The sequence below is a fragment of the Heloderma suspectum genome, chromosome 3, assembly GCF_057233095.1.
Source record: "Heloderma suspectum isolate Gila_16-S chromosome 3, 16-S_ref, whole genome shotgun sequence".
Lineage (NCBI taxonomy): Eukaryota > Metazoa > Chordata > Lepidosauria > Squamata > Helodermatidae > Heloderma > Heloderma suspectum.
The window spans coordinates 117,907,429-118,051,607 of NC_139460.1; the positions used below are offsets into that span (position 1 = coordinate 117,907,429).

The 144,179-nt window shown below is 42.4% G+C and overlaps 1 protein-coding gene across 1 annotated transcript; it reads left to right on the top strand.

Moving 5' to 3' along the window:
• The first annotated feature begins 14,441 nt into the window (after positions 1 to 14,441).
• PRKX (protein kinase cAMP-dependent X-linked catalytic subunit) lies at positions 14,442 to 103,171 on the top strand. The gene is made up of 9 exons (XM_084844267.1): positions 14,442 to 14,831; positions 60,688 to 60,856; positions 67,039 to 67,302; positions 80,333 to 80,452; positions 88,218 to 88,313; positions 92,348 to 92,405; positions 94,261 to 94,338; positions 97,739 to 97,888; positions 98,396 to 103,171. The coding sequence occupies exons 1-8, from the start codon at positions 14,657 to 14,659 to the stop codon at positions 97,862 to 97,864; spliced, it is 1,086 nt and encodes a 361-aa protein (XP_084700393.1). The 5' UTR covers positions 14,442 to 14,656; the 3' UTR covers positions 97,865 to 97,888; positions 98,396 to 103,171.
• The last annotated feature ends 41,008 nt before the right edge of the window (positions 103,172 to 144,179 follow it).

The window sequence follows — 144,179 nt, forward strand, 5'->3', positions numbered from 1 at the left end:
TCTTGCCAGTGCCACCTCCAGCCTCCCTTGCCAGTGTTGCTGCCCCTGAAACAGCACTTTGGAAGGACCATCACTCACTTACTGGCTTTTTTCTTTCTTTCAGTCCCTCAAAAATGTGCAAATGGGGGCTTTTTCTTTTTTTTTGGTCTGTCTTTAGCAAGCATGGCTGTCCAATTGCATAGTCCTGCCTGGTCAATTTCCTTGTACCTTTCAGCTGCCAAAGAGAGCACTGAACTGGAGTAGGTAACTACAAGGAAATTGACAAGATGAGGCTGCCTATAAGCTAATTTGCACACAGTTGTAAAGGACTGGTGGGAGGGGAAATAATAGTCAGAGAAAGGAGGATCCCCATAATGCATCAGAAGCATCAGAATTGGGGGGAAAAGATGAATGGAGTAAATGCACCAAAAGGGGGGGCAATATCTTCCCCTTGGCAATGTGATCCTCTCGCTTTTCAGTGTTGAACTGACACTTCTCATCCGTGTCCTCCACCTTTTCAGCACTTCCCTGAGTCTTCAGCTACTCCAAAAAGAGGAGATATTAACTGCCCCCACTTTTCACTGCTCCTTTTTGAAGCAGTCACTGCTGTAGTGGATGGGCACAAATCTCCCTGACAGTTAAAAAGGTGGCTGCATGGGACGGAATGGATGGGGCTCCAAAATGGAGGGTTTAGTACTGCTGCTGCCCCAGTTGCTCCATCCCATTCAGCCACCCTCTAAGTTTTAAAAAAACCTGTCAGGAATATTTTCACAAATTTAAGGGCTGGGAAGTAAATGGAGGGGAAATGTGTGCCCCTGTAGTAACTGCTCTGTTACTGATTTCCCCTTCATTTACTGTCAGGAAGATCTGTGCACATCCACTGAAGCATAGGAACTGCAGCAATAACTGCAGCTGCTACAAGAAGCATTATAGCTGTGAAAGATGCAGGAGCCCTGTCACAAAAAGGCCACTGCTATCCTATATACTTTCTGGAAGCAGTTCCGGTGGACAAAAATAGCAGATGCTTTTGGGAAGAGAGGATGTGGCCTGATTATATGGGATTAAGAAAACCATCATTGGCCTAGCAAAGCATTAGCCCAGGACTGGGGAATGTGTGCTCCTCCAGATTTTGATGGACCGCAGCTTCCATCAGCCCTAGCAGCATAATCAAAGGTGAGGCATAATGGGATCTGCAGTTCAACAACTTATGGAGGGTCACACATTCTCCATGCCTGATTTAGTCTGTGAAATTCTCACTTGCCTCATCCAGCCTCTACAGTTGCCTGCATGAGACTTCTGGAGAGATGAGGTCTTCAATTGTTGGTTGCCATAACAATGTTCCAAGTTTCAGTTAATCAAATACTTCTTCCACATAACAGGTGGGCTAACCTAAAATAAAGGTTGACCTAAAACTTTAACCAAGATCAGATATTTCAAACTAAGCTTCCCATTGTACATTTTCCATCATACATTTTTCCTTCCGATTACCCATCTTAATCCTCCCTAATTTTATCCACTGTTTTTAAATAGATGTAAGGAACATTCAACATTGTTTAAGGGTCTAGATTCTAATTGGAATAGCTTTACAGAACCTATGGTTTTATAACACTTTAAACTAGCAAAGGGTCTAGATCAGGGGTCCCCAACGTGGTGCCCCTAGGTGCCATGGCACCCACAGGGAACTGCAAAGGCACCCACAAAATTCTCCATTCCCTGCCCTTCAAAAATTTACTTTAAAAAACTTGAAAAACATTAGGGTGCCAGGTTCTCCTTCCTGTTCCTGAACCTGCCACTGATCAGTTGTTCAGCAGCCAGGAAGAGAAAGAAAGAGTTGCTTCCTGGCCCCACCCAATCTTCTTCTGTCCACAAAGACCTTTCCCCTTTGCTCTCTCTCTATCTCTCCACTCCTAGCATCTAGCCTTGCCATTTCTCTCCCCACAACCCCTTTCCACACTATTTCTCTCCCTTCCCTATCCCTAGGCTTCTTCTTTCTCTCATTTCCTAGCCCCTAGCCTTGCTCTTTCCTTCCCACTCACTCATCTTGCTATTTTTCTCTACTCCCAGCCTCTAGCTTTGCTATTTTTCTCCCCCCACCTCTTTACCTCCCTGTTTCTCCCACCTCCTAACTTCTGGCCTTGCTCTTTTTCTCCCCTCTACCTCTTTGCCTTGCTATTTCCACCTCCCTCCCAGGCTCGCTATTTCTCCTCCACCTCTTTTGACTAGCCAGGCTCCCACACCAGCCATTATTTGACTAGCCACATCCTCCATGGAAGCCATTTTGTGGCAGTGCACAACAGTTTCTCAAATTCCCAAATGTACCCACAGGTCCAAAAAGGTTGGGGGCCCCTGCTCTAGAGCATGAGTGGGCAGATCTCAAGATGTTTTAGACTTCAACTCACAGCATTCCTGATCAGCAGTCATGTTGGCAGAGGCTTATGGGAGTCAACATCCAAAGCACCTGGAGATCTACCTTTTGCCCATCACTTCTTTAGGGTAGCCTTACCCAACCTGGTGCCCTCCAGATGTTTTGGTCTTCAATTTCCATCAGCCTCAATGGTCAGGAATGCTGAGAGTTGTAATCCAACACATCTGGATGTTGGGGAAGGTTGCTGTAGAGTGAGACAGACTGGAGCTGGCTTTTGGACAGATTTTCTATCTAGCAATTTACTTGGGGTTTAAGTAGGATGCTAGCAGCAATGACCAGGCTAGGATTCCCCGGCTCATCAGCACTGAAGCAGGAGCTTCTTGAATGGCACATTGGCACCACTGCACATACCCAATAGCATGCTTTCATTCAAGATGCAATGATTTCTAAACTGAATCTAAGCAATGATATAGTAACGTAACAGCAATGAGATGCTTTCAAACACAGTTGTACATTGTCACAACTAGGAAGGTAATCAATTTCAGCTTTCTAAAGAAATGTCACTGATGCAAAAGTAAATATTTAATGTGGAATGCAAAAAGGAGTGCTTAAAAGTTAAGAGCTATGTACATTACTAAATCTGCAAGGGCAATTAACTTTTGGCCTGTTTACATGTTGTTGGAGCTGTCTACATTAATAGCCTGATTTACTGAGTATGCAGTGTAAGCTTTTGTGCTAATGCCTCTTGGATTGTACAATTATTGTAACTATTTACACTTGCTGGAATAATAAAATGTCAAAGTTTGGGCTTTAAAGTGCAGAATGCCCTTCTGGTGATATTCAGATCGGATTCTACATATTAACTAACTGATTCAGAAATGAATTCCTTTTGCTGGGGTAGGATCACATTTCTGTTCTAAGTGACTGCGCTAGATACAAGCCTTAATTGTAAGCTACAACATAATTAATCTCATATCTTAAAAAGAACCTGCTTTGCAAACACTTAAAACATGACTCATTGTCATCAAGAGCAAAGGATGCTGTCTTTGATGTTGACAGATGAAAGGGACTGACTGTATCATTAGCATACAACTCATATTGTGAGGATGTACTTCGAGAACTGATAGTACACCAAAAGGTGGAAATTTGTACCACATCAAGGCTGTACGTGAGTGCCCAGGCAAGCTCCAGTCAGCCTTCCTCTTGCTAGCTAGGTTTAAGGTGTTGGTATTAGAATACAAAGCCCTATACAACTCAGGACCTGGTTACCTCAAAGAACATCACTCCCTATACCAACCTCCCAGACCACTACCATTTTCAGGGGAGGCCCTGTTGTCCATGCCAGCCATATCTTTCCTGTTCTCTTAGAGCTCTGCCATCTCCCTTTTCCTCCTTTTTAAAGTTGGTATTCATTTGTTCCTGCCCCACCTTCCAGTCTCTTGGCCTTCTGCCTCCTCTAGACCTCTTTTCCTAGGAAACAAACCTGCTTTCTTCATCTCTCCTTAATGTGGCCTCCTTCCCTCTGATTTCTCTGGCCTAAACTCAGCCCTCTTCAGTCCTCCTCCATTGGCCCTACTCAGCTATTGCCACTGAGAGCTAAAAGTTTTGTAATCATGCAAACAAGTGTTGGTAGAAGGAGGGTATATATCTACTGGCTGCTGTGGTCACAAAGGCACTTAGGCCTGCTTACAGTATTTTGTCAGTGTTACTGTGTTTTCCTCACTGCAGTTCTTAAAAGGAAGAGGGATTTGAAGGTATTTTTCCTTCATCCCTGACTTAACTCATCACTATTAACATTCTCTCCCTTGTAGCATTCTGAACATACTACTTTTGTAGCTGTAGTGCCTCATCTGTGGAGCTCCTGCCCCAGGGAAGCTCGCCAGGTGCCTACTCTGAAATCATCCAGGTGCCAAAGACTTTTGTAAATAACAACAACAAATCCCAGCCCTTAATATTTTAAGTACTTTTCTGAATTGCACCTTCTGCTGTTATCACTGTTTTATACAGTTCAATTTGTTATTATTCGTCATTGCATTGCATTTGTTTTGATATACTATACACCACCTTGGAATCAAAGATGAAAGGAAGTATAGCAATGTATCAAACATGTACATACATATTGCTATTACCAGCAAAGTGGAGGAACATATAAACCCAGGCATGGGAAACATTATGTGGGAAACTCAATCTGCAAACTACTTAAAAATGGATTGCTTCTATTAAAGCTAATTTTTTGATAGGTAATGATCAAGTTGCCTGTGTCCAAACAAAGATGCTATTGGTGTTATATTGTTCCATGTGTTAGCGCTTTTTCCTAATTCAGACATATTTCACAAAATTGATACTTTAACTATGATAGAAAATGAGGAAATATTTACAAGAAGTGTTATACATGTCTTCATCTTTTGTCAACATTAAATCAGTATTAAGCAAAATGAACATTCAATTAGAAAATAAAGCAGGATTAACCGAAAGCACATGTAAGTTGTGAACTAGCACAATTCCCATCTGCAAAAGAAACTCTTGAGTCATTAATTTAATGCGTATGTTTGAACAAGGTCCAGAGTCTAGTGGTTGTGCTTATATGATAAATCGGAGGGTTACTTGGCATACCTCATAAATTACAGAAGTCAAACAATGCAGTGTCACAAACAGAAACACACCACACACTCCACTCCCCATCCTTCTTCCTTATATGTGAAAAGGAACTCCACCACGGTCACCTATTTTATAATCACAAGAGCTTCATTGATTTCCAAGCAAGTAACCCACCTGTTTGTCAAAGAGCTCAAATGTCAAGCCCAAGAGCCTTGGTATTGGTCCTTTACTGCTCAGCTAGGCACATAGTTTGAAGAGGATCATGCAGTGATTCCACAGAAATCACATTCATTCATTCATTCATTTATAAACTAGGATAGCCTTTCCTTCCTTCCTTTCTTTCTTAAAGAAAAACTTTGAAAGAAAGAACTGAGAGACTGGGTTTGCATGATCAGCACAGCTCTTCATGGCTTATTTAAGCCATGATGAGCCACGGCACCCATGGATGCCAGGTTCTGTATTCAGGCCCCATCCACGCCTTGTCATGTTGTGTAAAAACCCTGCAAGGGTGGATTGCTGGTGCAGTTAACAAACAATTCACAAACCTAAAACCTAAAACATGGGTGCTGGGTGGTTTGTTAACCATGCCAACAACCTACCCTCATCGAGTTCACACAACACAACATGCCACTGTCATGGCTTGAATATTCAAAATGGCCATCCACACGCACAACTAAGCTCCAGGAGTTAATTAACCAACAGTGGCTTAGTGTAATTGTGCAAATAGCCCCAGAGTGAGCAACGGTACATCGCAAAACCTTACGAGAACATTCTTGTGTGTATTCTCACCTACAGGGTAGCCACGTATGAACTGCCAAAAAAGAAGACAAAAGAGGACACAGATTTGCCTAAAATGTGCATATGCTAATTTATATGTGTAGATGAAAATTTAGAAATAATTATTATGTGAATAGAAATACAGTAAATCTCACCATGGCACTGAAGACTGTGACCAGGCGTCCCGTGTGCCTGCCTGTTCAGTCTGTTGTCCAGGTGGTCACTATGGATGGGCAACAGTTCTTTATTTCAAAACTGGAATTGGACAGGACAGCCCTTCAAGTGGAGGATGCCTTCAAATGCAAGACAGTCCTCTGGCAGCCCTTCAAAGAGAGGACTGTCCTCTGTAAAAAAAAAAAAAAGGATAGGTGGCCACCCTAACATTTATAAACTCTCAGCAGCACTAAAAGGGTTGGTATAGGTAAGCAAGAAAGGTACACTTTGAATAATTTATCCCTTTCCCTCAAAATATTTGAACTGTGTGCAGGCCAGATCCAAATGTCACCTGGAAAAATAAGCAATATTGAAAACTAAGTAATGTCATGCCCATTAAACTGACAGTGAGGAAAAGCAGCCAGGAAAGCTTCACACACACACACACACAATACATTTCTAGTTTTTTCTTCCCATCGGTCTTTCCTGAGTCCAGATTAGCCATGAAGAGGAAAAAGCAAAGAATATAAGAATCACATGGATAGGACATTGTGACAGCAACGGTCAAGGGATGGTTTCAGGTATATTTTTGAGGTTCATTCCAGCCAACGTGAACTGAAAGTGAGCAGTGGAACATCCCAGAACTTTGTGGAACATTTTTGGCTGCTTTCCCATCTGGTATGAAAAACCTGCCATGGCACTTTAGTTGGCTACTCCTACGAACTGGGTGGCTGCATCACACTTCAATTATTAAAGGAGGCGTACACCTAAAAATGTAAAGTCTGAATAAGGCAAACTCATTTTGCAAATACTTGCATCATACACTGGTCAGGGTTCTGGAATTCACTTCAGATTCTTTCCCTCATGAGAAGGTCTGAGCATTTGATTAGTCAAAAAAGATTTTGTGCATCAACTAGGGATGTCCAGGTTTTGTGAAATGTGTGTATTTCATGGATTGTGTGGTATTGTTCATTCTGGTGTCTGTTCACTGACAGATTCGGAATTTTTGTTATGCAGGAAAATATGCAGATAATTCCATAGGAGGGTTCACAACAATTTATGTAATTTACATTAGTACCTAACATTTAGCATATTGTCCCCTATTCCATTCAACTTTCCCCTGTGTATATTTTCCACTATCCGCAGAAACGTGCGTATTTTCCTATGAATGCATTTTCATAAATTTTGGGAAAGTTAAAAAGAAGATCCAAAAGTCCACGGACTCCGTGCAGCCTGAGGGGGTTGGTCCACAGCAGATGCCACAGGGTGGATTTGTAGAAATCCAAACTCATTTTAGTCCATCTTGAATTTGTTCAGCTTCCCTAACATCAACCAGTCAAATACGGTCACTGTAGCAAACTGATCCAATATATCAGAGCCCTGAAGAGCATCTTCGAGCGCACACAAAGCATTCTCGGTTTTCTAGTAGTCTCTTTGAGCTTGTACTATACTGCAACCAGAGCGGCAAATGAACTATACTCCCAGCAATGACAGCTAATGCCCGCCTTAGGTACAATTTTCACTATTTTGTTATGGCTGGAGATGAGCGTGAGGAGCAGAACTGGCTTGCATTGTCACAAGAGCAGAAGAAGTGTGTGTAAATATATTAGGTGCTAATCGTTGTATCATATTTTATATTACAAAGTAGAGATGGGCAGATCTGTCAAGTCCATTTCTATAGACTTCCTCTTTTCTGGCCTCCAGGTTCATTCCATGCTGGTTCCATCCAAGTTTTTGTTTTATTTATTTTTTATTTGGGGGTGAATTTTTCAAATTAATGGACGTATACCCCCGATGACTAAGGTGCATTTGTCCACATGTTAAAAATGAATGCAGTGTTTTCTGAGCATTTTTCAGATGTGTGCATCTTGTCGAACACGATTTCTTTCTCTTACAGAATGCATTGCAAGCTGAACACATTCAGTTCCATGAGGTGCAGATTGGGTAAATCTGTAAAAACCCTCAACGGAGGAAATTTCTCACCTATCCCTTTATAAAGCAGCCCAGTCATGTGCATGTTTACATGGAAGTATGTCTCATTGAGCTTAGTGGGTCTTACTCAGAAGTAAATATGCATAGGATTTCATCCATGCAACCAGTTCTATGCATGCTTATACAGAAGTAAGTTCCATTTTGTTCAATGGAGCTTACTCCCAAGTATGCATTTACAGGACTGCAGCCCTAGTTTTGTAGTTAATTATTTACTCGGGACAACTAACAATTCCTTCTAGGCAACTACCTTGCCATACCTGCAGACCAAGCTTCCATAGGCTGTGACAAATGAGAGCACATGACCAGGAGTTTGGGAACAGGGATATTATTAGTTCTTATTGGTTTGATGACAATGAGACTGTGACAGGATGCTTGGGCTTCTCTCTCCAGTTCAGGAAAGTTCAAATGTCTGTGTCATAGAAGGAAACTTGTGAAAACATGAATCACTCTGGGAAACAAGTCCATATGAAAAATATTTTAGAAATATTCAAATCGAAAACAAAATGTCAGGCTTCATAGCAAAACCTCCCCAAACGAAGCACTGGGTGGAGGACTGCTTCTCCACCCAGCCCTTTGGCCGGACAGCAAGCTTCGCTACATGCCAGCTTCCCCGGGCTGGAGAAAGCCAGCATGCAGCTAAGCAGCCCAAGGCTTTAGCTGCCCCATGCCTCTCCCCATTGGAGAGGATGCAGGGTGGGTGAAGCACTGAGACTGTCATTTCCTGCCAACTGGGAGGGCAAACTGTCTGCTAAATAAGGGAAATACCCACTGTAATCTTCAATCTGTGACCAGAGATTACAGCATGGATTCCTCTCCTGCCCCTTTCCTCAAGCCCATTAACCAGGAGGCAGGGCTTCAGGGAGTGGTGCAGCTTTGGGTGGGGGGCAGGGCCTCATCTGAGGTGAGCCAAATTGGCCTACAGGCTGGAGGTTCCCCATCCCTGAGAGAGGGAATAGCTTTTGTATACTGACAGACCTAAAATAGGGCTGGCATTTTTTTACTGGGCTTACGGCATTTGGGGCAAGAATGCTGCCTTGACTGTCTTGGGGGCAGTTGTACACATAGCTTATGGAGAATGTGGAAGATGTAAACTGAGCTACGGCTCCAGAGTCCTCACGGGCACTAGTTGGTGCAGGTGGGCCCAGCCAGATCAAAGAAATGAAAGCAAGCCTCCAAGGCCACCTGCATCATCCCAAGGGATTCTGGGATATGGTCACAGTGCAGAGCCTAGCAATATGAGTCAGCAAACACTGCCTTCAACCAGGTTGGCTAGATGACTTCCTAAACTAGGAGGTCCCTGAACTGTTGATAGAGGTGAGAGCTCCCTGAACTGCTGTTTTTATTGTCACTTGGTGTGAGCAAGGTCAGAAGTAGCATACTATGTTCTTTACTGGGCCAGTTCCCACCTAAACTGAGAGCAAATCCCAAAGACCTCTGCATCATTCCATTTGGAGCACTCAAATATTGAATTTATATATTTGCCAACTCAAAATGCAATTTTCAGTGCAACACATCAGGAACCAACAGGGATGTCTCATAGTCACTTCAGTCCCATTCTTGTCTGCTTTATGCAAAGTGGGATAACAGGGCTGAAAATACCAAGTGTATGGGTGAAAGTAAAAGAAAAACAATTGCTACTTAACTAAAATAAATACAAGTACTGTTGCTTGACTAAAACCTCACTAAAGAATTAAATGTATCATGTCTTGCTATTTGATTTATGTTTGGGTTTAAACCGAGGTGTCATTTACCTATTTAGCACGTGTCCTGTGCTGTAATTCAGGCACCACTTCCTGATCACTTCTTTGCTAACATCCTGATTCCGTCCTATTATTTCACGGTATGTATAATGACCTTTGCTCATTAGGTACCTCAGTCAATTACTAGGGTGAGAGGCATCTTCAAATATTTATGGACATTTGCATTATCAAGATTACTGCTCCTCATGAAAACTGCATTAGCACACAACAACAGTACATAACATTGATTTTTTTAAAAAGAAAAGCAGTCTGTACTATACACAGTGAATCAAGTCTAAAGATCTCCCCTTTCTTTTGCAATATGGCTGTTTAGATGAATCTAGGGTGTATACTTTTTCTAGGTTGCAAGCTTACCCTACATTCGGCATACCTAGATACAATTTATTTTATTTATTTACAACATTTATATACCACTCCATATCTCAAACAGATTCAAGAGCAGTAAACAATCAAAGATAAAGAGATAAAAGAATAAAACACCTTATTAAAAAATTGTCATTTTTAAAAATAGGATACGAGTAAGAACCATGACTAGTCAGTCAAGGAAAGCTTCCTGAAATAAAGATGCTTTCAGGAGGTGCCGAAAGCAACACAATGTTGCCGCCTGCCTGACCTCCAGAGGCAGGGAGTTCCATAGAAAGGGGGCCACCACACTGAAGTCTCTTCTCCAGGTGGACTCCAATTGGGCCGTAGGTCCATGCAGAACCACCAGGAGCATGCCATCTGATCAGCTCAGTGACCAGGCAGGTTGATAAGGGAGAAGGCGCTCTCTCAGGTATTTTGCTCCCAAGTTGTTTAGGGCTTTATACACAAATGCCAAAACCTTAAACCTGGCCAGGGAGCAAATAGGCAGCCAGTACAGTTCTCTCAGCAAAGGAGTTGTATGCTGAAAAGGGGCAGCTCCTGACAACAGCCAAGCTGCTACATTTGGTGCTAGCTCCAGCTTCTGGAGGGCCGCGGTGGCTTAGTGGTTAAGACGCTGAACTGCAGACTGGAAGGTCGGCAGGACAGCAGTTCGAGACCCGAGTGCTGCATGACGGAGTGAGCTCCCGTCTTCAGTCCCAGCTTCTGCCAACCTAGCAGTTCGAAAGCAAGAAATTGCAAGTAGATAAATAGGTACCGCCTCGGCGGGAAAGGTAACAGCGTTCCGTGCACCTCGGTGTACAGTCATGCCAGCCACATGACCACGGAAGCATCTTTGGACAGCGCTGGCTCTTCGGCTTAGAAACGGGGATGAGCACCACACCCTAGAGTCGGACACGACTGGTTGGGGACACCTTTACCTTTACCAGCTTCTGGAGCAGCCATAAGGGCAGCCCCACAAAGAGTGCATTGCAGTAATCCAGTCTTGAAGTTACTAGCACCTGTACCACTACGATCAACTTATCCCTGTCCAGGAAAGCCTGTAGCTGGTGAACCAGCTGAAACTGGTAAAAGGCCCTCCAAGCTGCCATGGCCACTGGGGCCTCCAGCAACAATGATAGGTCTAGGAGTACCCCCACAGAGTTGAACTTGATCTTTCAAAGGGAGTGCAACCCCATCCAGAACAGGCAATGAGTCTATCTCCCAGACTCGGGAACCATTCACCCACAAGGCTTCTGTCTCGTTAGGATTCAGCTTCAGTTTATTGGCCCTCATCCAGCCCATTACTGAGTCTAGGCACTGATCCAGGCCTTGTACAGCTTCACCTGATTCAGATGTCACAGGGAGATAACATCTCCCTGTGGCATACTGATGTCACTTGGCTTCAAATCCCTTCATAACCCTTCCTAGCAACTTCATCTAGATGTTGAACAACTTTGGGAACAAGATGGTACCCTGCGGAACCCCACAGCTCAATTGCCGAGGGGCCAAGGAGTGGTAACCCAATGTTACTCTCTGAAATTGGCTCCACAAGTAAGACCAGAATCACTGTAACACAGTGCCTCCAATGATCATCACACAGAGTCAATCCAGGAGGATACCATGGTCAAAAGCTGATGAGAAATGGAACAGAATTAACAGGGTTGCACTCCCCCGTCCCAGTAGTAACGTATGGCTGTGAGAGTTGGACTATAAGGAAGGCTGAGCGTCAAAGAATTGATGCTTTTGAACTGTGGTGCTGCAGAAGACTCTTACGAGTCCCCTGGACTGCAAGGAGGTCAAATCAGTCAATCCTAAAGGAAATCAACCCTGAGTGCTCATTGGAAGGACAGATACTGAAGCTGAAGCTCAAATATTCTGGCCACCTAATGCGAAGAGAAAACTCCCTGGAAAAGACACTGATGCTGGGAAAGATTGAAGGCAAAAGGAGAAGGGGACGGCAGAGCATGAGATGACTAGATAGCATCACCGATGCAATGAATATGAACTTGAGCACATTCCGGGAGAAAGCGGAGGACAGGAAGGCCTGGCGTGCTATGGTCCATGGGGTCACAAAGAGTCGGACATGACTGAACAACTGAACAACAACTCCCCGCTGTTCCTCATCTGATAAAGGTCATCCAGCAGGGCGACCAAGGCTGGTTTGGTCTTGCACCAGCTTGAAACTCTGACTGGAATGGGTCTATATAATCAGTATCCTCAAACAGTGCCTGCAGTTGCTCCATCATGACCCTCTTAAGTACTTTTCCTAAGAAAGGGGTGTGGTGACTGGCGGTAGTTGTCAAATCCCATTGGGTCCAGAGTGGGTTTCTTCAGGAGTGGTTGCACTCCTGCCTCGTTAAGGATAGCAACGCCTTCAATGGGATTGTGCAATAGGATTGAGTAAACTTGTGTACAGGCTTTTTTAGACTTAACCCCTTTTTTGTTCTTATCTATCATCATCTATAATAAAGTACCAAGAAAGCTAATTTTTATTGAGAGTATTGCAAGATTGCACTTCAAGCTCTGGAAAATACGGCACTTTTCAAAATGGTTGTTTGTAATAATAGTGTCCTTTCCTTTCCTTCCCCTCCATTACATTCATTTTTGCTTTCTATGCTTCTGAATATTCTAATACCAAGAACTCTCACTCCCCAAAGATCAGCGGAAAGGTGCATATTGAAACATTGGTGACTATTAGTCAAGGAAAGATGGGCATCAGTTCTATATTTCTTTTGTCTAAAGCCTCTTTCATGGGGAGAGAAATAGGGATGTATGAAAGTCACTTACCTTTTCGCAGGGGTGATTCACGGTGGGGGGGAGGCGCTCCGCACCTCCCCCTGAAACTCTAACCCGGCCAGCTCCACTCCGCCGCAACTCCGCGGAGCCGCCGGCTGGGTGCATTCACAGGCGTCTGGAGCCTGCGGATGCAAATGGCGGCTATGGGGCCATTTGTGTTCATGGTTTTGGCCATGATAGGCTACGTAAACATTTATGTAGCCTGTCATGGCCAAAGACCGGGGCGCAAATAGCGGCGGCTATGGCGGCCGCCATTTGCGTTCCTTTTTTTCTGCCGTGATAGGCTACGTAAATACTTATGTAGCCTATCACGGCCTCTGCAGGGACGCAAATTGCGTCCCTGCCTTAGCCGTGATAGGCTATGTATTTACGTAGCCTAACACGGCCTAAACGAGGAAGCAAACGGCGGCCGCCATTCGCAAAGCAGCGCAAACAGCACCAGGTAAGTGCTCCGTTTCGCGTGCCTTTCGCGGGGTGGTGGGGCAAGGGGCTTCGCCCTGCCACGGATTTTGGGGGGCCTTCACTGAGATCCATGGCGGAATACTCTGACATCCCTAGAGAGAAAACTTTCAGGAAATGGCAAAGGACTAACGCCACCTCATCCCTAGAGCTAGACACAACACTACCCACACCTGCACTGTGGTGGATGCAAACTGGGGTCCAGCCTGCCAAGACAGTTGATGCTGTTGCAGCATGAAGACCCCCAAACCCCTTACCAAAAAAGAAAGCTATGCTACAAGCCCGGGCAATGGAGAGTCCTACCTGGGAGAAACTGTGGAGAATTTCTCCTCCCCCTGGAGAAATTTGGTGAAATTGCCCCCCAAATTTCTCTGCCCACGAGTCAGGTAGAGGCCCTCGGGAGGCCATTTGCACACAGCTCCACTTTAATTTACCGTCCAAATGAAGAAATAAACACGGCAATTTCAGCTTTCTTCCCCAGCGACTTCCCGCCCCTTCGCGTATGTGCGCGGTCACTCCGCTTGGTCTATATTCACCTATGAGAGACTTCGTAGGGGAACGGGGCGGGGTGGGGGCGAAATCCAGCACTGCAGAACCAAAACATAAATCGAAGGGAGGCTCCGGGATGACCCCAGCGCGTCGCGGGAGGGCTCTTCCCTGTCCAGACGAGCGCTACCGCGTCGGCACGTCGCTCTGTCGAAGGCCTGCCGCTTCAAGGCAGCGAGGAAGGCGCCAGGCGTGTGGGTACGCGTGTGAACGAGCCTGTGGGAGAGAAAGCAGTAGCTAAGCCCCTCGACTACCTCAGCTTCTTAGGCAGCGTCTGCTTGGCTAAAGGGAAGCCTGAGCTGCTGCAGCAAATTCATCTTTTCATTTTACAGACAGAAGTGGCGTTTGTTTATTTATTTATTTATTTCCGAAGGAGCCCACAGCAGGTTCCCCCGGCCGTTTGCTCCTCCCTCCCTCCGTTCCTTCCTTCCTTCTTTCTCTCTCTCGCTACCCGCCCCGCCCTCTCAAGGGTTCTGCCGCAGCTGCAGGAAGCCAAACCCCGCCCTTTCGTCCCCGCGTGCGACCGGCTGGCTGGCTGGCTGGCTGGCGAGTGAGCGAGACGGGGCGCTCTCCCGGCAAGTCCATTGTCTGCGCTGAGGCGCCGGCGGGAAGCGCGCGAGGAGCGAAGACGCACGACCCATCTCCAGAGGCGCGCCTGCGCGCGCACCAGCACATACACCCAGGCAAGCAGGCAGGCAGGCAGGCACACCCGGGCAAGGAAGCGGCGCCCGGGCGCGATGCGGGGCGCCGGCAGCCGTTTTGCAGCTGCTGAGAGGCTGAGCCAAGCACTGGCCCGGGCTCGGGGCAGCTGCAGCTGCTGAAGGGGTAGAAAAAGAGGCCGGCTCCGGCGTTGCCCTTTGGCCTGACAGGACGAGCCTTTCCCCACATGGAGACGCTGAGCGCCGTGAGGGCGAAAGTCGGGGCCAGAAGCCCCTGCGAGGCGGCAGGAACCGGCGAGCCCCAACCCGCGCCCTCTTCGAGTCCTGCTGGCCGAGGCTCTCCCGCCCCGCCGGATTCGCCGGTTTATAGACTCGAGGATCTGGAGACCCTGGCCACTGTGGGTGAGTGAGGCTGAGCTCCAGCCAATGAACAACAAAGGAAGCGGGAGTAGAACGTACTCTTGCTCCTCGCCGCGCGCCGCCCCATGACCACCCCCTAGGCTCGCGAGGCGGCTCTGATTTGAAAGGGACACCTTTTACTTGGCGCCCCCTCCCTTCCCCTCAGTACACAGTGACGGATGTGTCTTGGTTCCGAGTGCCAAAGCCCCCCCCCCCCCGCACTTCATCGATCATGTAGTGAAATCTATTCCTGCGGTGTCCCTTGCTTTTGGAAATAATCTGAGAGCCCAGGTAACAGGAGAGCGGTTGCTACCGCTTTTCCTCCCATGGGCACAGCCCCAAAGGATGTCGCCAGCTGCTAACACTGTGAAAGTGCAATATCGTTATATAGCCCTGGCTTTTTTTATCTTCACACAAGCGTGCGCACCTTTAAACCCCGGAGCAATTGTTTGTTGATGCCTAGGCTCCCTCTCTGTTCTCAGCGTTACTTAGTCTTGGTGTCTTCCTTCCTGTTTTTTTTTTTTGTTTTAATCCAGAAAGCTCTTGCGACACTTTATCAGACTGAACAGAATAAGTTTTTAGAGATGTCAGTTGAAAAGCTGACAGGTGCCCGCTGTGGCTTGAGAACCGCCAAACCCCATATGAAAGAAGTCTGATAATGTCTCTGTGTGTGTATACAAGTGATTCGGAGTTTGCTTTTTTCTTCTCCATGTTGGCATAAAGCTAAACCAGTTTTGTAAACAGTGTGTGGTCCTGTTTATCCTGGAGTACTACAAACTACTCTGAGTTTGCAGCCCACAAACGCTTTGAACAAAAATATTTGCATGTAAATTGCTTTGAGTTCTGGTGACTTCAGTGGGTGTTCAGTCTATTTAACTGAATAATATGCTGTTTAAGCAGTACATGAATTAAAGACTTGTGTTGCAAAGAATTTTGATACTTGTTCTCACCAGAGCTCCATGTGAAGTAATTGTTTTGTTATTGTTAAATTATAATAAATTCATAGCTCTTCAAGTTTATTAGGAGTATTTGCTAAATATATGTGCTCTGCATACAGATCTCTCACAGATTCCATCCCAGCATCTGTTAATATTAAACATGGTTTGCAACTGTGGGCTTGCTCTTATGTTCAGCTGCTCAGGTTTCATTATATCTTAAGCACTTTATCATTGCTCACATGAAGAGATGGAATGTGTGTCTGTATTCCTTTAAAAATGCAGGAAATCTGTGGAATTTTTAAAAAGCACCAGTGATAGGGGAGCCCTCCACTTGGATATAGCCTTCTTTCCCAGATTTCTCTTGAAGGGAAGTTTGCTTCTGATCTACATAGATGATGGTGTTAACAGGTCTTGGCTTCAGTGGAAGAGGAAGGAGAAGGGACACAGAGAAGCAGAGGGTATGATGACAGTGCCGTATGACACATGAGAACATCTGATGTCGAATAGTTTTCAAGAGAGGACACATGATGAAAACAAGCTCTGCCTTTCATTGGACTCAAACCCTTTTCAGACATGATTCTGTGCAGAAATATGAATGCGCATAGGTAGGGGAGCAGGCAGAGCTCCTGATCACATGGAGAAGAGCCTATATTCATAGTCTTAGCTGTGTTTCAACCAGGGGCCACTTTGGCTCCAGGCTCCACTACCAAGGCCACTTTGGGGACCTTTTCTTGAGAGTTTCCTCCTCTCTTTCCCACCCCCCACCTCCACCTCCACTTCCACTCAAGTGGTAAAGTTGTGCACTGGACGTTTTGGGCCTCTCTTCCCCTTCCCTTTCCATGTCATCCAAGCAAAGCCTCATCAGTCAGTCATCAGGTAGGCAGATCCTGACAGGCTCACTTGGTCCTTAGATTAGGGTGGGTCTTTTCTTATTACTGAGAGAGTGCTCTGCCTGTGCAGTGTACCACTACTGCTAACTGCTATCCAATCATATTGCTCTTTGCCTCTAGGGCTCCTATACCACCACATCTAAATGGCTGATTTCTCCTGTGTTCTCCTCCCCTCACCCTGCACCACCTCACAGCTGAGGAGTGACAGATCTTCCGACTCCCCCGAAGCCTCTTTTAGTAGCCCAGATCAGAGCAGCAGCTGGTTAAAACAAACAAGAAGGCAAAGCTAGAGTGCCCCTGCTGAAAGTGAGCAGCTACTGTGAAAAGAGAGACAGAGTGAATGAGAGGGAGGGTCAGAGGGACCCACTTGATGTGACTGGGAGCTGCCAGTGGCCCTTGGGCCTTTCATTGAAGAACACTGACCTGTATGTACATAGGCTCAGTTCAGATATTGAAATGAATGGTCGTAAGTCAGAGGCAGAGACTGCCATGTTGCTGATACCCCCCATCCCGTTTACAAATGTTAGTATCTGTACAGAACAATATCTTAACAGGGCTATAGCAGCCTCGCATTTAATAACTTGCCTGGTCACCATAGGTGACAAGGATTTTCTTGTAGGCGAGTGAGCAGGTTGGCAGCAAAGGCATGGATCTGTCCATCTCTCTCCTCTATCAGTCCACTTTGTGGAAGGTGTTTTTTTTTTTTACCAGCTGGCTAGGAGGCTAATAATACCTGTGTTTCCAGAGAGGAGAGCTTCCCATTCTCCATGGCTAGCATGGAAACAAGGCTACTCATTTTTGTGGGATTATTCACAAGGTTGGGCTATAGTCCATCTATAGCTTTTGGGAAGCTATTTCAGTTTTGGCCACGTGTATTACTCTGACCAACTCTATCTTTTCTGGTGGTTAAATTCTGATCTCTTGACTAAAGGATTTGTAACATGACTAGGTTTGCTTGCAAGTGTAAGTTTTGAACTAAGATTACCCTGGGCAGTTGGTAGGGAGTTGTGAGCTCCTCTGTGTTGCTTCCTCTTGTATCTCTCTTTCCTTACGTGCTGAATGATGAGCCAAGAGGTAAACATGTTATTGGTTCCTATGGCCAGTGCTGTGGATTCACATCCTCCTACTCTATTTTTTTTTTTTTTGTCACCAAATGAGGAGAGAATGAGCAGCACTAGTGGAACTGTCTGTCTTTTCTTTTTAATCTTGGGGAAGTTTAGTGTCTTCCTTCTCTCACCCTCACAAAATTTCAGGAGGTTCAATAAGGCAGAGGGCCAGTTCACATGTAATGGCAAATTGTGGATTCATTAACCCATGAATTAATTAACCCATGGCTTGCCATGCACGAATGGGAGAGAGCAGGTGCACTGCTCCAGTGTGTTAGTCACTTCTGCTTTTAATCAACAACCTACAATCAGCTGGGTCATAGGTAGTTGATCATGACATGCAAACCTGGAGTTCTGGGTTGTTTAAAGGCAAAATAACCCAGCAGTTAACCCATTGTTTGTTGTTAAATTAATCATTCAGTTGTTTAGCCCCTAAACAACCCAGCGCCCCAGGTTTGCAAGTCACGATTGTAGGCTGTTGATTAATAGTGGAATGGTGGAGTGTGTGGGAGGCAGCACATTTGCTCACTCCTGCTTGTGCATGGCAAATTGTGGGTTAATTACATGCGAACCTGTTCATTGTTTGATAATTTCCTGTGTAAGAACTGGGTTGATATTTCAGTTGGAGCAATAATGTTGAACGCTGCAAAAAGTAGTTAAAAAATGGTAATAGCAACAACCCTGCTTCACATGCTATATGCATGTAGGGGGTCCACACACTGAAAGGAGTCCCCAGCATCATGCGACTAAAGATGTGAATGCAGTAGAGTCATCACTGTGCATTCTTGATGGTAAATGTGCATTCTTGACAGTTTGCATTTTGTTCTATAGAGTCCTGTGTTTCTGATGCTGTAAGCAGTCATTTAATGTAGTTCTAATATATTCAGACAATAGTTACAAATGTACTAACCGAGTTTAAAGTTTTAAAATATAATTATAATTTTATGAGCAAACTAAGTTATACATATAATAACTTTAGGAACAGAAAGGCTGCTTTATGTTCCTAAAGCAGCCCTCCCCAACCTGGTGCCCTCCAGATGTTTTGGACTACAGTGCCCAGTGTTCCTGACGATTGGCCATGGTGCCTGACGCTGATAGGAGCTGAAGTCCAAAATATCTGGAGGGCACCAGCTTGGGGAAAGCTGTCTTAAAGCAACAAAGTGACTTTAAATCTGTAAAGAGGGCTAAAAAAAAGGTATTGCTTACTTTTTTTTGCATGGCCTCAAAATTTCCAGAAATTGCATGTGACTTCCCTCGCCCCACCCCCTGATGCCCACTTATGAGGCCTGGACATCTAAGCTCAGTTGCTCATGCCTGATTCATGGATGTCGTGGGGTGAAGTTGAGGAAGCTGCACAGTGTTGTAAGTGAGGCAATGGTGTGGTCTCACAGCCCATTTCAATTATTGGAGTGCCTTCAAGTGTATCATGCAAGAATGGTGCTATTGGCTCATGCATTTATATCCCCTTGTTAAAAATCCAGTAGGATTTTTTCCTGTCCCAAATAATTTAGTCTTATTTTTCGGCATATAGTGAGAGCCAGTTTTGATACTTTTAAAGAAATACATAGATACAATCAGGTATTTGAATGTAAACATGACAAAAGAAGAAAAACAGACACATTTGGGGGGAAGGGGTGCAAATGGGCATTTTTGGACAAACTTTTACAGTTCTCGAAAATGCTTGTTTATGCTTGAAAAAAGATGAATTCATTATTTTCCACCTGGTTCTCCATGCATTTGAAGATGCTCATGTTTGCAACCATGAGTCTTAAGTTCTGATTTTACTTATACCTATTTGATTTTCCTTAAAAATGTCTGTCAAGTTCTCCTGTAGTCTATTGTTATGAATATGTTGAGTAAATGTATGCTGCTGTATCTTTTTCACTGGGGAACTGTCATTTTGAATTGGTGATTCCATCTTTAATTCTGTGAACACTTGGGTGTTCTGCCATTGATATCAAAGGGAATTTATATATAGCTTTGTGCACAGTGGAGGCCACATCACTTCTAAAAAATGGAATTGAATTCTGCTTGCATTCAATGTAGCATATGCCGTAAGTGTAAGTCTCCATTCATTTTAGTGCTCTGGATTCTAATGCTTGCAACCAGTTCTAGCAGCCATTCATTTGCTAAGTAGACTCTGGGTCACAACATGGCTGGCTCTTTCTGGGAATGTGCGGGCCGCCTTTTTGATTGTGCAGCCCCCAATCAGGCTAATTAGGAGTTGCTCTGTGTTGGCCGAACCAGGTCATCATGGATTATTTGAAGCTTAAACATCCCTCGTTTAACCCCTACTGCAAAACAACCCTTTGTTTAACCCTCGAATAACGCGAAATAACTGGGTTCGGATGACATGGCACAATCCCTGATCAGAGGTTGCACAATCAAAAGGGCCGCAGTATGCACCTGGCATGTGCCGCAGCTCATTGTGGGTTAAATAACCCACAATGAGGCAGCTGTGTCATGTGAATCAGGGTCTATCTGTATTTGTGAATGCATAAGGTAGGGTTTTTTTTAAGGCATACTAAGATTAATCTCCGCAAAAATTCTAATCCCTTTTAAGTGGCTGTTTTCATCTAAAGCTTGGGATTTATCTCTTGAAATCTTGTCATTGTTTATTATTCTTTCTAATGGGTGTAACATTTGAAATGAATACAAATGTTACTGTCTGCCTCAAACACATGGCTTTTGTTGGCATTCAGAAGTTGCAGGATAAGTAGGATCAGGAATCCTCTAGGGAATTTTACATTATCGCCCTGTGAAAGTTTATGCTGCATGCTTACCTGGGAGTAAGCCCTGTTGAACAAAATACGTCTTGCTTCTGAGTAAACCTGTGTAGGATTGCACTGCAAATTTGTGACAGCACCAGTAGATGTCACGGTGATAACAGAATGTTCATATGCTATAGGTTCAAAGAATAGGGAGAGACAGCCACATTCAGCCATCATGATAAGCTTATTCTGAATGAGCAAGCACACTGGTGCATGCTGCTCAGGTACTGCCTTTCTTGGCTCCTCCAGCCAGCAGGAGTCACTAAACAAACCAGAGACTCTTTTAATGGTGAAGTTCCAACAGCCCAGAATTATAAGCCAGAGTCATAAGCCAAGAATAAACCCAGGTTATGACTCTTGCTTATTAGGAGTTCCCAGTTCAGAGCTCACACTAAACACTATACTGAGGGAGAGTCCCTAGTATGTTTAGTTGCTCCTGCCAGCAGGAAAAACTAAGTGAGAGCAATCAAGCAATCACCAGCACACTTGTTCATTCACAGTGAACCAGACATAACATCTGAATATGGCCCATGGCTGCAATCCTAGAGACAGGTTTATATATCATTGACTTTTTAGTGGGTTTGAACCAGTCTATGTGAACAGGATTTCAGGCTTAATCTTAAGAAATAAAGAGTCAATTGTCATGCAGGCATACCTGTGAATAACAAGGAAATTAAAAATTGGCTGCTACAATACTTCTTAAACAAGGAATCTTTTACATTATGAATTGGGTGATTGTTTCAGCTTTAAAATAAGATAGACTGAATCTCACAGTATGTTGCAAGGGAGCCTTAAAAAAAAGTTTATTAGTATACTATGCTAAAAAGCGCTGTAGAAGGTGGAAGGAAGAGATGAGTTTAAAATGAATTCCTATAGCTTTTTGTTTGCCCATCTATTTCCAATGTAGTTGCCTTTTCAGCTAATAGAATTAGCTCCTTTTGGTTTGTATTGGCATGAGTCCTCTAGCGCATGAACATAGGTCTCACTTTGCAACAGGCATTGTGAAGGAAGGGTCAAAATCAGCAAGAGATTTGCTGTGCTGCTTATCATTGCTTAAGTCTACTGTGAAGTGGGAGAAAAGATCTATCCCTCCTCTGATACTCCTACATCAGGGATGGGAAATGTGTGGCCCTTCAAATGTTAGACTGCAACTCTAATCATCCCTCACTACTGGCTATTCCGGCTACAGCTGATGGGAGTTGCAGTCCAGCAACATCTGGAGGGCCACATGTTCCCCACCCCTGCCTTAAACCCTCTGGCAGAGGTCTTGTATCACTTCTCATTGAGCTTTTGGAGAACGCAGAAGCAACTTAAGTTTCTTGTGCCAGTCTAAAGCTGAGTGCAAAGTGAGGCAGGACCTTGCTGCAGGTCTCCCCTGGTGGCCATAATTATGGACTCTTATAAATGCATATATTGGAATAGTACAGTTTAGACAGCCACTTTTTTCTCTGGAAGCTAGGGGAAATGAGTCTATTCAGTGGGTCATAGGTATGGTTGAATCCTGTTTCCTTTGATGTCCTTCAGTGTCTGCTGTCCTCACCTTCCAGTCCTGATGCAATCTCTCTCTGCTTGAGGTGGGAGAGCACACGTGCTGCAGCATCATGCCCCCCTTTCCTTTAGCACATGGCATGCCCCCTACCTCCTTCCTCACTGGGTGCCCCCACCCCTTCCGCTTGCTTTGTTGCACCTCCTCCACCCCTTGCCTTGTCACGCCTCTTCCCCTTGACTCATCACGTGCATCCCCACCCCTTCCCTCACTGCATGCACCCTTCCCCTTGCCATGTTGTGCCTCCCCTTCTCCTTGCCTCATTGCACATTCCCACCCTACCTTTACTGCTTCCACTTCGACTCTTGGCCAGAAGAAGCAGCTCTCACAAGAGCCCTGCAACCTGCTCTGTTGTCCCACTGAGAGGATTCTTAGTGCGAGCTAGAGGGCTGGTGGCTGAGAGCAGCCACCTTTCCTCTGTTTCACTCTGAGGATGTCCTCAGAGTGAAACAGAGTGTAGGCAACTGCTTCAGAGAGCCCTGCTGGCCGCGCTGTCACTGCAGCACTTGCCAACGGTGGGAGAATGAGACTGGTGGGGCTCTCTGGAGCATCTGCTAGCATCACCGAGTGGGCGGCTGCTCCAGAGAGCCCTGTTGGCCTGGTTTGCTGTTTTGACATTATGAAGAGCATTGTAAGAGTTGACTGCTTAGGTGCACCAGACAAACCTTTGATTCTCAGCCCAAACTACATATTACTTTGAAGATTTGTGTTGTTTTTAAATAGATTTAAGTGATCCTTTAAAATAAATGGATCCTTTTTTCTTTTTCTTTTTTACAGGTGCAGGCCCCCTGATTTGGATCAGGCCTATAGCAGCAGCAAAGGGTTAATGCCCCCTACCTGCTCAGACTAGGGTCCTGATCAGGATTAGGCCTCCTGCACTTAAAGTAAAATGGAAAGTGATGCATAGCTTGGCCTTAATTCCAAGATAGTTGGTCTACATGAAATGGTGTTGTAGGGTGCTTACATCCCATACTTCTGAATGACATTTTATGGGTGCATTAGTCTTGGAGCTGTAGTGTTACAGATTTTTCTACCATGTTTTTTAAAACATTGACTGCATTTTTAGTTGCATGAGTGAAGCTGTATATTTGAAGGTACTTTTAAGCAAGTACTTTTAAGAGCAAAGCGTTATTGCACAGGGAAGAAAATACTTACTAGCCAAACAGCTTTGTGCCCTGGGAAAACTTGGTTGCGTAGTATGTGTATGAGATAGAGGAGTGAAGAGTTTCTAATACCGTGGAGATGTAACTCTTCTTCAACAGGAAGCTAGTTTATTTATAGCCTCGTCCTATTTTTGATGGTTGAAATAGTGAGTTGCATCCTTCTCTTGCTCTCTTTCTGGCTAAATATCTGCAGAGTGATATTACAAATTGTGAAATTAGTTTAATTTCTTAATGTCACTTGTCACAGTTTCATGATTTATAATTGGAAACATCATTTTCTCTTCCGATACTTATTTGGAAAACTCATGTATAACTTATTTTTGAAATATTTGACATTAACTAGATATTTGATGAATTCACAGAATGTAAATATTGAAACAAATGTACAGTTTATTTTTACTTCTGTAAAAGCCACATTTCAGCATTTGTTTCAAGAAGCTCTGCCGGTGTAACAGGTAAATTAGGTGCTTCAGTTCTGGCAGTAATAATAATACCAAAAACTGAGCACAGCCATAGTCTTTCAACACTGAAATTCTAGGCATGTCTACTCAGAAGTAAACCTTATTATGGTTAATGAAACTTACTCCTAGGTAAGTGTCTGTAGGACTACAGGCTAAGGGTATTTTCTTGGGATTATTGCTCCTTTGTTACCTATACAGTTGATACTACTCCCGGGACCTAAACTTTTTAAGGAGTTCTTAACAGGATGGCATGCTTTTCCTTGACATATACCCAAAACTGAAATTATTTGAATTAGGTGTGAATAACATGCAGGACACCACATTCAGCCTATGAAAATTAGAATATTGGAAAACATTTTATTTTTCCTAACTTACAAATTTTAAAAGGAAACTTTAATAGTCGCATTATTCCTTTAAATTTTCTATATACAATGGTGTAGACTAAATGCTAAATAATTGGTAAGCTATTTTGGAATTATTATTTCTATCATAAAATAAAATGGGGGCAGAAGTTGAAATGATAATTTAAAATGGAATAGTCCCACTGTGCACTGATCTCAGTAGACATAGGTGAGACTACAATGTCATATTGCATTCTGAATCAATACCCCTTAACTTAGTAAGAAGGTGACTAAGGGGAGACATGATAGAGGTATATAAAATTATGCGTGGACATGGAGACATTTTCCTCCGTCCCCCATAATACTAGAAGCCATGGTCATCCAGTAAAGCTGAACTGAGGACAGATAAAAAGAAGTACTTCTTCACACCATGAGTACTATCTATGGAATTTGCTACCACAAAATGTTATGTTTTGTTATGGTGACAAATGACTTTAAGGCAGGATTAGACAAATTCATGAAATATGTCTGTCAATGGGAGCTAGTCATAATGGCTAGATATTACCTCCTGTAGTTAAGAGCAGCACACTGACAACAAAGGTCTGCATAGTTAAAGCAATGGTATTCCCAACTCTTCATGACTTCATGGACCAGCCCACGCCAGAGCTTTCTGTCGGCCGTCGCCACCCCCAGCTCCCCCAAGGTCGAGTCCGTCACCTCCAGAATATCATCCATCCACCTTGCCCTTGGTCGGCCCCTCTTCCTTTTGCCTTCCACTTTCCCTAGCATCAGCATCTTCTCCAGGGTATCCTGTCTTCTCATTATGTGGCCAAAGTACTTCAGTTTTGCCTTTAATATCATTCCCTCAAGTGAGCAGTCTGGCTTTATTTCCTGGAGTATGGACTGGTTTGATCTTCTTGCAGTCCAAGGCACTCTCAGAATTTTAGCATTATTTGTCAATGCCATTTTACAATATTGTAGCCATTGTATTGATGTTAATCTCCTGTGTCATTTCTAGCAAATGCTGGCTGATTCCTTTTGTTCTATGTCTGTTTTTTCTTTAAAGTTGGCATAATTATGTTCTAGCATGCCTTAGATAGTCCTATATTTGGTCTTTAAAATGGCCTCCCAGTGATAATTGGGAGGGCATCATCCTTGATAGCTGGTTTCCAGCTTAGGGACACCTTCCTTTAGGATGGAGGTCCTTAACTGTTTTGGGGGCACATTTGGAATTTTGAGAGAGTGTCATGGGCTCTTTCACAAAATAGCTACCATATAGGGGTAGGGGGCTCACTCATTCAGAAAACTGCTGCCATGGTGGGCATCGCCGTAACAGAAGGCAAACTGGCAAGGTTAAAAGAAAAGTGACTTGCCCAGGACCCTAAGTACAAGGACAAGGTAGGGTCTGAATTCTATAACATAGATCCACTTTTTTAACCTACAGTTTTCTGTTCCAACACCTATTTTATAGGTGCCTCTGCTGATGTTCAGAGAAACACACAGCACAGGCAAAATACCCCTTATAGCCCACTAGGATGTACCTTTTTCTTTTGTCTTCTTTGTTCTGAAGGCAGACTTCAGAACAAAGGACTGGCCGTCCGGCATTTTTATTTTCTAAGACTGCCTCTGGGACCCAGAGGCATTCTTGGAAATAAAGATAGTGCCAGAGGCCAGTACTTCACTTTGTAGCATGCCAGCCTCAGCCTCCCAGTTAAAAAGGAGCCAGACAGGCATCAACAGAGGTGTCTGTGGGCACATTGTTGGGGACCCAGCTTTAGGAGGTATCATTGAAATACAAACTTGGGCATTTTCAGAAAGCAAAATAAGATTTTAAACAAAGAAAGAAACAAAGCTTCCTATTTTCAGTAGCTATGAATAAATAAGGAATATTCTATTTGTATGTATACAATTCATTATTTAGACAAGTATTTTAATATCCAACCTGATCTAAAGGATTAAGCAGAGATAGACATAGCATTTATAATAGGATGTTACTTCTCTAGAAATGCACGTTAACACAACTTCATCTCTCTACTCCTTAATAGCTGTCGTAATACTATAAAATGATATGATTATTGTCTTTTTTTATCATTTTCTTCTTCACTAGTTTCATCCTCAGATCTTGCAGTGAGCTAATTCATATGTAATGCCAAATCATGGTTAGTGCTATAGAAACTAGTCCTACGCTCATGAATTAATTATTAGTAATTAACATACCAGGAAGATGAGAGAGGAAGATATTATTTTTGTGATTATGGAACAGAAAGTGAAGCAAGCACACTTCTCACCTTTCATTATGCACATACCTTTTTACTAATAGGAAGTTGCTCTATATATGGCTCATCTTCTGCTTTCTTATAAGTTTCATTAGATCAGAGGTTGATCTTCCAAAGTCTAATTAAGAGCATTTACAGTGCAGTCCTATACATCTACTTGGAAGTAAGCCCCATTGAGTTCAGTGGGACTTATTCTCAGGTAATTGTGTTTAGGATTAGGGCATTAGAGAAATAAGGATAGGATTGATAAACATCTCACGCTGAAAATAAGGATAGATTGTTGCATAAAACTGAATGTTCTTTGTGGGCATGGAGAATATTTAGCTTTCTGTTTTCCCATCATTGAAAGAACTGCTCTTGTTTGATATTTTTAATTGCCAAGGACCATGTGTGGTGGACTGTACCTAGAACTTGAGAATAAACATAGACAGGGTTTGCACAGTCACTACACCCACCATGGCTTATTTAAGCTACGGTGGGTTGCGGGGCATGCCAGTGGCCATTTTGGATATTCAAACCCTAATGGGGGGATTGCCATAGTTTGTCATGTCATCTGAATCCAGTCAGCAGGGGTTGTTTGAAGGTTAAACAACCCTCAAATAAGGGCCCTGGTGGGCTGCGGAGATCGTGCAAACCAGCCCATTGACTTTTATATAATTTTCATCAAAATCCTAAAGCCTAGTTCTAGGCATACTGGTAAAAATAATGACTAACTAAAGTTTGGTCAAAAAGTGGTTTCAGACAGCCACTTAAAAATCTTATGGATCAGCTATAGAGAAGCTGTGTAGTTGTTGTTGTTTTTAGTGTTGGAATGGAATATATTCACAACAGCTCCATCAAATACTTTCTTTGAAAATGGTCACTTTCACTGCTGCCCAAGATCAAATATTCATGTACCCATTCTGACAAAATATAAATAGGGTTTGCAACACTACAGAAAGATGCTGCAAACACGTAAGTTGGAAGAACTCTCTTCCCCACCCCCCACTTGGGAGCCTTTGCTAGAAGAAAAGTATATTTTATCAAAAGAATTTGAGATTTTTTTAATTGTTTTTATATATTTTAACATTGTAGCATGAAAATACAAGTTTTGTTAATAAAGCCTGTATTTATATGCTTAACAATTTCTGTCAAGGTGAGTATGTGACAATTAAAACAGTCAAAGACAGCTATGAATTTTCTTGCTGTGTCAGATCAAGATCTATCCAGCTGAGCTTTCTGCTTTCAGTAGTAGGGATTAAGGCTAATTTGCCACTGCTCAGAGAGATTTTGCTTTGAAACATGGACCAAGTATTGAAATATGGAGCTAGCATTTCTGGCCCAATTTAGAAGTGCTGGTTTTAACCTTTAAAGCCCTAAATGGTTTGCAACCAGGTGACCTGAATGACCACCACCTTGCATAAGTACCAGCCTAAATCTTAAGATCTTCAGAGGTCTTGTTCTAAGTGCCCCCAGTTAATGAAGTGGGTAGCCACTAGGTAGAGGGCCTTTCTGGTAGTGGTACCCCAGAGAGGTTTGCCTGGTGCCATCTTTGTGGTCTTTTTTGGTGCCAAGTGAAGACTTTTTTATTCACCCAGGCCTTTTCATATGTTGTGTTTTATAATCTGGATCTCTCAGCATAAAATCTATTTTTTAGTTTTTATTTATTTCATTTCTATAGTCATTTTTAATTATTTTTGTTCTTTTATATTGTATTTTAATGTTGTATTTGTTATGTGAGCTACCCAGAGAACTTGTGATATGGGGTGGCTATATACATATGGTAAGTTAATAAATAAAATATAGTGACTATGTCTGATACCTGTTGATAAACTTATCCTGCATGAATTCATCAAATCATTAAAAAAAAACCTTCAAAGGTTGTAACCGTCACCACATTTTGTGCTGCTCAAATCCATAAGTTGGTTATACTTCATCCTCAAACTAATCCTGGAGTAGATCCTGAAATTGGTGGGATTTACTGAGATGGCGTGTGAGGATTGCAGCTTAAGGCTGCATAATTTCAGTTTCAAGGCTGATGATATGGAAAGGTTGCTATGTTGACAACTCTTCCCCTATACCTTCAATAAAGGTTTGATAGGTCAAGGATCACAATGCCTGTATACCTGCCAGCAATTAGAAAGGAATGGATGGGTGAACGTTTTGGCTCCTGGCTAAAGACAAGAAAAAACACCTCACTGAAAGGAATTGCATAACTTCTTCCACTTTCCCTGGCAGTTGTTCACGAGCACTTGGGTGGCCCACATCATGCTACAAGAACTCTAGAGGAATTGTGGCACCTTCTATCTTTTTCTTGATCCTCAGCCTCTTTTGCAGTGTGAATCCTTAATCATCTATTGACTTGTGTTACTAAGTAAGATTGTATGATGGTAAATACCATAGTGCTGAACTGCCAATGATCTTGCTAACCATGTTTACTTTTATTAATCTTTCTGTAATGGCTTGCTAATATATGTGGCTAACTTCAGTTGGAGTTTTGAGTTTTGTTGCCAACTACTCCCTTACTCCAAGTAAAAACATGTTTAAAATATGAGTTCAGTTTGAAGTGGTGTTCATTCAAGTCTTCCACAGATGAAATGTTCTCCATGATATTTAGTTAAAAGTTGCTATGAATTGAGGTGCAATCTAGCCCATACTTATGCACATAAGCTCCAGTACTTTTTGTGCAGGATTGTAGCTTTAAACTATGCTTTGTCTTGCAACAAACTTGTAATTTTAAAAACTGATGGACTTTGAGTGGATCATTTGCTGTGAATTGTCATGCTACTTGTTGGCATAAGAAAAAATAAATATTCCCACCCTTCTCTTGAAATGTCTGCTTGAGTTTGCAATGCTGTGTGCCAAATTTTGTACTCTGAAGTCCAGTGCATATCAGATTTTTGCTTGCAAACTCCTAAATATTAAAGTAAGCAGTTTGGCAACTTACTCTCTGCATGCATGTGGTGCTTAAAACTACCAAACCAGCTCAGCAGCATTTTATCTGAGGTCATTTTCTACAAGGAACAAAAGTGTGGGTACTGTTTAGGGATGCTGGGGAAATTTGAGATGGAGTAAAATGAACTCGGATTTCTAAGAATCTGACCTGCAGAATCTGCTGCGGACCGACCTCCTCAAGCCACGCAGAGCCCGTGGACTTCTGGATCTTTTAAAAAAAAAAACTTGCCCAGTATTTACGCATATTTATTTGTAGGAAAATACTCGCGTTTCTGCTGAGGCTGGTGAAAATATGCAGGGAAAAGTTGAATGGAATGGGGGACAATTAATTAAATGTTACATACTAAGGTAACTTGTTACATACTAAGGTAAATCGTTGCAAATAATTCCTCTTACAGAATTATTTCCATATTTTTCCACATAATGAAAAAAATGAATCCATCTGTGAATGGACAATGGAACAAAAGGCACTTGACAATCTGTGAAACATGGACAGAGTGGATTTTACACAATCTGTATATCCCTACTACTGTTGCATGGTGGCAATTTCAGTGATACCACTACAATGTTTACTTCATGTTTGCTGTTAAATAGAGTCCTTGTACAGTTTTTGGATCACTTTCCATATGTTTTCAAATGATTTGCTAGCCTTGAGAATCACCCCACAAAAATTACTATCCCAGAAACATTTTTACTAGCCCACGTACCAAGCTAAGTAATTGGCTGTTTACCAAGAGCATGAAAGGGAAAACAACATAGCCATTGTGTCTGATTGTCTGGAGGCAGTTCTTACCCAACTTTGGTTAATACCTGCTTACAGACTTGATATAGGCCAAAAGTATGCACCAGAGGTTCCACTTCTTTGAGATCAACATTCACATTAAACCTCCACACTGTGCTTTCAGGCATCTTCAGCCAACATATGGCTTAAAAGAATGCATGTTGTTGTTCAGTCATTAAGTCTTGTCAGACTCTTCGTGACCCCATGGACCATAGCACGCCAGGCCTTCCTGTCCTGCGCTCTCTCCCAGAGTGTGCTCAAGTTCATATTCATGGCATCAGTGATGCTATCTAGCCATCTCATCCTCTGCCGTCCCCTTCTCCTTTTGCCTCCAATCTTTCCCAGCATCAGTGTCTTTTCCAGGGAGTTTTCTCTTCATATTAGGTGGCCAAAATATTTGAGCTTCACCTTCAGTATCTGTCCTTCCATTGAGCAGTCAGGGTTGATTTCCTTTAGGATGGACTGATTTGACCTCCTTGCAGTCCAGGGGACTCGTAAGAGTCTTCTGCAGCACCACAGTTCAAAAGCATCAATTCTTAGGCGCTCAGCCTTCTTTATAGTCCAGCTCTCACAGCCATACGTTACTACTGGGAAAACCATAGCTTTGATGATACGAACCTTTGTCGGCAAGCTGATATCTCCGCTTCTTACTATGCTGTCTAGGTTTGCCATAGCTTTCCTCCCAAGGAGCAAGCGTCTTTTAATTTCATGGCTGCAGTCACCGTCTGCGGTGATCTTGGAGCCCAAGAAAATAAAATCTGTCACTGCTTCCATTTCTTCCCCTTCTATATGTCAGAAAGTGATGGGGCCAGATGCCATGATCTTTGTTTTTTTAATGTTGAGTTTCAGACCAGCTTTTGCACTCTCCTCTTTCACCCTCAACAAGAGGCTCTTGAGATCCTCTTCGCTTTCTGCCATTAGGGTGGTATCGTCTGCATATCTGAGGTTGTTGATAATTCTCCCGGCAATTTTAATTCCAACCTGTGATTCATCCAACCCGGCATTTCTTATGATGTACTCGGCAAATAAGTTAAATAAGGAGGGCGGCAATGTACAGCTTTGTCGTACTCCTTTCCCAATTTTGAACCAATTGGTTGTTCCATGTCCGGTTCTTACTGTTGCTTCTTGACCCTCGTACAGGTTTCTCAGGAGACAGGTAAGGTGGTCTGGTACTCCTACCTCTTTAGGAATTTGCCACAGTTTGTTGTGATCCACACAATCAAAGGCTTTAGCATAGTCAGTGAAGCAGAAATAGATGCTTTTCTGGAGTTCTCTTGCTTTCTCCATGATCCAGCAAATGTTGGCGATTTGATCTCTAGTTCCTCTGCCTCTTCGAAACCCAGCTTGTACTTCCGGTAGTTCTAAGTTCACATACTGCTGAAGCCTAGCTTGTAGGATTTTGAGCATAACCTTGCTGCCATGTGAAATGAGCGCAATTGTACAGTAGTTTGAACACTGTTTGGCATTGCCCTTCTTTGGAATTGGAATGTAAACTGACCTTTTCCAGTCTTGTGGCCATTGTCAAGTGTTCCAAATGTGTTGGCATATTGAGTGCAGCACTTCAACAGCATCATCTTTTAGGATTTTAAATAGCTCAGCTGGAAGACTGTCATCTCCGCTAGCTTTGTTGTTACTAATGCTTCCTAAGGCCCACTTGACTTCACTCTCTAGGATGTCTAGCTCAAGTTCAGTGACCGCACTATCATGTCTATCGGGGACATTAAGATCTTTCCTGTATAGTTCTTCTGTGTATTCTTTCCACTTCTTCTTAATCTCATCTGCTTCTGTTAGGTCCCTGCCTTCTTTGTCCTTTATCATGCCCATCTTTGCACAAAACATTCCCTTCATGTCTCCCGATTTTCTTGAAGAGATCTCTAGTCTTTCCCATTCTGTTGTTTTCCTCGATTCCTTTGCATTGTTCATTTAAGAAGGCCTTCTTGTCTCTCCTTGCTATTCTCTGGAACTCTGCATTCAGTTGGATATATCTTCCCCTTTCTCCCTTGCTTTTCTCTTCCCTTCTTTCCTCAGCTACTTGTAAAGCCTCCTCAGACAGCCACTTTGCTTTCTTGTATTTCTTTTTCTTGGGATGGATTGAGTTGCTGCCTCCTGAACAATGTTATGGACCTCTGTCCATAGTTCCTCAGGCACTCTGTCTATCAGGTCTAATCCCTGAAATCTATTCCTCACCCCCACTGTATATTCATAAGGGATATGATTTAGGTCATATCTGAATGGTTTAGTGGTTTTCCCTACGTTCTTCAATTTAAGCTGAAATTTTGCAAGAAGCAGCTCATGATCTGAGCCACAGTCAGCTCCAGGTCTTGTTTTTACTGACTGTATGGAGCTTCTCCATCTTTGGCTGCAAAGGACATAATCAATCTGATTTTGATATTGACCATCTGGTGATGTCCATGTGTAGAGTCGCCTCTTGTGCTGTTGGAAAAGAGTGTTTGCTATGATCAGCGTGTTCTCTTGGCAAAACTCGATTAGCTTTTGTCCTGCTTCATTTTGTACACCAAGGCCATGCTTGCCTGTTATCCCAGTGATTTCTTGACTTCCTGCTTTAGCATTCCAATCCCCTATGATGAAGAGGACATCTTTTTTTGGTGTTAGTTCTAGAAGGTGTTGTCTTCATAGAACCCATCAACCTCAGCTTCTTCGGACTCAGTGGTTGAGGCCTAGGCTTGAATTACTGTGATGTTGAATGGTTTGCCTTGGATTCGTACTGAGATCATTCTGTCATTTTTGAGATTGTACCCCAGTACTGCTTTTCCCACCCTGTTATTGACTATGAGCGCTACTCTATTTCTTCTAAGGGATTCGTGCCCACAGTAGTAGATATGATGGTCACCTGAATTAAATTTGCCCATGCCTGTCCATTTTAGTTCTCTGATTCCCAAGATTTCGATGTTCAATCTTGCCACCTCATGGTTGACCACCTCCAGCTTACCTTGAGTCATTGATCTTACATTCCAGGTTCCTAAACAATACTGTTCTTTACAGCATCGGACTTCCTTTTCACCACCAGACACATCCACAGCTGAGTGTCCTTTTGGCTTTGGCCCAGCTGCTTCACTCTTTCTGGCGCTACTTGGAAATTCCCTCTGCTCTTCCCCAGTAGTATATTGGACATCTTCCGACCTGAGGGGCTCAACTTCCGGCGTCGTATCTCTTAGCCTTGTGATACGTTCCATGGGGTTTTCTTGGCAAGAATACTGGAGTGGGTTGCCATTTCCTTCTCCAGTGGACCACATTTTGTCAGAACTCTCCACCATGACCTGTCCATCTTGGGTGGCCCTGCATGGCATAGCTTATGGCTTCACTGAGTTACACAAGCCCCTTTGCCACAACAAGGCAGTGATCCATGAAGGGGTGAAAGAATACATACTTCTTCTAAAAAAAGTAATATGGGACTGCTACTATTTTGAATGTTTTTGATCTAGATGCAGATGTGACTGAAGCCCTGTTCAGGCATTTTGTACCTGAACAGGGCAAGCATGTGACAAGAGGGAGTGTGCTAGCCCCACCCCTGTCTTTCATTGCATCCATCGCCCTCTACTTGTGGAGGGTGATTGTCTGAAGAGGAGAGCTTCCTGTATCCACGGAGGCTCTCCACATGAACTAGAATGCAGATTTTCTAAGAAATGGAATGGTTCCGCTGCAATCATGGCCAGTGGTGAGTGAATTTAAGAGAACAACAGTGAGTTGTTTAAACACCTGTCACGAGGTTTTCATCTTCTTCGCTGCAAGAATCCTGCCCTGTCTTCTGAGAGAAAAGCACTAATTATATCTCGCTCAGATCTGTACTGCATTCATACTGATGTGAACCAAGAGGAATTTTACCTTGATTTAGAAGTAAATGGGGGAAGGAGGGGAGACATATATGAAAATATATAATCTTTCTTTATTTTAATGCACATTGATTTCTTTATGCTAAAGATATGAGGCCCAGGTAACAAGTATGAAAAGGATATTCTTAATAAAGTCTTAAACCTCTCCAGTGATGTTTCAGGGAATATGATCCAGGCGCTTCTGACTCTCCTGGAGAGAACAGGGTGGTGTTCTTTCCTCTTGAATGCCTAACCAGTTCTTGTACTACAGCGTAAGGAGTGTTAGTTTGATTCAAGTACCATAACCTCTCCAGTAATTTAGGAGACTCTTTAAAATGTCTGGGAGTCCTGTGCTGGAGTTGGCAAAACTTGTTTTGCCACATTTAAATTAGGGAAGAAGGGTGGAGAGGAAGTCACAACTTGCGGAGACTCATCTACGTGATCCTTCAAAGGATGCCCCAGCCATATTTTTTTTTGCTTTTTACTTCATTAACTACATCACGTCCTCATTGGATCTAGATGGAGAAAGGGTGGCATGCGTTCCTTCACAGGAGACAGCTTTACATTGGGGCATGGAGATGTGCCACTTTTGTTTAATCCGTCCCATCTGTGTTCTGTGGATTGTCAAGTGTCTTTTGTTCTACAGTCTGCTCATTGACGGAATCGTACTTTTTTTTTACCAGAATTTCATTCTACGTGCACTAATTCACATTAGTGCTAATGCTAATTGGTGCAGATCTCCCACCGAAGTGAAAAACTGGTCTGCAAGTCCACAGAATCAATGTGACTCTGAAAAAGCCAGTCACTGCACAATCCACAGGTCAGGTTCATAGACATCCAAACTCATTTGAATCCGTTGTGCATTTTTCCGACATCCCTACTTACAGCGTTCTTCTAATTCCTGTTCTGAACAGCTTGAACAAAGTCTGTTAATTTCACTTCCACTGTCAAAACTGGGAAGTGAGACTGGCAAAGTTTGACTCCCCCTACCCCCAGTACAAAATGGTATTTGCAAAGCTCAGTAATTGATGTGAGGAGTGCACAGTTTCCAGATGAAATTTGTCCCTGCCAGTATGAAACCAAAGCTTTCCTGGCCACAATTAACAAGAGTGGCAGCCTTGCTGTTCCTCACTTGTTTTGCTTTTTTAAATGAAAAAAGTCTCTAGGTGAATGCTCCCATGCTAGCGATATATGAAAAGGAGAACACAGAGTTTTCAAACAACAGCAACAACCTCACAAAATGATGTGAAGATTGGGGAGGGTGAAAAGTTGTTGCTCCCCACTAGTGTATGATAGTGACCTTTACACAAGCATATTCCCCACCACGCTTGTAATGGTAAAGGACAAACAAGAAAGGGAAAGAATGACATTTTCCAGAGAAAAAGTATTCTGGAATGAATACTGGAATATTCCTAGAAGTGAAGCAGTAGTTTGAGGGCATTTGAACCCTCCTGCAACAAATCAGTAATATTTGCACATTTTATTCTTAAAAGAAGGAAAAAGGGGCTCAAAAAACGTATAAATAGCTGCTGTTCCAGTTCACAGAGAAGTATTGTGTTCTATTCATTTTAATTAATTATTTAGTGGGTGGGTTAATTAGACATTAGAAAGAACTTACTCATATAATTACACTTTATAAAGATATGAAAGACTAAAAAAAGAAAAGAGAAAGGAAAGGGTGTGGGGGGGATGGGGGGGAATCACAGCGTAGAATATGGTACTAGTAGTATGTCCTAGGCATGTGTATACGCAATGGCATGTCATTTGAGGTAATTTCCAGTGCTTGATAAGATGATAGCATCTGAAATACTTTACCTAGAGGGACTGTATCCCTTGGTGTGTGCTAGATGATTGTATACAGAGATGTATACATTCTAGAAAAAGGCAACCAGATATAATGGGTTTCAAAATACTTATTTGCTAATACAGCAGAATAGTAATGGGATGGAGTCTGTCATCGTAGAGCAGCCTTTCCCAACTTTGTTCCCTCCAGATCTGTTGGACTGCATCATTGGCCATGCTTGCTGAGGATGATGGGAGTTGTACTCCATCACATCTAGAAGGCACCAGCCTGGGGAAGGCTCTTAGAGCCATTCATAAAACTCCTCCCTTCTCAATTGCTGAATGTGTATTTCAGATAATTTTACTGATTCATAGTCCTTAGTATGAACTGCAAGCAATCCACTTTACCATTCTGTAAGGTACATGTGTTTTATATGGTGTCTACAATCATTCATCTGCATTGGAGGTGGCAATCTTTTTTCCTCACCTTTTATATCCTGCATACCATACCCAGTGAAGTGAAAGAGATTATATAAGACAACCCAGGGAGGTCCAAGTCAGCATATATGCACTTAATTCTAGAATTAACTGCATTCTTTTTCTTTGAATTTTGAATTTTGTAGCAGAATATTGCAAACTGTCCTCTCTCATAGTAAATATTACAGTATTCTTAGTGCAGATGTTATATGAAGGGTTCATATGCTTCATAATCCAAATTTTGTGCTGGGGGAGTCCAAATCCTATAATAAGTTTTGTAACCAGAATGAATTATACAAAATTCCATGTATTTACTTGTCTAATTTATCCTGCTTCTAAGATTCAAGTAGCATTTGGAAACTGTTGACAAGGATTGTGGGAAATGGGAAGAGTTATGGGCATGAAGATTGCAGCATTTTAGCTGCAGGGACCAGAGAGTTGTAATAGCCTATCAAGCTGTTATGAGAAAGGTTGGGAACTTTACATTTTGAATTTAAAATGCAGAAACACCTTTAAAATGAAGTAATGACTTAATTTTATTAAAAGTGATTATTAAATACAACATTGCAATATCACTATGCAGGATGGTACTTAACTCATTCCTCCTTGCAAATAACCCTTTCAGGTAGCTTAATTATTTTGCAGGCAGAGTCTGCAGTCACTTGCCAAAAACTAGCCAGAGCTGGGAATTAACATCTGATAAAACCAGGTCTCTCAGGCTACTTGATTACTTCAGAGGAGTGCAGTTTTGAAATGGCAAATGCTACTAAATTCTGAAACCAGCTAGAGGCGTTTCAAGTCATCATTTTGTCAAACTTATCAGAATTTGGAGTTATGACAACTTTAGAACTTTCAAGACCGGAAGCCATGGGGTACCAGGATAGATGGGCCCATCATGGATCAAAAAGTATGTCTTATATGGAAACCTACTGAATAGTGCCTGTGGTATTGGTGATAAGAGAAGAGGTCCACACAAATGCTTGCTGCATGAAGATTGCTAGCCAGCACTAGCAGTCTTCATGCAGATCTGGTGAGATCTCCAGGCTTTCTCTCTAGTTAAAGTTTGAGGAATCTCCCAGGCTTCATCCCAAACTTTTCCCAGGCTCAATATGGCAAATACTCCAGCTCTTCCCAAGCTTGGGGCTGGGGAAGGAGGTAGGGGCTTGTCCCCATAGTTGCACTGGGCCTCAGAGTTGCTTTGAGCACCTTTTGAAAGTGCATTGTGATGTTACAGTCAAGATTCTTCCTTGTCTTCTTGGATGAGAGGCATGATTTGTGAGGAGCACAAATTTTGACTCGCTGCTAATGTCATCTGAAATATTGTGGCCTACTGAATGAGAATCACCATATCGTCTCCTCATGCCCATGCTATTTTTGGCAGTTAAAAGGATTTATCTCCTCCCCCCCTCCCCCTCCCATAGTGAATGCTTCTCTACTGAATCATATGTAAGCATTCATGTCGTTCTTTTAAATGGAAAAAAATGCTGAATGTAAGCAAGACAGCTTCGTTTCCCCTTCCCAGATGTATGTTTCACCTCTCCAGTTCACATTTTGCATTTTCTTTTAAATGTGGGGTGGGGTGGGGGAGAGTGGTTGAACACAATTATATCTGCAGTAAGAATACATCCTGAGCACACTCCGGGAAAGAGCAGCGGACAAGAAGGCCTGGCGTGCTATGGTCCATGGGGTCAAGAAGAGTCGGACACGACTTAACGACTGAACAAGATAACATCCCTCCTCCCCTAATTAAATGTTATGATTCTTCTGCTATGGTTACAGAATCAGGACTACACACTAATCATGAACTTCGTTGCCAGGAGTTGTAGCATTTGATAAATCTGTTCAGAGTTGAATGGCTTCAGCACTGTATGAACCTTTTATGATATCACATCAGTTTGGCCAATGACTAGATAGCTTTCACCACCACTACATTTTCTCTTAGGATGTTGCATTATAGTTTAACATGAAGAAGTGCTTGTAGAGAAACGAGATGGTGCTTCTTTTTTCTTTTTCTTTTCCTTTTTTTTTTTTTTGGTGAGTGGGTTTAATATCCGAACAGATTGCTAGGATCCTGGTTCATGTTCTACTGTTCCATGTTTTTGTAGGTTAGTCAAATGTAAAGAGCAGGGAGATACTCCTTGGGAATAGAGTTTACTTGCTAAAATGGCAAAAGGATACATGACTGCTTGATGAGCTTTCCCTGAAATATCATAAAGGGAGGAAATGCTTTTCAGATATTTCAGAACTGGAAATATGACTTATTCAGAATTGTCTATTATATGAAGCATATTCTAATAAAAAAATAATAAGAAATAACTTAACAAAAATTACATCTAGAATATAACAAATTTTGGGTGTGGGCTAGATACGTCACTTTAAAAAAAGGAGTAGAGAAAATACTTACACTTAGAGCATAGGCTTTCATGAACATATAAACTTATCAATTCTTACTTGGCAAATGACTTCTTTGTATCAAATGACTTTTTAAATTATGTCTCTGAAATACTTAGGGTGCTTCCACACAGGGCTTTGATCCAATTCCAGTGATTCAGGATACAACCTGCTATGCTCATTGCAGAGTGTGTGTGTGTGTGTGTGTGAGAGAGAGAGAGAGAGAGAGAGAGAGAATGTGTGTGTGTGGCCCCCAGTCCAGGAGCCAGTATCATATGTGGCCTTTGGGGCCGAAAAAGTTGTGTACCCCTGATCTAGTACTACTTGCAAACCTGATATGCAGGGTGTCAGGATATGTGCCAATCAGCTGGGATCCTTAATGTTCACAAGATACAATTCCAGATATGATGACATTCTTTTGGGTGGGAACTGATCTCCACCTGAACCCCGAAGGACACATGCACACTCTTTGTCATAGTCGTGGAACAAGAGCTAACAGGAACAGGTATCTGTGCAACCAGGAAGACCATTCCCTTTTGTCAAACCTTACAGCTGGGCAGTACAAGGTTTGTGGGAGGCATAAACACAGCCTGGCTGATGTGTTGGTGGACTGTCATAGTGTGGGGCTGTTACAGGATCATAGGAAGCTGCCTTATACTGAGTCAGACCGTTGCTCCATCTAAGCCAGTATTCTCAGCACTGACTGGCAGCAGCTCTCCAGGGTTTCGGGCAGGATTCTTTTCAAGTCCCCGCTGCCTGGTGGTCCCAGGGATTGAACTTGTGGCCTTGTGCATTTAAAGCATTTGCTCTACCACTGAGAAACAGCATCTCCCCACCTTGGTGGGCAGGTTGCAGAAGTTCCTAGGGAAACATTTGAATGCAAAGGTTGCATGTAAATGTTTTAAGTTTAAACAGAACTGTAGAGGAACAAAGGCAAGTTGGACTGTGGTAGTCTTGCAAGGAGACCACCCTGAAAAAGAAAAATAATTATTTCCCAGGCAAATACTCTGCCAGTTTACTGTTCATGCTGCCCTATGGTAAAATGTGAGGGGGTTATCTTAACTGCAAGGCAGCTTGTATGAGAAAGTTAAATATAAAGAATCCTGGTCAGTGTTGCTGTTATTAGTTAGGAACTCTATTGTACTCTTTACTCTAACCCAAGGAATATGTTTTTAAATATCCTGAGATCTATAAGTAGCCAGGAGATTGTATCAACCCACTGTTTTTTGTTTTTGTTTTGTTGGAATGGTTTGGACAAATATATTACACACAAAGTAACATAATACCCTATGGCCATGTGGAAAGCTAGTGTGAAGTCGGTGTATACAAATGTTGACTGGGCTTGGTAGCCAACTGTTGTTTTGAATAGGTGGAGAGGTGTAGCTTCCGTACTTTCTGCTTCACAGAGGCAAAATAAGTGAACCCCTTCTATACCTGCTGCTGAGCAAATGGATTTTTCATGGAAGGAAGAGTGGGTGGGATGTGTGATTTGTATAAACCTCGCCCTTCCACCCATGACATCAATGCTCTGTCCTGGCCCAAAATACAGCCTGATGCCTGTTTGAAAGAGGCATTTTATCCCTCCGTGTGTTGCCTGGTGGCTTCTTTAAAAAGTAATTACATATGTATGATGCATACTGGAGTTGCCAGAAATAAATTTACAGGTGCCTCTGGTGATCCGGCAACCATATTTTTGAACCCCTGGAGACCACGATGTAAAAGTAAATGCTTTTCAGTGCATTTTGGGTGATTTTGTTTTTGTGAAACATTGGGTTGATAGGGTTTTTTTGGTTTCTTTTAATACTTAAAAGCTTGAAATACTGTTGTATGAATTTAGAAATGATATACACTGTTTTGTTTTAATAGCCAACATGCTTCTTGTTTGACTATGACCTAGAGTAAAAACAATACTAAAAACAATTCATAACGATATTGTGAATAGCAATATCATTCAAATAGAAGGAGGACTCATGTTATATGAGTGGGTGTGTGACATGATGAGTAAATTTCAAGGATGAAAAAATAGTGCAGTAAAGTCTTAAGGTTCTAAGAATGCTTTGTGTTGACATTATTATTACAGGAATTGTAATTACAACTAAGCCCAAGCATCACACATGCTTGTCATATTGCTCATCATGTTTTACTTATGTTTGATATCCTGTTTTCATATTCACTTGTCTCTTTAGGGGAGAATCAGAGTTTATTTGTCCCAAGAGTCATTTTCCACATCTCAGCTGTTGTGCACTAAGGTACAATCAGATAGCATTCAACTTGTCACTGTTTCACGAGGTTTGAACTTGTGATTTCTAAGGACTTCTACAGCATCTGGTCTACAGCCCAGGCAAGAAGCATAATTATGGTTTGAGATCGTAACAGTGCAACAAGTGATGACGATCTGGTCCATAAAATGAAGAATGGTCATAAAAATTGGGTAGAATCGGGTAGTCCCCACTCAGCCATGGAAGCTCACTAGGTGACTTTGGGCCAGTCACACACTCTTAGCCCAACCTACCTCACAGGGTTGTTGTTGTGAGGATAAAATGGAGAGGAGGAGGATAATGTAAGCCGCCTTGGGTTCCTTGCAAGAGGAAAAAAGGCGGGATAGAAATGGAATAATAAATAAATAAATAAATTCCAATTAAAGTGACTAATTTCTCATTCATTTAAATGGGCCTACTCGAAGTAGGACTTTAGTTGGATTCTACCTAGGATGTCAAACATAAGTAAAATATGATGAGCAATATGACAGCCATACCTGATGCTTGAAAGTTCAGTTCTAATTAAAATTCCAAAAATATCAAAGCTAGATAAATGGACTGTGTAAGCAAATGGGTAGTGAAGACAAGGAATTATAGAGAAGGTTGGAGAGGAGGATAAACTATGTCCAAAGGCTCCTGATTTGAGTTACTTGAAGTAGAGAGTTGATGAGATCCAGAAAATTTTATCTGAAGGAGAATGAAATGCTTTTCTAGCCAGGTGGTCATCTGACATGCTGACTCGGCATGCTTGTCTCTAGTTTTCCAGAGGCAGCTTTGCTGTGCCTGAAATAACTATGATTTTATCCCATAGCTAATGTTCTGCTAGTGTAGGGAATAGTAAATGGCTACCTGTTCCCCTGTGGGTTAGAATCTGTGACATGTAAGCACCTCTGACAATTGTTTGGAAATGTAGGATAGGCACCAGAATTGAGAATTGTGCTAGGAGAGTCACAAGGAACACTATTAAAAGTCAATTGGACCCTGGGTTTATTTTTAGAGCTGAGCCACACCAACATGAGAGAAGCCCAAGCAGAAAGAATGAACACCAACTGCCTGAACTCCAAATTAGTTGTAGGGTTTGCAACAATGGGAACAAAGAGCTGAATGGCCCAGAAGTTGGACCCATGATGTGTTAAAATATAGACATAAAACATAGGTAACAATAGTTTGGTTCTGGGAAATGAATAGAAAGCTCAGGGAGATTACTTTCCTCTTGATGCATTTTTCATCTAGCTTGCTATACAGAGTAGCATAGCCCAATACTTAAAACAAAAGAATGTCATTAAGGATAGTCAAGTAGTGCTTGACCTAGCTGGGAGGTGGGATGCTTCAGGCTTGGACCATTTTACCACCAGGGCTTTGGACTGTCAGTGGGGGGAGTGTTGGGGGCCAGAATATTCATAGGCTGGGCGGCAGGCACTGGCAGAGCGCTAGGGGCAGGCCATGCCAGGTAAGGGGAACAAGGGAGAGATGTGTAATATCTGTCCCCTGTTCCGGGCCTTTCCAGAGCCAAAGGATGGCTGGGGGAGGTGTGACTCCATCTTCTGGCCTTTGTCTGCTGCTCTGCAATGCCAGGTCTGAAAACATCTGTCATCCATGACATGATCCAGGATGAGGATGCAGACCTGGCATGTATTCCAGAGACCTGGCTGGCTGAGGCTGCTGCTCCAAATCCTGCGGCCACGTGTCCACCTGGATTTTCATATGCACAGCAGCCAAGGGCTGGGGATCGGGGACGGGGAGTGGCTGTTATCTACCGGAAGTCATTGGTCTTCACCAGACTCTCTCTCTGGGAGACCATGGTTGCTGAGTGCATGTACTGGAGGTTGGGCTCGAAGGGCAGTCTGGGGATTCTGCTTGTGTACCGTCCACCCCGCTGCATGACTGACTCCCTGGCCGAGGTCCTTGAAGTGGTCTCTGATGTGCGTGTACAGTCCCCTAACTTATTGGTGTTGGGGGACTTCAATATACATTCAGAGGCTGTCCTCACAGGGGCACCTTGGGACTTCATGGAGACCATGGCTTCCTGGGAGCTGCACCCTATACCAACTGGGCCCACCCATGTAGCCGGTCATGCACTAGACCTTGTGTTTGTTTCTGGAGAAGCGGGGAGTGATCTGGAAGTCAGGGGTATATCCACCACCCCCTTGTCATGGTCAGATCACTATCTGGCGATGTTGAACTTCTCGGTTCCACAACCCCTCTGCAGGGGTGGAGGACCCATTAAAATGGTCTGCCCCAGGCATCTTATGGATCCAAATGGATTCCTGAACGCGCTTGGGGATTCTCTGGAGCAGGCAAACGGCCACTCGGTCAAGACACTGGTGGGTGGCTGGAATGCTGCAATCACTAGGGCATTAGATCGGGTGGCTCCGAAACACCCTCTCCCCCTGAACAGGGCTCGGACTGCACTATGGTTCAGTCCATGGTTACAAGCTCTGAAACAGGAGGCAAGACAGCTAGCACACCGGTGGGGTGAGAAGTCTCACTCCAAAGATGATCAGACACGGGCTAGAGCTGTATCTTCAGCCTATCGCATGGGGGTAAAGGCAACAAAAAAGGAATATTATGCTGCCTGTATCGCATCTGCAGAGTGCTGTCCCAGGAGGCTGTTCCAAGTAGTCTGGAGCCTGGTCAGTCCAGTTGCTCCAGAACCGCTGGAGCATTCTAAGGCCTCCTGTGAAGCCTTGGCACGGCACTTTGCGGATAAAATTGATCAGATTAGGAGTGTTATTCCATGCACCGTGGATGAAGTTAGCGAGCAAGCGGCGGTCTGTGGCAAACCGGTTTTGTGAGATTGGTTCCAGCTTCTTCCTTCTGATGAAGTGGACAAGGTGCTTTCATCTGTAAGGCCGACCATCTGCTTACTTGATCCTTGCCCATCTTGGCTCATTATGAGCTGCAGGGAGAGGCTGGGTGAGGGGATCAGGGTGATGGTGAATGCCTCCCTTGAGGAGGGAGTGATGCCATCAGCTCTCAAGGAGGCAGTGATAAGACCACTTTTTAAAAAGCCCTCCTTGGATCCCCAAGTTCTGAACAACTTTCGCCCAGTTTCGAATCTGCCATTTTGGGGCAAGGTGATTGAGCGGGTGGTGGCGGTGCAGTTGAAGGCACACTTGGAAGAAGCCAATTATCTAGATCCATTTCAATTGGGCTTTAGGCCTGGGCATGGGAAAGAAACAGCCTTGGTGGATGATATGAGGAGGGCTTTGGATAGGGGCGAATGCTCCTTCCTTGTTCTCCTCGACCTCTCAGTGGCTTTTGATACCGTTGATCACAGTATCCTCCTGGACCGTCTGGAGGGGTTGGGCATTGGAAACACCGTATTACGGTGGTTCCAGTCCTTCCTCTCCGGCAGGTACCAGAGGGTAGCACTGGGAGAGGAGGTTTCGGACCCATGGCCACTCACTTGTGGGGTGCCACAGGGTTCCATCCTCTCCCCAATGCTATTTAACATCTATGTGAAGCCGCTGGGGGCTGTCATGAGGAGGTTTGGGGTGTGGTGTCATCAATATGCAGATGACATGCAGCTCTACCTCTCGTTCAAATCTTCACCAAGCTTGGCCGTAGGATGCCTGTCCAAATGTCTGGAGACAGTAAGTGGCTGGATGGGGAGAAATAAGCTGAAGCTGAACCCTGACAAGACCGAGGTACTTTTGGTGGGAGACAAGAGGAGGTTGGGGGATGCTGACCTGGTGTTGAATGGGGTATGGCTACCCTTGAAAGACCATGTCCGCAGCCTGAGGTTCATTTTAGACTCCCAGCTGTCCATGGCGGCTCAAGTGTCAGCTGTGGGCCGGACAGCTCTGCACCAACTCCATCTGATATGGCGGCTGCGCCCCTACCTTCCCGACCATCTGCTTCCATTGGTAGTACAGGCCCTGGTCTCCTCTCATCTAGACTACTGTAATGCGCTCTATGTGGGATTACTCTTGAAGACTGTTCAGAAGCTGCAGCTGGTGCAGAACGTGGCGGCTCGCCCGATTAAAGGCAGCCGCCGGTGTGATCACATCACTCTGGTGCTGAAGGAGTTGCACTGGTTACCAGTTGTTTTCTGAGCCAAATTCAAGGTGTTGGTTTTGACCTTTAAACCCCATATGGTTCCGGCCCAGCCTATCTTAAGGAGCGCCTCCAGCAACACCAGACAGGCCGCTTAACAAGTTCAGCCTCGGATAGCCTTCTCTCTGTCCCATCAGCCAGGACAGCTAGGCTGGTAAGGACGAGGGAGAGGGCCTTCTCTGTGGTGGCCCCCGCTCTGTAGAACTCCCTCTCTAGGGAACTCCGCCATGCCCCCTCTTTAATGAGCTTCCGCCACGCCTTAAAAATGTGGTTATTCAGGCAGGCATTTAGGGTGGGTTAGGGTATTTTCTTCAAGGTAACGATCTCTCTTCAAAAAAGGAGATAGTTACCTTGTCGTGATGCTGGAGCTTGAGCACCTCAATGATGTCATGAGCTAAACCGTGAAGGGACACCCAAGATGGGAAGGTCATGGCAGAGAGGTCAGACTAAATACGATCCCTGGGGAAGGAAACGGCAACCCACCCCAGTATTCTTGCCATGAAAACTAAATGGATCAGTACAACCAGAGATACGTCGGTATACCATCGGAAGATGGGACTCCCAGGTCGGAAGATGGTCAAAATGCTACTGGGGAGGAACAGAGGATAAGTTCAACTAGCCCCAGATGTGATGATGCAGCTAGCTCAAAGCCGAAAGGACGGCTAGCAGCCGATGGTGCTGGTAGTGAACAACGAATCCGATGTTCTAAAGATCAACACACCATAGGAACCTGGAATGTAAGATCTATGAGCCAGGGCAAAATGGATGTGGTTATTGGGGAGATGTCAAGATTAAATATAGACATTTTGGGTGTCAGTGAACTGAAATGGACTGGAATGGACCACTTCACATCAAATGACCACCAGATCTACTACTGTGGACAAGAAGACCACAGAAGAAATGGAGTAGCCTTCATAATTAATAATAAAGTGGCTAAAGCAGTGTTTGGATACAATCCAAAAAATGACAGAATGATCTCAATTCGAATTCAGGGTAAGCCATTTAACATCACAGTGATCTAAATATACGCCCCAACCACAGATGCGGAAGAAGCAGAAGTAGATCAGTTCTATGAGGATCTGCAGCACCTACTGGATAGTACGCCAAACAAAGATGTTATTTTCATTACAGGAGACTGGAATGCTAAGGTGGGTAGTCAAATGACACCTGGAATTACAGGCAAGCATGGTCTGGGAGAACAAAATGAAGCAGGACATAGGCTGATAGAATTTTGCCAAGACAACTCACTGTGCATAACAAACACTCTCTTCCAACAGCCTAAGAGATGACTTTATACATGGACTTCACCAGACGCTCGACACCTAAATCAGATTGACTACATCCTTTGTAGCCAAAGGTGGCGGACATCTATGCAGTTGGTAAAAACAAGACCTAGAGCTGATTGTAGTTCAGATCACGAACTTCTTATTGCACAATTTAGAATCAGACTAAAGAGAATAGGGAAGACCCACAGATCAGTTAGATATGAGCTCACTAATATTCCTAATGAATATGCAGTGGAGGTGAAGAATACATTTAAGGGACTAGATTTAGTAGATAGGGTCCTGGAAGAACTACGGACAGAAGTTCGCAACATTGTTCAGGAGGTGGCAACAAAAAATGTCCCAAAGAAAAAGAAAACCAAGAAGGCAAGATTTGGAAAAAATCAACTTATATCCCCATACCAAAAAAGGGAAGCACCAAAGAATGTTCAAACTATTGAACAGTGGCACTTATTTCACATGCCAGTAAGGTAATGCTCAAGATCTTGCAAGGTAGACTCCAGCAATTCATGGAACGAGAATTGCCAGATGTACAAGCTGGGTTTCGAAAAGGCAGAGGAACTAGAGACCAAATTGCCAATATCCGCTGGATAATGGAGAAAGCCAGGGAGTTTCAGAAAAAACTCTACTTCTGTTTTATTGACTATTCTAAAGCCTTTGACTGTGTGGATCATCACAAATTGTGGCAAGTTCTTGGTGGTATGGGGATACCAAGTCATCTTGTCTGCCTCCTGAGGAATCTGTATAATGACCAAGTAGCAACGGTAAGAACAGACCACGGAACAACGGACTGGTTTAAGATTGGGAAAGGAGTACGGCAGGGTTGTATACTCTCACCCTACCTATTCAACCTGTATGCAGAACACATCATGCGACGTGCTGGGCTTGATGAAGCCAAGTCTGGAGTTAAAATCGCTGGAAGAAACATTAACAATCTCAGATATGCAGATGATACCACTTTGATGGCTGAAAGCAAGGAGGAGCTGAGGAACCTCATGACGAAGGTGAAAGAAGAAAGTGCAAAAGTTGGGTTGCAGTTCAACCTCAAAAAAAACAAGACTATGGCAACCAGCTTGATTGATAACTGGCAAATAGGGGGAGAAAACGTGGAGGCAGTGACAGACTTTGTATTTCTAGGTGCAAAGATGACTGCAGACGCTGACTGCAGCCAGGAAATCAGAAGACGTTTACTTCTTGGGAAGACAGCAATGACAAATCTTGATAAAATAGTTAAGAGCAGAGACATCACACTGACAACAAAGGTCCGCATAGTTAAAGCAATGGTATTCCCCATAGTAACCTCTGGCTGCGAGAACTGGACCATAAGGAAGGCTGAGCGAAGGAAGATAGATGCTTTTGAACTGTGGTGCTGGAGGAAAATTCTGAGAGTGCCTTGGACTGCAAGAAGATTAAACCAGTCCATACTCCAGGAAATAAAGCCAGACTGCTCACTTGAGGGAGTGATATTAAAGGCAAAACTGAAGTACTTTGGCCACATCATGAGAAGACAGGATACCCTGGAGAAGATGCTGATGCTAGGGAAAGTGGAAGGCCAAAGGAAGAGGGGCCGACCAAGGGCAAGATGGATGGATGATATTCTGGAGGTGATGGACTCGACCTTGGGGGAGCTGGGGGTGGTGATGGCTGACAGGAAGCTCTGGCATTTGTCCATGAAGTCACAAAGAGTCGGAAGTGACTGACCAAATAAACAACAAAGGGTATTTTTAGAAGTATGATGTTTTAATGTAGAATTTTATTGTTTTAAAACTGTTAGTATTGCTGTACATTGCCCAGAGTGGCCGGGTGGCTGGGCGGATGGGCGATTAAGAAATTAAATAAATAAATAAGTACTCTTCCATGTTAGTCAGCTGGGTAGTGGTATTGCAGTTATTGAATATTTTCTCTAGACTGAGGGAACAATCTCCTTTAATTTAATCAAGGAAGAAGCATATACAGTCAGGGCCAGAAATATTGGAACAGGGATAACTGCTTTGGCAGTTGGCCTCTGTACATCACCACATTGAAGTTGAAAGGAAACACACCCTGATGGGAGCGAAGTCAGGACTTTCAGCTGTAATTCAAGGGGTTTGACAAAAGTGGGGCACTAACCATTCAGGAAGGACAGCCAGTGGCATACACACACACACCCATCGTTGGTGGCTCATAAGTAATGGAAGGAATGGCTGACAAGCAGTTGCATGGCCAGGTGTGGCCTGTTTCCTGGGTACCCCATGACCAGTCAAGCAGATAAAAGGCCTGGAGATGGTTCTGACTGTTACATTTGCATTTAGTAGCTGTTCATTGGAAATCCCAACATGAGGTCCAAAGAGGTGTCCATGCGAGTGAAGGAGGCCATCATTAGGCTGAGGAAACAAAATAAACCCATCAGAGAGATAGCAAAAACAGTGGGAGTGGCCAATACAACAGTTTGGAACTTCCTGAAAAAGAAGGAATTAACTGGCAAGCTCAGCAACAGCAAAAGGCCTGGAATACCACAGAAGACAACTAAAGTGGATGACCGCAGAATTCTGCTCATGGTGAAGAGGAACCCTTTCACAACATCTAGCCAGGTCAAGAACGCTGTTGCGGAGGTAGGCATGTCATTGTCAACATCTACAGTCAAGAGACGGCTTTATGAATGTAAATACAGAGGCTTCACAACAAGGTGCAAACCACTGGTAACGCTCAAGAACCGAAAGGCCAGATTAGCCTTTGCCAGCAAACACCCCAAAAAGCCTGCCCAGTTCTGGAATAAGATTCTTTGGACTGATGAAACCAAGATTAACTTGTACCAGAATGATGGGAAGAGAAAAATATGGAGAAAGAAAGGAACAGCTCATGATCCAAAGCATACCACATCATCTGTCAAACATGGTGGAGGCAGTGTTATGGCATGGGCATGTATGGCTGCCAGTGGAACCGGGTCACTGGTGTTTATGGATGACCTGACTGCTGATAAAAGCAGCAGGATGAATTCTGAAGTGTACAGGGCTATACTTTCTGCTCAGATTCAGCCGAATGCTGCCAAACTGATAGGATGCCACTTCATATTGCAGATGGATAATGACCCAAAACATACAGCAAAAGCTACCCAAGAGTTTCTGAAGGCAAAGAAGGGGGATGTTCTTCAATGGCCAAGTCAGTCAGCTGATCTCCACCCAATAGAGCATGCTTTTCACTTACTGAAGACAAGGCTGAAGGCAGAAAGACCCACAAACAAGCAGCAGCTGAAGGCAGCTGCAGTAAAGGCCTAGCAAAGCATCTTGAGGGAGGAAACTCAGCATTTGGTCACATCCATGGGTTCCAGACTTCAGGCAGCCATTGACTGCAAAGGATTTTCATCCAGGTATTAAAGGCAATCCTTAAGTTTGAAATGATGTTGGTTTGTTCCATTACTTATGAGCCACCAACGATGGGGGGGGGGGTGTATGCCACTGGCTGTCCTTCCTGAATGGTTAGTGTCCCACTTTTGTCAAACCCCTTGAATTACAGCTGAAAGTCCTGACTTCACTCCCATCTGGGTGTGTTTCCTTTCAACTTCAATGTGGTGGTTTACAGAGGCCAACTGCTAAAACAGTTATCCTTGTTCCAATATTTCTGGCCCTGACTGTACATTCTATTGCTCCTTTCCCTCTGCAGTGGTTCCTCAGCCTTAACAGCATTTCTGGCAATGCCTTCTGGAACAAAATAGATTCCTGAGTCAAGGTGTCAGGGTAATGCCAATTAAGTGCATAGTGCACACTACATGTGCCAGAGAGCAAGCATGTCTGGAGCTCCTCTGTAACACTGGGGCATTGCAGCTGGCTATCTATACTATTCTCTGGGAGAAAGCGGAGGACAGGAAGGCCTGGCGTGCTATGGTCCGTGTGGTCACGAAGAGTCAGACATGACTTAATGACTGAACAACAACAACAATCTATACTATTCTCCCTGAGGTGCTCCTTTTTAGGGGTTACCTGATAATGCCTGTATGGCGTATTCTTTCAATAAAGTTGTAGCTTCTTTTAATCCCAGTTATTAGTGTATGACACTTTCTTTCCCTCTCATCTGCAGAAGGAAGTTTGATTAAAAGTTCAAAAACGTTTTGCATGAAAACGTTTTGCATGATATGCCAGAGGGTTGTGTAAGGGCTATGCTGTGAATTTAGTCAGACAGGTTAACTTCTGCATATAATTGTGAGTCTGAAAACCCATAATGTGGAATAAGTCTTGACTTCATCATGAGACTTGCACCAAAATGTTTACACAGTAACGTCTGTGGTCTGCATCCATAAAAAAAATAAGAAAAGTCATGCTGGATGAAACCAATCTCCATGTAATCCAGCATTCTGTTCACACAGTATTGAACCAACTGCCCACGGTAAGCCCACAAGCAGGATATCAGTGCAACACCACCCTCCCACCCATGGCCCCCAGCAACTGGTGCACATAGGCATACTGCCTCTAATACTGGAGAAGGCATATAGCCGTCAGGACTAGCAGCCATTGATAACCTTCTCATCCAGGAATTTGTTCAATCCCCTTTTAAAGCCATCCAAATTGGTGGCTATCACTACATCTTGTGCTAGTTTAACTATGCACAGTCTGAAGAATTATTTCCTTTTATCTGCCCTGAAGCTCCCACCAATCCCATTGCCCTTGGATATAGATAGCACCATAGTTATGCTCATTCTAGAGTAGGGAGTGGACTAAGTAATCACATCTGGACATGTGATTGTAGCTGCATTCTTATTAGTATAGCAGATGCACTCTGTGAAGGCACCAAAACACTTTATTCTTTAATTTGTGTTCCTATTCCATGCAGAAGCCTCTTGTATTCTGACAATTATTTCCTTGCTCTTTAGTTTAGATCTGAACAAAAGTGTCCTCCATGCACTGCCTTTGACTGGCCAATGGGGAATATCATGGGGGCATGCAAAATTTGGGGCTGCTTACTGTGTTATGAGATGGTTCCATGGGGGCTGCCACAGTGCCCTCCCCCAACCACAAATACATTTAAAAAAACCAGATCCAGTAACAGATCTTCCCCTGTCATATATAGTTTGGTTTTCAAGGCAGTCCAGTTAGCAAAAATCTATTCTTTGTAGTCTGGGAAACAGTAGTGCTTTGTATTTTTCACTGAAAAATGAAAACTTAAATCAGTTGCAAGCAACTTAGTGCCGCCTCCTTCTCATCATGTATAAAGGTCCCTAAAGCTAGTAAACTAGACAGTAGTTATTTTTGAAAGTGTTCTCTTGATTTTTCTATAGTACACTTGCCAAAGGTTCTCATCCATTATACACACTTGAAATGAAGTAGAAAAATTGAATACTAAGCTAATGTAAATCTGCTATGGCAAAGTTACAGTTTTGTTGAGAAAAGACCAACTCGTTACACTCGTTCAGTCTGAGGTGTCTTTTTCAGAAGTGCTTCATGTCTATTTCAATTCATACGAATATAAATTTCTCCATACAAATAAAATGATGGTGGTGATGTTCAAAGGTGTTTTGACATCTAAATAATCTTGAACCATTTGATAGTTTTACACCAAGTAGTGGTTATATTATGTTTGTGTCAGTCTCCTTTCTACTTTCTACATATTAGACCTCACACGTGTCTCTTCCTTGACAAGTGAAGCTGTAATGATCTCTCAGAAAGTTTAACATGTGCACACTCAAACCAGCACATCTTGCTAATTTGTGGGTATGGACATTCTTTTTGTCATGTATTTGCTCATATAAACTTCAAGTTTTATAAAGACAGAACACATTGTAACAAGCTAATTCTGAACACTGTAATGTGCTTTGCTGTTCATGTATCTAAAGTGTTTGAGCAATGGGTTTCAAGTGCATAATTAAATGACATGGTTAGATATCATCAAAATGTATAAGAGTTGACAGCATTCAGCAGTTTGCAAAGCAACTTGAAATGCCGGTAATTCCTCATTAAGTGTTGAGTTAAAGCTATTATTTGTGACACAATTTAGTTCCTGTGCTAGTGCTCGATTTAAAACGAAGATAAATTTGTGTAATATTTTAAGCGTTTCTACAGATAAGCTTCTATATAACAGGGCAAAGCAGGACATTGTTCCAATATAATACAAAGTGGCTTTTTATTGCACTCCAAGAACAATGAAAAACCTTTGTATCTTCCAAGACTTTTTGTTTACTTCTTTTAAAGGACCCAGTTAAGATGATTAGGTCAGATATTCTTGTGTAAAAATAGCTATTATAATGTAAGGCTTTGTCTTCTATTCAAATGAGTTCACTTCATAAATGGACTGCTAATTTGCAGTCCATTTATATATTGTGGAAAATGTCCAGCAGGGGCAACAATACCCAATTCCCAAGCTAAGGTCCCATTTTCTCCAGGGTTTTCTCATGCAACAATCATATCAGAATCACAAATTTTGATTTGATGGCATTTGCAAACCCCAACTTAGCTCACTCCACATTATGTCTAGCAGTAAGACCTTGTTTGTTTCTTTTTTATTCTCTCCCTGGTCATTGGCACTTCAGAGGAAGTGGGTAAAAATATATCCTGGATGCTTAGTTATGCAGGCATCTAGGAATGTGAAAACTTGTTTGATCTTGGCTGTCAGTGTAGTAGTGTAGCACTGTCATTAACTTTAAATATGGGAGACCCAAATTCAAATTACTGTTGGCACTGAAGCTTCCAAAATTACCTTGGATGGATGGGCCCTTGCCTAATGTTCCTTGCAAGGCTTTTTGTGAGTTTAAAATTGGAGAAGGCTGTGTTGTAATCTGTCCTTATGATGGGATGGGAAAGAAATGCAACCCCACTCAGAAAAGAAAAAAGACACACACACCCCTTTGTTTAAAGGTTCGTGGGTTATATCTTCTATATCTGAATGGGAGATTGTGAAGCCCTTGGGAGGTGATGCAAAGTCAGGGTAAGCTGATGCTGGCTGAATGTAAGGCAGCTATTTCTATCCTCCTAAAGTAGAGTTGCACATGCCCAACATTTATTTTTCATTCTGTATGATCTAGGGGCTGTTGTAGTGATGTGGGATTTCTGAAAAAGTTTGAATCAGATTCCAGAAATTTTTCCAAGACAAATTAGGCTAATTTGCGTAGAATAATTTGCATCAGAAAATGTTCTAATACCCTAGACCAGCTTTCTCCAATCTGGTGCCTTCCAGATATTTTGGACTTCATCTCCCATCATCCCTACCCTACATTGCCGGTGGTTAATAATTCTTAGAGTTGTAGTCCAAACCATCTGGAGGGCACCAGGTTGAGGAAGGCTGCCCCAGAGAGTGACCTAATTTAGCTTATTTCTTTTACTTGTATTTAGTAAACAACAATACTTTAGAAATGTACCCCATGTTAATTTTTTAATTGATATCCCAGTACACCACAATTATTGGACTTGAAATATTTGAGGAACAAAGTTAAAGCATGCTTAATGTGATTTAAATGTTATATTACATAGATTTTTTAATTGAAATACTTGTAAAAATGTAAAAACTATGTCCCCCCCCCAAATTTAAGCAATGGTACTGAAAACGTTTTGACACACTTAGGGTTCAGTCCTGTTGTGATTCCCATCAGCCTCTGAACTTGGTGGCTGACAAGAATTCTTCACCTCCGCACTCCAGCTCACCCTGCATTTCTGCAAGATGGGCGATTCCACCCATATAGCAATGGCACCTTGGAGAGGAGAGGGAGGGAAGGAGACCAGGGCGGCCATAGGAAACAGCACAGTGCAGCCGCCCTGGTCTCTTCCCCTCCCTGCCCCCAGGAATGCCTCCTGTTCCCCATTTCCATGCTCCATTTTATGAGTGTGAAGAGGTAGCTAGAGCGGTTCTCTCCACACCAGTTATAGTGGGAGGGGAGAGCACAGTTTCCTGGTTCCCAGCTCAGAGCCCTGTCTATGAACTTGGAGCCAGGAAACTGAACAATCCTATGTCCCCCCCCCCCAGATGTTGTCTAGGGGACATGGGATTGCCGCCTGATCAATTTTAGCAACCCAAGGGATTGTGCATGATATTCTGACAACCACTCATTTATTTCGACAGAGTTCAACTCTTTTCCACTGAGGTTGTTGGGGTACCTTTAAGTTTCGCTGTCACTACTTATTAGTTTGTTATGTTTTGCACCTGGACATATATCTATTTCAATGGCGTATATGTATTTCCTCAACTGATAATCACCTGGAAAACATTAATTACAACTCTGAAACTTTGAAATTTTCTACCCCACATCACGGAGGTGTTCACTCTTTTATTCTTGTGGTGGAAGTGAATGCTTCTCCACATGTTGGCAGAGTTCTGCCTCTACTGGCATCAAAACCCAAGTTTTTCTGTTCATTCAACCACTCTATTTGTAGAGGAGGTGTCAGACCAGGCCTCAGGTAACTGCTGTGTGGGACATATGCTCCTTATTCATTATTTGTGAGCCAGGTATCTTGGAAGGCCTTGCTTGTATGACCACTTAGGGTGGGTGTTGTTGTTGTTTTAAGCACTTTTCATCATGGTGGGGCCTCCCTATGTCAATAATCAGTCCAAGCTTCCTCAGTGGAATGAGAGAAAGGACAGGTTTTAGACTGTAATATGTTTTCTTGCCCTCTGGGACACGTAGATCAAAGGAGAAGGTGTAAAATGGATCTAGAACATGTTTTAAGACAGGTAGAAGAGAAGTGGTGGGCTTTTCACTTTTCTCTCCCTGACAGTTTTGGTAGCACAGCACCAGAGTGCAAACGCTGGTCGACCATGGGAGAGGTAGTTCTTCTTGGATGAACTATATTTCCCATGGTACCCTGAGCTTTGTGCCCAGCACCCTGCTACTCAACATGTCAGGGTGGCAGGGAGGGAGGGCAGAAAGGGACAAATCCCCTCCTTTCCCCATGCACCTGCCCCCCCACCCAACTACTTGCCAAGGAAGGGAAGGAATAGTGTGCATTTCTAGGTCTGAGGGCTGCAGGGACAGTCTGAGAGATTTTTTGAAGCCCTTGGGTTAAAAAAAAAACATACACCAAACCTCTGGAATAAGCCAACCTATACATATAATGCTCTTGCTCATTTGAAATAAATGCTTTAATAAACAGGTTGTTATACTTACTGAGAAGCCTTGATAGCAGGAACTTCTAAAATGGGATGCGTGAATCTTTGGGCTGGGACAGCTAAGGCTGTACAGCAAGGGAACAGGTTTTATTTATTTTAATCATTTATTTCTATGACATTTGTCTGCCACTTCATTAATAAAAAGTTCTCTAAGTGGCTTACATGTTGTAGAACAGCCTGGTTGCATACGCATAGAAATGTGTTACGCAAAAGATGGTGAGTAGAACTAGGGGTGCTGGGTGAGGGCAGAGTGGAGAAGGGTAGCCATACTAAATGTTTGCTGCACTATTGTCTTTCATGATCATATGGGTGCAAGGCCTGTCCGCTCATCTATAATTGTTGCAGTATGTTTAAAGCATCTTCAGCACAGCAGCTTCCTTAAACAGGAAAAAATGGGATTCATGCTTAAGGCGTATAATTAAAAGGATAAATTCTGAAAGGTGTGTGAGTGACCATTGTTATCTGCCTCTTTGTCATCATAATGGCAACTTTGCCTTTGGCAGCTATAATAACTCCTCTGATGCATTTTCCTCAGAGGAAAATAAGTTTGGGTGTAATTGGCTGAATTCTTCAAGACAAAACTGAATTCTGTATGAATGGGCTTATTATATATTTCTCTGTGTTAATATTGGCTCAGACATTTTTCAGTAGTCAGTATAGCAGTAATAGGTTTGTTTTCAAGACCGTGACCTTGTTTGGTCTCTCTTGTTGGGCAGAAAGCTGCTTGGGAAGATTGTGCATTCTTGCATGGTTATGGGCGGTTCCGTTTTTCCCTGGAGCACAGAAAACAAGATGTGTGCCACATGTCTGGAATAACCTGTCAAATTGTTTCTAGAGCATTATAAATAGCAACACCACTTTTATTTGTTGGCATGGTTTCAGAGCCTTCCTTGGACCAAGTCTATCCATAACCATTATTTGGGAAAGTTCCATTGAGAGATGACATATACACTAGTAGCAAATGTGAAAATCCATGCCCTGGGACTTGTCACAAACATAGGGTCATTCCAGATAAGGCTTTTATTGTGCAATTGCATAGCCTCATTCATGGAATATTACTGGGGGTGAGTGGGTGTTCAGATGATGTCATCTTCAGTGTGTATTCTCCCATGTTTTTCCATCTCCTCTGCTATCTTTTATTGGAAAAGAAATCTATTAAGAAAATATGGAATAGCTGTATAATGACTTTTAATATTTAGTGCTTGGAGCCCTCCATCTGGAAGCACCCTTAGTCCCATCATGGAGAGCTCTGGAGGGCAACAAGGTCTGGCATTTACTAGGTGCTAAGAAAGGGTTCTCACTTTGCATGGGGTATCAAAGAAGGTTGTAGTCCATATGAGAGGTTTCTTGGTTTGTGTGCCCTGCCTTTTTCAAGTTAAGGGGGCTGGTTTAAGGTGTCTTGCCTAAGGGCCTCCCAAATCTTGATGTCCCACAGATTACTACTACAGTTAGGCACAGGAAAACGGGTTTCACTTAGTTCCACTAATGTGCCTTAATTCTTGCAAACACCTCTAGCTAGAAGCAAATTTGTGGGTTTCCATTTAATGTCTCCCATAACTTTTTTTTTACTGTTTTGTTGATATTTCTGATATTACTTTAAAAATCTGTTTAACAACTGCCAGAAGAACTATATTATTTTAAAAACTGAATTCTTAACTCTTCCAGCTTTAGTCTGTAAGTGACTAAGAATTACACAGAACACTGTTCCAGTTAGGCTACCCATGTACTCTGTTCACCAAAATAGCCCTGCATTGCAAGCCCACCATGAAAGCAAGGTTGTTTACTGGTATGTTGATGCAACCTGACAACAGGGATTTAATCACATGTTAAATTTCCCAGGGTGGATAGATGACATGGTTGAATATGTTCATAGGTCTTTTCTGAACAGTGTTTACAATTCTTATGTTTAAATCAATGCACTGTAGCTCAAGCAGGTTATGATAAGCAGCTGCTATCAAATCAGTTTGCATTTAGAAGGCTTTTGAGTATTTTATGACTTTGCTCTGCTGAGTTTTTCCCTGTTTGTTTTTTGATAAGTGAGTTAAATACCTCTTTAGCAGTCTTGCATAAAGGGATATACACCAGAATGGGCATAGTTTAAAGCAACCACCATTCTTCTTCTTTGCTAATTTGTTTCAACTGTTTTATCAGGCATGCATTGTACTTTATTAAAAACCTTTTTTTAAAGGATAGCTTTGAAATGAGTCAAAGATTTTAATCCCATAAATACATACAACAAATCTAGCTGTGAGTTGTGTGGGGGAAATCTTCAGCTCAAGATCCATCTGTAGAGATCCATCTTCACCTCCAGATGTGTTAGATTCCTGTGCCCATCATTCCTAGCCAGCATAACCATTGCTGGCTGGGAATGATAGGTGTTGGAAACCAACACATCTGGAGGGCATTGAACTGGGGAAGGCTGCTTGCTCTAGAACTTTGGTTTGATCTTTAAGCTGGAAGAGCCTTTATCAGATTCTTGCTTTGTATTTATAGGGTGGAGCTTTCCGCGGAGGGCAAAACATGCCATTAGAGTTCAGTTCTTATCTGTGTTGTTTGTACAGTTTCACATACACGTGTCCCTTTTGTACTTGCAGTAAAGTTAAGGTTAACTAATGTTTCTATATTCTTAAGAATTAATGTGTGGGTGGAGTGGAAGAATAATGCACCCTTTTTAACTTTGCCATGTTTGCCTCAGGGAAGCTTCTGCCCTCAGCTTCTGTCTTCATTAATTTCAGCTACCTTATTTTAGAGTACAGGTTTTTTTGATACCCTTCAGATTATTATAATCACTGGCTTAAATCTTGCATTTAACATAGCACTAAAATACAATTGTACTAAAGGTCTTACTGTGTGTATATTTAAAAAAAACACAATACTTTGAATTGGAACAAGTATAAAACCAGGAAACTTCCTAACAATGCAAACAGTGGTATAGTAATTTGTTGCTGTGCTGTCAGCTATCAAAGTGAAGATTGTAGGAGTCACAGTACTATACAATACATTAAATGCCTTTAGCTTTTTTAAAAAAACAAAAACAAAATACCCTTGCAGTTAGCTGGAGTATGCTTTATATCCTTCTCTGTTGGTTCCTTCATTAATTTTTATTTGCTTAAATTGCTGCAAAATGTTGATGAGGCTGTGAGGTAAGGTGGACTGATCAAAGGTGTCAGTTCTAGAGGTATGCTACCTCCAGTATCAGAGGCAGTATGCCTTTGTACACTAGTTGGTGGAGAACATAGCCAGGAGGGTGCTTTTGCACTCATGTCCTGCTTGTGGGTTTCCCATGGGCTGGTTGGCCACTGTGTGAACAGAATGCTGGACCAGATGGACCCGTGGTCTGATCCAGCACGGCTCTTCCTATGTCATATGTTCTTAAAATTACATTCACAGGTTTGTGCATAATTGAACCCCTCTTATAAAAAGAGTCATCTTTTGTAATATTCTGCAAAATGAAGAGGTGTTCAGATTCTTACTATCCATCCTATTAAAGGTTTGAGTAATGCAAATTGTAATCAAGTGTTCTGTAAGAGTTGCTAACCAGTGGTACAAATGGATGTCCATGGTATAAGTGGTAATGTTCAAGAGAAGCTTGTAATTTCCCCCTCTTGTATTATATTGTATTGGGCACTGCAGTTGTAAAGAACATCCATAATTCTTTGTGAATTAAATTTCATACTAGGACTATCTAATCCATCTAGGTGGGTTATTTCACATCAAACAGAATGGAGGCTGCTTATACTTCAGGGGTGTGGAGGCTACTCTGTAGCAAGTTGTTAATGAAGCAGCTTCATATGTGGTCGTGAAGACTCTCTGCATCACTAGACTCCATGAAAAGAGCCTGTAGTACTGTACCAAATATGTGTGCTGAACCAATTCATATGAACTACTTGCCCTGGCCCTGGGGCAGCTTCCCCATGGTTTCACTATACAATGCTGTTATGTTGCTGTTCATACGAATTGGGTCTTGTCAGAATGTGGAAGCTTTATCACTTGGGGATATGGACTCCCAAGTTCTTTCATAACAATATTAAATCTTGATTGCTTTGTAGTCAAGAAACGATAATGTGTTCGTTTAAGATGGGATATAAAACAGGTGATATTTGCTACTATGTTAATTACATTGCATGTAGTTGAGCCCTTCCTTTCTTTTTACTCCAGAGTAAATGTGTGCATCCCTGGTTTGGATTGGGACCATCATGCAGTGGGGGGGAGGTTAAACCATCCACTGCCAGCCATTTACTTCCAGAAATTTCTCACCACCACAGTTAGTAAAAAAGAAGAAGCCTGCTTTGGCACCAATGGAGGCTTCCCCCCCCCTTTTTCAAACAACCCGGGGGGGGGGGATTTCAGGAAGCAAATGGCTGGGGGAAGTAAGGTGTAATCCTCCTCTGCTGGTGCATGGTGGTTCTGATCCAAAGTGAGGCCACATGCACTTCCTCTGGAAGAAAAAGAAAAAGAAGGCTCAGCTACATACTTTGTAATTAACAGAACATGTAGTTTGGCCTTAGGTCACCAGTATGAGCGGCACCATTTAACACAAAATTGTTTAATTTTTGTGCAGGCAAAGCCACTCTGCCTATATACTGATGATTACCTGAGCAGAGAGACTGTCAAGGGACTCTTTTAACCCTCTTTCCATGGTGTGAAAACTAAGAGAGGTTTTGGCAGAGCCATCCCATTATTATGTACAGTGCCAGCTCCATGTTTTTGAGGACGCTTGGGCAACATGCTCTCAGTAGCCCCCCTTTCTCAGTGAGTTCATCTTCTCACTCCCATTGTCACCAGCTGCTATGGTTCCTAATCTTCTTTCTCATTATTACTACCATTCGCTTGCTTGACAGACAGAGAGCCAGTGAACAAGTTAGGAAGTGGTATGTACTCCTCCCCCTTCTCACCACCACTGTGGTCTGGGCCAGAGCGAGAGGAAGATGAACAAGCAGATTGCAATGATGAAGAAGATGATCAAGTCCAGGGGGTTCTTGTCAGTTGGCCCTGCTGGGGTGTGGGCCATTGACAGGTGCACAACCATGCCTACCTTTGATGCCAGCCCTGATTAAGTATTGAATCTGCATGCTCCCATTTACAAAGAAAGGCCTTGGGAAAGACAGCGAGCAGCTGAAGCCTAAAGCAGCCTTTCCCAATCTGGTGGCCTCTATATGTGTTGGGTCTGCAACTTCCACTGTTCCCAGGCAGCATGGCCCCCAAAGGAAGTACTCTGGTCTCTCTCTGTTGCTTTCCGTGCCAGAGGAGGTAGTACTAGAGCCCTTTGCTTTGGTTTATGTCAGAGTGACTCAAGAAGTGGAGCTGATGTTGCTGACTATTCAGCCTGCCCCCTGTTAAAGCTGCCACCAAGTAATCTAAGGTATGTTAGGCCCAAGCTATATAGGAATGTATAATGTCTGCCAACTGAATTTTTGCTTTCATTTTCATTTGTTGCTTTTACAGTCCTTATACATCTCAACTACAAAATGTTCCTTCCAACTGACATATTCTTCTCTTTAATTTTCAGGAACAGGTACATTTGGGCGGGTTCATCTGGTGAAAGAGAAATCGGCCAAATGCTACTTCGCGTTGAAAGTAATGAGCATTCCAGATGTCATTCGACTAAAACAAGAACAGCATGTGCACAATGAAAAATCGGTCTTGAAAGAAGTAAATCATCCATTTCTGATCAGATTGTAAGCTTCCCCCAACTTTCATTTTTTTGTGTTCTAATGTTCAGCTCCGGCATTCATTCAGTCTCATGTAGGCTTGGATTAATCCAAAAGCCTTTGAGTGGCAAATGTTACATTTGCTTTCTTTTCTTCCCCCCCCCCACCTTTTTTTGGAGGGGTGGGGGGGTTAGAAATTGACCCATATGCAGTGTCACAGAAAATATATTTGGAGATCTGCTCTTTGGAGTGTGTGCAACATGATGTAGAGTTGTGTGTGTGTGTGTGTGTGTGTGTGTGTGTTTCACTCCGAAGTGCATCTTTGTCTGTTTCTTAATCAGTGTTCACAAACTGCTCCACAGCTGAAATTGTTTTTTTTTCCAAGCAGTAACGGGAGGGAACTATGCGGTTTATGCCATTCCTAATGGCACAGTGATGGAAATTGCCACCCTTCAAGCAGAGTGATTGCTATAATTATTAATAGTGTGGGTCTTGTGCTCCAGTGATTGAAGCATGTCCTTCAATCTTTTAATAATATATATTGAGCTTGGAGATGTATACATCTGGTCAAGATGTTTCAGTGGCCCATTTTGCACATAACAACAACTCAGGTGGGTTTAAAAAAAAATGCTGGGTTGTCATGAACGAGCCAGTTTGCTAGTTCTCACTGCATGATTGCTCCTGCTTCACTCCTCCTGCCAGCTGGAGTGGCTAAACAACCCTGGGACATGCCATCCGCAGGTAGTTTAGCATGACATCTGAACCCAGAATTCTGGCATGTCTGTCCCCCAAGAAGCCAGAGTTGCCAGGGATCATCCCTGGGTTGCTTAGCCAGCTGCGGTGGCAGGAGGAGCAAACCAGGAGTGATTAAGCAGCATGAATTAGCATGCTGGCTCATTCACAACAACTCAAGAGTTCTAAAAAAAAAAAAAACCTGGGTGGTCATTATGTGAGAACCAGGGCTGAATAATGTAATTAAGATGTCACTGGATTCCTTTTTCTTCAGCTTCCTTTCTGCTTTCTCTTGCCTTGTTTTCTATGTATGTGTCTGTCTCATGACATTAGGCTTGGAAGGGTTCCTTTCATTTATGGTAGAGATTCCAATCCAGCAGAGGAGGGATGGTGATTTTTGCCAAATCTTCCTTCCCCCAGTGCCACATCCCACGGTGTTCCAGAGGGTCTCCCAACCCTCTGGAGCAGTTTTTTGGGGGGGCACAGGGGTTCAGTGGAAAGGGGGAATCTGTAAAAATTGCCTTCTTCTCTTCCACCAGTGGGAGCATCTCATGAGTGGAGTTCTGCTCATGGGAACTTAGGATGCAAGCCATGGTTCTATTAATCTTCAACAGCCTTTTTCAAAGTGTAACATTGTTTTGTTCCTTTTTAAAGAAGAATAGATACATCCATGAAATTGGATGCTTTTTTATAAGCTTCTGAAAACCATATTCCCATTTTGTGTTATGCATACTTCTGTTCTTCCAGGTATGAATATAGCAGTCTTATATAAGAGTCAGCAGTAGACTGGGGAAGGAATAGATTTAGGCTATTTTTCCCCACTGGAATAATATGGTATCCCTCCTCAAAGGGCTTTAATATTGGTTATAGCACTTGCTGGTAGATATAGTGTGTTGAAAGGTCACATATTCCAATTCCCTTTGAAACTGGATGAAATCTGTTCATGTATGGGCTTAATTGCTTGTTTTGAATATCTTGTGGTGATGGGTGGAGTAATATACACCACCGGAAATGTCAGCATTTCACAAGTTAAGAGAAAGAAAGAGAGAGAGGTGTGGGTACATATTGCAAAAGTAATTTCAACATAACAAGGTTGCATCCTGATAAGTTGAAAGGGAGGAAGAGAACAAAGAAAATCAAGTTCAATGAAAACAGTACTTCCTGTTCAATAAATTAATACTAGCACAAAAAATGAGAAAACCCTGGTAGAATGAATATATATTTTATTTTATTTAAATTTTTTTGAGGCCACCTTTAAGAGTAAACAAAAACAAAAATGCACTTCATACATATGTATAAGTAATATTTTTGAACTCTCCTCAACCAGTTTGTTATGGCAACTTGTTCAAGAATTATTCTGAAAACGTACAGAGAAAGTATAGTGGAGAAGCACTGCGAAAGTAAAGAATTGTTCACTGGAGTTTATAGGATTGTATCCAGTGGTTGCTTTCTGCTAACGTAGGGATGGGCAACCTGTGGCCCTCCAGATGTTGAAAGACTACAGCTCCCATCATCCCTGACCCTTGGCCACACAGGCCCAGACTGATGAGAGTAGGGAGTCCAGTAACATCTAGAGAGCTGCAGCTTGCCCACCTCTGTCCTAGTACAAAGCACTTCTACTCAGTACTTGAAGCAAACAGAACCTTACAGCACAATCCTATGGATGTCGTACTCAAACGTAAGTCCTACTGAATTCAAGGGACTTACTCCCAGTTAAGGGTACATAGGATGGCAGCCTTAAAGTATAGTTTGTAAAGGATGTTTGTTCATTTACTTAGAGAGCAATCCTGTGGCCGCTAGACACTGTCTAGAGGCCCATAGGATATGCTCATTTCTGGAAACCGACCTCGGAGCCCATGCTCCGTGTCAGTTCCCGGAAAACCAACTGCCCCCCTCGTCTGCACTGCCTCGGAGGCAGCGCAGAGAAGCCCCATCCTCCATGCTCGCAAGAGGAGCACAGAGCAACTGAAAAGGGGCGGGGCTGGGGGCATTCCGGGGCAGGGAGAGTGGAACAGCTTCCTCTCTTGGTTGGCCTCCCCACCTCTAGACAGCTGAAAACTGCTGTCTAGCAAAAAATAGCAAGGCAGGAGAGGCATGGAGGGAACGATCCCCCTGTGCCTCTCCTGCCTTGCTTTGGGTAGGTGGTCACCTCCGAGGTTGGAGGCGGCCACCTATCTAGTTAGGATTGCACCCTTAAAGGGACATATCTATCTTTATAGAGCCACCTTTGTTTTCAAATCATAAAAACACAAATGGATGGGCTTCAATAACTCATGCGCTATGGCTTATATCGATAACAAAAGCATTTTTTTTAATGAAAGTAACCATGTATGTTTCTTTGTTGTTTTTCTGCTTTTTGTTATGTTTTATAAAAATAAACACATGTTTCTAAAAACTACATTATGGATTTTATCTAAGGGTGGCTTTGCAGTAGCAGAAAGTGCTTCTGCTTATGCTAGGCAGGACACCCTATTTTTGCACTCCCACTAGAGCTCCCTGTACTTCTGAAATGCTGCTCCTGATGGTTGGGAGATGAATGAAAAGTGGATGTCTCACAATGCGAGAACAGAAATATTCTGCTAGTGCAAAACCTCTTCAATTATTTATTTAAATTATCTATAAACCGCCTTTCACATAACAGATAACAAGACTGTTTATAAGATAAAACCTATACAATAAAATAACGATAAAGATTCCTATTCTTGAGGAATATGCAACAGTCTGTGCCTGTAAATAACATTCGTTGTTGTTCAGTCGTTCAGTCGTGTCCGACTCTTCGTGACCCCATGGACCATAGCACGCCAGGCCTTCCTGTCCTGCGCTCTCTCCCGGAGCGTGCTCAAGTTCATATTCATTGCATCCGTGATGCTATCTAGCCATCTCATCCTCTGCCGTCCCCTTCTCCTTTTGCCTTCAGTCTTTCCCAGCATCAGGGTCTTTTCCAGGGAGTTTTCTCTTCGCATTAGGTGGCCAAAATATTTGAGCTTCAGCTTCATTATCTGTCCTTCCAATGAGCACTCAGGGTTGATTTCCTTTAGGATGGACTGATTTGACCTCCCTGCAGTCCAGGGGACTCGTAAGAGTCTTCTCCAGCACCACAGTTCGAAAGCATCAATTCTTCGGCGCTCAGCCTTCCTTATAGTCCAGCTCTCACAGCCATACGTTACTACTGGGAAAAACATAGCTTTGATTAGACGGACCTTTGTCGGCAAGGTGATGTCTCTGCTTCTTACTATGCTGTCTAGGTTGGCCATAGCTTTCCTCCCAAGGAGCAAGCATCTTTTAATTTCATGGCTACAGTCACCGTCTGCGGTGATCTTGGAGCCCAAGAAAGTAAAATCTGTCACTGCTTCCATTTCTTCCCCTTCTATATGCCAGGAAGTGATGGGGCCAGATGCCATGATCTTTGTTTTTTTAATGTTGAGTTTCAAACCAGCTTTTGCACTCTCCTCTTTCACCCTCAACAAGAGGCTCTTGAGATCCTCTTCGCTTTCTGCCATTAGGGTGGTATCGTCTGCATATCGGAGGTTGTTGATAATTCTCCCAGCAATCTTAATTCCGACCTCTGATTCATCCAACCCGGCATTTCTCATGATGTACTCTGCATATAAGTTCAATAAGCAGGGTGACAATATGCAGCCTTGTCGTACTCCTTTCCCAATTTTGAACCAATCAGTTGTTCCATGTCTGGTTCTTACTGTTGCTTCTTGACCCTCGTACAGGTTTCTCAGGAGACAGGTAAGGTGGTCTGGTACTCCCATTACTTTAAGAATTTGCCACAGTTTGTTGTGATCCACACAATCAAAGGCTTTAGCGTAGTCAATGAAGCAGAAATAGACGTTTTTCTGGAATTCTCTTGCTTTCTCCATGATGCAGCGAATGTTGGCGATTTGATCTCTAGTTCCTCTGCCTCTTCGAAACCCAGCTTGTACTTCCGGTAGTTCTCGGTTCGCATACTGCTGAAGCCTAGCTTGTAGGATTTTGAGCATCACCTTGCTGGCATGTGAAATGAGCGCAATTGTGCGGTAGTTTGAACCCTCTTTGGCGTTGCCCTTCTTTGGAATTGGAATGTAAACTGACCTTTTCCAGTCTTGTGGCCACTATTGAGTGTTCCAGATTTGTTGGCATATTGAATGCAGCACTTTAACAGCATCATCTTTTAGGATTTGAAATAGCTCAGCTGGAAGACTGTCATCTCCGCTAGCTTTGTTGTTACTAATGCTTCCTAAGGCCCACTTGACTTCACTCTCTAGGATGTCCGGCTCAAGTTCAGTGACCGCACTATCATGGCTATCAGGGACATGAAGATCTTTCCTGTATAGTTCTTCTGTGTATTCTTGCCACCTCTTCTTAATCTCATCTGCTTCTGTTAGGTCCCTGCCTTCTTTGTCCTTTATCATGCCCATCTTTGCACAAAACATTCCCTTGAGATCTCCGATTTTCTTGAAGAGATCTCTAGTCTTTCCCATTCTGTTGTTTTCCTCGATTTCTTTGCATTGTTCCTTTAAGAAGGCCTTCTTGTCTCTCCTTGCTATTCTCTGGAACTCTGCATAGGCATGCTATACTCCACATAAGACAATATATTTGCTAATGACATTTGAGTCTGATGGATCTTGCATCAGGTCAAGAGGTGGACTAGATAATACTTATGATCTAGCATATCCTACAGTCCCATGAAACCGAAACGATTCAAAAGGTCAACCATTCTGTTACTTCTTCTTGTTTATAACCTTTTTTATTACAACAGCGACAACAACGAAGCAAAAAAAAAAAAATGGGGGAGGAAAATCATATCATAGAATATATCAGTAGCAGTCCTTACTTAGTGCTTCAATGGGATATTCAGGGAACCCCATACTGCAAATGTTTAACATTTTAAAAATGGTATGATGTCCAATGATGAGGGTTCATGTGGCTGACTGCCTAAGAGCAGTTCTGTGTCCTCAGCTGGGACAACTTCTACCAGGCATTCTGCTCTGCTCAGCAACCTCCTATTACGTTTAGCTCTTCTGCCTGTTTTCTCTGGTAGTGACACTTCTTCTCTGCCAAATTGCACAGCTCAGAGGGATTAACCCACTGTGCCCCATGGCTGGGATTTGTCCCAGTACACACCAACCTGAAAGATTCACAGAGCTCCCATGTGTGGTTCTCCACCCAAAACTCACTTGCTCCAGTTATACAGAGCACCTCTTCAGAGTCCAGCTGTGAAACTGTCAACCCTCAGCCATTCCTTGAGTATACCTAGATCGGGTGCTGGAGCCTCCAAAATGGATAAATTATTGTAAGGTCTCTAAAGCCTTAGGTGCTTGAGCAATTGCCCAAGCTTGTGATGTGTGTTGAAAGTAATTCTGTTTGAATGCTTTAAGTTTTGTTGCATGTTTATATTTCAGGCCCTTAAATTAATTAATAAATTGTTTATGCTTTTCTAATAAGTTGTTTTCTTAGTATTTCCAATTTGTGTATTTCTTTCATTACAGATTTTGGACTTACCATGATGAACGCTTTCTATATATGTTGATGGAATATGTACCCGGCGGTGAACTTTTTAGTTATCTACGCAACATGGGACGCTTTAATAACAGCACTGGACTATTTTACTCTGCAGAGATTATTTGTGCAATAGAATATCTCCATTCAAAAGAAATTGTTTACAGAGACTTAAAGCCTGAAAATATTTTATTAGACAAAGAGGGGCATATCAAGCTCACAGACTTTGGATTTGCTAAAAAGCTGGTTGATAGGTAAGCTCTTTCTTACTGACTTTTGCGGGAAATGGAAAAAGGGCAGAGGATGCAACTACATCTAGAATAGTGGTATCAGCTATGAAGCTGATTAACATGTTTAGTTTTAACCCGTTGGAATGTGTGTACCCTCCCCGTTGTGGGGAGGGTACACACATACATGGACATCAGTAAAGAAATCGTTTAATTTATTAAAGGATTTCTGTTCCTTCCTTCAAAGATCATTTTTCCAGAGCTTTACAAATACACAAGAAAAAAGAAGGAAAAAAACTGCAGTTAATAAAAGATTCAACAATATAAAAGTTCTACTCTTCTTTTAGAATAGAAATAAAAGAAAAACTTTTTATTTTCAGCCTAAGTTAGGGCTAATCCACACATGTGTCTGTGCGACTTGGTTTTAGTGCTCAACGGATTTGTATCCATTGAAAAATACATTTGTTTCTGATGGTGTCATGTGATATGAATGCTTTTTCTTGCTTGTTTGATCTTCGGTGGCAGTTTCATAGGCATAAGACATATGTTGATGACTGAGTTACATTCCTAGCACTAACAGAGTCTTGTGGCACCTTAAAGACAAACAAATCTATTCTGGCATAAGCTTTCATGGCTGCTGTCCACCATTAGATGCAGGTGATTATTTACTTTTTATACAGTTATGCAATTTGTTCATTGTGTACATTTTGGTAAATGACATAAGGCAATATCTTATACTGCTGCTGTGTCTCTGCTAGTTCCATGGTGCTAGTGGGACTCGCCACTAGTGCAACAGGAACTAGTGTTTCCAAAAGCAGCCCCCAAAATGAGCAGAAATGCTCATTTCTGGATTGGGACAGATCAGCGGAGCTCCCTTTGGCAAGCTCTGCTGACCTGCCCCATTATGGAAATTAGCATTTCTGCTCTTTCCAGATGCTTGAGAAACCACTAGCTTCCCGATGTGTTAGCAGTGAGTCCCGCTAGTGCCAGGGCAGCATAGGACACAGGCCATGGTATTTTGAAAGGGTGGGGCATGCCTGTAAATGAACAGAGGACAGGTGATGGACCCCAACATGCCCTCTGCCCGTGACCACGTATCTCCCCTTCAGATATTCCAGTGCATTTTAATCACAGCACAGAAAAAGTTATGTATGTAAAATTCCCCTATTGGCACGTTTGCCCCCAAAACAAAAATGCCAGCTTCAGAGAAAAGATTTTCCTCAGGACCACAACAGTGGAGGAAAATATTACATTCCCCATCCATGCCAGCTATAGTCCTGATAATTAGCAACCCCCCTTTCAGTTGATGCTATTTGCTTTTAAAAGAACAAAGCAGGGCTGCAACTATAACAGAGAAGGCAAAGTGACTTCTGCGTACCGATGGTTGTACATCCTTTGGCTAGATGCAGAATTAGATCAGTGAAAGCATTCTCAGTGAGCCTTTGAAAGAAAGAACTTCATCCATTTCCCAAGAATTCTCTTCCATATTTCTAACATAGGTCCATGGTGATGATCTAGATATGGTTTATTGTATTGCTCCCTGCAAACTGTAGTTCTAAGCCCCAATCATGGAGGAGATCCACTTCAAAATTCAAATCTGCCCTCTCCAACAGAAATGCCAGGAAAAGAGTGATATCTAGTCATTATCTAGTTAGGAGACAACAATCACATAACATTGGCAAGAAACAATTGAGAGAATTGATGCAAAAAGCTAAGATGCTCACCAAACAGAAGGGTGGTCACATAGCTCACAGTAACCAATGAGAGTTGCATTGGGAGTAAGGGGTTAACATTAAAGAACCTTTGCATGTGCACCTACAAAGCATCTGATTTTGGGCAGCTGATTTGCTGAACATTGATAGTCTGTGGACAGAATTTTGTTCTGCATTCCAAGCTGGAGAATTTGGAAGCAATGGTACTCAGCTTGTAATAGAGCTATGCATTACAGGCTGGACAAATGAGTATACGGAACCAAGTATGAACTTTGGCAATACTGTTGTTTCTGTGTGCCAGCCTATGAGGAAAGCACAGTTCAGTGTTAGAGTACATGTATTGCATATAGCGATTTCCAGGCTCACTCCCTGATAATCACAAGTTAACTTATCTCAGGTGGCAAAGTTGACCTGAGATCCTGTAGAACTGCTGCCACTCAAGATAAACATTTCTGGATTTACTGGAGCAGTGGTTGACTCAGGATAATACAATCCCTTATATCCACAAAAACACACATCCCAGTAATGTGGTTGGGAAGTTCAAATTGGAAAAGAAGACAGATTACATTCCTCATGGCTAATCAGATGTCATCCCCCTTTCAGGCACCTTCAAGGATGGATGTTGGCATGAACTGGTGCCTTCTCCTCACCTTGAGCAAAATTCTTCCTCCTTAGTTATTTTTTTAAGTGTTGCTAGGACCTGCAGATTACAGAATATTCTGTCCCTGCCTAAACTTGCCTAATGTGCATGCCAAGCATTCCTGTTTACAAAAACAGTATTTGTTATAATTTGTGTATAATTGTGAAGTTGGTTTGGACAAATAATGACAGAAGATAAGGGAGACACCATAGCCTGTAAGTTTAAGGCAAGGTAAGTACACAAAAGAACTATTGCTATTTTGCTTAGAAATAAAGCACTGGGTTATATCATAGGAAAACATACGAATGCACATGTGCGCACACACACACACACAGAGCGAGAGAGAGAATGCTGTATAGATTAATCCCATACAAATCCTTCTCTTTTTATGGTTACTGGCCAACTCACCACTGGTGAGCTCATATGGTATTTTAAATATATATACTGGCAAGAGCACCCTCAACCTTTTTCACTGGAGCATACAGAAAAGCAAGAGCTCTCCATGACCTGCAAAGTCCATTTGCGAGACTCAGGAAAATAGGAAAATGTTTGCTGCTTTCTGAGCCCATTTTAAGGCTCAGCCCAACAGATATGAGCTCCCCTCCCCAAGTCAGAGCTGGGGGTGCGGGTGACCCTCCCCTACACTTATGCTAGATTTCAAAAGTGTATCCAAAGTTCAGAGTGAGGTCAGAAAAGATCAGCACCCACCCCGCTTCTCAGTGGAGTGGCAGGGTTGGGGAAAACACAACTGGTATGAAGGCCAGCCAAATTGGTGGACCCCTTGCTTATGTAAATTATATGGATGCCACTTAAAAATACTAATTGACAATTATTGCCAGAGCTTAGTAAAATTAGCATACCTAGCTTAACATTTTTTAAAGTATGCAGCCCAAAGTCGAGCATTTTAAGTCCTATTGCTTATTTATTTGTTCCTGAAATCAGTTGAAAGTGCTTTCTTTCATTTTATTCCATTATTTTGTTATGGGCCACCCTTTGTACAGAAAGCTAAGGCAGTGTATATATGTACACATATGGTTCCCAGTCTGTCTCCTATCCAGGCAATACAGTGCTTAACTTTGGCTGGATCTTGCCTAAAGATACAAAATAAAATGCAAGGTTCAAAATCCAGGTATGTTCAGTCTGATTCGTTAAGCAAAAATGATATTTCAGTATCAAGATTTTAACCAGCAAATATTTTTTTTCCAGAAAGAATTATTTGTATGGCTGTGCTAAACTGGATGGGGAAATAGATCAATTTACTTTTTGTGAGTTACAGAAAGTCTTTCATGCTTATTTGGGAAATATATATTGAAATAGAATGGTTTGAACTGTGTTTTGCTATTTGTGTCTCTGAAGTTGGGCTTGCTATTACAGAGAATTTAAATGTGTGTTTTTAAGACTAAATTATGACCTCTGTACAGCAATTAACTACTTAGCACTCTCTCACTGGGATGTTTGCATTTGGACTTTTAATTTATTTTTTATTGGCAATAACAAATATTACTTCCTTTCATAGTAAACTGTGTTAGTGCTGATCACAAGGTTTGTTTCAGTAGTAATGCCAAGATTACCCCTTCATTAGAAAGTCAGCTTTGCTGTTGCCTTCCTTGAGTACCACACAACAATAGTAAAATGTAGGACTACTTGTGCAAATTTTGGGTTGCACAAGTAGTCCAGTTCTTTGGCAACTTGTACTCCAGGCACTGATGATTATCCTCTATGGGTGCTAAGAAGGAAGAGGCAGCAAACCTTCATTATATGTAATCTAATAGTTATTTTTAAAATAAAGTACTGTGTGGGTATTACTCTAGGCACACTGGGAGAGCAAACATTGTTTACAAAAAGGCTTGCCTAGACTTAGGGAATATGAAGCCTTTGGATTGGCTTTGATGCAGCCAGAGTTAAGCATTTCAGTGAGAGATATGCATGTGCTAATCAATAGGACTTAAAAGGGGTTAACATCTGACTAGATCATGGCGTATATGGGAAATCATGTTGACAATGCATCCAGATTTCTCAGCGTCATGCATGTCCAAAATGAAAACAGTCCATAACCCCCACCATATCCCCACAGGGTGATTTTTCTCTGAAGGTGCTATATATACATATACTGTTAATGAACTTGCAAGTATAGAGTCTGACAAGGGGAGATCTACAGTTAAATACCACACTGAAAGGGGTGGCAAGATCCTGATGACCACAAATTTTGGCATGGAGACTGAGAACACCCCAAATTTGTGAACCTGTGCTTGTAAATACAGAATAAGTTGTGAAGCTAGGTTCACTGCCTTTCTTCTTTGGAATGGCATAGTAGAATGACACAATTCATATATCTCCCAGCTTAAAATTGCCAAGAATAGTAATAAAATGACATACATCTAACAATGGGGATGGTAGTTGCCACACTACTGTCTTAATATGTTTCTTTACATTAGTTTTATGCATATATTGATTTTTTTATAGTTAAAGACTGGATTCAGTATGTACTAGCAACCTTCCCCAACCTGCTGTCCTCCAGATGTTTTGGACTACAACTCCAGTCAGCCCCAGTCAGCATAGCCAATGGTCAGGAATTCTGGAAGTTATCGTCCAAAATATTAGGAGGTCACCAGGTTGGAGAAAGGCTGTTCTTTGGTGCCCTTTTCTTCCTTGATAAAACTGGAGGCTTGCTGCAATAAAACTGAACGCAGAGAAGAAAGTGCATATTTTAGTCATGTATGGTAAAAGGGAACCAACAGGCAGTTACTACATTTACATTACCCTTTATTATAAGGTCAACACCTGTCTCCATTATCTGTCCTTTGAGGAATAGCCATTGACTTGGGCATCCTCTCCTCCTGCATGGGTTCTGCAAGTTTGTGTGATTTTCCAGGGAGCTGAGTGAGATGAAGTAGGAGGGAAGATGACTAAATAGCCAGTGGTGTTTGACTCATGCTGATGGCAACAGATTGGGCACCCATGTGTTTTCATTTTTAAAGGGTCTGAATGCCTCCGTGTTTACAGAAGCAAAGGTGGCTGGCCTCTCTGCTGCTCGTAAACCTGTGAAATGTCATCCAGCAGATCTCTTCCAGGTTATGAATGGCCAGACAAACCTGGCCTGTCTCTACTTAGAGGTTAAATCATCATCTGCCCATTGTGATTATTTGCCAGCTGCTTTGTAGGCTGCAGCTGCAATGCTACACAACCTCACTGAACACAGTGTGACCAACTTCAATGTGAACACGCATAGGGTTGCTCTATGAATCACTTATATGTGGCCTGGCTTGGGATTGCTGGTTGAGACATCGGCAGAAGGGTAACATTAAAAAAAAGTCTCATAACACATTTGCAGCAGTGTGAGCCTGCCATTACTACAACTGTCTGTGCTGAGTCTTGCTTGCATCTCCCCTCTCACTTGCTCAGTACTGCCACCTCCACATGGGAAAAGTTCACAAAGTTCCTTGCAGCTAGGTGCCTGAGATGGAAGCAGCATAGCCTCCCCCCATCTTGAGCACCTGGCTGATGAGCATTTTAGCTTTAGCCAGGTGGAAGCACAGGCAGGAGCAGGCCAGATCCATCTATGACAAATTTATGTGCGAAGCTCATGGTGGTGTGAAGCCTCTTATATTGCATCTGTCTCCAACAAACATAGGCTCTGGATTGAATAAATTCAATTTGATATGACCTTTTGAGTCTGTAGCTGTGTTGTAGAATATATAGGTGACATTAAATGTTTATTGGGTTTTTAATTTTCATAAGGTGCCTCAGTGACCAATTTTTGTTGAAAGGCGTGGTATAAAATAAACTGCTTTTCTAGTTGGTGAATGAAACTGGGGGAAAGCTGAATTATTTACTGACTGGGGAAATCAGTTCATCCTTAGGCGGGGAAGAATGCCAGATGTCTTCAATTCTGGACTAGTTTGGTCCTATTTAAAACAAAACAAAACAAATCAAGTCTGAATGCTATTGCAAGCTGATTTACAAACCTCATTCTTGGCGGGGGGGGGGAGTTGTTGGGCAAGTGGTTGTTTATGTGGCTTCAGCCACACCTGGATACATGAGGCAACATGAATGCCATTAGGATGCTGATGATGCATAGCTGCACATCTTGTTTTCCTATGATCTCAGTCCTGCTGTCTTGGTTACCCAGTGTCTGGCCATGGTAGTGGATTGTGTACGGGTCAGCCAATTAAATCTGAGATAATGCTGTTTGGCTGATTTAATGTTGTTTGTCAGGTCTTGTGACCTAGAGTGGTGGCTTCACTTGATACAAAATGTAGTGGCCTGCCTCCTGATGGATTGCAGAGAACACATTATCCTAGCATCTGTACTGGCTCCCTGTCATCTGCTGGTTTTAAAACCAAACAAAACATTAAGAACTGCTTGGGTCCTGCTGCCTCTCCTATGTGTGCTGCCAGTTTTTAAGATCAGTTGACAAAAATTCTCAACCATAGCAGGATGAAGATGGCCCCACATTTCCACTTGCCACCCTTGACATGGTGACATGGTGTTTAAGCACCCTCTGGGAGCCACAGCTCTTCCTATCTAGCTTAGAGCCGGGTAGGAAGTGAGGGTTTCCCCTACAGTTGTGCTGAGCTTCAGAAGGTTTGGTGCAATGATGGAGGGGATCCCCATCCCCCACCCCTCTCCAGATACTAGCTAGAGAGGAAAGTTGGGCCTGACAGTTCTAGTAGTGGGTGGCTGAGGCACTTAGAGCATCTTGATTGGCCAGCACCAAAACAAGGCCCTGCTCCTTTCCACAGCTCCAAAAGATTAGAGCTTCATAGGGGAGATGGGGATTTTCCCTAACCTCCCATGGAGGTCCAGCATGAGCTGAGGGATGAAGGCTGCACATTTACTTGGGGTTAAGCCCCACTGAACACAGTGGGACTGAGTTTTAAATGAAAGCATGGGGATTGAGCTGAAGGGGACGGATGCTGTTGTCCCCAAATTTTGGCTTGGTTACTGAGGCTAGTCAAAACTTGGTGACAACAGTCAGTATCCAATGCTACTAGTGCACTTAATCAGTTGACATAGCATTGGCATAAGCGACCTCTAGTGCTACAGCAATAGCATATGCTGGTGCTATGGGTTTCTGCAGAAAACCCGTATCACCTCTTTACACTATTGGGTAGCGCTAGAGGTCACTTAAAGTAGAGCTACATCAACTGCATAAGCAGAGCAGTAGTGTTGGATGCTGCTCAACCTCTGGAAAGCCACAGGTTTCCCATTCCTGTCTTAAGAGGCTGGGTTCAAGCTTATTTTAGTGTTAAGTATTTCAGTGATTATGCCGAGGTTTGATTTTGCTGCTACTTTTCTTGAGCTCTTAGCATGGAAGGGGACAGAAATCCAGTAAGAAAAGTTTTGTTTGAAAAAGATAATAGCATGGAGAAACAATATATCCCATTCAAAACGTTTCACACTGATTTGACTATGCACCTTTCCACAGCAGATTGTTTTTAAGTCAAAGAGATTTCTATCATGATTTGAACTGGTAAGAAAAAATGTCAATCTAAATAATAGATTTAAATCATTTCTTTCATTTTGAAATTCACATAGTTTTGAAGAAACATGTGTACTAACTCATTGCTACAGCAATGAAAACATATTGGTTTGCAGCAATAGTGAGCCTAAGTGCAAATGCGATAGTGCCCCAACTCTGAAATGCCCTCTCCAATGAGATAGGACTGGCACCGACATTACAATATTTCTAGTACCTGTTTAAATTTTTTGTATTTGCCATGATATTTTAAAGGCTTATGTTTGAGTCTAGGTGTAGTTCTAAAGTCTTTTGCTTCCCTTCAGTTTGTAATTGTTATTAAGGATATTGCTTTATTGTATTTGTGCTTTGTTTAAATAATTTTTATGCCTGTTGTACACCACCCTGGAATCTATTGGATGAATAGCAGTTTAGAAATATTTTAAATAAAGAAACCTTTGGTCAGGGAGCCTATATGCATTGAAAATTATATGCTTGGAGAAGATTCAGATTTCTGTGTAATATGCCTAAAGGTATCTCCTGGATCTTAGCATGTATCACAGTCTGCTAGTACCATGTGCAAGCTTCCATGCCATTATCATCTTTGTATATGATTACTTACTGTTATGGACTGCTGCCAAATTAGATGTAAACATTGCTTTGACACAGTCGTAGTGACCAGCTGTTCTTCCCTAGCCCTACTTATGAGAGTCTTCTAGTTGTAAGGGAAGGAAAGAAAGAGGCAGACACAAATAACAGGGATTACACTGGTTGTAACTTGTGTAAGAAACGAACATGGGAATATCATGCTAGTAATCAAGACCAGTGGGGGCTAAAACCCATCCAGTTAATAACCTGCCCATGCCAGCCAAGGGAGACAGGCATGTACAGCCAGGCAAGATGTCCCTCTGGCACAATTCAGGCAACAATGTAAACAAACCAGCTTCAATCTTTGTGAAGTAAAAAAACTCCTCAGCATATCCTAGATCAGTTGTAATCCTTAATTTGGGATCAAGTGGCAATGCCATAGAATCCCCAGTGTGCGTAGATAATATGAAAAGTACAAATCCCCTAACAAGGAGCTGCTGCCAATAATTGAAGCAGACGAGCTGTTGCCTCAAATACCCAGAGATGCTGTCTTGCCCACAAAATGGAGCCAAATTAGAATTCACACAGAGATGCCTCTGACCTCTCTTGGGGCTCCCTTTCCCTCTAGACAAGGCCAGGTATGGAGGTTGGACATGTCCTCATATGCTATCTCCTTGCCTCCCTGAATCTGAACCTCAAACATTGCACTAGGTAGTGGGCTGAATCAGGCCCTGTGAAAAGATCTCACTCTTTAAAAGGGCTAAAAAGAGGTGCTCAATAGTTTAAAATGCTAGCCCACCTGTCCCTCCCCAGGCAGTGCAGTTCCTCCCTCACTGTTTGGATTTCCCAACTAGTAGATGGTTTAGGCAGCAAGAGGGCAAATGGTGTTATTTATGCCAGTTGCCTGAGGTCTTAGAAGACTCCAAGCCAAATCTCAGGTCCCACAATAACTTGGATGATGTAGGCTGAAAACAACTTCACAGAACCCCAGCTGCCTGATCTTTTTTTTTCTTGTTCTTTTTTTGTTAAACTTTTTATTTGCAACACAATGGTAACAACAGACAAAATAAAAGGGGAAAAATCATTTCATGAAACATATCAATATACAGTAATCATTAACATCTCCCTTGATATAGGAAAAAGAAAAAAAGAAAAAACCCACAAGGGGGGAGTGGGAGTGGGAGGGGAAGGGTTAACATTTCCATTTGAAGTATATACCATATAAGCAGCCCGTATATCTAAATAAGCATCCATGCAGCTTTGACGATTGTACGCTCAAATGTAGCGAGCATTCAGTCCACTGAGTGATATCGTTAGTGGGTGTTTTTCCTTCCAACTTCGAGTTGAAGTCTTTGTTCTTTCCTCTCAGTAGCCTCTCCCCTCCTGGCAGGCTCAGTCATGGTGAAGGGCAGGGGAGTGCTTTTCCGTCATTTTTCACAAAGCAGAATTGACTATGGGCTTGCCAGCATCTAGTAGCACTTTGCACCAGGTGGAACAGGTAACAGGGGGTAGGGGGAGAGCACAAGGACAACCTGGCACTGCTAACATATGGTAGATACGATGATTAACAGTGACCATGTTGCAGGATCATTTTTGCCTTTCTTTAAATCTGTACAGCCACCCAGGCAAACATAACTTTCAATAGTGCCTCAGTAGATTCCCACATGTCTCCAGTTACAGTATTACAGGTTAATCACATGGTGATTTAAGTCAGCTTTAACTGTGTATTAATCTTGGATAAACTCCTACAGACAAGCTTGGAATGGTGGAATGCATTATGCTCTGAAACCTATAACCTTCCTTCTTCCCCTTTTCAGTCTGTAAAGCTTGCTGACTGGTGCCTAACATATAAGTGAGTTTTAAATCCCAGGCTGTTTCTTGCTTAAAACAATTATTTTAAAGGAAGTAGCTGTTGGTCATTGAGTACTTTTGCAACCAGAAATGTTTTTGTGCAGTTCCTATACATATGTTTAATATCTAAAAAGCTTTTTTTAAAAAAAACAACCCATCTTGTGTTTAGGGAGAATATTTCACCAACCACACTGTGAGTCAGTTCCAATGACCACCTTACAATGTACCAAGTCTCCATATGCAGTGGCGTAAAGTGGCTTCCACTTGGCAGCTGTAATCAGTAGATCAGGTCTTGGAGATGGTAGATTTGAATGACTATAGTTTTTGTTAAAGCATCCTTACTCAGTGCACAAACATGAGTGCTGCTAAGATCTCATGTTTCAAATGTTCAGTGTGTGTATCTTCATGTTGAAGGGTGCAATTACATTCAAAACTGATAAATAGGAGTTGACATTGTGGCTTAAAAAATATAGGCTTGATCATCATCCTTGCTGCTAGATGGCACTAGAGTACAGGATTTTGGTTACAAAGACATACCAAAACAAAATATTTTCCCCAAAGTTAAAAATTATGTCTCAAGTTTCAGGAAACAAAAATTAAACAGCTAGCTTCTTAGGTTATTTTCCTTGTTGAATGTGTGTTGACTTCTGTTTGACAACAAATCTTAAAAGTTTTTTGTTTACTTCAAACACTGTGAACCTTTGAAATTAAAACGCAACTGTAGTGCTGCCATCTCAGCTCCTGCAATGTGAGGATGACAGTGCTTAGACAACTTAACCATATTTCTCTCATAACTAAACTTAAAAGGAAATGAGGATATTTGGTTCATATTAGTAACTGTTATCTGATAGTAATTGGAGAAACACATACCCTGGACCTTAAGTCTTTGCATCAGAGTATTTGCATGCAATGCGTCTTGCCGCACATGTCCAAGCACAGTTCTTGGCAATTGGATCTGCATGTGTTATATACTTTGGTTGCAACTAGTGTGAGACACCACACTGTAAACAAGTGTCACAAGTGTTATGCTATTTTGGGAATAGCATATTTGAAATGGAGTGGATTGTGCATGGGGAGTGGTATGACATTCTGATACCAATAAAATCTAATTTTCATTTAACACTGACACTTTCTTGAGGAAAACTTTTTGGGGCTTCATCCTAAGTTATACAGATCATTAAAATAGAGGGTACAGGGAGAACTAGCACAAAAGGATCTCTCCATACTGGGGGAATGAGTGATAAAATGGCAAATGTGGTTCAGTATAATCAAGTGTTAAAGTGATGCTCATCTTGGGGGTGTAATGGATAGCTTAATGAACATTTTGACCCCGTGTGTGGCTGCTGGGAAAAGGCAAATTCCATGTTGGGGATCATTAGGAAATCATTGAGGGCTTCCCATAGGCATCTGGTAGACTACAGTGGGAACAGAATGCTGGACTAGATAAGCCTTTGGTCTGATCCAGCAAGGCTGTTCTTATATAAAGAACCTTTACATAGCCTGAAGGTCATTTGGGTTGGGGAGCTTCCTGGAGATTGGTGTAAAAGTTCAGGTATTTCTCAGATCCGTATTTCCAAGTTTGACCACAGTTTCCTGTAACCTTAAAATGACATTAGAATCCTCCTCGTTTGCACAGCTGACCTGGACAAAACAAAGTAAGTTCAATGTAAAATTAACAGAGAGTTGCTTACAAATTTTATGTGATTGGCTTAGCTATTCAGTAGAGGAGTCTCCGTCATTGAACATACACACGTGCCTACAATAGGGGTAGGGAGAAGTTAGATCAGGATCTACTGGTAGATCTCTGGGTGATTTGCAGTAGACAGACAAAGATTTCTGATTCCCAGTTGTTTATCAATGGCAGGCAACAAAATGATTCCCCTGAGTCCTAAATTATACTGCTGAAATGAAGGGGTAACCAGGAGTAGATTTTTGCATGGAAGCGTTGTGCACTCCATTCAGTTCTGGTACTCAAAATAAATTCCTGGGTTCGAAATGTTTCAATTCTAGAGCTCTGTTGAAGCATTATGTATCTGTGTAGAGTAAACACATGAGAAGGGGGAGTGCTGTAGCCCTGTTCCATCTTCACATCTTTCCATCACCCCGTACTCCTGAGGGGTGACTTTCTGAAGAGTCACCCCTCAGAGCCTCTATCTGTGAATGCCTCCATGGGATTGAGAATGCTGGAAAAGTGGGGTACTTTACTTTCCCTATTCCATACAAGTATGTCAATAGCCTGGAAATCACATTGTATTCAATGATATGGGGACACAAGGTCCAAATACAGGATTGGTAAAGGCTTGTTGGCTTTTTTGAAATCCTTTAGATGAAACCAATGCAGTTTGGGGCTGGGTGGATTGTTGTTATCTCCGGGCTTATTACCAAGCAATTTGTGACCATAGAAAGTTAAATCTGTAGGTGGAGATTTGTGCCTCCTTCTGCAGATAATAGAGTGGGTCCTTTAAAGTCAGTGCTTGTCTTAATCTGTGATAACAAATGTTTATTTGCCAGTTGTAATTCAAAGTCCCATGCATCCAGGAGCTTCCAATTCTCTTATAGTAAAGGGAATCATATTTTCATGCACTAAGCATTCCTCTCACCCTTTTACAAGAGATCAGAGCAAGACCTACGTGTACTGGAGTGCTATCATGTGATTGTAATGTTCATAAATATTTAAACTTACTGAGCTATTTCTGCTCATTATCATTCCCTGTATACCTTGGAATTAGCCCTGTTTCTATGGAAACCTAATCTTTAACCAATGGGAAACTTAATTCTAGTTTCATGTTCCATATTATTTTTTCTTAGGACATGGACACTGTGTGGGACCCCGGAGTACCTTGCCCCAGAAGTCATACAGAGTAAAGGTCATGGAAGAGCTGTGGACTGGTGGGCCCTGGGCATTCTGATATTTGAGATGTTGTCTGGGTAAGTTCTTGGGCAATGTGGAATTAAATGAAGTACAAATGTTCTGCCTTCTCTCACAAATATGGAAAATCTAATTCCGTAACTTAATTGTCTCAAAATATTCCTATCATGTAGAAAAACAATTTTGGAGACAGAGAATGAGACTGTTCTGTACAATATCAAAACACTTAACCATGCAGTATGCCTGTCTTCTAAATATGAGAAAAGGTTATAAACCTTAGCTTTCTTGTGTGAAAATGATATCCTTTCAACATTCGCTCAGCCCCATGGGAGTGTAGATCCATGAGTGGCTCCCATGCAGCATCTAAATCACCCAGTCATGTAGTTGGGGCTGATTGTGTGGGTCTTTCCTATAGAATTGGTACCTCTTTCTGAGCAAGGTGTCATTAGGAAAGGTCCATGCAATCAGCCCCCTCCCATGTGGTTGAGCCATTTAGATAACAGCCCCAACCGCATAGTAGACAGTCATGGATAAGTGGGAAAATATTTCAATGGGGAGAACGCTTCAATATTCCTAAGATAATTCCTTGCTCAACAGCTCAATTGTTTCCGTAGCATGTCTTTTGCTGTAATTTTCAAGCACTGTTTGTAAGTGTTCTTCAGTAGAGTTCAGTTTCGTTTTGTATTGTTTTTGTATTACCTCTTAAACTATTTGTTTGAAAAATAAATCTTCAAGAGGCTCCGAAGTTTGCCGTAAAACCTTTATTTAGTCAGGAATGTTTCCTGTGAACAAAACCTGTTTTGAAGAAAAGAAGGTGGGGGGGACCCATATTTTGTTCTCAATTTGCCTGCGTCTAGATTTTCAGTGGAGGAATTTGTCATGTCCATCAACCTAGAAAGAGATGACTGGGCTTACAAGGAGTGTTTTGCCCAAGCTGTGAAAGCTGTACTCAGATTTGTTCTTAGTTGTGAATCATGTTTCTGCTACTGGACATACAGTGATGCCCCACCACTATCCCACCCAGGCTATGGAGGGAAGACTGGGTGCAGTGGAATATGAAGGTACATCTGATGTTTATATTGGGATATTTATCATGTTAATTAAGCAACAGAAATTTGCTAGTTGTTTTTGTTGGACCTTCTTGTTGAGTGTGGCACCAGTTTTTAACTTAAAACTGACTTTTGTAGTGTGTGTGTGTGTGTGTGTGTGAGAGAGAGAGAGAGGGAGGGAGGGAGGGAGGGTGGCGGGTGGGATTAGAATTCAGTATCCCATAAACCCAAGAATATTTTTACTTCACTAGATGGCAGCATCCTCAGAATAATATATAAATGATTTAATTTGCTTTGCGGGTTTTCTTAAAGATAAATTCTGCAAGTAAATGTAAACCCCAAATCTGTTTGTTTTTAAACTGAGATTTGCAACTGAATGAGTTTCCTATTGTCTTCTTGACAATTGGCAAGAATATGAGTAGTTGCTTATGTATCTACCAAAACTCAGAAGCACATTCTTTATCTTATCCTCTCTCTGGTTAATTGTGTATGCTTGCACAATAAAACAGAATATATCAGTTCTTCCATAGCTGAGTAAATGCCACTGCAAAAGGAGAAATATTGAATCAAGTCATTATTGTAGCAGCTTTACAAAACTTTTGGCTTTTAAGTATTCCACAGCATCATCTCATATCTGCTGTTTTAATTCCTTGTTTTCTTTTTGTGTGTGACTTATTTGTAAACACTTTAAAATATTTTTATTGCACAATGGCATAGAAATCATCAAAATTAATATATAAATAAATCTCCCCAATAGTATCAAGGATTTTCTACCACAGAAAACTGTTTACCACTTCACAGGCCTCTTTAAACCACGTATGGGTAACCCGCCTCTGTGGCTGCTTACGCCCCCACTAGATTTGGCTGCAGTTGTGCTGGAGAAGATGGCATGTGGGAGAGTCATCCCAACATGCCATATTCCCTATTTAGATGGTGTGCCTCCCCACCCTGCTCTACCATCCATCTTATTGGCATGGTGGGGGAGGCACAGTGTGATCTCAGCATATAGGAAGGGGAGGGTTAAACTGATGCTGTGCCAAAAATTTCTCCCACTTTTTTTTACCATTCTCGTTCAATTCGATAGCAAAGAAATTGCTTTCAAAAATAAATTCAAAGGAGAAGAAATTTTGGAGAAATTCTCATGGGTTGGATTCAGGGTTCGTGGGCCAACCTGACTAATGAGGTGGGTGAAGAATGTGTGCAAGTGTCCTGTCTTTCATTGTGCAATAATCTCTCTGGCACCCTGTAGCCTCCTTGGCTTCCCGCACTTCCTCCCCCACCCCCCAGGATATGAAGGAATTCCTCTCATAGGGCTTTTTCAGATCAGGAAGTGCAGGCAGCCTGGGAGGCTGCAGAGCATTAAAGAGGTGTGTAATAGAACAAAACACACACAAACAGTACCATTGGCCACCTCAGTGATTAGGTATGATCAAAAACACCATCAGAATACATTCAAAATCAATTATTGAACACCCTGAGACTGAGGCAGAAAAATGGAAACCTCTTTCACAGGGGAAGAAAACCTTCAGTAAACTGGAGATCAGATTTCGGCACAGTACTAGCTCAGCATCTTCCCTGGAGTTGAACACAACACTATCTCCCTTCACATCTGCTACAGAGCTTGCAGGGATGATGTGGTATTATTAGCAGCCGCATTAGAGACAAGATGTATCCACAATCACACACACACAGACGTTCAACATTTTGGAAGACTCTGGGGAAGGTGCTGAACCCTGTAGGATGACAACTAGAGCTGAGACAATATTTCTCAGAAAAGTCCTGAGATTGTGCTTTTCTTACCTCCCTAGAAATAAAAGGCAACTCTGAAGAATTTTCACTAATTTTTCTTCACCAATATTTTTTGTGGTGGCTGCATTTCCTACCCCCACCCCAACCTCCATGCCCTGGAATGATGCTAGGGTATGGGGTACTGTGGAGAATGGGGACCAGGCTACCAACACAGTTGATGCTGTTCACACATGCAGTGGCAGTGCAAAAAATCAAAAAGCCCTTAGGGGGGAAAAATAGAGAAGCTGTGCTTCAACCCTTTCCAATGGCGAGCCCTACCTGTGAGAAATTGTTGGAAATTTCTCCTCCCACTGAAGAAATTCAGTGAAATTGTCCCAACAATTTCTCTGACCACAAATAAAGTAGAGAATTTTGAGAGGCCCTTTCACATCTCTAGTTTAAACCTGCCTATCCCCATACACTGAGATGGGGAAGGGCTGGGGAAAGTGTGTGTGTGTGTGTGTGTGTGTGTGTGTGTGTGTAAGTAAGGGGCATGTTGCCCTTGGCCATTCCCAATGCTAGCTCATGACCCACCCAGAATCGCCTTTGGCTATGTCTTCCACCTGCACGTGCCCCCTGACCCATCACACATTGCCACATGCAGCCCTTGGAGACAAAAAGATTGCCTTGCTCTATACGGAGGGCAAATATTCGTAAAAACGTACAGAGACTATCTGCTTTCTCCTTCTCCTCCTCCTCCTTCTTTTACAACTGGGTTTGTAGCAAACAGTCATTCGGTATTCTTTATCAGCATAAAGAGAAATTCTGCATGCCACCACCGACATGCTTCGCTGCTCAGATCCCTGAGCTACTTCCTTTCGTCTGATGTAAAAGTAGTGATAAACTAGTGTAAATTTAATGTTTCTACACTTGCAAAAAGCAGCTTGTTAAGTTGATACTGAGGTAAAATGGATCCCAGTGAAGTCACAGCATTGGATGTTAATGGAAGTTAATAGGACTTCCATTAACATCCAATGCTGTGACTTCCCTGGGATCCATTTTCATCACTTGTCATGATTTTGGTGGGACGTAACTTCACCTAAGTCTGGATCCAACTCATTTTTGTTTTTAAAGATGAGGTGCAGTTGACAATGACTCCAGTTGAATCAAAAAAATTATTTAGTATTATTGTATAATATCACAATGGTACTACTATACATAATATGTGCTCTGTAATGATCCTCTGTTCTCCAGTCCCTGTGAACTTTCACTGATCCCCAGTACCTTTTCATGCATTTTTCTCCCTTCACCTTGTCTCCTTAACTAATAAGGTACTTCTAATGAATAACTGTGTCCTGAGTGGATACATAAAATTTCACTCCAGCACTTTAATATTCAAGGGAGAGATTGTCTTAAAAATAAGCAAGCCAAAAGGGAAGTTTAGCTGAAGGCATTGCTTCACTCAACCAACTACAAACAATGAACTTTCAGAAATCAGGGCAAAGCTCTGGACTTGTATATTAGTAGTCCTGGCTATATTCAGTATGTTTCGAATAGAATCATATGCTTTAATCATCAATCTAAAATTGAGAGCCTGGGAACATAAGACTAAATTGATGGACTGTGGTCTTAGTTTGAATTATTTTTACTGTCTTTGTCTTTCTTGTAGAACCCTCTTTAAAAAGATAAAAAGAAAACTGACCAACATGTGGTCTGGTACTATCAAAGTACTTCCTGCAGAAACATTCCTATGAAACTGTTATAAAAATCAGCTAGATAAGTTTTTAAAGATAGAAGAATTTCCTAAGAAGAATTTTTCACACACACACGCGTGCACACACAAGATGTTGCTTGACAAAACATGCATTCAACATATATTGTACCAAAGGCTTTTAAAAAGCTGGTTCAAGCCATATCTTACTATGAATTATGTTTAATAAATCTGAAATGCTTGTTTAACGGAAGCTTTTATTAAAGAGAATTCCACTTCTGCTTTGACTCACATGTCTCAGTGCTGCAGTCAGCAGATTGCACATTACAAAACCAAGTCCTAAACTCCAGCTGTGTTTGTTTGATACCAAACTTGTATGACAAAGGAAACCATCACTTAAATGAAGGGCAGACCAGAGGGACTTGTTAATATTTGAAGAACTTTTTTTTTAAGCTCACATGGTTGCATCAGAATGTTTCAATATGTGACAGCAAGAGCTTTGCACATCATGATCTGGAGTGAACTATGAACTGGAAGAATGCCTTCCAATAATCATGTTTGTGCATGCAGGCAGGTGCTGGGGGTCATATTTGGGACCAAAACCATGAAGACATAGTAGCATTCCTCATCCTGTAGTTCATAATTTGCTCTACCTGTTTTATGAAAGAGACCTTTAATCAAATCCGGCAGCTTGTTTCAAGCAATCTAGTCCTACTCAATTACCCCATTATGTATTTGTGGAAAACGGGCATGTCGTAAGTGGATGAGAACTCTCTAGTGCCTAATATCCTATTGACCCTAAATCGGGGTGCACATCCAGTGTTAGTGGTGTCAGGATTCCTTTTGTCCCCACTGAACTTCAAATGCCAAATCACACACAGACAAGAGGATTCAGTCTATAGCTTTTAATCCATTACCTCAAAGGGTCATAGAGATGCAAATTCTCAGTGACTCTCAGTCTTCAAGGAAATGGCTTCAGGGGGTTCAAAAGGTGGCTATGAAAGTTGCCCACCATTTGAAAGGAAGTCGGTCTTACTAGCCTAACTTAAGGGGAGGGGGAGCTCTCTCTCTCATGAGGCTTCTAAGCGCCGCTGTTCATGCAGGGCCAATCAGGTAGACCTTCTAAGTTCCACCCTGGCCATCTCCCTCTTGGCTCTGCGTCTGCGCCTTGCATCTATTAATTCAGATTCCCCAAACCCCGCCTCTCCCTGTTTGCTGTCTCTCATTGGGGGGGGGGGGTGAAGAGGGACCTTCCCCCTCCAGCTGGACCTTTGAAACCTGAGGAGCCTGCCTAGCCATGTCTGGAACTGCCTGGGAACATACCTCCCCAATGTCTGGTGGTTCTTCTTCAGAATCTGAACTGCTCTCCCACTCCCTGTGCTCAGAAGCGCTCCTGACAGCTGGGGGCCCTGGGGGCCACACAGGTGTATGCGTGCACACACACATGCACGCGCGCACACACTGGGGTGGAAGAGGCTTTAACCTTGACCCATCTCAGTGATCCTGCCACAAGATTGTATTTTTAAATTGCTATCCCTCCACCATTCACTCCAATTAGACAATGTAAAATAATTCTGAAAAACTCGTGCTTCCCCCAAACCCCCACTTTTCTCTGCCTCCTGGCAGCAACAGCAGAAACAGCTGACAGAGAGCAAAGAGTCAGAGAACCCTCTATGTGTTGCTTGAGGGACCAGTTGTTCACCCTTGCCCTAAATAATGGAGGAGGAAGAGCAAGTTGGTAAGGAAGGTGGGATAGTATCATCTCTAACTGGAGATGCCACACAAACATTTAACACCTCACTGGATTTCTGTGATAAGAGTATGGCTATTTTATACTGGAAGTATTTATACCTGTGGTAAGTTCTCAGAAGTAACCACGTTAGAATGTTAACTTGACATATATCTCTGGACATTTGACTGTACAAATGTGACCCAGTCAGCCACTGAATAACATTTTTTCATGGTCACAAACATCACTCCCTCCTTACCTCCCTTCTCTGTGTCCAGATCAAAGAATGTTGTTAACTTGCTCTGGCATAAGGCATTGTGCTGTCTGGGGCGGAACAAACAAATTGCATCTCCCACCGCCACTTTTGTTTTCTTTTTCTCTCTGACAGCAGCATGGCTGTTGCCTGAAAACAAGCAGCTGGAACATAGAGAGTGGCAGTGACTTGTCAGCCCACCTTGTACATTTAATGAGACCTCTACCATCGTGCTGCACCATGTCGGGCAGTGGAACCTCACAGTTACTCCAGTGCTGGAAGCTCTAATAGCCTCAGGCACATCTTAATTTTGCAAGGGGCAATTGCTTTCTGGCTAGCCGTCTTCCCTGCTCATACGTGCAGCATGTGCACGTATGCAATGGAGGAAAAATTAGCATTTGATTTTTTTTTAAACCCGTTTGGTTTCTTGATCACTTTCTTTTCTGCCCTCTGAAGAATCATTAGAGTGGTTATGGGTAAAGGGAGATATCGCATTGGGAGAAGGGCTAGCCATGTTAGGGGAACATGGCCCAAACAGTTAATGACTGTGCCATGTTCTGGCTTTCCCCCCACGCACAGGTTTGGTGGTTGCCCTATCAGCCTGCCGTCAGGACTCCGGATGCTGCTCTTAAATGTCAGATCAATTCAAAACAAGACCTCCTCCCTCATACATGACTTAATAGTGGATGAGGCGGCCTATCTGGCATGCATAACCAAGACCCGGTTGGGTGAGCAGGGAGGAGTTAGTCTCTCTAGCTGGGCCTACCAGGGCACTCGGTTCAGCATTAGGGTAGACTTGAGGGCTGGGGAGTGGGGATTGCTGTGGTCTGTAGGAATTCCATCTCCCTCTGCAGGCTCCCTGTCCATCTGACTACTGATGTGGAGTGTGTGCACCTTGTGTTGGGCCAGCGGGATGAACTGCGGATCCTGTTGGTGTACCACCCACCCCACTGCTCAACAGTCTCTCTGTCTGAGCTGATGGAGATGGTTTCAGGTGTGCTGTTGAAGTCCTCCCAGACTGTTGGTTCTGGGGTATGTCAACATTCATGCTGAGGGCACCTTGTCCAGACCGGCTCAGGATTTCACAGTCTCCATGACAGCCATGGGACTACACCGTCTGAGGCCCACTGTAATACTTTGCTAGGCACTAACAGGATGCATCGCATGCATCCACTGGGAATTAGACACCAGTGTTACAGCAGGTGAATAATTGTAACCTAGCATTTTCATAGCAGATAGTAGGTTAATGTTTTTACTATATGGTAGGTTAATGCTTTTATTATATGTTCTGTGTACACTTTTCAGATTTTCTAAACTTATATCTGTGTGGTGTTGTGTGTGTTCCCCCAAATAGGTTTCCTCCATTCTTTGATGACAACCCATTTGGAATATATCAGAAGATTCTTGCTGGTAAAATAGATTTCCCCAGACATTTGGATTTATATGTAAAGTAAGTGCATTGACGTTAGTCATGGACTTATTTTCTTTAGGTTCTGCTTCAGCATTAAGTACAAACCATACCACAGTGCATGAAATCATGTGTCAAATGTAGCCGCTGTTCAGTGGTGCAGTATGCACTAGCTTTTTATGCATTCTGCAGAGATTTCTCTCCTCCACCCCTTTTTAGAGTGTTACTTAAGAGTTACACCAGGCAGTGTCTTTTTTTACAGGCTTCTATATCTATTAGGAAGAAGTGGTTATTGATAATATGTAATAGCTTCTTGCATGTTGGCGTTGTATATCCCCAAAAGCAGATATAAAATTTTCCAGTAAAGATCTGAATCACTGTTGTGAAACTGGCTTAACTGTGTGTTACGTTCCTCATTTAAACCCAGATATCTCTGTAAGCAGTGAAGGAAAGATCAGAATAAATGGTGAAATTTATATACATGTTATCTGCAAGTGGCTTAATTGCACATGAGCTCACTTATCCAGTTGCTACTTTCTTTCCCCCGACCCCATCCTGTGGATAGACTGCAATTTATCAAATCTGCTGCCTATTTTGTAATGTTTACGCATAACAATAAATGTGTTCTACGTCAGCAACAGAAAATTATGGATATTCATGCCAACACTGCCTACATATAATCACTTACTTTGTCATGGGGAGTGGACAACAACAATTCCTGACTATTTTTAAAAATTATCCGTGTTTTTCAGAATTTTCCAGAGTACAATCCCTCTGTCCCACCTTCAGGCTCTTCAGCCTTCCCCACCCTGGTGCCTTCCAGGTGTGTCAGACTGCAACTCCCATCATTCACGGCCATTGGCCATGCTGTCTGGGAATGATGAGAGTTGCAGTCCTACACCAGGAGGTCACTAGGTCAAGTAAGGCTGCCTTAGTCTTTATTATAACTAAAGTACTGGACAAGATACTCCACAGCCAATAAAGCAAACCACGCAAACACACTTGCCCACCAAAGCTGATTAACACATGTGAAAAGGCAACAGAACTCCCACAATATAACGTTGTTATGTTGGTTTTACAGGGCAGTTGCCAGTTGAGCAGTGTACAAATCTAATAAATACATCAAGTCTGTCTCTTGCATGGCTTTTCTTGTTTTGTACTGGCATCCTCATGTTCTTGAGTTTTGATGATTAAATATAAACATGCCCCATTTTCAGACTGCCCTCATAATTGTGGAGTTTGGGGCTATATCTGTATCAAATCTCAATTTCCTGAGTAGTGTGACTATATTTTGGAATGTACTTTGGGTCCTCTTGTTTTTAGGAGAGATGGAAAAAAATCAATTTTTAAAATTTGCTAGTAACATAAAGGAAATAGTATCACTTTCAAGGGTTCAAATATTAGCAGCAGACCTTTTTTCTCAGTCTGCTGTGAGTTTTGCCATAAGGAGTTCTTGAAGTAGCAATACTGAAACTACAACAAATTAAGAACATTAAAAAAAAAAAACCTAGATGCAGATTTGTTGGAAGTGGATTCAGACTTCCAAAGTAGAATTGACTTATAGCTATGCAAAATGCATCCAGGAACAATTTATCATTTTTAAATGCCCTTTTTGTCTTCTTTTAAAAAAATGTTACAGAGCTTGCTATTTAATATTTTGGAAAACAAACAATGCATTGGGGAAATGCACAGCATGCACAAAGGAAACAATCTGCTTGATAAGTCAAAGCAGTAGAATTGCTTTGCAGCTTTATGGACGTTTGCTTAAACAGTGTGCTGTTGAATCCAGTCCTGTCTGGACTATAGCTCTAAGCCCAATTCACACTTAGCAGTGGTGTGAGTTAACTACCCTATGACTTTTTCCCATATCTATCTGTAAACATTTAGATATAATAATCACCTGGGCAAGATCGATTGTGTGGTTCATCCCCATGCCATCTGGAATAAAAAAATGTTTGTAACGCAGACCTGTCCCCATAGTGTCTGTTTCTGTAAGAAAACTACAATATAGCAGCTGTGGCGCCACCTAGTCTACTGCACATCTTTCCTGGTCCCCAAAAGATGAAGCCAGGGCAATATCCTGGCTAATTAGCTCATTCTTTTTCAATTAGTCCATTTCTTTTAATTATCACTTCCTAGCCCAAAATGTGTTGAGGATGTCTTCCTGTCCATGTGAAATGTTTGTGATCGGTGAAACAGGTTAGGCAATCCCCTCACCCCAGATAAATCATAACAAAAAGGGACTAGACCCCCTATATTTTTTTGTCACCATATGACATCTCTGGTCATGCAAAGATGCTGCACATTGACAGTGTCTGTATCTTTTTGACAAAACAAAGACATTTGTTGTATCTTCCTTTAAGTGGTTAATGTAGTTTAGCAAATTTTGTACTATGGTTTTATTTTCAAAAGTACTTGCCTACTTTCCCTTATTCCCTTATTATATTCCTTAATAAATACTTACCTTGAAATCAAATTATTAGCCTTTAAGTCACAGGGAAGTTAAAAAAGAGAGGATGGGCTGAGGCATGACCAGCTGGAGACTGGGAGTTTGGGCAGCAGTCCCCCTTACTTCCAAGCAAAATGGCCTTACATTGGGAGAAGCATACTCACTCTTTTCTCGGGCTGACAAAGGCAGCATGGTGGCAGCTTTAAAAAAAGGTGAAGGACACATTGCCAGTGGTCTGCCAGGGTTGGTGCTGAAACAAATATTACTGCATCATTACAGTAGCGTTTAGATGATTCTATTTGCCCAGCCCAAGTGGTTTACTTTATCCAAATATTTCCATAGCAATGTGAGAAAAAGCAATGGAAAAGGGGGCTTTCCCACTGATACTGTCAGGCTGAACTGAGTCTTAGTGGCTAGTTCAGGGCAGATATTTAATGTACATACTTCTGTCATACATTAAATTCCACAAGACTCTAATATAGTCAGTATGCTCGGACTTTTAAGTAATTAATTTTAAGTAGAGCTGAGCCGAACTTTCATTAGATCTGATTTTCATATTGGAAGTTGCATGTTTGGGGTTGGGGGACCTTTCATGCAACACCTACACAACCCATATCAAAATTGAAAGTTTTATTTGTTTTCTGTCCAAGTCCTGGACACCACTTATTGTTTAAGTGTGTTTATTGTACAAAGGCTCTGCAGACTTCTTTTCAGAGCTCCAAAAACTGTGCAATCCCTGAGCTAGTCCATAGGGCACAGCTCAGGGAAGCTCCCAAGCATAGGAAGCAAGGGAGATGTACAATCACTGAGCTTCTCTGAAGCTTTGGGAAGCTTCCCAATGTAAACCAAAGCTTGAGCAGAATCTCATTAGATTACATGAAGGACCTCTGCCTTAGTTTTAGCTCAGTCGGGTTAGGGAGCTCACCCGTCCATGGCCAGGCCAGAGAAGTTTGCGGATTGCATGGACTGTAGAGCTCCCTTGTACGTTAGCTTGGAGACTACAAAATGTTCTTGGAACCATAAAAACCCATCCTTTGGGTACTCTTGTGCACTTCTGTTAGTGTCCAGAACTTAGGAGGAAAGAATAGGTGCAATTTTTAGGAGTCCACTGAAGGGCACTGAAGAAGACTTCTTGATTATTATGAAAGCAAAAACAAAACTCAGAAGACTGTTTTGACTCAGCTCTCTTTTCTTTTCTTTTCTTTTCTTTAAAGAGGAGCAACAGCAAAGAGTGAGAAAGGATGGAATATTGTGTGTGGCTGAGAAATGATTTTTTAAAAACCCCACACAGCCAGTGGCTGCTGTATGTTTAAGATACATATTTGAAAGGCCAATTAATCACACTGGATGTTGACAAAATGATTTGAGTGGATCCATGAAGAATTCAGTACTTAGTGAACATATACTTGCCTCCCTACGTGTTTGCTTTGCTACTCAATTTACAGTTACTGTGCCATCACATCACAGTCCAAAGCGTGTTGAAAGGTGGATTTATTGCTCACTCCTTTTTCCCCACCTCCAGTTACCTATATTGGAAGTGTCTTCCTATACTTGCCATTTCTTTTCAGTCAAAAGATAATGAGTACATGAAAAATGTGTGCTTTGTATTCTTTTCTCACTTGTCCAGGGATCTTATTAAAAAGCTTCTTGTGGTTGACAGAACAAGACGGCTAGGGAACATGAAGGTATGTTTTAAATATTAAAAAGTTATTTTAATCTCTGCACATTCAAACCATTACATAAATGTATTGCTTGGCTTCAATTTACAGAAATGCTTTTCTGTTTAATAGCAAATTCTAATATATTAGGATCTGAGGGCAAAAGAGAAGGTCTTACTAACATTTCCATAATTCTGGGAAAGCTGCAAGACGCTTCATTTGAGCCTTGGGTGAATTACTTTCTGTATCTGATAAACATCTAGCAATGCAGCATTTCCAGTTTAAATGTAAAAATGAGATGAGTGTTCAGGTTTATGTGAGGCCTGTTGCAATAACAAGGCCTCAGTGGCTGGTATATTGTTGTTTCTGTAAGTATTTCCATCTGGCTACAGAAACAGAATTATGTATTAAGCGATAAATAGGTTTTTCCCCTGAAGGAAGCAGGTTTTTACTTAGAGAGCAATCCTATGGGGACCCTGGGTGAGGTCCCAGGGACCATAGGACAGCTCGGAAAATCCTTCCAAAGTTGGAGACAGCACTCTGACCTAGTCAGAGTGGATCCCAAGTCCCTCCCCCTCACAGCCAGTGCAGAAAGAAATGCATCAGCTGCCTCCAACGTCAGAAAAGCAACTGAGGAGGAGAAGGAAAGGCGGCATTCTGGTGGGCAGGGAGGGGAGGAGACCAGAGAAGCCAGGATACAAGGCAAAGATTGCCTCTACAGCTCCTCCCTCTCTGCTGGCTTCATCCTGGAAGGACATAAAAAACTGGAAAGCCTCTGGGTTAGGGGCTTCTGAGCAGTGAGGGTGCTCGATAGAATTGCACCCTTAATCTCATAGTTTTTGTTCACAACAAAACAATTGACACCAATCTTCAAACACTAGAGTAGCCTAATAGTGCCATTTTTGGTAGAAAGGCAGGGTACAAGTCAAATAAATAAATATGAATACTCCTATAATAATGGTATGCATCTGTCAGCCTTTCAGTTGCCATTATAGATGCCAACAAAATTGTATGGATGTGAGCAATCCAAGCACTTTGTCCTCTGATCTTGTGCTTAGAGGGAATAAGTAACGTTTAAAATAAATTTAACAGTATTTCTTGTTTTAAAAAATACCAATCAGCAGAACATTAAAAAAAAAATAAAACACTTTGTGTGTCACTGTAGTACACTAGGTAGAGTAGTGGAAATTTAGATCCCTGATGAGCCATGAAGGTTGCAAATTTCCTTCAGATTCTACAGCATGCACTGAAAAGGCCACATGAGCTTCTCATTCTTCTCATATAATGTCTGAAGGGGAATCCATGTAGATGCACAAGTTGTGTCTCTTGGGGATAGTGTTAGAATATCCCACAAGCAATCCCTTCTGAATGCCTTCTTCTGCTGGATTTAGGTAGTTACTAAGGAGACTCTGGGTTCTCAAAAAACAATACTCCCATAGTAAACCATTTTAAATCTGAGACCAGTTTCAAATGCTTGTAATATAGCATGAGGGAGGGACTGCTCCTTAAAAAAAATACAAAGATCAATATGAATGCACAGCCCTTGCCTATGTCTAAGATAGCATTTTAGCTCTCAACTCTGATCTGGCAATGTGAATTGGGGGTTTAAAAAAAAAACACCTAAATTGTTGCCAGTATGTAAAAGGATGATTTATGAATAATGGAATCAATATTTGGTATGAAAGACACTACTGTGAAATCCAGTATCTGAGACAACACCAGAAAAATTGGTCAACTTATAAGATGTGCATTAGATGCATGGAATGTGCTCTCAAAATACACGTCGGAGAAATCACCTTGGATCACTGCAGCTTACTGATTTTGTGCTATATTGTATTCTGGCACTTCCTAGCCCTGAATTTATACTTTGATTTTTCAAAAGAATGGAGCTGACGATGTGAAGAGGCACCGATGGTTTAGGTCTGTAGACTGGGATGCTGTACCACAGAGAAAATTAAAGGTGAAGTGGACAAAAACACATTCTGCTTTGGGGAGAATGAATTCATGATACATTTGTTTCATTTGAGTCATTTGTAGTTTTGAAAATTCTGTTTGAAAGATTATCATAGAATTATAGTATACAGTGAAGATAATTCAGTCCAGTTCCTTGCATTAAAGCTTAGAGTCTTCACACCAAATCTTTCTAAGAACTATTTTAGGATTATAATGTGCAACAAGCAGTGAGTGACAGGACTGATCAGCCAAGTAATTCTACCAGCCTTCCTCAGCCTGGTACCCTCTAGCTGTGTTGGACTACAACTCAAGTTCGCTCCCTCTCTGCTGTCCTTCCGCCAGCAGGCAAAGATGGCTTTGTACAAAAAGGCCTTTGGCCTTTTACTAGGTCTGCTGGGCTGGTTGCTGTTTTTATTTTTTATTCTGTAATTGTTATGTTTTTAATGTATTTTAATGTGTTTTATTCTAATCAATGTTAATTATGCCTATAAGCTGCCCTGAGTGCCATTTTTTGGTAGAAAGGCAGGGTACAAATCAAATAAATTAAAAAAAATTACTCTTAGATATCTAAAACCCAAGTCAGGTAATGTGAGCTGTTGTTACAGCATGTAAATAAGGAAAAAGCAGGAAAAGAAATAAAAACTTTTAGACTCAGCTTCACTTGTTGTTGTTGCTCAGTTGTTCAGTCGTGTCCGACTCTTCGTGACCCCATGGACCATAGCACGCCAGGCCTTCCTGTCCTGCGCTCTCTCCCGGAGTGTGCTCAAGTTCATATTCATTGCATCGGTGATGCTATCTAGCCATCTCATCCTCTGCTGTCCCATTCTCCTTTTGCCTTCAGTCTTTCCCAGCATCAGGGTCTTTTCCAGAGAGTTTTCTCTTCGCATTAGGTGGCCAAAATATTTGAGCTTCAGCTTCAGTATCTGTCCTTCCAATGAGCAGTCAGGGTTGATTTCCTTTAGTATGGACTGATTTGACCTCCTTGCAGTCCAGGGGACTCGTAAGAGTCTTCTCCAGCACCACAGTTCGAAAGCATTAATTCTTCGGCGCTCAGCCTTCCTTATAGTCCAGCTCTCACAGCCATACATTACTACTGGGAAAACCATAGCTTTGATTAGACGGACCTTTGTCGGCAAGGTGATGTCTCTGCTTCTTACTATGCTGTCTAGGTTTGCCATAGCTTTCCTCCCAAGGAGCAAGCATCTTTTAATTTCATGGCTACAGTCACCGTCTGCGGTGATCTTGGAGCCCAAGAAAGTAAAATCTGTCACTGCTTCCATTTCTTCCCCTTCTATATGCCAGGAAGTGATGGGGCCAGATGCCATGATCTTCGTTTTTTTAATGTTGAGTTTCAAACCAGCTTTTGCACTCTCCTCTTTCACCCTCAACAAGAGGATCTTGAGATCCTCTTCGCTTTCTGCCATTAGGGTGGTATCGTCTGCATATCGGAGGTTGTTGATAATTCTCCCAGCAATCTTATTCTGACCTCTGATTCATCCAACCTGGCATTTCTCATGATGTACTCTGCATATAAGTTAAATAAGCAGGGCAACAATATGCAGCCTTGTCGTACTCCTTTCCCAATTTTGAACCAATCGGTTGTTCCATGTCTGGTTCTTACTGTTGCTTCTTGACCCTCGTACAGGTTTCTCAGGAGACAGGTAAGGTGGCCTGGTACTCCCATCACTTTAAGAATTTGCCAGAGTTTGTTGTGATCCACACAATCAAAGGCTTTAGCGTAGTCAATGAAGCAGAAATAGACATTTTTCTGGAATTCTCTTGCTTTCTCCATGATCCAACGAATGTTGGCAATTTGATCTCTAGTTCCTCTGCCTCTTCGAAACCCAGCTTGTACTTCCGGTAGTTCTCGGTTCGCATACTGCTGAAGCCTAGCTTGTAGGATTTTGAGCATCACCTTGCTGGCATGTGAAATGAGCGCAATTGTGCGGTAGTTTGAACACTCTTTGGCGTTGCCCTTCTTTGGAATTGGAATGTAAACTGACCTTTTCCAGTCTTGCGGCCATTGTTGAGTGTTCCAAATTTGTTGGCATATTGAATGCAGCACTTTAACAGCATCATTTTTTAGGATTTTAAATAGCTCAGCTGGAAGACTGTCATCTCCGCTAGCTTTGTTGTTACTAATGCTTCCTAAGGCCCACTTGACTTCACTTTCTAGGATGTCCGGCTCAAGTTCAGTGACCACACTATCACGGCTATCAGGGACATTCAGATCTTTCCTGTATAGTTCTTCTGTGCATTCTTTCCACCTCTTCTTAATCTCATCTGCTTCTGTTAGGTCCCTGCCTTCTTTGTCCTTTATCATGCCCGTCTTTGCACAAAACGTTCCCTTGAGATCTCCGATTTTCTTGAAGAGATCTCTAGTCTTTCCCATTCTGTTGTTTTCCTCAATTTCTTTGCATTGTTCCTTTAAGAAGGCCTTCTTGTCTCTCCTTGCTATTCTCTGGAATTCTGCATTCAGTTGGATATATCTTCCCCTTTCTCCCTTGCTTTTCGCTTCCCTTCTTTCCTCAGCTACTTGTAAAGCCTCATCAGACAGCCACTTGGCTTTCTTGCATTTCTTTTTCTTTGGGATGGATTTCGTTGCTGCCTCCTGAACAGTGTTACAGACCTCCGTCCATAGTTCCTCAGGCACTCTGTCTATCAGGTCTAATCCCTGAAATCTATTCCTCACCTCCACTGTGTATTCATCAGGGATATGATTTAGGTCATATCTGAGTGGTTTAGTGGTTTTCCCTATGTTCTTCAAGTTAAGCCGAAATTTTGCAACAAGAAGCTCATGATCTGAGCCACAGTCAGCTCCAGGTCTTGTTTTTACTGACTGTATAGAGCTTCTCCATCTTTGGCTGCAAAGGACATAATCAATCTGATTTCGATATTGACCATCTGGTGATGTCCATGTGTAGAGTCGCCTCTTGTGCTGTTGGAAAAGAGTGTTTGCTATGATCAGCGTGTTCTCTTGGCAAAACTCGATTAGCCTTTGTCCTGCTTCATTTTGTACACCAAGGCCATGCTTGCCTGTTATCCCAGTGATTTCTTGACTTCCTACTTTAGCATTCCAATCCCCTATGATGAAGAGGACATCTTTTTTTGGTGTTAGTTCGAGAAGGTGTTGTAGGTCTTCATAGAACCGATCAACCTCAGCTTCTTCGGCATCAGTGGTTGGGGCATAGACTTGAATTACTGTGATGTTGAATGGTTTGCCTTGGATTTGTACTGAGATCATTCTATCGTTTTTGAGATTGTACCCCAGTACTGCTTTTCCCACCCTTTTGTTGACTATGAGTGCTACTCCATTTCTTCTAAGGGATTCTTGCCCACAATAGTAGATATGATGGTCACCTGAATTAAATTTATTTAGACAAGATTATTTTTTCTTTTTCGTTCAGCCTCCTATAGTGCCGAAAGTATCAAATGATGGAGATACGTCTAATTTTGAAGCTTATCCTGAAGATGACTGGAACAAAACACCTCCTGTACCTCCTAAAGATTTAGAAATTTTCAAAAACTTTTAAGTCTGGGACACAGAACATACTAAGGTATTGGATATTCGGCCCCCATCACTACTATGTTTTTCTGTCTATAAAAACATCTATGATTTTTTTATATTGTTGTGTTAAAGTACAAGAATGTTCTACAGCATTAGAATGTTTCTAATACTTCCTCTGGTACTTTATAGAATCATATTCTAATTACTTTTCTTTTCCTTTTGGTTAAAAAAAAAGTCTTGACACCCTTTTTGACTGAAAGGCAATAAAAAAAATTAAACAATACTAATAATTCTCTTGCATTATTTTGGCTACTGTAACAAAGAGTGGGTGTGCCTTTTGTTGAGGTTTCATTAAGTATGAATACAACACACTATACTGTGGGGTTTGCTTTTATAGTATAAATTATTTATAAATTATATGATTATAGGAATTCTCCATTTCTACAGTTGGCAGTTAAGTTTGAAATCTGTTTTCCAGAACTTTAAATAATGAGGTGATTCAAATATTTATCACACTGAAATATCAACAAATTCAATACTTATTTTTATTTGCTAGAAACTGGAAGAAGATTGTGATAGCTCAGAACTGGAAAAGAAGATCTGAAAATATTACTGAAGAATTTCTTCAAAATGAATGAAAGAATGTTACTTCGTTATGCATAGTCTTTAAAGAAATAATGTTAAAAGTTGTGGAAGGGACAATACTTTTGTTTAGTTGTACAGATTTGGCATTAGTTCAGTAAAATAAAATACTGAAGTGCCTACCCTGAGATGTAGACATTTGAATTTGTTATAGGTTTTTTTTATTAAAGTTATTTTTAGTTTTGTTTCTTGCTATGCCCAAATCTTTTTTGCATAGTTATCTCATAGACTAACTTTATAAGTTTATACTAAGATTGTCCTTTAAAGCACAAATTAGTATATATGTATATAAAGAAATGGATACAGCTAAAGCACAGAAACTGTGCAGAAATGTAAATTTTGTACTTTACAGAGTCTATGGTTTTTATTCTTAAATGTTTTTCAAGATGCTCATTAGAAGTAAAATATCTTGAAATGATAAAAAGGTTTTTCAGCATCTTCTATACATTTTATAATTCTTTGTAAAAAGAAATATACACATAAATTTTGAGAAAATGTTAACATTTCCAGTGCATTACACCTGCAGCCATACTACTTGAAACTGAAAGATAAAAGGCCTTGTTGTATGTCTTTTTTTCCCCATTAGATTGTGCCATGTTTTCTTTAAGAAGTTACCTAAAATGATGTGTTTGCACATCATAATTCTTTTGTGACTGCAGACTTCATAACACGTGTTTTTTTTTAATTTCTTAAACATATGAAATCCTGGCAAAGTATATTTTGCAGCATATCTTGCTAGTAAGGGTAAGGTCTATTATGTAACTCTAGATTTACTTAGAATTGTTGAAGTTGCAGGGACTTGAAGGTCATCTAAACCAACCTCCTACCATAAGTGCATATTTGCACATGTATGTCCATCACTGAATAACTGCAACTTCAAGTTATGGCTTGATGTGTGAAACAGTCAGCAAAGATCAAGCAGCACCATCAGAGATTCCATGTTAACTGAAATCACTTCAGTGATGCTATTTATGTATGCAGTTGTGAGTTATCGTATGATAAGTCATCAGGTGATGAACATGCATATGTGAAGCAGGATCACCTCCATAGTAACCTTCTGCCCCTATAAAGCAGAACTGTTCATGCAACTTGTACTGCCAGAATAAACCAGACCATGTAGAATGTAAGAGTTGGGAGATGGAATATATATTTATCAGATACAGATATTTGTGCTGTTCAAATTTAGGACCATTACTAGGGCTTGAGCTTATCCAAGGTTACAGATGTTCTGTCTGTGTATTTCTGTACTTCTTAAAAAGTTGTTTTAAATTTTTAATTTAAATTTCTGATTATTCTCCCCCTGTTCTGTAAGTCTGTACCACTAACAGTCCCATACATACTTCTTTATAAATGTAAAAACATGTCCAGCTTTCTGTTCTATTCTGATCAGCATTCTCCAGAGGGTAGACCATGGCTGTGATCAGTTGAACCCAAATCATTCCAAAAATTGCAGATTTCACTTTTTGTAGAGACAAGAATGTGTTTCTAGGCTGCATCGTGGAAACCATGAGCAGTAAAACATGGAGATAGTGTGTAGTGGTAGGCCTTGCAATTTGCAGTGGGTGAAACTTTACTTTTCACAGCAGCTTAATTTTCACCTACCCAGTATCAAATGAGTTCTCCATTTTCTTCTGTAATGTATGCTATTTGCAAGTAGCACAACTTATCTATCAGAGAACAAGTGGCTATTTGGCTGTTGCTACTTCTCCTGATTCTAAACACAGAGCATTTGTATGACTTACAAAATTCTTCCCAGAGTGAACCTGCCAAATTTGACTGTATTGAAGAATTTTGACATTTTGACTTGCTGTAAAGCATGTGTGGGAAATTTGTGGCCCTGCAGATGTTTCAGCCTACAACTCCCATCAGCCCTAGCCAGCATAGCTAATGGGGAAGGATGATGGGAGTTATGGGCCAAAACACCAGGAGGGACACAAGTTGCCCACCTCTGCTGTAAAGGAAGATCCCTGCCAATAGAATATTTCTGTTGTTTGTTCCCAATCTGTGCAGTTTAAACTGTTGGAACCATCCTAAGCAACAGAATGGATGCATACGCTAGCCAGTGTAAAATGTGGTGATCTGCTCTTCCATAAATTTATATACTCTGAGCTCCATTATATCAATAGCCTTTTTAAAATACTGCATTAGTGCTTCCAATAAGTGTTGTAGGTAACATACTGGAGCATGAGCTATTTAGATTAGAAATAAAGGTATATCGAGTCACTAGAATTCTAGTGTTGTTGATAGTTGATTCTAATTAAATACAGTGGGTTGTATTTAATGCTGGCTGCCCAACAAAGAAGCAGAAGCTGCTGGTGAAATGGATTTCTCATCTCTCCTGGCTGCTATCCTTACTGTTCTACAGCTATTAATTCAGCCTTCTAGTTCCATTGAGAAGCATTGATGCACTTCAGTAAAGGCTGCTAGAAATTTCAAACTGAACTTGCATGTTTAATTATTATAAACTGAACTTATACTATAAGTTCAGGAATTCACTTGGTTGACAAGTCACTGAAACCAAACTACTTCTAACTTCAGTTAGTATCCAGTTGTTGAAAAGGCATTTGCTATTTTGAAGCTGCTATAAAAGTTGAACAACAGAGTCGTGGCGCTCATTTGGCAAGTTAATGATCCATAGAAATCAATTGTATGCTGTAAATTAAATTTAATGCAGGAAGAAACTTTACCTTCAGTTGGATGAGTGACAGGTACATTTTAGAATATAGCTTCCCATAACATATGCAAAAATATAAAGAAGCTAATGTGATTCATCTGTTCACAAGGCACTATAATGCTAAGCATATATTGTGCCCTGAAGTTAGATACTTCCTCTACAGTTAATTTAGCAGTATACTACTAACCTGGAAATGTGAGGGGAGGAGCTTTAAAAAAGGGAGCTATGAACTAGTGCTATCATCTCTGGGTTGGATCCAGACTAAGTTAGTTGAACTTGAGCCTCATTGAAGCAAATGGAACAAGTCAGTCATGACTTGACTTAATCACCAATTAAATCAATAGGTGTTAAGTTCAGTGAACTGGGATGGACCTGCAGCTTTAGTCTGCTGTTTGGACAAGCACCAATGGGCACATGACTTCACATTTTCCCTGTGTGGCTTTCAAGTGTCAGGTTATATAATATATCTTGATTTTTTGTCCAATTTTGTACTCCCAACCTGTTTGTAAGCAACAGGTGCCCTGCCTGAAATTCTTATGTCAGACTCCGACAAAAATAAATGTAATTACACAGGAAATAAAATAAGCCTTTCTAGTATTTCTGAAATAATTTAAAAACAGTTAATTGCTGGACTTCCTTGTCATTAATTTTTACTAATTATTCTCTGAAAGGATATACCTTTGCTGTATGACATTCTCTATTTCAAGCTTCTGAAATCATAGTTTTATTAACTACTGCCTTTTTGGAACTGTTTTTTTTCCTACAGCATTGAACAAAAGGTGTAACTGCACCTATTTCATTCACTATTGCAGCCTTATGTTGTTTTATTTTGAATTCTTTAGATTATTTTAGCACAACTAACAGTGAGACCTTTAGCCCACTGGCAATGGGCTTTGTGTGGTAGAATGGTACAAATGCCCCTTCCCACAACCATGCATTTCATGTGAACACCTGATCTCTATGATCCTTCAGAATATAGCATGATATTATGCATAATTGTCATCAAAGCAGTTGCCATTAAACACACAGCAATTGTGCATTTGAGAATGGGCAGTCACAATGAATGATATTCCCAAACTTCATTATGAAGTTAATTTGCACTTGCATTTTTGCTATATCATACAAGCTGTACATAAGGCCATCATTCTACTGGGAATCTATAGAATAAGGCACCAAGTAAACCCTCACAACAAATTGGTAGTGCATATCAGGCTTATAAAAACATGTTCAAATACCAAAAATCGAATGCCCCAGCTCCCTATTGATTTATTTTTATTAGAACTAATCATCATAGTTATGTTATCATTGTTGGATTCCCTTTTTTCACATCAGAAGAAAGGTTTTGTGATGGACCAATAGATGAAACCAAAATAAATTTTCTCTAGGACCTTTCTAAATTGCCTGCTATAAAGTTATAATGTGGATCATTGGCATAATTTTTTAACCAAATATGATACAGTATAATTTAAAAGGGGCAAGCCATAGATTGTCCTGTAAATTTGCTTAATTTAATGAAAGCTTATGCTGTTGTGTTTTAACCAAGGTGATCTGCAGTAGAAGAGCAATTTTTATCTATTAAAATGTAGGTACTAAACTATCTTTATTGGATGAGCAGATCTTGGAAAGCAAATAAGAGGTGGAATATAGCAAGCTGATCATCTTGCCATATGGGAGAATTAAGGTTTAGTGCTTCCTATATTACAGAATTTTTCAGCTTTCAAGAACTGTAGCATGATTTCTTTGTACTGTACTGTGTACAGATTTCCTATGTTATGCACTTTTCTATGGCAAACATGACAGCTTTATAAATATTCTGTTGTACAGTAAGTAAAGGATAGTTACATCTATGTAAAAAAACAAATTGAGCAGGTATGACTTCCAACGCGGACTTGGACTGATGTCAGAGAAGTTGCTTGCTAGTTCTACGTCGTGTGTATAATATGTACTGTACAAATACATAAGTCAGTCCTCATTGCACAATGAAAATCACTGTGATCTGTAAATAAAACTTAGTCCAAAAACACTTCTGTTTAATTTTATATCATCAAATAGCTTAACAATTCTGAAATTATTACACAGAACCTTTAAACATTTTTGTTAACATATAATTTGATTCAATGAATCAGGGATTTCTGTCCCAGCTTCTGGTGTAGGAAAATGTCTTCAAGTGTTTTAAATCTCAAGCCCGCATACAGTTGGTGCTTCACAAACCATAATGCCTGATCAGGATTCTTAAAATGCCTGATAAGGATGGATTAATCCTTCTAGAACAGGGGTGGACAATGTGTATGCCAAAATATCTGGAGGGCCACAACTCCCATGATCCCTCACCATTGGCTATGCTGGGTTGGGCTGATGGGAGTTGTAGACCAAAACATCTGGAGGGGCACAAGTTGCCCACCCCTGTTCTAGAAGTTCCTTCAGTTAGGTCAGGAGTGGGGATTGGGGAACATGTGGCCCCAATGTTGGTGATCTGCAACTCCCATCAGTATTAGCCAGCATAGCCAATAGTGAGGAATTATGGGAACTGCAGTCCAATAATAACTGAAGGACCATACTTTCTCATGCCTGAGTTAGATAAAATATATTGATTCAGACCCTATTATAAGATCAGATCTGCTGATCTGGAAGCTTCTGTGTGCATTGTCATTTGGTGTCATACAGATTTTAAAAGTAATGTTTTAAATAAATGTTCATGAAATATCAAAGAAGTACCTGGAGGAGTGTGGAAAGTAAATGTTAAAATTATTCTTACATCTCAGCAGAGCTGGACAGCATATTTCACTATCTGCAACATTTATGTTGCCTTTCATTTCTTTACCTTGTAAATCTTTTCTCTCTCTCTAGAAGATCATTTGAATAATTGTCATGAAGTGGTAACTGTCAACTGAGTTTGCCAGCTGAAGTAACAAGGTTTATATTTAAGAGTTAGACCTATGGTACATGTCTTTAGCAGTCAAGAAGCTTTGATGGTGTAGTAGCTGGAGTGTTTACTTGGATATGGGCAGCACTGGTTCCAGGTTTTGATGGCTCTTGGGCAAGACACCCTCAATGGGCCCCCTTCCTCACTTGAGTCTGTCTTCCCACCATCATGTTCACTAGTTGCTGTTCCTCCTTCTTTCGCATTATTGTTACAACCTGCTTAAATGGCAAGCAAAGAGCCAGTGAGCAAGAAGGCAGTGACATCTTTTGCTCCTCCTTCTCACATCACCATTGTCTGTGCCAGAGCGAGAGGCAGGTGAACAAGCAGGTTGCAATGCGAGGAGGAGAAACTTGCAGGGGATCTTGTCAATTGACCCCTACTGGGGTGTGAGCCAAGTACAGTGCCTGACTATACTTACCTTTGATGCCAACCCTGGATATGAGGTTGTTCGTTGTTGTTCAGTCATTAAGTCGTGTCCGACTCTTCGTGACCCCATGGACCATAGCACGCCAGGCCTTCCTGTCCTCCGCTCTCTCCTGGAGCATGCTCAAGTTCATATTCATTGCATCAGTGATGCTATCTAGCAATCTCATCCTCTGCCATCCCCTTCTCCTTTTGCCTTCAATCTTTCCCAGGTCTTTTCCAGGGAGTTTTCTCTTCGCATTAGGTGGCCAAAATATTTGAGCTTCAGCTTCAGTATCTGTCCTTCCAATGAGCAGTCAGGGTTGATTTCCTTTTGGATGGACTGATTTGACCTCCTTGCAGTCCAGGGGACTCGTAAGAGTCTTCTCCAGCACCATAGTTCGAAGGCATAAATTCTTTGGCGCTCAGCCTTCCTTATAGTCCAGCTCTCACAGCCATATGTTGCTACTGGGAAAACCATAGCTTTGATTATATGAACCTTTGTTGGCAAGGTGATGTCTCTGCTTCTTACTATGCTGTCTAGGTTTGCCATAGCTTTCCTCCCAAGGAGCAAGCTTCTTTTAATTTCATGGCTACATTCACTAGGGATGTACGAAAGTCACTTACCTTTTTGAAGGGTGACATTCGTGGGGGGGGAGGCGCTCCGTCCCTCCCCCCTGAAATTCTGGCCAGCTGGCTGTGCTCTGCAGGGATTCTGCGGAGCCGTCGGCCAGCTCTGCCAGCGGCCGGACATCCGGCCGCTGGCTAGCAGGGATGCAAATGGTGGCGGCCGTAGCCACCGACGTTTGCGTCCCTGCAGTCAGCCGTGATAGGCTACGTAAATGTTTATGTAGCCTATCACGGCCAATTTAAAAGAAAAAAAAAACACGCGTAAGCAAATGGCGGCGCCCATGGGCGCCACCATTTGCGTTCCTTATTTTGGCACGTCTTAGTCTACATAAACATTTACGTAGACTAACACGGCGAAAATAAGGGGAACGCAAATAGCGTAGATGCTACGCTATTTGCGTTCCCCTTATTTTCGTCATCTTAGTCTACGTAAATGTTTACGTAGACTAAGATGTGCCAAAATAAGGAACACAAATGGCGGTGCCCATGGGCGCCACCATTTGTGTACGCGCGTTTTTTTTCTTTTAAATTGGCCGTGATAGGCTACGTAAACATTTATGTAGCCTATCACGGTGTTTTTTTTAAAAATCTAGCCGTGACAGGCTATGTAAATCTTTACGTAGCCTATCACGTTTTTTTGTTTTTGTTTTACTGGAAATGGCGGCGGCAGCCGGTCAGAAGACCGGCAGCCGGTCGGAAGACCGGCAGCCGCCAGAGCCGCCACCACCAGGAAGATCCGCCCAAGCTAAATCCCGTCCCGAGGGGGGGTAGGGGGGGCAGACCGTTCCGCCACCAATTTCGGGGGGCCGAATGTGCTGGCATTCGGCCTCCCCGAGATTCGTGGCAGAATTCTCTGACATCCCTAACAGTCACCATCTGCGGTGATCTTGGAGCCCAAGAAAATAAAATCTGTCACTGCTTCCATTTCTTCCCCTTCTATATGCCAGGAAGTGATGGGGCCAGATGCCATGATCTTCGTTTTTTTAATGTTGAGTTTCAAACCAGCTTTTGCACTCTCCACTTTCACCCTCAACAAGAGGCTCTTTAGATCCCCTTCGCTTTCTGCCATTAGGGTGGTATCGTCTACATATCGGAGGTTGTTGATAATTCTCCCGGCAATCTTTGTTTTTTTGGCCAGATCTTTGGCCAGATGTGGCCTGTTTCCTGTGTACACCATGACCAATCAAGCAGATAAGAGGCCTGGAGGTGGTTCTGGCCATGCAGCTGCTTGTCAGCCATTCGTTCCATTACTTATGAGCCACCAACGATGGGTGTGTGTGTATGCCACTGGCTGTCCTTCCTGCATGGTTAGTGCCCCACTTTTGTCACACCCCTTGAATTACAGCTGAAAGTCCTGACTTCGCTCCCATCTGGGTGTGTTTCCTTTCAACTTCAATGTTGTGGTGTACAGAGGCCAACTGCCAAAACAGTTATCCTTGTTCCAAGATTTCTGGCCCTGACTGTATTGTTGTTACATTTGCATTTTGTAGCTGTTCACTGGAACTCCCCAACATGAGGTCCAAAGGGGTGTCCATGTGAGTGAAGGAGACCATCATTAGGCTGAGGAAACAAAATAAACCCATCAGAGAGATAGCAAAAACAGTGGGAGTGGCCAACACAACGGTTTGGAACATCCTGAAAAAGAAGGAATTAACTGGCAAGCTGAGCAACAGCAAAAGGCCTGGAAGACCATGGAAGACAACTAAAGTGGATGACCACAGAATTCTGCTCATGGTGAAGAGGAACTCTTTCACAACATCTAGCCAGGTCAAGAACGCGCTTGCGGAGATAGGCATGTCATTGTCAACACCTACAGTCAAGAGACGGCTTTATGAATGTAAATACAGAGGCTTCACAACAAGGTGCAATCCACTGGTAACGCTCAAGAACCGAAAGGCCAGATTAGTCTTTGCCAGCAAACACCTAAAAAAGCCTGCCCAGTTCTGGAATAAGATTCTTTGGACTGATGAAACCAAGATTAACTTGTACCAGAATGATGGGAAAAGTGTGGAGAAGGAAAGGAACAGCTCATGATCCAAAGCATACCACATCATCTGTCAAACATGGTGGAGGCAGTGTTATGGCATGGGCATGTATGGCTGCCAATGGAACCAGGTCACTGGTGTTCATTGATGACCTGACTGCTGATAAAGGCAGCAGGATGAATTCTGAAGTGTACAGGGCTATACTTTCTGCTCAGATTCAGCTGAATGCTGCCAAACTGATAGGACGCCGCTTCATATTGCAGATTGATAATGACCCAAAACATACAGCAAAAGCTACCCAAGAGTTTCTGAAGGCAAAGAAGTGGGATGTTCTTCAGTGGCCAAGTCAGTCGCCTGATCTCCACCCAACAGAGCATGCTTTTCACTTACTGAAGACAAGACTGAAGGCAGAAAGACCCACAAACAAGCAGCAGCTGAAGGCAGCTGCACTAAAGGCCTGGCAAAGCACCTTGAGGGAGGAAACTCAGCATTTGGTCATGTCCATGGGTTCCAGACTTCAGGCAGCCATTGACTGCAAAGGATTTTTATCCAGGTATTAAAGGCAACCCTTAAGTTTGAAATGATGTTGGTTTGTTCCATTACTTATGAGCCACCAACGATGGGGGGGGGGAGTATGCCACCGGCTGTACTTCCTGAATGATTAGTGCCCCACTTTAGTCAAACCCCTTGAATTACAGCTGAAAGTCCTGACTTTGCTCCCATCTGGGTGTGTTTCCTTTCAACTTCAATATGGTAGTGTACAGAGGCCAACTGCCAAAGCAGTTATCCTTGTTCTGATATTTCTGGCCCTGACTGTATGTCCCAAACAGCACAGTACACAATTTGTGATGTGTTTTTTCTCTGCTATGTAGGCCTCAACACTAAAATTAGGAAATCCACTGGGTTCTTCACATCAAGATGAAGGCTTCTCCTCCCTCAACTGTTACCTCCAGAACGATGGTCTTGTAGGCCCCTTCCAACCCTACTATTCTATGACTATACTATTCTATGATTTTCCAGCAGCCATTCCAGCAGGCTGTACTGAAGGAGACGAAAGGGAGAGCAGGGCCATTCCACCATGTCTTTTTAGATTGTAAGCCTGCAGGCAGGGACTGTCTTGTTTAATTGATCATATGTAAGCTGCTCTGGGTGACATTTTGGCTAAAGAGCAGCATAAAATACTTCAAATAAATTTGATGACCATCCTGTAATCCAACCTTGGCCAACCTGGTGCCCTCCAGATGGTTTGACCCAGTATTCCTGATCATTGGTGACAGTGGATGGGGCTGACGAGAGTAGATGTCCAAACAACAGTAGGGCACCAATTTGGAAAAGGCTGCTCTAATCAGCTGTTCAAACTAAAACATGGAGTAACTTTGTTCCTGTTCATGGTGGCGGTAAGTGCAGAACTAGAAAGGAATGAGATGGATCCCATCCTGTCTACATTAGTCTGTTGCACTCAAGGTATTTCAGGAAGGAGAGGGGCCATCCTGCACCTTCACAGGTCTTTAACTACCACTGCCATAAAGGAGACAAAGGGTTGTTGTTGTTGTTCAGTCGTTCATTCGTGTCCGACTCTTCGTGACCCCATGGACCATAGCACGCCAGGCCTTCCTGTCCTGTGCTCTCTCCCGGAGTGTGCTCAAGTTCATATTCATTGCATCCGTGATGCTATCTAGCCATCTCATCCTCTGCCGTCCCCTTCTCCTTTTGCCTTCAGTCTTTCCCAGCATCAGGGTCTTTTCCAGGGAGTTTTCTCTTCGCATTAGGTGGCCAAAATATTGGAGCTTCAGCTTCAGTATCTGTCCTTCCAATGAGCACTCAGGGTTGATTTCCTTTAGGATGGACTGATTTGACCTCCTTGCAGTCCAGGGGACTCATAAGAGTCTTCTCCAGCACCACAGTTCGAAAGCATCAATTCTTCGGCGCTCAGCCTTCCTTATAGTCCAGCTCTCACATCCATACATTACTACTGGGAAAACCATAGCTTTGATTAGACGGACCTTTGTCGGCAAGGTGATGTCTCTGCTTCTTACTATGCTGTCTAGGTTTGCCATAGCTTTCCTCCCAAGGAGCAAGCATCTTTTAATTTCATGGCTACAGTCACCGTCTGCGGTGATCTTGGAGCCCAAGAAAGTAAAATCTGTCACTGCTTCCATTTCTTTCCCTTCTATATGCCAGGAAGTGATGGGGCCAGATGCCATGATCTTAGATTTTTTTAATGTTGAGTTTCAAACCAGCTTTTGCACTCTCCTCTTTCACCCTCAACAAGAGGCTCTTTAGATCCTCTTCGCTTTCTGCCATTAGGGTGGTATCGTCTGCATATTGGAGGTTGTTGATAATTCTCCCAGCAATCTTAATTCCGACCTCTGATTCATCCAACCCGGCATTTCTCATGATGTACTCTGCATATAAGTTAAATAAGCAGGGTGACAGTATGCAGCCTTGTCGTACTCCTTTCCCAATTTTGAACCAATCGGTTGTTCCATGTCTGGTTCTTACTGTTGCTTCTTGACCCTCGTACAGGTTTCTCAGGAGACAGGTAAGGTGGTCTGGTACTCCCATCACTTTAAGAATTTGCCAGAGTTTGTTGTGATCCACACAATCAAAGGCTTTAGCGTAGTCAATGAAGCAGAAATAGACGTTTTTCTGGAATTCTCTTGCTTTCTCCATGATGCAGCGAATGTTGGCGATTTGATCTCTAGTTCCTCTGCCTCTTCAAAACCCAGCTTGTACTTCCGGTAGTTCTCGGTTCGCATACTGCTGAAGACTAGCTTGTAGGATTTTGAGCATCACCTTGCTGGCATGTGAAATGAGCGCAATTGTGCGGTAGTTTGAACACTCTTTGGCGTTGCCCTTCTTTGGAATTGGAATGTAAACTGACCTTTTCCAGTCTTGTGGCCACTGTTGAGTGTTCCAGATTTGTTGGCATATTGAATGCAGCACTTTAACAGCATCATCTTTTAGGATTTTAAATAGCTCAGCTGGAATACTGTCATCTCCGCTAGCTTTGTTGTTACTAATGCTTCCTAAGGCCCACTTGACTTCACTCTCTAGGATGTCCGGCTCAAGTTCAGTGACCACACTATCATGGCTATCAGGGACATTCAGATCTTTCCTGTATAGTTCTTCTGTGTATTCTTGCCACCTCTTCTTAATCTCATCTGCTTCTGTTAGGTCCCTGCCTTCTTTGTCCTTTATCATGCCCGTCTTTGCACAAAACGTTCCCTTGAGATCTCCAATTTTCTTGAAGAGATCTCTAGTCTTTCCCATTCTGTTGTTTTCCTCGATTTCTTTGCATTGTTCATTGAAGAAGGCCTTCTTGTCTCTCCTTGCTATTCTCTGGAACTCTGCATTCAGTTGGGTATATCTTCCCCTTTCTCCCTTGCTTTTCGCTTCCCTTCTTTCCTCAGCTACTTGTAAAGCCTCATCAGACAGCCACTTTGCTTTCTTGCATTTCTTTTTCTTTGGGATGGATTTCGTTGCTGCCTCCTGAACAATGTTACGGACCTCCGTCCATAGTTCCTCAGGCACTCTGTCTATCAGGTCTAATCCCTGAAATCTATTCCTCACCTCCACTGTATATTCATCAGGGATATGACTTAGGTCATACCTGAACGGTTTAGTGGTTTTCCCGACGTTCTTCAATTTAAGCCGAAATTTTGCAAGAAGCAGCTCATGATCTGAGCCACAGTCAGCTCCAGGTCTTGTTTTTACTGACTGTATGGAGCTTCTCCATCTTTGGCTGCAAAGGACATAATCAATCTGATTTCGATATTGACCATCTGGTGACGTCCATGTGTAGAGTCGCCTCTTGTGCTGTTGGAAAAGAGTGTTTGCTATGATCAGCGTTTTCTCTTGGCAAAACTCTATTAGCTTTTGTCCTGCTTCATTTTGTACACCAAGGCCATGCCTGCCTGTTATCCCGGTGATTTCTTGACTTCCTACTTTAGCATTCCAATCCCCTATGATGAAGAGGACATCTTTTTTTGGTGTTAGTTCTAGAAGGTGTTGTAGGTCTTCATAGAACCGATCAACCTCAACTTCTTCAGCCTCAGTGGTTGGGGCATAGACTTGAATTACTGTGATGTTGAATGGTTTGCCTTGGATTCGTACTGAGATCATTCTATCATTTTTAAGATTGTACCCCAGTACTGCTTTTCCCACCCTTTTGTTGACTATGAGTTCTACTCCATTTCTTCTAAGGGATTCTTGCCCACAATAGTAGATACGATGGTCACCTGAATTAAATTCGCCCATGCCTGTCCATTTTAGTTCGCTGATTCCCAAGATGTCGATGTTCAATCTTGCCATCTCATGTTTGACCACCTCCAGCTTACCTTGATTCATTGACCTTACATTCCAGGTTCCTAAACAATATTGTTCTTTACAGCATCGGATTTTCTTTTCACCACCAGACACATCCACAGCTGAGTGTCCTTTCGGGTTTGGCCCAGCCGCTTCACTCTTTCTGGCGCTACTTGGAAATACCCTCTGCTCTTCCCCAGTAGCATATTGGACACCTTCCGACCTGAGGGTCTCATCTTCCGGCGTCATATCTTTTAGCCTTGTGATACGTTCCATGGGGTTTTCTTGGCAAGAATACTGGAGTGGGTTGCCATTTCCTTCTCCAGTGGACCACATTTTGTCAGAACTCTCTGCCATGACCTGTCCGTCTTGGGTGGCCCTGCACGGCATAGCTTATGGCTTCACTGAGTTACGCAAGCCCCTTCGCCACAACAAGGCAGTGATCCATGAAGGGGGAGACAAAGGGACCTTTCACCTAATTTCTACTAGTTTATCAGCTCAGAGACAGCTATGAATTGGAAAGTCCCCACTTCAAATATTGCTTCTGCTGTGAACTCCTTAACTGGCCTTAGGCAAGCCACTCTTGGCTTCAGACCCCATCTGCAATATAGGGAAGAATAATAGTTATCTTCAGGATTGTTGTAAGGATTGTTGCTGTTCAGTCGTTCAGTCGTGTCCGACTCTTCGTGACCCCATGGACCATAGCACACCAGGCCTTCCTGTCCTGCGCTCTCTCCCGGAGCGTGCTCAAGTCCATATTCATTGCATCGGTGATGCTATCTAGCCATCTCATCCTCTGCCGTCCCCTTCTCCTTTTGCCTTCAATCCTTTCCAGCATCGGGGTCTTTTCCAGAGAGGATTACAGCTAGATAACAACATCAGAAGAGCCCTGCTGGATCAGACCAAGGGTCCATCTAGTCCAGCATTCTGTTCACACAGTGGCCAACCAGGCTGCCTGTGGCAAAACTGCAGGTAGGACATGAGTGCAATAACACCCTCCAGTTCATATTCCCACAGGCACACTTCCTCTGATACTGGAGACAGCATATCACCATCAGGAGGACTAGCAGCCGCTGATAGCCTTATCCTCAGTGGATCTGTGTAATTCCCTTAGACAAGACAATATATGTGTTCAAGAGCTTTGAACACTTGAAAAAGCTATACTGATGTTAAGTATTATTAATTTGAACAGTAAGGTTTAAGTTAAATATAAAATAGTTTTGCATTCTTTGGACAGATGTAAAGATATAAAAAAAGAATCATTTATCTGTGACTATCTGCTCTCTAATGTCAGTATCTATTATTTGCACAGACAGATGCTCCCTCTGCTCCATAAACAGGACCCTCTTTGAGTAAACATGGAGTTGGCAGTCTAAAGTCACATTTCTCAAGGATACATTTCTTTTAAAAACAGATATTGAGGGTAAAATCTGGCAGTAGAATAGTACCCCATGTACAGGGAATGAAAAGTGGTTATTAGATTGGCTGTTCCTCCTGGTCTAATTTAACAGTTCTCCATAAAGTAATACAACTTTTTTTCCTTGTCTTACTCCTACTTGATATGCAAAGAGTAATTAAAAAAAAGAATTGCTGGACAAAATCCCCAGTGATGGAAAAACTGATTATTTGTAAGATATGAGACAACATGCTCTCTTGTCAAAAGTCTTTTATCCATTATTTTAAAATTATGTAGAACAGAAGGGAGAGCCAACTTTTGGCTGCTTTCCTCCCGTGCATTTTTTTTAAGGTTACATTTCAATGTGAACATCATCAAAATGCCTTACTACAGAATATTTGGCTGGGAGCTCTTAGGGCCATGCCTTTCCTGGAAATGACCCTGCTCATAACATATCTTGCCCACAGATTAAAATAAATTCAAAGTGAAGCTTTAAATAACTTCCAGAGCTCCTGAGTCAAAGCCATGTGCACTTATCTGGCATCTCTCAGCCAAGGCTTCCATAGTAAAGCCTTTCAATATAATTCCACCATTTCGATGGGATGCTCACCATCTCTGTTTTGTCTGGGCTACTGCAGCACAGCTTATTTTAGACTAGCTGATGGGAGCCAAGTATCTTTAGAAAGGAACTGTCCAGGCACTGAAATTGATTATATATTTCTTTTCTCTTTTTTTGAATATATATTTATTTTATTTTTATAAATGAAATAATACCAAAATTACCAACAACCTAATCAATACTTCAATTTCCCAACAGTACAATATTCTGATGAGGACACCACAATAACGAAGAGAGAAGAAAAAAGAGAAAAAGAAGGAAAAGGGAAAAGGGAGGAGGAAAGGAAATTGAAGTGAAGAGAGGAAAGGGAGGAGGAAAGGAAGTCAAGGAAAAAAAATCCCTCCCCTCCCCTTCCCTCCCCTTCCCTCTCTCTCTTCCCCTTAAAGAATTGAGTTTGAACTCCAACACCCCCGGGCCTCCAATGCCATTCTATTTTAAAAACTGTATCTATAACCTTAACAATCTTACAGTTTAATAAACAACCTTACATGTCAATATCATATCATCAATTTTATATCAAAGAAACAGGTCTACAATTGAAATTGATTATATATTTCTATTAGTACTTAGGTAATATTGAGCTAAGTCACTAGGCTGAGGGGAGCCTAGCAGCATGAGTCCCAAAGATGGCTTAGGCAGAAGAACTTTGTGGTGCTTCTGAATGGAAGCAGGAGGGCAACGGACCTTGCTAGACTGTAGAGTCAGATCTGTGTTCTTGCCTATCTCTCCAACATCTGCCCTGGTTCAAGCAGACAGTGCATGCTTCCCCCAGAATTTTTCATCTTGCAATATTCAGGCTACAACATCTGTGACCATAAAATCAAATTCTTCCAGTGGGATGGGTAAATGAGACTATAAATGCTCAGAATGTAAATTTACTTGAGTTTATTTTTGCTCTAGCCAAAGGGGGAAGTTTGGAATGCAGAACATTGGGACACGACTGTTGTGCTACCATCAAGGGCTTGTATCTGCAATGGAACATAGGGAACATGTTCTATACCTAATCAGATTCTTTGTCCACCTAGGCTAGTAATGTCTATTATGCCTAGCAGTGGTTCACCTGACTCTCAGGACTTTGAATCCCTAGCATCTCCAGTAAAAAAAAAACACGATCCGGTAGCTGGTGATGTCAATCTGGCACATTCTACATGCAAAATAACTCTACCACTGAGCAACAGTTCCTCCCTAATGAAAGAGAAGCAACCTCTCAATCCATAATTATTGCCATGAAGGCCCTTCTAATCATTGAGCAGAAGCATCCTTCACATTTTCAGTGATAAGGTCTAAAAACTTGTTTAAAAGGCAACAGGGGTGGATTCTAAAGCTTCCTTGTTCCACAATTCCTGTTCCCATAACAATATAGATTCCTAACTCCCTGGTTATATCATTTTAATGCTTTGACAAATGAAGCAGCAATTACTTTTGCAATATTTGCATTATGTTGTTGTCATCAATGCCATGCTCATTAGATAGCCTCTGAAGATAGTACATGTTTAATTAACAAATCTAAAAGGTCTAGCATTCACATGTTACAAAATGAGATTGTCCCAATATAGAGATTCTGGGACTAAACAGTGATTAGAGACAAAAAGAACATTGTAGCAAGCTGTTAAAGTTGCAAGACTATACCCATTCAACTCAATGGGACTTCAAAGTAGATTATGTTAGGATTGCACTGTAAGATGACTTTTGACTTTTTCCAAGCAAGCTTAGTTTCTCAGCCACCTACTCCTTCACCATATTGCCTGATGTTTATCTGTGGGCCCTATGTAAGGCAGAATTTCCCCAATCCAACCGCTGTTAGACATGACAAAGTTTCTTTGAAAGAAATGAAACTTAAGTTAGCCAAAGTTGTCTTCTATTAGTTTCACTATCACAACTAACTCGCTAGTTTGGAGTCAATGTTTACTTTTTTGTTCCACTGGGTGTGTTCCTTCCTTTTCTGTCTTCTGTTATATAGTGTATCTTTGGCATGAGAAAGTGCAATGCAAAAAAATAGATTCTGTGGCAGAACATAAGTAATTCAATACTCTTGCTGTTTAAGGAAAGTGATATTTCTCACATCTATTTTAATAAAGATAGAGGCTTGCAAACATCACTCTGATTTTAAAATCAACCATCTTTAATTCATAGAAATACGAACAGGAAAAATCAGGCACCTATGAAATATAAAGCTGTTTTCCCCCCTGTTTTGTTTCTATTAAAATTGTAGGAAATTCTAGTCCATTAATAACATCTTTGAAATGTCTTGGCACACTTTGAAACAACTGAAAAGACAAAAGCTTCAAGTCGATGGAAACAATAAGTGATTCTTAAAACATATGTTGTCCAAATTTTTCCCCTCTGCATATTTTTTATTAACAATAACTTTGTCATAGTCTGTGATACTCTTGAAAAACCATGCAGGATGGATGGCTTGATAACCAGATCCTTCTCTTTTACGCCTGAAACATACATGGTCGCAGTTGCTCTTCCCTCTTCATGTGGCTTACCTTACAAAGGTCAATGCTTCCTTGTTCTTCTCTCATTTGGAAAAGCTCGTTGCATTTTCAGTGTTGCCCTCCAGGCTATGTTCAGTGATGTTCAGTTCTGCCTGTTTGATCCAGAAATCCTTGATCTGTGCCTCACCTTGTCAAGACTGTTCTTGAAACAAGTTAGTGGCAGTGAACTTCAGAATGAAGTCCTACTTCGATAGCATGTACCACATTAAATGCTGCAAACAGGAAACGGACCGCGGCATACAAAAAATTAGACTCTTACCAGGCCAGCAGGGCTGATCGAATAATTTCCAGTAACCACCACTTAAGACTTCTATTAATATTGTTAAGCTCTGTAAGGCTTTACTTATCACATTTCTGTCCTTCCTCCAAAGAGCTGCAAGCAGCATATAAGGAGTTAAGGTATTTTAACTTTGCATTTCTATGAGATAAGTACTCATTACTTATCCAAGCCTACCCAGTGAAAGTCATAGCTGAGCAATCCATCAAATACTTAGGCCAGTGGGGGCTAACCTTTTCTGGCTAGTTTGCCACAACTCAAATCCAAGGATCTGGAAACGTCTCCAAGGCTATAACACTACAGCTTAACTTTCAACTAGGATTGGCAGCAAAGAGACAATTACACTAATTTATTGCTCATCTGCATGGGTTTAATAATATTGCTGATATTGTTTTTAAAAGCCCTAAGTAGCTTGAGATGTACGTATCATTGGAAGCACCTTCTCCCTTACGTTACAGATCTCAGGGGACAGGGAGGAGACACTGCCTTGGTCTGTGTACTGTTCTTCTCTGAGCTGAGATTCATTTAGACTGAAGAGCAAGCCTGACTCTCGCAACCCTAGCCAGCATGGCCAGTGCTGAGGGATGCTGGGAGTTGTAGGCCAAAACATCTGGAGGGCCACAAGTTGCCCACCCCTGCTCGAGAGTAAGTGTAACAATCTCTCCTGTGCCTACCAAGGAGTGCCACAAACCCAACTGCTTGGGGCATTTGTGCTGCCTGCAGTTTGGCACCCAGGTTGGGGAAGCTGCTTTAGCCCCTGGTTCAGGAAGCTTTAGTCTGCAAGCCAAGATGTGTCCAGTGGAGCCAAGCTATCCAGCTCGTGGACTTCCCTTCTTTCCCCCATCTTCTCACCAATAGCAACTAGGCTTCCAAAAAAAGCCTTCAATGGGCACCAATGCAAGTTGCCATGTAAAGAGGTGATTTGGGGGTTCACAGCTGAGGAAAGCAGGGTTAACCCACTCTCCCCATATGCTGTGACCCCCATCAAAAAAAAAAAAACAACAACAAACCACTAACTCCTCCATGCTGTGATTATGCTTGGAAAAATCCTAAAGGCCAAATTAAACATTCTGTCAAGAATGCGTGGTGGAGCCATGCATTCTAGTTTCCTTTACCTCTGTGTAAGCATGTGTGGCCGGATTCAGATTAGGACCATGGTGCTTGGGGAGGCGGTATTGAACCTTTTTCCCCACTCATTTTTTCCACAAAATTCAAACCCTCCTCCATGGGGGATTTAAAAAGGAGATAAAGAAAGGCTCCAATGACTCCAATTGAGCCTTTTCTCTTTTTAAACCCCTCCCCCTGGATGTGGTGGAAATTCACGAAGAAACAGTTGGAGGGGAAAGTTTACCTCCTCTATAGTCCTGATCTGAATGGGGCCATGTGTGCTTACATGGAGATAAAGACAACTATCACACATGTTTCTACCATGTGTGCTTAGTCTGGCCTTATATGCTGCTTGTGGGTGGAGAGTGGATTTTTGTATGGGGGTGTGTGTGTGTGTGTGTGTGTGTGTGTGTTATGTGTGAGAATGTCTGGCTGGCTAGAGCCCAGCCACTATACCACATGGCTCACTGGCTCTCTAGCATCTTGCACCAGCTGACCACCTTTCCTTCAAATGTTTCTCCCCCACAAATAGAAAGTCACAGTACTGCCTACACAGTGTTGGATTGGTATGTGACAAACATTATTTTCATGATTGCAACTCTCCAGTGCAGACAAGCAACTGCTGTGCATTCTATGCTGCTCTGTCAAAAGGTCGCCTAGTAACCAACTGCTCAGATGTCGTATAGTCTTTAGCCAGTGCTGCAGTATTTAGGATAGCCTTAAACCACTGGCATTTGGAAGGAGGTATAAAAGAAGCATCACGAACCCCCCCACACAAATTATAATAGTAAGAAATGATGGCTAATTAAAATGTTGGGCTTATCAAGCAGAAGAAAGTAGGGGGAAATATTCATAGCTGAAAGGGATGGACCAGGTTCGATGTTTGTCGTGCATAAGAGACATGGAAGCAAACAGGAATGAATGTGAACAATACAAAGATCAGTAGTCTTATTGCCTGAACACATAACTGAGTGACAGAGCAGGACTTGGGGAAGCAGGAAGATATCCAGGGACTTTTGCCAAATAGATTGTTTGCTTGTGATGCAAGGGCCCTCTTGTATATAGGGATTCCCCTGTTTAGTGCCATCCTCTTAATATTAAAGTGAAGACAATGCAGGTAAACTGATCATCCAAAAAGGAGCCAGTGTGGTGGAGTGTTCAGACTGGGAGGACCTGGGTTCAGATCCACCATCCAAACTTACTGGTGAACTTGGGCCAGTCATCCTCTCTCAGCCTAACCTACTTACAGGGCTGTTATGAGGATAAAAGAGGGGGGATGTACATCATCCTGAGTTGTCTGGAGCAATAGGATGAAACATAAGAATAAAATAACTAACAGCTCAATCTCTCCGCACATCAGCTGCTCTGCATTTGCAGCTAGGCAGCCAATTTCGGCTGTCTAGCCGCGGGAAGGCGGAGCAGGGGAAACGGTGGCTGGACAACACATACGATGTGTCGTACCAGCATTTCTGCCTTCCCCACCCCGGAACACCCTCCAGAATGCCCCGTTTTCACCTCTCCACGCTCCTCTTCCAAGCACGGAGCACGGGGCCATTCTGAGCTGCCTGCAAGGTAGCACAGGAGGGAGGGAAGGTCGGTTCTCAGGGAACCTCATGACGAGGGAGAAAGAAGAAAGTGCAAAAGCCGGGTTGCAGTTCAACCTCAAAAAAACCAAGATTATGGCAACCAGCTTGATCGATTACTGGCAAATAGAGGGAGAAAACGTAGAGGCAGTGACAGACTTTGTCTTTCTGGGCTCAAAGATTACTGCAGACGCTGACTGCAGCCAGGACATCAGAAGACGTTTACTTCTTGGGAGGAGAGCAATGACAAATCTTGATAAAATAGTTAAGAGCAGAGACATCACACTGACAACAAAGGTCCGTATAGTTAAAGCAATGGTATTCCCCGTAGTAACCTATGGCTGAGAGAGCTGGACCATAAGGAAGGCTGAGCGAAGGAAGATAGATGCTTTTGAACTGTGGTGCTGGAGGAAAATTCTGAGAGTGCCTTGGACTGCAAGAAGATTAAACCAGTCCATACTCCAGGAAATAAAGCCAGACTGTTCACTTGAGGGAATGATATTAAAGGCAAAACTGAAGTACTTTGGCCACATCATGAGAAGACAGGATACCCTGGAGAAGATGCTGATGCTAGGGAAAGTGGAAGGCCAAAGGAAGAGGGGCCGACCAAGGGCAAGATGGATGGATGATATTCTGGAGGTGATGGACTCGACCTTGGGGGAGCTGGGGGTGGCGATGGCTGACAGGAAGCTCTGGCATTTGTCCATGAAGTCACAAAGAGTCGGAAGTGACTGACCAAATAAACAACAAAGGGTATTTTTAGAAGTATGATGTTTTAATGTAGACTCGACCTTGGGGGAGCTGGGGGTGGCAACGGCCGACAGGAAGCTCTGGCATGGGCTGGTCCATGAAGTCACAAAGAGTCGGAAGCAACTGAATGAATAAACAACAAACAAATTAAAAGAAATGTGTCAACCTCAAAAATGCTTTTATTTTAATATTTCCAAAGCAGTATCTTTTGAGTTCATATTTTCCTACCATTGTGCCCTAGATCGAAGATGCATCAAGCGGTAGGTCCTAAATGAAATTTACACCTTACAGGAAAGCTCTGTGCCACTTATTATTGAAGGCTACTGATCAGAACACTTATTTCAGAGGGATCTGGGAGCTGGAGGTTAGTTCAGAACTGTTTAGGTTGCAGTTTTGTATCCATCCTAGTTACTCCCACTGGATGTAGCTCTGCAATAATACTTGCACTAGGAAGCTTTTTTTGTTGTTTTGTTTCATTTTGCCAAAACATAAACACATCCATTAACTGAAGTGGTGCAGTTCTGTGCCAGATGAATGCACAGATGAATCCAGATCTTCTGATGCTTCTTCTTCCACTGGCTTTCTCAAAGTGTTGGTATGTTTGAGGAAAGCAAAGAAGGAATCACTGCCATGTTTCTCAGGTCCTGGGCATCATCTGGAAGGCATATGATGCAGCAACTTTAAGCAGGACTTGGATTGGCCAGTCATTAGCCAATAGAAAACTGCCTGACAATGTTCACCACCCTGAGTTCAATAGAAGAAAGCAGAATATCAGTGCCCAAATTAAAGGCGGATCCACTCTATTTCCTTTTCTGCATTTTTGTGCCTTATCTACTGTTTTTAGAGGAATATGGGGTGAGACTTGTGGTCTTCATTAAGGCCCCCCTACCTTTCCCCCATAATTCAAGCACTTCAGGATAAAAATGTAAGGAATAAATTATAACAATTTCTCAGATCTTGCTGAGATCTTGCATACATGGTCCCCCCTCACAACAACTGTGCAAAGTAAGATACACTGAGAGAACGTTGGCCTCAAGGTCACCAAGTGAAGCTCATAGCTGAGTGAGGATTTGAACTGAGGGTTTCTCCAGTCCTAGTCCAATGATTTACCTTACACAGAGTTGGTGACAGGATCATTGAGAACTGGAGCTGAACTACTCCCTTTTGTGGCAGGGGGTTCTGAATATTATTAAGCAGTAGCAAACCATGAAGTCCCTTTGGGGGGGATTTTTGTTTTTGCTTTGGGACATTCCTCATGACAAAGTTCACTTCATGAAAGTGGATAAACATTGGTACCCAACAGGGAGTCATTACTTGTACTCAACTCTATGCATTGTTCCCCCACCCACTCACCTACAGCAGAACTAGACCCCAAATGTCCGATGTTGTATTCAGTCACCCTGAAATATTTCAGGCCAGCGTATCTGAAGAATATCAGACAAAGACAGTGCTTTCTGACACTCCTTGTAACCAGAGTTTGAAGATTTCAGTTGTAATATAATATCCGGAAAAAGTGCCAAATTGCCAGTGGTGAAGACTTGTGTCTCCTTTCAGATTTCAGTGCGAGGTTTTTTGTTTGTTTGTTTGTTTGTTTGTTTGTTTAAGTAGCAGCAGATTTGGTCTGGAGATTGAAGGAAGTTTACTATAGTGAAATTTGAAGATAAAGAGCTCCTGCCAATAAGACCCAAATGATTCAGGATACTTTTGAGGTGAAACACAGATGCAGGCAATGGCTCAGAAAATATTATTTTATGTTCAAAATAGACAGGAAATAGGGGAGGGCTGAACAAAATGCTAAACCAGCTGGCTAGGAGTGGGAAATTGATGGAGGAGCAGTGAAAGTAATTAATCATTTAAAGTTGTTTGTGATGTCCAGGGCTCAGTTTGCTCTACACCAAGGTAAACCAGATTCTATGCCAATAACAGCTGGATTCTGTGGCCTGTATAAAGTATGTACATTGAGCATATTTGCATATTTTTCTGTATTTTTGCATAGTTTTGCTTTTGCTAGTCATAAGGAGGGAAAGGAACTATGCAAGGTGTGAGCATCCTGCCTGCTAACCATGGGAAGTGTTGCCATGTGCTCTCTTTGGCTCCACATTTTCACAGAGGTATTGGCGACAATTAGCTCAACCTTTGCCCACCATGAGAGCTAATAGAAATGGAAAGTTTGAGACTGACGGGTAGCTGGGTTTTGCATCAAATGCTACATCCTCCTCCACTTTTTCTGCATTTGCACAGACTTGTGAAATATATGCAGCGCTGAGAGTGAACTATTGATTAGGCAAAGATACATATGGAGCCATACATAGAAGATGGTGTGCATGTACATTCATCAGGAAAAATATGGTCCAATACTTGTAATGGTTTGGTGGCCTCCTAGTATCTACTTATGATTTATTCTTAAAATCTGATGGGCTCATCTGTTTGCATAAGGTTAGGGCTGTGCACCATTTCAGCCTGAGTCCCGAGTCCCGAGTCCAAGCAGCTGCTTTGGGTCACTTGGTGCCCTTTCTGAGGCAAAGCAGAGGGGGCACGAAGTGACCCGGAGTGGTCAGGGGCTCTCTGAAGCGCTCTGTGCACTTCGGAGCTCTGGTGGCCCAGCCCCACTAGCGCCTCCAGGTCCTTACCTGAGCCACTGCCACCCTCACCACCATTGCTACTGCCACCATCTTCAGTGCTGCCACTGCCGCCCTCGCCCTCACTGCCACCAACTGCTGAGGCCTGGACACACGTGGTGACTCTTACTGCAGGGAATCGCCATAATGGCGACTTGACAAAGCCTCACAATTTCCATTTTTCATCCTGTCTGTGTTTTCCAAAGGGAGCATCAGGAAGTTAAGGATTTGTTATGATTCATAATATGTCTGCTTCTTTACATGATCTCATAGGACAAGAAAGCTTCAGGTTCGGGGCAGAGGCAGCTCGCCCCCCCCCCCCGAATCTGCCCGAGCTGGATCCGGCCAACCTCAGAAGCCACAAAGTAGCTTTCAAGTCAGATCGGGGGGTCTAGTTAAGACAGCCCTAGTTAAGATTATGATGCCTTGGTGGATACAGATGGGTGAGGTCACTTTTGTTTGTCTTTCTGCCAAACAGTTCTCTGTTTTCATGTAAGCAGGTGAAAAACTAGAGCATTTGGCCACTGGGATCAAGCCCACATTCTAGTTTCTTAAAAAAATGGATGAACTGTTTCAGCAGCTCTAGCATGCCGTACTACATGTATTGGGAGTATTTTAGAGTGCAGTCCTGATGATTACACCCTTGCTGCTCAGAAGCCTTTGAACTCGGAGGCTTCCAAGATTCCTGTGCCCTGGTGGGCTGAAGCTGGAAGGGTGGAAGGAGCGGCAAAGGCTATCTTCACCTCCCCATCCTCTGTCTTTGGCAATCTTTGCTAGATAGGCTTTTCAGCCCAGCTAGCAATGGTGTTTTGGAGGGGGAGGGAAGAAGGCTGGAGAAGGCTCATGATATCTCATATCCTGGCCTCTCCAGACTCCTCCCCTCCCCACCCCCTGGAACACCCCCTTTTCTCCTCCTCTGAGGTCACCTTTCTGAACTCAGAGGTCAGCCAGTACAGTTTTTTCCATGCCAGCTGTGAGGGGTCAGATCTCTGACCCCCCTTCTGAGGTCAGAGTGCTTTCTCTAAACTCATAAAGGTTTTTCTGAGCAATTCTATGGTCCCTGGGATGCTCTCCTGGGGACTGTAGGATTGCTGCCTTAGCCTGTGTTAGTTCTTAGGTGGTGCACCCATCTGAGAAGGGATGATAGTAAAACTCATGTATTTCCTTCTTTCTTGGTTTCCAAAGCAGCTTACCACCTCAAAATCAACCATAAGTTGCCAGCTAAGATCTGGTTGTCTTCACAGATTTCTTCTTCATTTGGACTTTTTGCTGTTGAATACAAAGCATTTGGTCCCCACTGTCTTGGCATCAATTTATCCTGTAACGCTAACATTCTTATTTTGAGCCATCACCATTTGTTTTGTCATTGGAAGAAAGAGGCTCTTCATATACAAATATTTGTGTCAGCCAGATAGTATGCCAAGTTGGATTTGCACAAGGTATTGTAGGGAGAAATGGTAACAAACTTCCTCCTCCTGAAACACTTTCTGTGCTTCTCATTCTGCACCACCAAACAGGATTATTTCTTTATTAAGTTTTTATATTGTCCTATAGCTGAAGCTCTCTGTGCAGCGGCGGCATGAATACGCTTCTAGTAGGGATGTACAATACTTGGCCTTCATTTGCACGAATATTTCAGCCCCTTCACCTTGATGCACACACACACACACACACACACACACGTGTGTGCATGTATTAGCATCATGTGTTCAGGACTAGGGATAGGAGAATCTGTCCACTTTGGTTTCATGCAGTGTCTTGGCCGTATGTTTGATTAGGCCTGTTTCGTCATCAATTTCCAAATTTGGTCCCCAAATAAGCCAGCACAAATATTTTATGCATTTTCATGCACATTTCTTCCAATATATGCATTTCTGTATGCACTTTTCCTAGTGTGCACACTTTTTTCAGTGATTTTATCTTAGTATAATGCATTTTTGCATATTTCCCCTAATGTATGCATTTATGCACACTTTTCCTTAATATATGCATTTTTGCGTGCATTCTTTGAGTTGCAAACTGAATCATAAAATTTTGAAAAGTTTTACAGATTTCAGTACACAAGTGCATTCCAATTCCCATATTGGTTCAGGGGCGCAAATTGGGCATCTTGGTATAAAAATGTGGACCTAATAAATTTCTTCTCCACCTCTATTCAGGACATAGCCATAAATGTGGATATGTGATTTTCACAATGTAGATCCAAATCATGGGCATTATCTACAGACTGGGTTTGCACAACACGCTAACCCTCACTCAGTGGTTGAGTGTGGGTTGTTGCTGAACCTTAGGTTGTTTGTTGAACCTGTCTGAACCCAGGGCATTTTCCACATGGTGACTTCTTAACCAGGCAGTGTGGCTTATTTTTCTCAAACAAGTCACTTGAGAATCCACAGTTTGATGTCACATTGTTCAATGTGGTTAACAACCACACTGTATGGTTAACAAGCCGCCCTGCAGAAAATGTCCTGGGTTCAAACAACATGCTAACCCACAGTTCAACAACAACCTACACACAACCACTCAGTGTGGGTTACCATGTTGTGCAAACAGTTGACTTAACTGAATGTCAGTTTTAATGTTCAGTCACCACCTTCTCTCCACCCCCTCTATATTCAAGAATAACCTCCTATTTTAATATCTTTTTCTGCAACAATAAATGTGCTATTTTCATATCAAAAGCAGAAAATCATCGATACTTGGCCCATCTCTAGCCATTCATTGTTTTTGTTTCCTCCTCTTCATCACTGAAAACTGGGTACTGGAGTAAAGAGTGTACTGTTTTCTTTTTTAAAATAGCAGTGGAACTAGAGACGTATGTCTGCCTCATGACTTAACACGACATGGAGCCACCATTTCCTTTGCTCACATGTTGCATCACTGATCTCATTCCTTATATAGGAAACAAAGAGATTTAGAGAAATTGAAGCAATGTATCAAGATGAGATCACTTTCTGCAAAAAGCAGGAACATCTGTTAATTCTGAGTAGCACGATGCCTGGATACATCAGCCAAGAAGTCACAATCTCTGCTAAGCATTATGAGAAGGTGATTGTTTGATCAACAGGAAAGTTTAAGGAAATAAAATTTATGGGCAACAGAGCCTTTTTGGTGTGAACTAGGGTATCAACTGCTTTTGGAGCCACTGGACCTCTGTTTGACTGCACTGGTGAATTTGCCAGCTGTGCATACTTCTGGATGCCATGTGTGGATGGGTGTAGACTGGTCAAAAGCATCACCTACTAAGATGTTTAATACAAATGTTCCCCTGATGGTAGCCAATCCAATTAAAAATTTAATAAGATTAAATTTTAATCTTAGCTCATAATTTTCTGCTGTGGATCCATCTGCTGAAGTAGGGATATGTTGATCAAGTCCATAAAATAGTTCCCCTATTAAACATGAGTTGTGGCGATAGGTTCTCTTGCACTTTGACTTCATTGGCCCCAGTATGATTCCTAGGCATTGTACACATGTTCTTAAGAATGTGGAATTGAATTTGTGTAACCTGTACGAGGGTCAAGAAGCAACAGTAAGAACCAGACATGGAACAACCGATTGGTTCAAAATTGGGAAAGGAGTACGACAAGGCTGCATATTGTCACCCTGCTTATTTAACTTATATGCAGAGTACATCATGAGAAATGCCGGGTTGGATGAATCAGAGGTCGGAATTAAGATTGCTGGGAGAATTATCAACAACCTCCGATATGCTGACAATACCACCCTTATGGCAGAAAGCGAAGAGGATCTCAAGAGCCTCTTGTTGAGGGTGAAAGAGGAGAGTGCAAAAGCTGGTTTGAAACTCAACATTAAAAAAACTAAGATCATGGCATCTGGCCACATCACTTCCTGGCATATAGAAGGGGAAGAAATGGAAGCAGTGACAGATTTTACTTTCTTGGGCTCCAAGATCACCGCAGACGGTGACTGTAGCCATGAAATTAAAAGATGCTTGCTCCTTGGGAGGAAAGCTATGGCAAACCTAGACAACATAGTAAGAAGCAGAGACATCACCTTGCCGACAAAGGTCCGTCTAATTAAAGCTATGGTTTTCCCTGTAGCAATGTATGGCTGTGAGAGCTGGACTATAAGGAAGGCTGAGCGCCGAAGAATTGATGCTTTCGAACTGTGGTGCTGGAGAAGACTCTTATGAGTCCCCTGGACTGCAAGGAGGTCAAATCAGTCCATCCTAAGGGAAATCAACCCTGAGTGCTCATTGGAAGGACAGATGCTGAAGCTGAAGCTCAAATATTTTGGCCACCTAATGCGAAGAGAAAACTCTCTGGAAAAGACCCTGATGCTGGGAAAGACTGAAGGCAAAAGGAGAAGGGGACAGCAGAGGATGAGATGGCTAGATAGCATCACCGATGCAATGAATATGAACTTGAGAGCGGAGAGACCGGAGGACAGGAAGGCCTGGTGTGCTATGGTCCATGGGGTCATGAAGAGTCGGACATGACTGAATGACTGAACAACAACAACAACAGGGTTCATCCCACGGAGCTTTTATCCTGCTATTGAGATGGCTCTCTCACAGATGTTTGTGGGCTCTTTAGATGATGGCATTACCCTTCAGGGTGTGTCCTGCAATTTTCCCCAGCCTATCCCATGTTTTCCCCAAACACAATAAATGTAGTATTTTTTCCAGCCAATGGAACAGGAGCACCATGACATCCCTGTGAAATTATCCAATTGTGGAAGAAAGCGCTCTATCTGCCTGCTGTGGCATTTGTTTTCAGTTACTGGGGGTGCATGTGGTCAGGATGATGAAGGCATTGAGGATGGGAGCAGGGCATGCAGGAGCAGATTTGACAGGCACGAGGACAAGAATCACCTGTGATTGCAGCTCCTGCCTCTGCTCAAGTCTTGCTGAGGAAGGACTTTCCTCAATTCCCAGGTATCTGCCATGTAAATACTTCAGCACATTTCTCAGTTGGAGGGAGAAAAGAGTAAAATGCCTCCCTGCAATGAAGGGAGACACATCTGATTCCCCACCCCACCAAGCTCAGAAGCAACATTCTCTGCTGATTCAGAGCACCTCGTTAAGTTCAATGAGGCTTACTCCCAAGTAAGTGTGCTGATGGTTGCAGACCTACAGGGTGATCTTATGTCTACTCAGAAGTAAGTCCCATTGAATTCAATAGGGTTTACTCCCACAGAAGTGTGCCAAGGGTTGCAGACTTACAGCACAATCTTACATTTTATGTGTACTCAGAAGTAAGTCAGAGGTTTCCTGGGGGCTGTGAGAAAAGAGTACAGCAGAAGTTAAGCTACGAAAACAAGACACACACCCCTCCTTTGCACACATGCCAGGGAGGGAGGAAGGCACTCCCTCAGTTCAAACCATGTGTCTGCCATGTAAAGGATCCCTTCCTAATTCTGCAAAGAAACAAAAAGCAGGAAGCTCCGGAAAGGATGTGGATTTTTGCAGGTTTTTTGCTTTGTAGCTAGAAACACCCTATACCTTCAAGGTCATGAAGACCTGTATTCATTTTGACATTAATCAAAAGATCATTGGCTTGTACAAAGGGCTCTTCCATATAAGTGCTGTGTTTTCTTTAACACTTATGGCAAGAGCAGCGAAATTGCTGACGCACTGTCAATTGTTTTCATTGTAACAACTTTTATGCCTCCTTTCTTCCTTACCTATTGCTCCCAAAATACTTGGTAGATCTGCCAAATGTTAATATGAGGGTAGCCTTTATTCAGACAAGATTAAATGTTCTTCCTTTGGCAGATCGGGTGGGTTGGCAGAAAGGGGTCCCCAAGAAGGACAAAGTATGTGGTTGCAATTCTGTATCAGCTGAAGATATTATTCATATACTTCTAGCATGCTGTCTATAATGATCTTAGAGCCAAATATATGCACTCATTGTTAAAATCGTTGAAAGGAAGGTCATCTCTTGGAAAGGTTTGCTTTCTGTTATCTAATGCTGACAAATATGTATCCTTCAGAGCATCTAAATTTCTTGTCAATGTTTTACAGATGAGTGCTACAACCATAAAGGCAGTAAGGAAAATAATTCAATTTTTGAGGGTCTATTAGTAGAGTTTTAAATTGTATAATGATCCCTCCCCCCTGTAACTGTGTATAATGGCAAATTGCTAAGCTATAATAAACTCCTTGGTATTTGTTATCATTTCTGTACAGATGGCAACTGTACGTTTTCCCCTATAGAGCATACAGCAGGTCCTGGGGGATGGGATTCAGACTGGGGAAATGGTATGGGGTTAATCCCAGTGCCATGGCCCCCAAGCAGATTCCCTGCCCCTCCCAGCCTGATTACTTGAACTTTAGAAAGAGAAGGAAATCCAGATCACAGATATTCTGCATCTTGTCAGCTTACTTCCCAGTCCAGCAGGAATGGGGAAACCCAAGCCCAGGGCCCAAATCTGGCTCTCCTGCAATCCAAATCCATCCCTCTGGGTGGCCCTCCCCTAGCTCCACCCCTTTCCCCCCAATTACTGATTGGTGGCTTTTGTGCATTTTTTCCCCCATTCTAAAAGGCTGAAATGCCTCTCCCAAGGTTTTGTTTCTGGCAGTAAGAGCTTTAAGCTACAATATGCTAGGTGGGTTTGGGGGGGCTCCCCATTTGCCTTTGGCCCCATCCACCACTGAGATACGGTCCCCAAGAGCTTCTCCCAAATTGACTTTTTGCCCTTGGGCTGAAAGAGGGCACTCCCCACTCCTGACTCAGAGAAAAGACAGAGTAGTGAGCCTTCTTAGGACAGGCAGGCTGGTGGCCTCCAGACATTTTGAACTACAGCCCTCATCATGTCTGACAATGAACCATGCTGGCTGGGGGTTACAGGAGTTATGGTCCAAAACATCTGGAGTATACCAGATTGCTTACTGCTAGAAGGAGAAAAGTTTATGGTGACTTAATTATTGCAGCCTGTGAAAAAGGGAAAATGACAATGTCTCCAGGGGGCAGGAATGTGGGAGTGGGGAAACATCAGGGTTGAAAGCTTAGGAGTGCAATGTCTTCACTATGCTGAAGATTCAGAGAGATCACTAGATCCTCTGTGATAAAGTATCGGTAAAACTGGTAGAGATACAAGATTGTAATGACGGTGAGAGATACAGGATTGAAATGGTGCAAAAGTAGAGCTGGGGAGTCTTCAGCATTATAGACTTAGGGCATGTTCCTATGCATGTTTAGACAGAAAAAAAGCCCCTATGCTGGCTGAGGAATGCTGGGAGTTGTAGGACTTCTTTTTGTGTAAACATGCACAGGATTGCACCCCAAGGCTGTAATCCTATATCCACTTAGCTGGGAGTATGTCATATTTGAATGTGATGGGCTTTACTTCTGAAGAGATGTGTATAGGATTGCATTGTAAGAGTCCACCACAAGAGGAAGAGGAGGTGGGGGGAGGCCTACTGCAAGAGGACAGAACCACAGAAACCCAAGGAGAAATGGAAGTCAAGGAAAAGTTAAAGACACTGACGGAAATTGGGGCAGAAAAGCTCTTGAGAGCAGGCAGGAATTACAAACACATTAAAAGAAAACAAAGGCTAAAATAGCAGGGCAACATAGAAAAAGAACAGCAGTATTACACAGATCTGAGTAAATAAAGAAGTCCTCTTCAACTGGCACTGAAAAAATCCAAAATTCAGTGCCAAGTGAGCCCCTCCAGTGGGAGGGTTCCACAGGTGCTGTGCCCCTTTCTCCAATCACCACCTGCCTCTCTTCCAAAGGAGGCAGCATATAGAGAAGGGCCTCTGAAATTGGCCTCAGCCTTCACGTGAGTTCATGTCGGGATAGGAGCTTCTATCGCTATTTGAGTCCCAAGCTGAAGAGGGTTTTGAAGACTCAAACAAGCACTTTTGAATTGTGCTCTGAAATGGCCCAGCCCAAGTCAAATTGTTTAAGAACCGGCAAAATGTTCTCCTGGTCAACCATCAGGATGTGCAAATCAGCAAAACCCTAGCTCACCAAAGTTCTCGGAATATCATCTTGAAGCTCATTCAGACTCTAGTCCATATCAGATTGTGAGCTTTGTTTTTGTTTTTCTTTTCGCATGCATGCAAATTTTTGTGCATATTTTTCAAAATGTATGCATCAGTTGTGCGCATCCTTGAAATGTACACATTCTCCTCCCATTGACTGAAGGATATTTGGGCACATTTTTCAAATATATGCATGCTATTAAACACATTTCTTTCTCATTTCATTTCATTTATTATATTTCTATACTGGCCCATAGCCGAAGCTTGCTGGGCAGTTCACAAAAATTAAAAACCATTAAAATACACTATATAAAATATAAAAACCATTCACATAATGACATAAAACAAATAGCACACAACAACAACAACAACATATATCTAAAACAATTTAAAACAATCAGCCAGAAACAATCAGAGACTCATTATACACTGCCAAATGCCTGAGAGAAGAAGCCAGTTTTAACCTGGTGCTGGAAAGATGACAATGTTGGAGCCAGGTGGGCCTCGTCAGGGAGATTATTCCATAAATGGGGAGCCACCACTGAAAAGGCCTACAAATCACATTGCAAGCTCAGAAATATATGGACTTGGACTGCAGATTGTGCCTGAGTCTGTGGTTGGTCCAAAGGGTGTGAAATGGGCAAATCCTAATCAAAAATGAACTGAAACAAATTTCTCATACATCCCTAGTCAACCATCTAGCAGCTGAGTTTGGGAGGAATTATGTTTCCAATTTCGAATGTTGTAGCTCTTATTCAAATTTGACTGCCGGGTTCATACCTCTAGGAAATAAAAGCCCTTGTTGGCTTCTTTCTAAATCTCCATCATGACCCTTTAAAAAACAACAACCAAGAACTAGAAAATCCCCAGTCCTTTTGATTGTATAACCCCAGAATGTTGCTTAAAATGTGGTTCGTAGTTACCATACAAAGGAATTTGATTGCAGTTGGAACTATTTCTCCCAGATTTTTTTCTCTAATTAGGTTTCACAATACTTTGGCTCACTTTGACGCAAGAGACTTTTATTGCATGATGCTGACAATTCATATGCTTTCTCTGAGTGACACTGGTTGTGTAAAATATGAAGCATTAAGTCCTTCAGCCTATTAATAGAAAACAGTAATTAAAAGCTTTTGAAGCTCCAAGAAATAGGAAATGTAAGTGTTGTTGGCAAAAGTCAGGAGGATAATCCCAAAAATCTGAAGTTCTTTTCTGAGAAGGATCGGGATCTCTCCAGAGGACATCTGAATTGGTAAATACAGTTCAGCTAAACTCAGATGTTCAATAGCTTAATAGTTACATCATTTAAACAATAAATTGTCTTTATCTCAGAAATATATGTGGTGTTCCCTGAAAGATAGTGATTTACATGACACCCTTCTGCTGTATGGATCAGTTCCAATAATAGCAGCCAGAGTTTTGTAGTATTGAAAGGCCTGTGCTCTACTTTTAGCTCCCAGATGACGAACATAGGTCAAGCATTCTCAAGCTTATTGAACAAAAATACATCCCCTTTTAACATGCACTTTGTTCTATCCATAGGATGTCTACAGAGATATCTCTTTAGCAGTAGAGAAAGCAAGGTTTGATGGGCATTTAGGGATGGAGGAATTGCTCTATAATGGATTGTGCTGCTCCATAACTCGATAGATACTGTGATATTCTTATAAGTTTTTATTTTATTTTTTTAAAAGACATTTTTATTCAGGCAGGCCTTTGGCATGTAAGCTGATCAGTTGGGTTGGGTAACTGTTATTGCTGTGCTTTCTTAACAGTGGTTTACATGTATTTGTTTAATTATTGTTTTAGGGCACAATCCTATGGGGATAGGCGGCCGCCTCCAAACTCGGAGGCAACCGCCTATCCAATGCAGGGCAGGAGAAGCATGGAGGGGATCATTCCCTCTGTGCTTCTCCTGCCCTACATTTTTGGCTAGACAGCTGATTTCGGCTGTCTAGCAGTGGGAAGGTGGAGTGGGGGAGGAGGCTGCTGGATGACAAATAGGATGTGTCATACTGGCATTTCCGCCTCCCCTGCTCTGGAACGCCCCCCGGAATGCCCCTTTCTGGCTGCTCTGCACTCCTCTTGTGAGCACGGAGGACAGGGCTGTTCCGTGCTGCCTGCAAGGCAGTGCGGAAGGAGGGGAAAGTTGGTTCTCTGGGAACCGACCTCGGAGCACGGGCTCCGAGGTTGGTTCCCGGAAAACCAGATATCCCATGACCATCTAGCCGCTGACTAGTGGCCATAGGATTGCTCCGTTAGCCAAGTTTTTGTTTTAAATTTGGCTAGGAAACTGCCCTCCACAATGCCAAAGCTTGCCCTGCGTCTTGGAAAAACCACCTGAATTTGACCAGCCCTGTGCGATAAGGACAACCTTGAACTGAATTCGCATGGGTCATGGTAGATGTGCAGATGCCCTTTATAAATGGGGCAAAACAACATCGTCAAATTGTGACTGTGGGGCTGAAAAACAAACTATTCAACATATAGTGACAGTGTCAAAACCGAGCCTACAATGGAGACTTTGCTGATTTCCTGGCTATGACAACTGAAGTAAAAAACTATATCTGTAACCTAGACATACGTTTGTAATATCGCTGTCCATATTTTATATTTTACATTTCATATTTATTATGCTCTATGTTTTTATTGTAATGCAATGTAAATGTGCCATTCAATCAATCAATCAATCAATCAATAGTTTTAAATGTCTCAGTTCCTATAATTGTTACCTGCCTTGAACACCATTTTCTTGGTTTTCTTGGTTTATTAATCAAATAAATAAGTAAACAAACAAATATCAGTCCCTTGGGCATCTACTCACGTGATTGCACACTTTCCTGCTGACCGCGCACCCCGAAAGATGAGGGTCAGTAGTGGAGAGGGCAGGGTGGGACCGGCTCCCATGGAGACTTTGCGAGTGAGGCCAGCACATTCTCCTGCTGTGCCCCCAACACAAGGAGAAACACAACCAGATGCCACCAGGATATCGATAACACCAGACTCCATACTTCTTAATAACCTCACCCATTTACTCCTCTACATTAACAAAAAAAATCTTGTCTAAGAAGAAAAAAACAGAATAGCTGTGCAGGGCTGATCTAGAATTGTTCTTCCCAATATACTACTGGGTGTTTGTTTTAACTTACAGAGAAACTTTGTTTCATTTGTTTTGTTTTTGTTTCTTTGGTTTTTGTTTTAACATGGGAAGCATTTAAAAACAATGTCCTCTTACCTGCAGGCCAAAGTGGTACATCCATTCTACCATCTCAGGATTTTGTCATCTTGCTCTGCTCCACCGTGTGCATAGATCACACACTTTACACCAAGAGTGGAATATGTTGTGTGATTTCCAAGTGACTTGTAAGTCAAAGACATTGCGATGCAAACTACTTGTGGATCAGAAACGCTGGTGCTAATTCGTCGAGTCCAATTGACAAGATGGGAGGCAGAAAACAGCTGCCTTCGCAGCACTGCTTGTTTTGATCTGCTACAAACAGCTGTTCATAGTAAGTCTGTATGGTATGTAAGTGGAATTATCCTGTATGTGCTTTTGAGGTTTGGAGGGGTAATGGGACGGCTTCAGAAATTCCCCCTAACTATAACTATCTATTCGCAACCTGTCATTCTCACTGATTATGAATGAGTGCACAGATTCTCCTGTGATTATGATTATTCCAAGCACTGATGTTCTCTTGTTGGTTTGCTTCCAACAAAACCTTAAGCTCTAGTTATGTTAGGGCAGCATACATGAGTGAATTGAGTCTACAGCAAAAGTCTAATCAGACCCTTATATACAATCAGCCTTCCCCAACCTGGTACCCTCCAGATGTTTTAGACTACAGCTCCCATGACTATGCTGCTGCGGCTGCTTCGAGGAGTTGAAGTCCAAAACTTCTGAAGGGCATCAGGCTGAGGAAGGGTGATATAAAGTCTAACCAAGTCATTATATGAAATGCAGGAGTTCTCCTTTTATGGAAAGGAAAGCTGGGCTCAAGGAACAAGCAAAGCAAAACAAACAGTTTGTTGTTTTGATATTAATTCAGTGAGGTTCAGAAAGCCCTTGTCAGAAGAAGTGATAGAGAGGATTTCTCTATGTTTTCATATCCCTCTAGCACAAGGGTGGCCCTCCAGATATTTTGGCCTAAACTTTGGCCTAAATTATCCCTCACCACTGGCTATGCTCGCTAGGGTGGATGGGAGTTGCAGGCCAAAACATCTGGAGGGCCACAGGTTGCCCACCCTTGTGCTAGGAGTAGTTCCTTGCTGGAACTTCTGTCAAGCAGAGGTGTTCGCCAGTGGGCCACACATACGCACATGTGAGGATGCGCACGCACTGCCAATACCTGGGTGGAGAACCTTTTTCTACTCCTAAATAAGCAGGACCAAATCACTCAGTGGTACTTTCAAGTAACATCCCAAATACCAAGCCTTTGCATGTCTACTCAGGAGCAAGCATGAGCAGCATGTCAGACTCTGCATGTCTACCCAGCAGTAAGCAGGAATGAATTATTCAGTAGCTCTTCCAAACAGCATCCCAGCTACCAAGCCTCTGCATGTCTACTCAGAAATAAGCAGGACAAGCCTCAGAAGTAAGCAGGATTGAATCCCTCGCCAGATTCCTCCCTAGGCATTCCTCTCTCTGGCAGGGAAATGTTCTTATCTCTGATCAGCAGCTGATCAGTGATAAGAGCTTTTTGCTGTCGGGAGATGGCGCAAGGCCTGGGGAGGAAGTTGATGGGCAGATCAGCTGGGCTGTGGGAAAAAGTGGTTGAGGTGCTACTGGCTTTACGAGCCACACTGGGAGCAGCCAAGGTCACCCTGAAACTCCACACATGCACATGTTACCTTTGCAAACATGAGATTTTTCTTCCCTAGAGTCAACTGTGGGAATCCTATTTTAATGCAATCCACAGGACTGGAGATATGATCCTGTTCTTTGGCCTCTGCCTGGGTGGGAGCAACTGCAGTGCAAGCTGCTTGAATAGGAACTGAGTATGAGACACCTCTGTCAGCTGAAACCCAAATCTCCCACTCACCCACCAACTGTCAAACTGTGCTGCTTTCCTCCTCCTCGGATTCTTTTTCCTGTATCCTCTCACAGTGCTATCTGCCAGCACCCAGGTCTAAAACAAACTTTTACTTACCAAGAGGTGGATACTAACCTATGTGGCTGTTTCTCCAGATGTGATTGGTTTGTGGAAGGATTTCAAATTTCAGTGTTTACACTGACTGGTTTGGGAAATAGTCATTAAAGTGTTCAAGTGACATGATTCCATGAGCATCGCATGCAGGGTATTTACATTTCCTTCAGAAAGTAAAAGGTTAAACCAAACATCATCAGGTTGTGCATAGAAAAGGTTGAGTTTAGACTTGAAGGGAGCAATCCTATCCAGATCAATGGTTGCCTCCGAGCCCAGGGACGACTGCCTATCCAGTGCAGGGTGTGAGGGGTGGTGAGGAGCGGATCACCTCCTCACTCCCCCCACCCGGCTTTCACGGCTAAACAGCCAATTTTGGCGGTCTAGCCACGGGACCTCAGAGTGGGAAGTGGAGGCCAGATGACACATAGGATGTGTCATACCAGCATTTCCAACCACCCTGCCCCCGGGAATGCCCCCTTTTCACTGTTCTGCACTGCTGTTACGAGTGTGGAGCCCAGGGCTGATCTGCACTGCCTACGAGGCAGCATGGGAGGGGGTGGGGGTCAGTTCTCCAGGAACCAACCTCAGAGCGCAGGCTCCGAGGTCAGTTTCCGGAAACTGATCTATCCTGCAGCCATCTAGCTGCTGACTAGAGGCCATAGGATTGCACCCTTAGTCATGCACACCATGCAGGTGCAGAACATAGATATCAATCTCAGCTTGATCATTATGATAACTATAATAATCCATTTCAATTTGAATAATTAAAATACTAAAGTTCATTAGATAGCCACCCTAGCTCAGTACACATATAGACATTACGAACATAATAGATTCTACCAATGTACTGCCTAATTTCCAGTTTCAGTATACTTCTAATATATCATGCTTTCTAAACTTTTTAGTGCTTCTTATTACTCTTTTGTGATTCCTCTCTTCTCCAGTTTGTCAAGATCATTCATAATGCAGTATCCCAGATGAGATCCAATTGGTGGTCAGGAAATAAATTCCTATGTCTTAGAATAGTCTTTCTGATCCAACTCAAAATTGCTTTTTTCACCCTTTTATTTTTTTTTTTTTTTGCTGCAGTAGAATCACTCAGCTCATTTAACTGATCCAGAGTAACTCTACACAATGTTGATTCCTTCCATGTGTCACTTCTAGACTCCTTTAAAGTAAGCACACGTTTTATTTAGTTTTGGGAAAGTTCTTCACACATATGTTCAGGTTTCAAGATTTTCTGCTAAACATCTGATGAAAATGTCTATAATGTAGCAGAGATACTGAAGCTGATCTGGATGTCTATTGCTGAGAAATTCTGCCCAAAGAATCTCATAAGAGTAAGAATGATAAATGTAAACTCAGAATTTCCAAAAGTCTTAGCCAAGGTTTTATAATCAAAAGCCACCTCATTCCTTGGTGATTATATTCAGATGGATGGTTTCTTTGGAGAGGCCATAAGGTAAACCAGGTGGAGGTTTGTTGAAGAAAATACTTCTAATATGGATATGTGTCTATAGAGGGAGATGTGCTAGCTTAGTTATAATAAAGCTATAGAAGAGGACACAACTTCTTCTAAGGTTTATTTTATGTGGAACATATACGCTAAACAACAGCAATAAATGAGAGGCTTATTCAAACCTTGAGATGTGTTTTCTTTTTTTAAAGCTCTGATTTTTTAAAAAAAGAAATATGTTACTGAAAGCCCCTTGTAAAGTTTTTTTGGCCATTAAGGTCAATAAATCAATTAATCCCTTTTCTTGAAAGAAGGAGCCATGCCTATCTCATCATATGACACTTTTTCTCATTCTCTGCCATGCCAGACATTTTGAATCTGAATTAGCTACTGTATTTGATATTATCTTGAACAGTAGGGGAAACACATACATTCCATGCAGAAAACCAGCAGTGACCGATCAGATTTCACTGAGAACTGCTGCGTGGGATTAGGACTGCAGAAACATAAATGGGAAAAAAAGAAACAACAAACTACGCGTCTTTGAGGCAATGTCTGACAGTTCATGTTAGACTTCTTTGAGCCACACATACACCCTTGCATCAGTTGAGACTCCATCTTATTTTCCAGCCTTGCCTGCCCTTCTGAAATATGAGAGTCTTGGATATTTACAGTGAGCTCTGATAGCTGCAGCCCAGCTCATGCTGTTGCTATTGTTACATACAAGGAGGGAGAAATGTTGAGGTAACAGCTCTTCCATGCAGTATTTAATCCCCATGGCTGGCTTCAGGTAAACTGTGGCTAAATTATTTAACATTGATGCTACGGTGATTTAGCAACAATCCTGAGTGTGGAACAGCTACTATGTTCTCGTTTTTATATCTTGTTTCTGGTGAGGCAGGATTGAAGCATACATACACCACAAAGTATAGGCTCAAGAAGAAGAAAACAACACAATTTGTGTGGGCTTGCCCATATATTGCACATCTGCATGCAGGTTGTCTGCCTGTACTGCAATTCTTTTGATGGAATGCACACTTGGATGTGCAGCTGACATGCCACAAATCAGGGCCAGTCCAAGACGTTTTGCAGCCGGAGGTGAAGGGCAAGGTCCCTCCCCCCCCCCCACTTCCACATACTGAAGCCAACTGGACTGGACTGGACTGGCAGTTGCATCTTACTTCAACACCAGGGATGGGACAGCATCCTCCACCACACCTGAGTGAGAGCAGCAAGCTAGCTTAGGGGGTACAGGTCAAGCTGAGTGGCACACTTCTACATCCTCCAATACCTCATAAACATTCCTCACTCCTTAGCACCTGGGCTGCCTAAGGCAGCTGGTTCACTCTACCTAATAGTAGGGCTGGTCCTGCAACAAATGGATGTGTAGTCCATTGAAAGCAGCACAGTGCAAATCCACCACCTACAATGAAAATAAGTGTGGTGGGTCTATATTGTGGTCAATGGGAAGTGCACGTCAACCCACATTTTGGTGCACATCACAATGCACGTATTATTGAAAACATTGCAGTGGAAGTCACTATCTCAAGAGCTTTGCCTTGTCCCCTCCTGCCTGTTTCAGATGTAAAGTCAAACCACTTATCATTTTAGTGAGCCTTTGGTTTAGGTGATGCATGCCAATATGTCCCTAGAACTGTGTTTTATTGATAATTTCTGATTCTTTTAAATTGTTTTTATTCTAATAAGGGCTTGTGTTTTCTTAATGTATTGTTTTATTTTATGGTTGTTAGCTGTCTTGCATTGCAGTCCTTTACATGTCTTCTCAGGAGTCCCATTGTGCTCAGTGGGCTTACTACTGGGTAAATGGATATACAATTGTAGTCTAAGGGACCATTGAGTCAGAAAGGATGGATGGATGGATGGATAGATAGATAGAACAGTATTGTGTCAATAATATGCAATTCCTTATAAACAAAATAGTTCATCTGAAGTTCCTGAAACACTAAAAGGTTGCTTTCATTTCCCAAACCTATCATGTTCTTTCATTAACCCACCACAAAGAAAAGTAAGGTAGGTTGTTGTGGTTTTGGTGATTTAAAAATGGTAAGCATCTTATTTCATTCTTACAATTTACTGGATAGAAATGGAATGTAATATTTTCTGAAAATAGGGATGAATACAAAGAAGGTCACTATATAGCAAAGGGAGAACCTGTGGCCCTCCAGATACAGTAATCCAGTATGTTGGATTACAACTCCCATCATAATATACCTCAACTTCAGCAAAGCTTTCGACAAAGTGCCCCATGATATCTTGATGAGCAAACTAGCTCAAAGTGGGCTAGGTGAAACAATGATCAGGTGGATCCACAGTTGGCTACAGAATTGGACTCAAAGTGTGCTTATCAATGGGATCGCCTCAAACTGGGGAGAGGTAATGAGCGGGGTACTGCAGGGCTCAGTCCTGGGCCCAGTGCTCTTCAACATTTTTATTAATGACTTGGATGAGGAGGTGCAGGGAATGCTGATCAAATTTGCAGATGACACAAAATTGGGTGGGATAGCTAGTACTTTGGAAGACAGAAACAAAATTCAAAGTGGTCTTGATAGACTGGAGTGCTGAGCAGAAAACAACAGAATGAAATTGAATAGGGATAAATCCCAAGTTCTGCACCAAGGAAAAAGAATAAGAAACCAAATGCAGTTACAAGATGGGCGATATTTGGCTCAACAACACTACAAGCAAGAAGGATCTTGGAACTGTTGTCGATCACAAGCTGAATATGAGCCAACAGTGTGATGTGGCTGCAAAAAAGGCAAATGCTCTTTTGGGCTGCATTAATAGAAGCATAGCTTCCGAATCATGTGAAGTACTAGTTCCCCTCTACTCAACACTGGTTAGGCCTCATCTGGAGCACTGTGTCCAGTTCTGGGCACCGCACTTTAAGAAGGATGCAGACAAACTGGAGAGGGTTCAGAGGAGGGCAACAAAGATGATCAGGGGACTGGTGTCAGAGTGGACACTGAGCCCATAGAATCCCAGAGTAGTTCTAATGCTGAGGAAGAGCAGTCGCTCCTTCGGGAGAGGAGCGCGCTCCTTTTTTCCCAGGACCAACAGCTGACGGAGCTTCCTCCCACCCACATTCCTAGTTTAAAAAGCAGTCCAGGGAGTGACTCAGCACAGATAGCAGACTGGGGGGGATGCGCGGCGCAGATGCAGAGAGCAGCGCCAAATGGTTCGCGCTCAAAGAACGGTTGCGCCCAGAGGATCCAAGGGAAAAGGGGAGGGATTCTCCCTAGTCCTTATATTCAGGGGTCTGCCAGTAATTGCCCTTCAAACGGGGACCAACTGTTCTAACTTAGGGCATAGGGATGCTGCTGCTCAGATCTAGTTGCTACCTGTAGAGCTGTTAAGTTATAAAAGAAGAATAAAGCTTTGAAAAGAATCCCTTTGTCTGTGTCTGGACATGGCTACTGGATTAGACTGAGAGCCCTCCAAGGAGCCCTTGACAACTGGAAACAAAGCCCTGTGAGGAGAGACTGAAAGAACTGGGCATGTTTAGCCTTGAGAAGAGAAGACTGAGGCAGAGATGTAATAGTATTCTTCACGTACTTGAGAGGTTGTCACAGAGAGGAAAGCCAGGATCTCTTCTAGATCATCCCAGAATGCAGGACACGGAATAATGCGCTCAAGTTACAAGAAGCCAGATTCTGGCTGAACATCAGGACAAACTTCCTGACTGTTAGGAATATGACAATGGAACCAAGAGGTCGTGGGCTCTCCCACACTGGAGGCATTCAAGATGAGGCTGGACAGCCATCTTTCAGGGATGCTCTGACTTGGATTCCTGCACTGAGCAGGGGGTTGGACTTGATGGCCCTGTAGGCCCCTTCCAACCCTACTATTCTATAATTCTATGTATGGGAAAAGGCAGTCTTTCAGGTGTTATAGCCATGGTATTATAGCTATGATGTTGTGTTGCACAATGTGAAAAGATGGCCCGGTTTAGGTTTTATCTACATGATAGCTGATGACGAACTATAGATACTTGACAGTTTTCTTTTGGTCAAAATCCATCTTGAAATTTATCTTAAATCTCTACCACCCACCAGTAAAAATAGATCTACTTTCCCTCCTCTGGCAGAGCTGTTACGAGTGCCTGGAAAGCAGAGCGCAGAAGTAGCAAAGTTAAGTTTCTAAGTTTTAAAATAATCTTCTAGATCTGGTACTGTTTGTGTGCTTGCTTCTGCACCTCCACAAACTGTATTCAAACAACTCGCATTTGTAAATGAACTTTTTTATAAAGAACTGGAAATTTTCAATGAGGAGATTTTTCAAGGAAATTGACCTTGTCAAAGTGGCCCTAAACTTGCTCTTGCTTGGAGAAGGTGTGGCATGAGACAATACATACAAAGATCCATCAAGATCCATCAATCTTTCAGGCTATTTTTTTTAACAATGGGGTTGAGGGAGAGAATGGGAGCATCATCACTCTATCCAGACACTTTATATGCTTTATAAAACTTAGAAATGATTCCATATGTAATTTATCCCACGTGAATTGTGACAATTGCGAATGGAATGATAGAATTGCTAGGTTTAATATTAATGTGGAGCCTTGCAATTGTTAAATGCTATAATTGTCTTTGTTTTAGAAGTTTTCAATAGTTCTTTTGTATAGAATTAAATATCATTGGCTTCATGCAATAATAATTAAACCCATACCAAAGGCATAATATAGTACAACTTTATTCTCTGCGCGCGTGTGTGCATGCGTGCGCGCAAGTGCGTGTACATGTGAAAAATCAGAGGGAGACCAGGTTTGCACAATCACAGAGGGTGAAAAAGGCCACAGTGGCTGATTTTCCCCACTACACAGCTGAGGGGATTTGCATAATTTCCCTTGCTAGCGTGGCTTGCTATGTTGCATGAACCCGGTGAGGGTGGCTTGTTGCTGTGGTTAGCAATCCACCCAGAACCCATGGGCTGTTTTAGGCTTCTGCAGTGGCTTGTTAACCATGGCAACAAGCCACCCATGCCAAGTTCACACAACAAGCTGCTGTGCCGGCAAGGGTAACTATGCAATCACCCCTCCACGATGGTGCAAACAGGCCCAATATCTGGAATTTATAAACAGTAGCCTGTGACCCTTGTTTCTTTAAACCAAAGACTGCATTATTCAATTATGAATGAGAACAGTGGTGGCTTTTAAGAGTATAATGATGAGTGGAACACTGGTTTTATACACTGCAAGATGCAAGTCTAAAGTGCCTGAGGAACTGGGAGGTTTTATGTGTGCTTTTATACAGGGCAAGATGCAAGTCTAAAGTGACTGAGGAACTGGGCCAGTTCTCTGTGTTGTGTAAATTTCAGCTTCAAACTTGCAGAAAGCAGACCACTGTAATGGCTCCAGTCCTGTGCTAATCTAAGACAGGCAAGAGACAAGATTCCCCTTTTACACAGGACACTGTTTTGAAAAGGGAGGGCTCAGATATAAACCAAATTGAATAGATGCCATTTGGCTTTGTGGAAAAGCTCACTGTTTTCTCTTCGTTGTTGTACTAAGATTTTAATTAAAAGCAATCTGTGGTTGCAAATCTTGCGCCAATGGTGTCTGCCCAGCTTGTTAATGCTTAAAGGCGAGATGCAAAGTCAGGGGTGGGGAGAGGAAGAGTAATTTGGCACAGTAAAAAGATAAACACTAAAAAGCAATATAAGCACATAGCTGAGTAGCCTGACCAAAATAAAATTGCATCTGCTGAACCATTTAATGTGTGTCTTTAGTGGAAAATCTCAAATGTGTAGGTGGGAACAAAGAGCCAAGGATATAGAAGCAACAGTTAAAGAATGCTCAGAACATCCAGTAATGCTATATAAAAATTTTACACAACAGTCAAAATGCCTTTTCCCTTGATCACTTGAGCATCTGACCAATATGACCCTGCAGTTTTGTAATCAGGCTGTGTATGTGTGCGCACATGATGTGCATGTCTGAGTGCACGTACATGTGTATCCACATATGTATATATGGAAAGTGTATATTTATCTCAGCCCTTGTGGAGAATACCTCAGATCACGATGGGCCAAAATGCACATTACCTGGGAAAACTGTGATTGAATCTCTGTATTTTTACTTAAAAGTAGGCATCAGGTGGATTGAGTGATAACTATTTCCACTGTACTATTCTCCCATTCTCAATCCCTCCCCCAAAGCTGCTGCTTGCCTCACTAGGGAAGAAGTACAGGTACCTCGATTCCCCCCACCCCTCTGGGACAAATAGTAACTTAGTGATGAGCAATTTAGAACAGGAAATGTGTGCAGAGGGAAAGGGTTAGGCACACACACACACACACACCAGCAACTCCTTCCCCCTGCCCTGCTGCACCAGTCTGATCAAATTTGGATCTCCCTCCCCAGTGGGATGCTTTTAAGTATACACAAAAAACAGGAGATCCGATCATAGATTCCCTGCATAATGTGTAGTTTAGCTCTGAGTGTGCATTAGTTGCCCTATATATGCTTTTAACATCTCTGCTCATTTCTCAGATGTTGCAAGGTTGGTTGCACCCCACAGATTCAAGCAGACTCTACTTCCAAACACACAAGTTTTATTTCAACAGACTCCTATGCAGAGCTCTCTGAAATTGTGGCCACTCTCACCTCAGGCCAGAAGCAGTGGGTGTTGCCTTAAACTGCTTCCTGGTTCCTCCTAGGAAGCACAACTCCTTCAGGCTGAATCCAGAAGTTCTTTCATATTGTTACAACAGTTAGGGGAGAGAGATAAAAGGGTTGAGTTTCCCACCCTTACCATGCTTTCTAATAGGTGAAGCCAGCATTTTAATTAACATGTAATGCTGATTGCAGCAGTGCCCAAACTGGAAAGCCTACGGCCCTACTGCAGTGGTTCACAGGAGCTCTCCTCACTGGTCACAGCCAGTAAGTTTCGGGAAGGGAGGGTTGGTGGGGAGAGCTCCTCCACAGACCAAAACAGGTCTATTCCAGGCCAGCTTGGGCTGCAAAGCTCTCAGTGTTTGATTCCAAGGCTGAATCTACACATAGCAGTTTTACCGTTATCAAACTGCAATGATAACTGTTGGTGCACATGACCCCAATGGGCACCAATAGTTATCACTGCAGTATGATAACAGTATAACTGCTATGTGTAGATTCAGCCAAAGAGGATCAAGAAGGACAGACTCCACAAATCTGTGCCTAGCTGTCAAGGGCTCCTTGGAGGCTTCTCTCAGTCTAATTCAGTAGTCAAGTCCAGACACAGACAAAGGGATTCTTTTCAAAGCTTTATTCCTCTTTTACAACTTAACAGCTCTACTGTTAGCAACTAGATATGAGCAGCAGAGCACCTATTCCCTAAGTTGGAACAGTTGGTCCCTGTTTGAAGGAGAATT

Excerpts from the sequence above, each read along its gene's own strand:
- PRKX (XM_084844267.1), top strand. The coding sequence starts at position 14,657 with ATGGAGACGCTGAGCGCCGTGAGGGCGAAAGTCGGGGCCAGAAGCCCC. Across the intron at positions 67,303-80,332 it reads GCTAAAAAGCTGGTTGATAG|GACATGGACACTGTGTGGGA; the intron begins GTAAGCTCTTTC and ends ATTTTTTCTTAG. Across the intron at positions 92,406-94,260 it reads GACGGCTAGGGAACATGAAG|AATGGAGCTGACGATGTGAA; the intron begins GTATGTTTTAAA and ends ATTTTTCAAAAG.